Here is a 144,179-nt window from a genome sequence, read left to right as displayed (position 1 = left end):
TTTTACAGGGCCCTCTATCCTGGAGACAATGGGGGGAAGTAATTCAATTATCCAGGACTAGAGGCAGACTCCATTAACCACATGGTTGCAAAACAACATAAAACACTTTAAAATACATAAAGTCACATTTTACACATAACACACAGACATTTCACATATCCCCAGATAGCTGGGATCTGAGCGCACAAAACTACCGAATAGCGCGCAGATCCTATTCACACAGTTCAATTGCCATGGAGCTAAAGTCTTTCCCATAGTCTTTCATTATATGAATAGGCTCCATGGCATAGCCATCTGGGGTATCACCGCTCACACAGGGCCATAGTCATAAGGAAGGAGGCTGGCAAATAGGCTTCTCCACAATCCAGGGAAGCAGGGCAATTTCTCATTTAAAGGGCCAGTTACAAATAGCGATTTGTAACACAAGTTATTAAACAAACATAATAATTTTAGGTGAAGCTGAAGATAATGACTAAAGTACAGCACACAAAAGGCAAAGAAGAATCACATTCTAGTATAAATCAATATACTTACTGTAGGAAGAAATTGTTTAGCCCTGCCCCCGATTCGCCTCCTCGGCTGACATCATCAGAATTGATGATCTCAGCCAATCACAATACATTCCTATAGGAAATTAGCTGAGATTGTCACTTCTGATTATGTCAGCCAAGGAGGTGTGGTGGGGGCGGGACCAAATGCAGCACTGGCCAATCAGCATCTCCTCATAGAGATGCATTGAATCAATGCATCTCTATGGGGAAGGTTTAGAGTCTTCACGCTGAACATTAGTGCTGCACACTGTGCAGCCATGCCCCAGGAAGCGCCTCTATTGGATGTCTAAGCAGTGGCCACTAGAAGTTTTCCTAGGCTGTGAAAAGGCAGTGTTTACATTTAAAAAGCTTGCAGAGACTGACTATGCTTACCACAACAACTATAATAAGCTGTAGTTGTTCTGGTGACTATAGTGTCCCTTTAACTTTGACTATCAAAAATGAATTTAGAACCAAGACACAAGAAGCATTTAAAAATCAGCACTGATATGTAAATCTATTTTGAGGTTTTTTACTTTTGTTGCACTTGGTGTGTGAAAATTATTATAAGAAAAAAATTGGTTGTTTTTCCATTTTTAACATTTTATTCATACTTACTATTATGTTAGGTATACATATAGTATATTAAAATAAAGTCCCTTTTGTCATTTTAAAAACAATATACAATATGTATTATTGCAATTAACGAGAAACCCTTAAATTATGGTGGAACAGACACATGTACTAATTCTAGGTTTTGCTTTGGTTCGGAAGTTGGACAATTGCGCTTTGTGTTTACGGGTTGCAATTGCTAGTTTGCAGAAGCCTGGGCACCTATTTATCAAATTAAATTTTAAATGTGTAAATACATATAAATAACCTGCAGTAGAAATGTTTAGTTTATAAATATACTTTTTTTCACAAATATAAATTATAACATACACAGAAATAATGATGGACTTCATATATATACACAGCTCAAAGAGAGGGCTAGGTTCTACTAGATGAATTGCTTTTCTATTTTAAAGGGACACTTCAGTATCCAAATACAAAACAATTAAAAACACTATTTAGTAGATATACTCTCATTAAAAACATGCACATATTTAATTATGCATTTTACTTGAGGGTATATCTAAAACAGCTTGCAGTAGTTGTAGATCTCTAGCCTGAAGTCTCTGCAGGCCCTCTTCTTTTCCAGCCCAGACTTTATGCAGCTGTCCAATCACAGACATTCCAATGCGGTGAGGTGCTCTCTGCAGTGCCTGCCCATTGAGTTTAGCTCCACTGAGCTAACAACCAGGAAGAAACATGACTTGTTGTCTGATTGACAGCCAGAGGATTATAACAAAATTATAATCTATTGAAATCTGTACTTTTTGTAAAATGAAAAAGGGGACACACTTAAAACTCTTCAGTAAGCTAAAGTGCTTTAGGTGTTTGGATTGTCCCTTTAACTAAATAGCAGTTTGCAAATTGACTTCTATGAATAACTACTATACAAGTAGAAGAGATAAGCTTATCTTGTCTAATAGACTGTAGCCCACAGACTGTCAAATTATTTTAGTATCCGCCTTTAATTTACCTTCTCCAGATCCAATATGTAGATAAGTATGTGTGCATGAGACGTGTACAAACCATCAATTCACAGCTCTTTTATTTTGTCAATTTCATAATTCATTTATTTTGCCAACAGTTCATAATATTAGAACACGGGGCACAGAATTTTTTTTTTTATTTCTGTTTGTATAATAAGAAAGCGTTATCATGGCAAAACAATTAAAGAGACACTATAGTCACCAGAACAACTATAGCTTATTGTATTTGTTCTAATAAGTAGAAGTAGAATTATTCTCTTCAGGCTTTTTGAAGTAAACACTGTCTTTTCAGAGAAAATGCAGTGTTTACATTACAGCTTAGTAATAACTCCACTGGCCACTCCTCAGATGGCTGCTAGAGGTGCTTCTTGGGGCAGTGCTGCCTAGTGTGCAGCACTGCCATTCAGTGTCTCCACCCTCTGCATGCAGACACTGAACTTTCCTCATAGAGATGCATTGATTCAATTCATCTCTATGAGGAGATGCTGACTGGCCAGGGCTGTGTTTGACTTGTGCTGGCTATGCTCCTGATCTACCTCCTTGATAGTCTCAGCCAATCCTATGGGGAAGCATTTTGATTGGACCAGGTCACCACTTCTGATGAGGTCAGTAGACAGCAGGCAGGTCTGACTTGAATACAAATTAGATTTTACTATATTTAGCGAGACAAGAGGGGCCAGGGGGCTAGATGGTGATTTTAACATTATAGGGTCAGGAATACAAATTTGTGTTCCTGACCCGATAGTGTTCCTTTAAGCGAAGTGCTAAATAAGTCCAATCCCCATGGGCACAAATAGAATGTTTCTCAATATTTAGCACTTTGCATACAGAGCAGTTCCTGGTTTCCAGTTCTAGTTTAAAGGATACTTTTGATTTGCTTTTCCAGACATTGAAAATGTATCCACTACAAGAATATAGTTGAAGCATGAGCCATCTGCCCGTTTGTATTGATTGCAAGCAGAATAAAAGAATGTGCTTGGTCAGTCATACAAAATGTTCAAGTGGCAACAAAAGAGAACTAGTGTCTGTTCTCATGATGCAACTCATAGCTCAGGACAGTAGGCGGAGAGTTTCTATTCAGCATTTAGAACTAGCACAGCTTGTATGCACTCTTCTGACAAAAAAACTCTGTTGTAAACTTAACGTTCCATAATTCACAGCTCGATTCTGGTATAGGAGATAAACACATCTCTGGTTATTGAATAGCAATCTTCTCTTAGCCGTTAAATGGAAGAACTGCTACTTAGTTTATCTCTTGTAATAGAATCCCAAAATGGGATTTTTCAATCAGTGCAGTTTTTTTAGCACTGTAATGGATATCACACTAAATACAGTGGAAATCTAGGGCTCATTTCTATGTTTGGCACACTTATTTAGCAGCATGTCAGTAGTAATCACTAAATGACTACAGCTACTCTGATCCATAACCAGCAATTTTCATGCTACAAAATATAATGCTAAATTACTGGTAATTAGTGGCTGCCAAATATAATATAATATCTCCCATAGAGGTTATTAGCAGTTGCCAAATACTAGGTATAACCTGCTTTCCATTCTAGACAGTTAAACTTGCCATCCATGAGAGTACTGGCAAGGAGACGGGGTAACTGCCCTTCAGGCCAGTGACTCTGTGTTTGTGTGAGCCAGTGTAAATCAGAGTGGGGTAAAATACATAAATAGGGTTAAGAGGCCACAAAAGGTGGGCTAAAGACTCAAAAGCATGAAAAGAATGACTAACGGGATACAATACGCTAAAAGGAAAAAGTGAAAAAAAGGAGGAAAGATGCAAAGAACAGACAAAAGGATGAATAAGATGGGCACAAGGGGTATAGGGTTACATAGATGGGCAGTTTTGGGGTGGCAAAATGCGCCTTCACCTGTGTAGACAAAAATCCTTATTTACACAGAATGTGTTTCTTTGATTTACTAGCAAGTGGCTATTCTGAGATTGGTCAGTATCATTGTAACGACACGTCATTAGTGGTCAGCTGGTAAGAAATGTAGCTACAATGTTGAAAACCAATAGGCATCTGCTACTGGCTTTTGTTAATAGTGACAGCTTACAGCAGTAATTTACAGAAAAAGCCATTTAATTTTTGACCATAGGTATTAGGAATTTAAGAATTAAGCTCAGTGCTAATTTTCATTCAAATTTTCCGGGTTGTCAAATGTTACAGTTGTTTTGTGTAAGTTTACTTTCTGTAGGTAAGCATAATGCCAACACATAGCAATTATATTTATATTCTGAGGGTGTATTTGGGAATCCTCATTTATGGAAATTCTATTAAGCTCTTTATAAGTACCTTGTATTCGTTATGTTTATAACAAAAAGGTCTGCATCCATGTACATATTGCAGCCCTTGCCTAAAATATTGCAAGATAAGGTAAACAATATAAAAGACTTTTGACCCCTAAAGAATATTATGTATAAATAATTGGGTATTTTTAGGTATCCCTGAGCAGCAATCTTTGCATCAAATTGCTCTTTTACTGTTTTGCTGTTCTACGCATCTCTTGTTTCTCATATTGTTTGTAAATAAGCAGTAAAGGACTAAAAACCTTTAAAAGAACACGTTAAGTATCATAACCACTACAGCACGCTGTGCCCTGGCATTTATCCTTTGTAAGTAGTAAACCGTTTTAGAATGGTTTCACTTCTTACCTGGGGTTCACGGGCGACCTTTCCATGCAGCTTCCAAGAGACTCAGAAGTTCTCGGCCTGAGCTAAGCCTGGCAGTGCAGAGTTTAGCTCATTGGCTGAGAACAGCCATATGAAGCACTCAGTGAATGAGCTAGCCCTGTACTGCAGGTCTTAGCTTTGGAGAGCTAACAGAAGTTCCTAGCAAACCTCATGCTCAGACTAATGTGCTGGAATAAATGTGCACTTAATGTTGACTAATTGTTTTGCAATGAATAAGCATAACAGGAGCCCTTTCAAAAACTCTATAAGTTTTAACTTTACCTTGTAAAGGGTTACTACAAGCAACATGATCACTAGTGATTTAAAAGGTATTGGTGCCTGGAGTTTGTATGTGCAGCATTTTGCTTTGTTTTTATGGGCAGCATACTGAGTCTGACGAGAGACAGCCGATGGTGACATTTCCTGCCCCCACTTGTGCCACACCTGTCCTCCCTCTCAGTACGTCCTCCCTGACTTCGCCCCCCACGTCAATGGACAGTTATGACAGTGAAGGAGGTTTAGGCTGTAGTGTGAACTTGGACATGATGGAACCATTTTTAAATCTTTTTTTTAGTTTAAGTTTGGGTGGGTGCGAACCACCCCAGTAACCACCCCTTTAACCCAACAGATATAAACTATTTAGCTATTTTACCCTGACTGACCAATACATAGATTCAAAACTTGCCCTGAATATGCCAGTTTTATCCCTTGATAAGACATTCGTGTTATTATAAGATTTGCCTAACCCCTTGTCCTGATATGGTTAAAAATATAAAAGCTTTGCAAAAACATCCAATTACCATATCGCCACCTTCCCAGATACACGTTTCTTCCCTCCTTACACCAGTGTCATCCTGCAGGCTTCTATTTCTTAAACCTCACCTGTGACAGTAACCAACCTTGGCAGAAGTATTAAAGGATCACTATAGGGTCAGGAACACAAACATGTGTTCCTGACCCTATAGTGTTAACACCACCATCTAGCCCCCCTGGGCCCCTCATGCCTCCATAAATATAGTAAAAATCTTACTGTATTCAAGCCTGAAGCTGTAAATATGCATGCTGTTAGACTCAGAAAGACAAGCAGTCTGCTGACATGTGCTAGCCTGATCCAATCACAGTGCTTCCCCATACGATTGGCTGAGACTGACAAAGAGGCAGATCAGGGGCTGAGCCAGCATGATTCAAACACAGCCCTGGCCAATCAGCATCTCCTCATATAGATTAATTGAATCAATGAACCTCTATGAGGAAAGTTCAGTGTCTGCATGCAGAGGGAGGAGATACTGAATCACAGGATGCTGTGCACAGTGCTGCCCTGTGCTCTGCTGACAGCAGATCTGAGTGGATGGAGGCATATTATGCCTCCATCAACTCCGAAGTCCCTCTGGTTCATTTTGAGTGACTTCAACTGGAGGTGTTCCTAGCTTTCAATGTAAACACTGTATACTCAGAAAATACAGTGTTTACATGAGAAAGGCTGCAGGGAGCTATAGTTCTCACCTGAACAACCTCATTAAGCTGAAGTTGTTCAGGTGACTATAGTGTCCCTTTAATTACTGACTTTGCATCAAACTTTACTTTGGGAAGATCGAACATGAAACTATAATGGTTAGATGTCTGGGTACAAGGTTATCACTAAATTTAAAAAGACATGGACTTATACAGCCAAAAGAAAGGTGCTTTTGTATTTAGGTGATTTTCATAGAATTTAACAGTAAATCAATTCATGAGTGTTGCTCATATCCAACATGTTACTCACTCATTGTCGGCCCAGCTGAGTTCCACCACTGCCAAGAGTTGTGGCATAGGGATGCCAAGTGAAGTCCTGTTTGATTGTCATGACATGAGTGACCATGGTGTGTTCTACAGTTCCTTCGTATTTCTTCCTAGTCTATGACTTCTATGAACTCTATATCAAACCTACCTAGTTAATTACTAAGCATTCCAAATACTTAATCCTGAACTGGCCTGGTGGATTGCTCTAAAACATTTGTGTTCCTTTTTATTACTGCCAGGATCCCTTCACTGCACTAGATCCAGTACTGTACTGCTTTAAGATTTATCTTCTCAAATTCATATCTCCCAGTAATGGATTTGACTATGCAGCCTTGATTTTAAAACTCCAGTCTTGCTGATCCCAAGTCTGTTCCCCTGTGTCCTGCTTCTGAGCAGGGCCTGACTGGGAATAAAAAGCAGCCCTGGAAATTTTTTATACAAGCCCTATCAATTATTGTGCCAACTATGACAGACATACAGGTATATATAGGAATGCATTGGATTGACTGAGATCATCAATTCTGATGACCTCAGCCAAGGAGGCGCTGCGGGGCCAAACGCCGCCCTAGCCAATCAGCATCTCCTCGTAGTGGTGCATTGATTCAAGCACTAAAGTAAACACTGCCTTTTCTCGGAAAAGGCAATGTTTACATTAAAAAGCCTGCAGGGACAGGCTATAGACACCAGAACAACTACATTAAGCTGTAGTTGTTCTGGTGACTATAGTTTCCCTTTAAATACAAACAAAAGAGCTGTTTTATTCTAATCAGATGTGCAAAATCGTACTTCAAAGTTTCATTGTTTCAACATTTGGATATAGTTTGACACCAGGGCATGAAAGACTAGGAAAAAAAGGCAGGGTTATCCACTAAATTAATAATTGTTGTGAATGAAAATCTACGTTGCATAATTTAGGCTACAATAGTCAAGCTGTTGGAAACATTTTCAAATCTATTTTGGTCTAAATTATGCAATTTAGAATTTCACTTCCTAAAATAAAAATATATACATTTGTGTAGATGCATAATACTCCCACAAATCACATAGATGTATAATATATTTACATTTTTAATTCAATCTGTCATTTTAAAGAAAAATATATATAGACAGACACACTGGCACGTAGTCACTGATGCCAACACATACACACACTCATTAACAGACACTGGCGCACAAACACTTTCCTTTTTAGATGCTTAGCTGATCCCCAAATAGTGTCTGTATTGTGCAATATAAGAAAGGGAGTAATCTGTGGAATTCCACTGGGGAAGCTGCATCTGTTTGAAGCTAAGTATTATACACTATAGTGTTTTTTTGTGTTAAACTAATGCATACATACTCACTGACATACACACTGTGACCCATACAAACACACTGGCACTCATTGATCCATGTTGACACACACAATGACCAATATAAACACTAGTATATAAACACACATACACTCATTAACCCCTTAAGGACGGGTGACGGACGAGGTCCGTCATCCTGGGGAAACCCTTAACGACGGATGACGGACCTTGTCCGTCACGCGGTAAAATTAACCCCAGATCGCCGCGATCGTGGGGTTAATGGTGCTCCGGTCTGCATCTGTATTAGAGGCAGACCGGGAGCACCGGATCGGGCTGTCCCAGCACATGTGCCCGCTCTGACAGCATGTCTGAGCGGGCACATGTGCTCTGTATACTTACCTCCGCCTCCCTGCACTTCCGGGTTCAGTGTGAAGTGCAGGGAGACGGATCAGTGCTGATCCTGCCCCCTGGTGTGTAAAAAAAAAAGTAAAATTAAAATCCCACCCCCCTTTACCCATTTTAATAAAAAATTAACCCCTTCCCTGCCAATTGATCACTGACTACAGTGATCAATTGGCAGGGATTACATTTTAATATGATCTGATTTTTTTTTTTTTTTAACCCCTGAGGGTTAATTCTTTTTTTTTTAACCCTCAGGGGTTAAATTTATTTTATTAATTAATTTAAATATTTTAAAATTATAAATTTAGCTAGCTGGGGAGGGTGGAAGTTAGTGGGGAATTGGGGGATTTAATAACGTTTAAGTAAAAAATAAAAAAAAATAAACCCTTTACCCAGTCCAAATAAAAATTAACCCCTTCCCTGCCAGTCGATCACTGCCTACAGTGATCAAAATACAGATCACAGTATTATACTGTGATCTAATTTTTTTTTAACCCCTGACGATTAACTTTTATTTATTTTTTAACCCTCAGGGGTTAAATTTATTTAATTAACTAATTTAAATATTGTTTAATTAAATATTTTGCTAGCTGGGGTGGGTGGGAGTTATGGAAAAATGGGGAATTTACTGTTAGTGCTGCTTACTGCTAGTTAGGGGTTAACGGTAAAAAAAAAAAGCTTAGAAAAATGTTAAATCTGTAAAAAAAAGTTTTACGAAAGTTTAGGAAACTTTAAAAAAATTATTAAGCAAAACAAAAGTTTAAAAAATAGTTTTAAAAAGTAAAAAAAGTTTTAAAAAGTTAAAAAATACATTTGATAACGCTCATTACCACTACACCTGGTACAAGCTAGCGGAAAAAATGATCACACGCTAAGGTTCAAAATATGCCTTTTGAAATATCCTGGGATGTCTTCTTTAAGAAATGGTATGGCTTTATGGGGTATTTGGATTATATAGCCTGGTAAAATACTCTAAAATGGGACATGGGCACAGCGTAAAAATGTAAAGTTTGGAAAAAAAATGGAATGGCTGTGTCCCAAATGTGCCCCTCCGATGTCCACATATACCTGGCAAAGGTACATACGGGGGTATTTTTGTACATAAGGGTGGTATTTTTGTACTCAGCTGACATAGCTGAGCAACATATGAAGTATTATACAGTCGTAGCACAAATAAGGTTTGCAAAATATAACTTTGTGTGTCAAAAAGGCAGAAAAAAACGCTTATTACCACTACACCTGGTACAAGCTATCGGAAAAATTATCCCAGGCTAAGGTTCAAAATATGCCTTTTGAAATACCCTGGGGTGTCTACTTTAAGAAATGGTAGGCCTTTGTGGGGTAGTTTGAATTTAAAACCTGCGAAGATGCTTGGAAATTGCACATAGGCCCAGCGTCAAAATTCAAAGTTCTGTAAAAACTGATATGGCTTGGTCTCAAATATGGCACTGTAGCTTCACAAAATAGTGCCAAATACATTCATTGGGGATGTCTTTTTACTCAGAAGACTTAGCTGAGCATAATTTGGAGGTTTTGAACTTAGTGGCACATATGAAATATACAAAATGCCCAGCAAAAATGCAATCCGTATGTAAAAAAATGCCCCAAATAATTTTTTACCACATACTTTGTCATATATTGGTGAAAAAATGGGGGCATGCTAAGGCACAATATGCACCTTATGATATACCCTGGAGTGTCTACTTTTACAAATGGTAGGCCTTTGTGTTTTTTTTTTGAACAGTCAAACTGTTATAATACGCCAAATGGAAGCATAGGCTCATTAAATCCGTCTCTCAAAATTCTACTGTGAATACTGAAAAGGACAGGTCTCCTATATGGCACTGTAGCTTCACGAAATAGTGCCAAAGACAAACAATGGGGGTACCGTTGTACTCAGCAGAAGTAACTGAACACATAATAAAACTTTGTACAGGAATAGCACACACCAACTTTACAAAATACACATGAGAAGTTCTTTGTTATAAGTTTGTGTGCGAAAACCCCCCAAAAACACAATTTTACTCCAATATTTAGCAGAGGTTGGCGGTAAAATGGCTATGTAGAAAGTGTCAAAACAACCTTAGGTAAATAGCCTGTGGTGTCTACTTTATATAAATATATACTTTTGTGTGGCAATTTTGTTTTCTTTTATGGCTATTAGGCTTACAAGACAAACATACCAAATTCTAAAATCGCTCCACATTAAAAGTTTATTTTACTCCTTGTGCTTTGTGACCTGTAACTACCACAAAAAACTGAAAATCCCAGACACATTATATATTCTGTAAATCAGAACAACTAAATGAATTTATTTTTAATTACTTTCCTTAACCTGCACTAATTGTGCACACGTTATTATTGCAAAAACTGTAAAAAAAAAAAAAATGTTTTCATTTTCTTTGCATTTTTCTGTATTTTTTAATAATAAATAAGCATTTGTGTATATATATATATATATATATATATATATGTTACATCAAATTAAAGCCCTTTCTGTCCTTTAAAAAACGGTATATAATATGCATCGGTGCAATAAATTAGTAAAATGCAAATTGCAGTTGAACGCAAACAGCAAAAAATGCAAAAAATGCCGTTGTCATTAAGTGAAAGACAAGCTTCTGAAGCTCTGTCCTTAAGGGGTTAACAAACATGGGCACACAGTGATCCATACTGACACACGCACACAGTGATCCATACTGGCACACACACTGATCCATACAGACACACACACACACAGTGATCCATACTGATATACAAACATACAGTGATCCATACTGACACACACACACACACTGATTCAGAATGTCAAACACACACATATCCATAATGACACACACATTGATCCATACTGATACACACTTATCCATATTGACACACAGACAACTATACTGACACACTCACACAGTGATCCATATTGACACACACATGTAATACCTTTACAAATACAGACAAAAACACCCCCACACACAAACTCTCAAATATACACAGAATATACACCCTAAGAATCAGTCAAATGACCTTGCTCCTTGAGATGATCTGTACTCAGCTCCTGGCTGAAAGTTTCCATTTAGCAGAAGGGGGAATCCAAAGCACAGTGATAAATTGTACACTGTGGGTTAAGGGTCCTGCTAAAATCCTCTGAAAGCATGCTGATGACCATAGGCGTGCGCAGCTGCTTGCATTAGGGTGTGCACCCTAAAGCACAAACACACGCTGCGTGTATATGTATGTATGTATGTATGTATGAATATATATATATATATATATACACACACACATACATACACTGCTGTGTGTGTGTGTGTGTGTGCTGTTAGTGTGCTGTGTGAGAATGGTGTGAGGGTGCTGTGTGTGTGTGTAAGGGTGCTGTGTGTGAGGGTGCTGTTAGTGTGATGTGTGTGTGAGGGTGCTGGTACTGTGCTATGTGGGTGAGGGTGTTTGTGTGTGTGTGTTTGTGAGGGTGCTGTCAGTGTGCTGTTTGTGAGGGTGCTGTTTGTGTGCTCTTTGTGAGTGTGCTGTGTGTGTGTGTGTGTGTGTGTGTTAGGGTCCTGTTAGTGTGCTGTGTGAGGGTGCTGTGTGTGTGAGGGTGCTGTTTGTGTGATGTGTGTGTGTGAGGGTGCTGCAGACCTCTGACAGGCCCCCTGCTCACCCCTTTCACTCCCAGCCAGAAGCTTTTTGACAGGTCCCCTGCTCACCCCTCTCACTCCCAGCCAGCAGCTCTCCAATAGGCCCACTGTTCACCCCTCTCACTCCCAGCCAGTAGCTCTCTGACAGGCTCCTTGCTCACCCCTCTCACTCCCAGCCAGTAGCTCTCTGACAGGCTCCTTGCTCACCCCTCTCACTCCCAGCCAGTAGCTCTTTGACAGGTCCCCTGCTCACCCCTCTCCTGCCCAGCCAGTAGCTCTCCAATAGGCCCCCTTCTCACCCTTCTCACTCCCAGCCAGCAACTCTCTGATAGGCCTCCCTGTTGACTCCTTTGGCTGTCTGCCAGCACAGGAAGAAAAACTTCAGAAGATCCATGTGGGCTGCCCTGCTGTGCCTGATTATCAGGTCACATGCTTCCTGTGTGTAAAGGACTGCCATCCTCCCTGCACTTACTCCAAGCTCCTGCCGGATGCTGGCTGCCTGCTCCTTATGTCTCACTCGCGAGCACCATTGAAAATTCACTTCCCACTATTTGCTGCTCGCGAGTAGATAAAATACCTTTTTCTCTGCTCAGCTCATCACCAGGCCCCAACATGAGTGTGTTTACTTGGTGGGGGGAGGGGCTGCATTGTGTGGCACTAAGTACCACGGCCCACCGGTGGGCCAGTCCAACCCTGCTTCTGAGGATACCATGATAATCTCCCCAGGAAAGCTCTGCAGTTACATTCTGTGAGCAGTTTCTGTTACCTCGCCTGAGCTAAGTCTTTGAGTGCATGGTCAACTCATTGGCTGACAGCATCAACTAAGCACTCTTGGTTAATGGGATAAGTTCTGCACCATCTGGCTTCGCTCAGAGCCTGAGCTTCCAGCTACAAAAGATGACTGGCGCCTGGTGGATCAAAGGTGAGTTGGCAAACCATTTGCAGTTTGACTGGAAAGGCGCCGTGAGCTCAGTCCAAGTTGAGGGAAATAAGAGTTCTTACATAAGGGAAATAAGAGTTCTGGCAGTTATATTAGCAGCTTCAGTGTGGGTGACTTAAAGTTATAGTGATTTTACCCATCACCAGAGCCTGGCTCTGACACCCATGCAACTGTAACCCCAATTCTAAAGAAGCCCAACCTTGACCCTAACTCCTCGTCCAACTACGGTCCTATCTCGCTACTGCCTTTTGCGTCCAAGATCCTTGAAAGAGTTGTGTATGCGAGATTGACAGACTTCCTCAAGTCCAACTCTCTGCTAGACCCGCTTGAATCTGGTTTCCATGTTAAGCACTCTGTGGAACGGCACTGACCAAAGTATCCAATGATCTACTCGCTGCAAAATCTCGTGGTCACTACTCTATCCTAATTCTCCTTGACCTGTCTGTGGCTTTTGACACTGTTGATCATCAACAGCTTCTTCTCATCCTCCGCAATGTCAGTCTACAAGATATTGCTCTCCCCTAGGGTTCTCCTCCTACCTCTCCCAGTGCTCTTTCAGTGTTTCTTTCTCTGGCTCTGCTTCTTCTCCCCAACTCGTCTGTTGGTGTCCCCCAATGTTCAGTCCTTGGTCCCCTTCTGTTCTCTATCTATTCTGCCTCCCTTGTCAACTGTCCTTTCTCGCCTTGACTACTGTAATCGGCTTCTCATTGGTCTTACTTGCTCCCAACTCGCGCCGTTACAGTCCATAATGAATGTGGCGGCGAGGCTCATCTTCCTGTCTGCCCACACCTCCCACACCTCACCCTTCTGTCAGTCCCTACATTGGCTTCCTGTAAGATATAGGGCTCAATTTAAAATTCTGGTTCTTGCTTTCAAATCTCTACATAATGCTGCTCTACATAATGGTGATCCTCCCTAACACACAAGTATGTCTAGGCCCTTATGCTCTGCTGAAGACTTACGTCTATCTTCTGTCCTTACTCCCACCTCTGATGCTCGCCTTCAAGACTTCTCGAGGGCTGCACCGTTCCTGTGGAACTCACTTCCCTCCTCACCCAGTCTCCACTCCTTAAAAAAAAAACAAAAAAAAAAAACTTCTTCATAAAAGATGCTTACCCAGTCTCCACTGGGGCTGGGGGGGCAGGTAAAGGTGAAATTTACTTACCTGAACCTGTCCCACACGGTCACATCCATCTTATTCCGGTGGGTCTTCTTTAGCACGCCAGGAGCCGATGTCACTGCTGTACTCTCACACATGAGCAAATGTATATCTTTATAAAATACTAATTTTTCGGGAGGGTGGAGGAAGGTGAAAGTGCCACATTGAGTGTGAACTGAATAACTGATGGACCATCCGTCATGTTGCGCATCTACTTTTGAATGACCCACTTCATTTGTTTGTGGGCACACACACACAGGCAGTACTCTCCACCCTTCACTCTCCTGATATTAGACATGTCAACATACGTGAATAAACCTTTCTCAACTGAGGGTGGATTCAGTGTAGTTTCTGCACCTTAAACTGCACATTAATGCAAAGTTGTTACGGTGCTTTAACTGAGTAATTTTTCTTTTTGACCTCTCATGCCTTTTGTGAATAAGGGCACGCACTCACACTTCTTCTATTAGCACAGAAGAGCTTACATTCTAAAACTGTAGAAGTGTGTGGGAGTCATGTATAAACTGAGTGTATTAAATCTGTAAAGTGGGAGACGGAGTAATCGAATGCGGTTTGCATTTCTCTTCTGATTTTTGTCACTGGGTTAAGCTCCTGTTACGGGGACAGCTGTCACAGTCTAGGGGAAGGTGATGACATAGCAAAACAAAAATAGTACAGCAGTAATGGATGTTGCAAACTGCTTGCCTTGATATGTAAATACTCATCTAAAAAGCCTCTTTACACAGGATTTCTGTGGAACCAATCAAAAAGGTAACTCATTGTTTCTTTGTTTTACTTTATTGTTCTAAGTTTTCAACCACATTGTTATACATTTGCTCCGTAACTCTGCTATTTATAGCTATTCATATTTATGGCTTGTGTTTGCGGGCATTTAAATTAAACATTCCATGCTTCTTTCAGCAGAACTAATTTAATTTTCAACACTTGAATAAAAGACACATTTTCTGTTTCATGTATGCAGATTGTAAAACGTGTACGTATATATTGAGCCATATATTTACAATGAAGCATGTGTTTACAATTAAAAACTATCAACACGTCTAGAACAGAAATAATAAAATGTTTTATGCTCAGCACTGCATCGTATTGTTTGTAACTCTAAATTGTTGACGTTCAGTATTAGTTTTCTATTTAGAAACGCAGTATATAATTGGAGAGCTAAATTCTTAAAATGTTTAAATTGCGATGTGGAATGTGTTTTGTGTAATTTGTGTAGATGTAATTTAAGAAATGTAGGTCACATGTATGTAAAGTAAAAAAAAGTCAATGTTTTTAGTATAAAGAAAAGTATTTAGAAAATGTATGCTATATATTTAATTACAGTAGACTTATTAAGAACTTAAAGGAACACTGTAGTGTTAGGAATACAAAACTGTATTAGTAACACTATAGTGTCCATCTGCTTCTTCCCCCTCAGCCCCAGTCTTCCCCACCATGAAAGGGTTAAAAACCCTTTCAGTTACTTACCTGGTTCCAGCGCTGAAGTCGGGATTCTCGTCAGCATGGGGAGGAGCCAAATGAGCATGCACAAACATGCCCATTCGGCCTTCCCCATAGAAAAGCATTGACACAATGAATTCCGAGGGGGATTTGCAAGATTTTAGACATCTTTATGCAAAGTGTGAGATGTCCAGCCTCGTTAAATTACACTCTGTAACACTGCAGGAAGTTAGTCCTGTGGCTGTCTGGTATACATACACTAAGGGCAGTCTCATTGCTGCAATGTAAACATTGCAGTTTCTATGAAGGAATGTTTCTATGAATGTTTTACATCACAGGGCCAAGTGGACATGGACACTGCACCCAGACCACTTCAATGAGATGGAGTGGTCTGGGTGGCTATAATGTCTCTTTAAGAAGAGAGGCGTACAGAGTACCACACATTAGCTTAAACTTGTCTCTACAGATTATGTTTCAGCTTCCAAACATAAAAACCACCACTGTACATTGAACCTATACTGCTATTTAATCCCCACTAGGGGATTTCTTTTTAGATCAAGATATATATATATATATATATATATATATATATACATAGATAGGAACTTACCTTCTTAGATGCAGAATGGCTAAAATGGGTCTTAATGCATTGGATGTATTGCCAAAAATAATAATTACAAAAATATATAAAAGAAACCACTATATCTTCACTCAGCTTCATGCATGTAAACTGTTAAACCCTATTAGGATCCGATAGTAATATTTGGTTCAATCTTAAATGTCAAAAATAGAATGGATTCCCTATTACAAATACAGCCAATACATTCTGAGCAATTTGGCGCACAGGGTGACCCTCCATTGAGGTTTCCAGCCTCTTTAACAGACCAGTACTGCCAAAGGGTCGGCACTGCGATTGGCTCTGTAAAGGCCTATATGTCAATATATCTGTCCCTCGCTGTGCCATGCTGTGCCAGACAATAAGTCTCTTCTGTGTTGTAATGCATATCCACTCATCCCTAGCTTCCTGGTGCCTCATTATGACATCATATATGACATGGAACCTTTCATCGATCTCTTTTTACAATGTCAGTCTCTGTGGCGCTTTTTCATGATGTAAACACATTTGTGACATCATGATTATCTGTAACTAATCATAACCCAGTATATATCCTTCTTGGTGGTCTTTGTTTCCTTGTCCTGTTGTGGTTCTTGTTACCTGAGAGTCTGTTTTGGATTTACTGTTTTCTAACCTCAACTTGTTTGACTATTCTTTCTCTCTGTTATCCTGACCTGAGCATGACTATTCATTTTGGGTCTCTCTGTTATCCTAGATCTCAAACTATCTCTCGTCTATTCTCTGTCTGTTTGCAGACATTTTATTTATCTGTCTCGGGCACTATCCCAGCCACTCTAAGGACCGATACGTGGTTCTTTACTGTTTCCTTTAAGTTTTTATACTTGTTATGGTAGCTCAATTCCTGACACTATGTTTGCCTGAGTATGCTTCCCTACCCCTAAGTCCTACCCATGTTTGGAGGCTTAACTATCATGTCTGTGTACGTTTGCTGACACATGGTCAATTCTCCCTAACTGTGCTGTGTGTAAAGGTAGGGGGAGTTCATTGAGAAAGCTTGCAGGTATATTATGACATAGCCACACATTTATTCTCAGTAGGTAGTGTAACAGGAACAGGCTAGAACTGTCCCACTGCTGCATCTTTCTCTTCACCAGTGGCCCCTGGGACCACCACATCTTTCAGGCAGCGTGGGCGGACCTTGACCCAGCGCCGAGGGACATCGGGCTGGATATACGTAAGTCACTGAAGGGGTTTTAACCCCTTCAGCAACTTGGGATAGGGGGTGGGGGGAGAGGGGACCTGCAGTACCAGGCACTGGAGAGTACCTTTAAACATAACATTGATGCAGGGGCTAGATTGCATAATAAAACCAAAAAAATATTATCTAGTAAATAAAAAGACAACATGCTTTACCACCAACAGTTAAATATTCCCTTATTTGTTCAAACAGAAGACCCCAACTACCTCTAGCATGTAAGCTCATCGAGCAGGGCCCTCAACCCCCTCTGTTCCTGTACGTCCAGTGGTCTGATCTCAATTATGTGTCTGTTAGTGTAGCGGTACTTACCCTCTCCAGGGGCCGGCCGGGGTCCTCCCTTCTCGCCGCGCGCGGTCCTGCTCCTGCACGAGCCGCGCGCGGCTCAGCCAACAATGGGATCAGTCAGGCGGGCAGTGACCGCGAGAAGCGGTCACATGTCCCGCCCGACACTAAGAGCGCGCCGCGCGTCTCGGGCGCGCTCTTAAAGGGACAGTGGGAGACTAAATTAGAATCAGTCTCCCATTGGCCCCTGTCAGGCCACATTCCCCATACACTCACGTTTTGGGGGCGTGGATATGACAGGGGCCAATCAAAGTGAACCTTAAGGGTATTTATACTCACCTGTTTCCCTTGCTCTTTGCCCTATCGTGGTTTCTGTCCAGTTCCCTTTAGTGCTTGTATCGTTCAGTTGGTTTTTTGGTGCTTGACCTTGGCTTTGTTCCTGACTCCGCTCTCTCCTTATCCTTGCTTGCTTATCCGCTGTTTTGTCCTCTGTGTACCAGTCCTCGGCTTGTTCTACGTTACGCTGTCTCTCAGTTCCCTTGACCTCGGCTTGTTCTGACTCTGTCTTTCTCTCGTCCTAGTCCGGCCATTCTAAGGTCCGGTAAGACGAACACTGTTTCTTGTCTCTTGACTGTGAACTATTCCTGCGTGTTGGGGTATATTACCGTGACATTACGATAGGGCCATGGACCCCGCAGGTTTAGGTCAACAGATGGCCACTCATGAGGCTAGATTCGCAGAACAGGATCACCGTATGGATCAAATGGCTCAAGCCATCCAGACACTGTTATCCAGATCTGTTCCGGTACCTGTACCTACGCCTCCTGTAAACCCTATACCGGACACAGCTAATATGTCTAATGCTTCTGCACATCTAACCCCGCCACCTAGGTATGGAGGGGACGCTAAGACATGTAGGGGATTCCTTAATCAAGTGGAATTCCACTTCGAAATGTACCCACGTTCATTTCCCACTGACAGATCTAAGGTGGGTTTTCTTATGCACCAGCTTACGGATAAGGCACTAGAATGGGCAAATCCTATTTGGGAGGCTAATGGGCCTATGGTACACGACTTCAATAGCTTCCTCACAGCGTTCCGTAGAACATTTGACACGACTAAAAGGTCAAAAAATGCCGCCAGGGCATTAATGAGAATAAAGCAAGGATCTAAATCTGTAGCCGATTATGCTATTCAGTTCCGGACCCTTGCCTCACAGGTAGATTGGACTAATAATGGCCTTACTACTGCCTTTATGGAAGGTCTGTCTGATACTATCTTAGATGAGGTAGCAGCTAAGGACCTCCCTGTACCCCTGGAGGACCTGATTGACTATCTTATCGATATAGATAACAGGATCCGTGACAGGTTATATACCAGGTCCAGAAATAGACATTTTGTTCCCTTTAACTCCCCTAGAGCTGAGACTCCCGAGGGATCTAAAGGTTCTGAGGAGGAACCTATGCAGTTAGGGGTTGCTAAACTTACCGACGCTGAAAAGCTTTATAGGAGAAAGGAGGGACTTTGTCTTTATTGTGGTAGGAGGGGTCATATGAGACAAGAATGTCCCGTGCGTCCGGGAAACTATCGCACCTAAGACCGTATAGAGGACTGGCCTTGGGTGTGACATCACAGTCCTCACAATTGCCTCTTAATAAGTTACTTCTTCCTGTTTCCCTGCACCTTGATAGTGACTGCATAGCAGGGAATATACTAGCCCTGGTTGATTCCGGAGCGGCCGAAAACTTTATTGATTCCAGTTTTGTCAAGGAGAATAACATACCCACCAGAGAGAAGGAGACACCCTTGGCCGTTGAGGCCATAGATGGTAGACCATTATGCTCTCCAATTATCACACATGAGACTGTTCCCCTACATATGTCTACAGGGGTGTTACACTCTGAGACCATTCGGTTTCAGATCATTACTTCTCCTTCCTCTCACCTCGTGTTAGGGTATCCTTGGTTACGTACTCATAATCCCACCATTGATTGGGAGTCAGGACAAATAGTTTCTTGGAGTGATTCTTGCCAAGAGTCTTGTGTTGTTAAAGTCACCCCTTTGAATTCTACTCATATTCCTCCCGTGCCTACGGTCATACCCTCTCAGTACCTGTCTCTTAAATCTGTTTTTGATAAAAGGGAGGCTGAAAGATTGCCACCTCACAGGCCTTACGATTGTGCAATTAATTTATTACCTGGTACGATGCCTCCCAAAGGGAGAATATATCCTTTATCTTCTCAGGAGAATCTGGTTATGGAGGAATATATCAAGGAATCTCTAGAGAAGGGATTTATAAGAAGATCCTCTTCCCCGGCAGGGGCTGGGTTCTTCTTTGTGTCTAAGAAAGATGGCGAATTAAGGCCTTGTATTGACTATAGGGGCCTTAATAAAATCACCGTCAAAAATGCGTACCCCATACCTTTGATCACAGAACTTTTTGATAGGCTTAAACAGGCCACAGTTTTTACTAAATTGGACCTTAGGGGTGCTTACAACCTCATACGTATCAAAAAGGATCACGAGTGGAAGACTGCTTTCAATACCAGGAGTGGCCACTACGAGTACACTGTGATGCCCTTTGGTCTTTGTAACGCCCCAGCAGTTTTTCAAGAATTTATTAATGATGTCCTACGTCAATTTATACATACATTCGTTATAGTATACTTGGACGACATATTAATTTATTCTAATGATTTACAGACTCATCACATGCATGTTAAATTAGTGTTGAGAACTCTTCTGGTTAACGGTCTCTATTGCAAACTCGAAAAATGTTCATTTGATCAATCTGAAGTCCAATTCTTGGGTTATATAATCTCTGCCAAGGGTTTTCGTATGGATCCCAAGAAACTGTCTGCCATTATGGAATGGCCTCTGCCCCAGGGTTTGAAAGCCATTCAGCGTTTTCTGGGGTTCTCTAATTATTATAGGCGTTTTATTAAAGGATTTTCTGCCATTGTAGCGCCTATAACCAGAATGACCAAGAAGGATGGTAATACTCATGTCTGGAAACCAGAAGCACTCGAGGCCTTTGAATTCTTGAAAGCTACATTTGCCTCTGCTCCTGTTTTACAGCATCCTGTCCCTTCACTGCCCTTTATTCTTGAGGTTGATGCTTCTGAGATAGGGGTAGGTGCTATCTTGTCTCAAAGAGATTCACCTGAAAAGCCGTTACACCCTTGTGGCTTCTTTTCCAGACAGATGTCCAAAGCAGAGAGGAATTATGATGTAGGCAATCGTGAACTCCTTGCTATCATTTTGGCGCTCAAGGAATGGAGACATCTGCTAGAGGGTACCAGGGATCCTATCCTCATTTTAACGGATCACAAAAACCTCTCATACCTTAGTGAAGCAAAAAGATTGTCTTCTAGGCAGGCCAGGTGGTCTCTCTTTTTGTCTCGTTTTAATTACATAATCACTTACAGACCGGGTGATCGTAATACTAAAGCTGACGCTCTGTCCAGACAATTCGAGACTACTGACAAACTCGAGGTCGATGTTACCCCTGTCATTCCGCCTGACAGAATAATAGCGACTACTGTTCTTTCTATTTCGTCTTCTCTCTTACAAACTATTCAGGCTAAACAAAACTTGGCTCATGAGGAGAGGCCTGCTGATAAGCTATTCGTTGATATACCAGAGAGACGAGACATCTTGTCATTATATCATGACACTAGAACTGCTGGACACCCTGGTATTTCTAAGACAGTCTCAGCAGTTTCTAGATATTTCTGGTGGGCTTCCTTGCGCAAGGACGTCACCGATTACGTTAATGCCTGTAGCACTTGTGCCAGTATGAAGTCCTCCCACAGAGTTCCTTGTGGGTTGTTGCATCCGTTGCCCATACCCGAGAGGCCATGGTCCAATATATCCATGGATTTTATTGTTGAATTACCTCCCTCTAATGGTAAAACTGTCATCCTGATGATTGTGGATCGTTTTTCTAAGATGGCTCATTTTGTGTCTCTTCTCAAATTGCCATCATCCAAGGAACTTGCCTCTATTTTTGCCAGGGAGGTGTTTCGGTTGCATGGTATTCCCACTTCGATCGTGTCCGATAGGGGTAGCCAGTTTATTTCCAGATTCTGGAGAGCGTTTTGTGCAGAGATGGGTATCTCCCTCTCGTTTTCTTCAGCCTACCACCCCCAGTCTAATGGAGCTGCTGAACGTGCCAACCAATCTCTGGAGCAGTATCTTCGCTGTTTCGTGTCCCACCATCAGAACAATTGGGCTGACCTGCTTCCTTGGGCTGAGTTTGCTCGTAATAATGCTGCTCATGAATCCTCCGGTAACAGCCCTTTTTACGTTGTTTATGGCCGGCATCCCGTGGTTCTTCCAGCTGCATTCTCCTTACAGGGCATGCCAGCCCTGGACGAACATTTGGCTAGTCTACGTAATACTTGGGAGCAGGTTCAGTGTTCTTTGGTGGCCTCAGCTGCTCGCCAGAAGGTTCACGCTGACAAGCATCGCAGGGCGGCTCCATCCTATGCTGTGGGAGACCGGGTTTGGCTTTCTACTCGCAATATTCGTCTTCGTGTGCCTTCTATGAAGTTGGCCCCTCGTTTTATTGGTCCTTTTCGTATCTTGCATGTGGTTAATCCTGTCTCGTATGCATTGGATCTTCCAAAAAATTTACGCATTCCTAACGTGTTTCATACCTCCTTGTTAAAACCCCTCCTGTGCAACCGTTTTACTCGGCATGTCCCCCCTCCTCCTCCGGTTTCGGTGGAGGGCCATGAGGAGTTTGAAGTGGCGGCTGTAATTGACTCTCGCTTGCTTCGGGGTCGCCTCCAATATCTGGTACATTGGAAGGGCTATGGGCCTGAGGAACGCAGTTGGATTTCCGCTGACGCTGTTCACGCTCCTCGCCTTGTGCGTTCTTTCCACGCTCGTTTTCCTGCCAGGCCTGCTCCTCCCCGCCCGGTGGGCGTGTCTTCAGGGGGGGGTACTGTAGCGGTACTTACCCTCTCCAGGGGCCGGCCGGGGTCCTCCCTTCTCGCCGCGCGCGGTCCTGCTCCTGCACGAGCCGCGCGCGGCTCAGCCAACAATGGGATCAGTCAGGCGGGCAGTGACCGCGAGAAGCGGTCACATGTCCCGCCCGACACTAAGAGCGCGCCGCGCGTCTCGGGCGCGCTCTTAAAGGGACAGTGGGAGACTAAATTAGAATCAGTCTCCCATTGGCCCCTGTCAGGCCACATTCCCCATACACTCACGTTTTGGGGGCGTGGATATGACAGGGGCCAATCAAAGTGAACCTTAAGGGTATTTATACTCACCTGTTTCCCTTGCTCTTTGCCCTATCGTGGTTTCTGTCCAGTTCCCTTTAGTGCTTGTATCGTTCAGTTGGTTTTTTGGTGCTTGACCTTGGCTTTGTTCCTGACTCCGCTCTCTCCTTATCCTTGCTTGCTTATCCGCTGTTTTGTCCTCTGTGTACCAGTCCTCGGCTTGTTCTACGTTACGCTGTCTCTCAGTTCCCTTGACCTCGGCTTGTTCTGACTCTGTCTTTCTCTCGTCCTAGTCCGGCCATTCTAAGGTCCGGTAAGACGAACACTGTTTCTTGTCTCTTGACTGTGAACTATTCCTGCGTGTTGGGGTATATTACCGTGACAGTTAGTCTACCCATTGTACAGCGCTACGGAATTTGTTGGCGCTATATAAATAATAAAATAATAATAATAATACAGCTCTCACATAGCAGTCTTATTACACTAGCATGTACATTTCTGGTAGTGGGCATACAGAGATAGCAGAATGGTTAATACGTTAGTATTCAGCAGTGTGGATGTATATTTTAATTATTAGCCTTTTATTTTAAAATTGAATGTGGTAACTTTTTTGTTATTTAAAATAACATGCAGCTGGTTAATTGTATGCACACTCTTTTTTAAGAAACATATTACTGTCTCCAAGAGGATCTGCCATTTTGTGAAAATGTTGGATTATATAGTTATGCTTTTAATTCTCTGGAACTGCATATGTTTTATTTATTAAACCCTACATCTACATTGACAAGGTATGAGTATGTCCAAATTGGAGAATTTGTGGAGAATATTTCCAGATTAGCTTTTTTTTCCTCGGTTATCGAATGTGCAAAATTAGTTTAGTGAATAACTCTGTTAATGTATTTTATTCAGAAGCAGAACTATACATAGGACATGAGGTCACTTATTTAGACTGGAAGAAAGGAGATTTAGTCTAAGGCAAAGACATTTATTTTTTACAGTTTGAACAATACGGATGTGGAATTATCTGCCTGAAGAGGTAGTTGTATCAGTCTGTACAGATGTTTAAACAGCAAATGGATAAATATTGGCAAAAAAATAATATTCAGGGATATCATTTTTAATTAGTGGAGTAATTGCTTCTTGATCCAATGAGATACCTGATTGCCAGGTCAAGAAGGACTTTTTTCCCCCTAGTTTGTTGCAAAATTGGAAGCGCTTCAAACTGTTTTTTTGTTTGTTTGTTTGTTTTTTGCCTTTTTTGTATCTAAGGCTGTAACGGAGCTCCGTGTACCCCGACCGAGTACCCTCCGTTGATGGATGCTCCTAGTGCTCTCAGAGGACTCCAAGCACTGCAGACGACACCACAACCACCGCAGACTCCACAACCGCCGTAGCTTAACTGGAGCCGCGCCGTCTTCCTTCCACCCTGGATCGGCTTCTGTCCTCCAGGACCGTGTGGGGAAGACCTCTCCTCCAGGAGAGCGTATCTGGAACAAGCTCTTAAAAGAGCTAAGTGATTAAGAGCTCAGGGGAATATGCAGAGCATAGCAATCCCCAGTGTGATATAGCAGTTCCCTCCAATAACGAGACAAGGCTACGTATTGAGGGTCAGAAGAGGTCTGAGGACTGGAACACCCAGCCTGCTTTTTATTAGGATAAGGTACACACAGGACACTCCCAGGGGGAGGATGAAATTAACCAATAACAGCGTAGTACAGCCCACAGGTTCCCTCCCCTCAGATAAACAGTTAAACCAATTATTACATACAATAAAAATACAGTTTTTACACACACACTGTAACTTTAAAACCATACATCCAATTTCAATAAAAGTTGCATATTCAGACTCAGCATACATCAAACATAAACCCTTCCAAAAATCAGCCAAATCCCTCCAGTGGATCAAAAGTTAGCTGGAAGTCCTTTATGACCGACCGCAAGCACAATTTCCTGCTCAAAACAGTTCCATAGATTTGGGCTGTGCGGCCGGTCAATTTCATGCGGAAAAACGACTAAGTCCCATTTCGAACGGGACTTAGTCTCTGGAGCTGCAAGTTCCGTATGGGAGAAGGTAAGGGTCAGCGGTGTTCGGCAGAATGTGTAGCCGATTTCGGTTCCACAGAATCTTTAACATACACCGCTGACCGCATTCGAGGAAACCAAGATGGCCGCCGCCACGTGCAATTGACCGGCAGTAACCTCACAGCCTGGGAGGTAAATTGCCTGCACACTTTAGCTTCTGGGTGGTCTGCCTGTGTGGTACTCGGTTCAGTAAGCCCTATTTACTGAACCAAGTGGGGGAAAGCCAGGAACAAGTTATTTTACCGGTCTGGGGACATAGTCTTAAAGGGGCATTGTTCAGCAAAGTCACAATATGTCCCCAGACGGTTCTTAAAGGGCCATACACACCCAATAAATGTTAATAAGTTTTCAGGGGCACAATCTTCCAGGGGCCATAGTCATGAGGCAGGAGGCTGGCAAACATGCTTCTCCACAATCCAGGGAAGCAGGGCAATTTCTCATTTAAAGGGCCAGTTACAAATAGCGATTTGTAACACATCTCCCCTTTGGGGGGAAGACTAACCAGGCACCTGACCTTCTGTCGGTCAGTGCCTCCGTTAGTCGATCCACCAACCCACAATAACCAAATGCCAGAGTAGCCCACCCACAACAAACAGGTACAAGGGTGACCCACCCACAAGACACAATTACTGCACCTGGGTATTTTGCTGTGGTGATGTGGTAACATGCTGTGGGGACTTGCGGGAGGGCAGAGGCCAGCGGCGCTCTGCCCTGATGCCAGCTCTTCTGCTGGGGTAGCCCTCAGGACCTCAGGCTCTGGACCAGGGACAAAGGTAGGGCAGAGGCCGACTGCACTCTGCCCAGCTGCCAGTTCTTCCGCTGGGGTAGCCTGCAGGACATCAGGCTCTGGATCAGGGACAAAGGTAGGGCAGAGGCCGACTGCACTCTGCCCAGATGCCAGCTCTTCTGCTGGGGTAGCCTGCAGGGCATCAGGCTCTGGACCAGGGACAAAGGTAGGGCAGAGGCCGACTGCACTCTGCCCAGCTGCCAGTTCTTCCGCTGGGGTAGCCTGCAGGACATCAGGCTCTGGATCAGGGACAAAGGTAGGGCAGAGGCCGACTGCACTCTGCCCAGATGCCAGCTCTTCTGCTGGGGTAGCCTGCAGGACATCAGGCTCTGGACCAGGGACAAAGGTAGGGCAGAGGCCGACTGCACTCTGCCCAGATGCCAGCTCTTCCACTGGGGTAGCCTGCAGGACATCAGGCTCTGGATCAGGGACAAAGGTAGGGCAGAGGCCGACTGCACTCTGCCCAGCTGCCAGCTCGTCTGCTGGGGTACTGAGACCATAGTCCGGCTCAGTAGCCAAGGGAACATGGACGTCAGTAGGGGTTAACATCGCCTCTGTTAACCCTGGTGCCACGCTAGGAGTTAGCGGGGGAGGGGAATTTGTACTTACCCCCTCCTCCTGTTGTCCCGGTGAGAGCAGTTGGGGATCTGGACAGGTTGTCCAGCATCCCTGTAGGTCAGGCACAGAGACCACGGTCCCATCTGCGCCGTCTGGGGGATTGGTGTCTCCCCTTGTTAGGGTAAGCTGCTGCTGGGGAGAGGGGGTGCTGTGCTCCTTTCCCGGAAACACAGGCTGCCGCTGGAGAGGGAGACCGCCTGTCTCCACTCCCGTAACATTGTCCTGTTGCTGTAGAGAGGGACCAACTGTCTCTGCTCTCTGTAGGACACACTGCTGCTGGGGGGGAAGGTCGGCACCTTCGGCCCCCTGGGGTACACACTGCCGCTGGAGAGGGAGACCGCCTGTCTCCACTCCCTTACCATTGTCCTGTTGCTGTAGAGAGGGACCAACTGTCTCTGCTCTCTGTAGGACACACTGCTGCTGGGGGGGAAGGACGGCACCTTCGGCCCCCTGGGGTACACACTGCTGCTGGAGAGGGAGACCGCCTGTCTCCACTCCCTTACCATTGTCCTGTTGCTGTAGAGAGGGACCAACTGTCTCTGCTCTCTGTAGGACACACTGCTGCTGGGGGGGAAGGACGGCACCTTCGGCTCCCTGACACTCACTCTGGGGTTGGGGATCTTCCCAGTAAACCTCTACGATATCCTTCCAGCTGAAGGGCTCTAGACCTGGTTCTGCTTGTCGGGTAGGTTGGGGCTGCACGGAGCTGAGCAGGTGTACGTAGTCTTGCTCCAGCTCCCACTCCCTTGTTACCAGGTGGGTCATGTCTTCTCTCACCTCGCGTTCGTCAGCCCAGACATACATGCCCATCCGGTAGTCGTAGATGTCCCAAAACCTAGACTCCTCCGTGCTGCCGAAATCAAGATCCTCCTCCATGGCATCCTGAAGTAGACCAGGACCATCATAATCATCCCCCTCCGGTAGGTCGTGCTCGGCCATCCAGGGAGTAAGTCGAATGGTATGCCACCAGAGGGCCTGGTATGCGTTGTCTAGCCCGATCTCTCGCCATACCAGGGTCTCCAGTCTTGCCACCCACTCATCTAGGGGCTGCTCCCCCAATAGACATATTCGCATTGCCACACGCTTCTGTAGCCGCTGCTCATCACTGGGGAGGCCCTCACCTCGCCGCCACTGGGCATCTTCCAGGGCATCATACCAGAGTTCCCTTCTGGCTGCATCCCTGTAATCTGCGGCCTCCTTCTCCTCCTCATCATGGAACGCTGTCCGCAAACCAGCTGATTCCATCCTGTTGTAGCCAGGGGCGCTGCCCAATGGCTAGCGTTGCCCTCAATTGTAACTCCAAACATTACCAGTGTCTCTGAGCTGCTTCTCCTCGCACTAGGACGCCATCCCACCGCTGCCACCACTGTAACGGAGCTCCGTGTACCCCGACCGAGTACCCTCCGTTGATGGATGCTCCTAGTGCTCTCAGAGGACTCCAAGCACTGCAGACGACACCACAACCACCGCAGACTCCACAACCGCCGTAGCTTAACTGGAGCCGCGCCGTCTTCCTTCCACCCTGGATCGGCTTCTGTCCTCCAGGACCGTGTGGGGAAGACCTCTCCTCCAGGAGAGCGTATCTGGAACAAGCTCTTAAAAGAGCTAAGTGATTAAGAGCTCAGGGGAATATGCAGAGCATAGCAATCCCCAGTGTGATATAGCAGTTCCCTCCAATAACGAGACAAGGCTACGTATTGAGGGTCAGAAGAGGTCTGAGGACTGGAACACCCAGCCTGCTTTTTATTAGGATAAGGTACACACAGGACACTCCCAGGGGGAGGATGAAATTAACCAATAACAGCGTAGTACAGCCCACAGGTTCCCTCCCCTCAGATAAACAGTTAAACCAATTATTACATACAATAAAAATACAGTTTTTACACACACACTGTAACTTTAAAACCATACATCCAATTTCAATAAAAGTTGCATATTCAGACTCAGCATACATCAAACATAAACCCTTCCAAAAATCAGCCAAATCCCTCCAGTGGATCAAAAGTTAGCTGGAAGTCCTTTATGACCGACCGCAAGCACAATTTCCTGCTCAAAACAGTTCCATAGATTTGGGCTGTGCGGCCGGTCAATTTCATGCGGAAAAACGACTAAGTCCCATTTCGAACGGGACTTAGTCTCTGGAGCTGCAAGTTCCGTATGGGAGAAGGTAAGGGTCAGCGGTGTTCGGCAGAATGTGTAGCCGATTTCGGTTCCACAGAATCTTTAACATACACCGCTGACCGCATTCGAGGAAACCAAGATGGCCGCCGCCACGTGCAATTGACCGGCAGTAACCTCACAGCCTGGGAGGTAAATTGCCTGCACACTTTAGCTTCTGGGTGGTCTGCCTGTGTGGTACTCGGTTCAGTAAGCCCTATTTACTGAACCAAGTGGGGGAAAGCCAGGAACAAGTTATTTTACCGGTCTGGGGACATAGTCTTAAAGGGGCATTGTTCAGCAAAGTCACAATATGTCCCCAGACGGTTCTTAAAGGGCCATACACACCCAATAAATGTTAATAAGTTTTCAGGGGCACAATCTTCCAGGGGCCATAGTCATGAGGCAGGAGGCTGGCAAACATGCTTCTCCACAATCCAGGGAAGCAGGGCAATTTCTCATTTAAAGGGCCAGTTACAAATAGCGATTTGTAACAAAGGCAAAATCAGATGTGTGAAAAGATGAACTTGATGAACACATGTCTCTTTTTAGCTATGTAACTATGTAACTATATTGTAGATGACTCAGGGATGTGTAGCCATTAATAGGTCAAATGGAAACAAAAATGTGTCAATATCGTGTTCTATGAAAACAAAAACATAATATACAACTAACAAATGAATAATACAAATGATATGTGTTGGAAAGTTCATTGTGCTGACTGCAGGAGTAAGTGGGATTAGTTTTCATCAACAGTCAATATAATTGTATTGGCAATATTACACGATTACAAAGTTACTTACTTAAGTAAATTCAAAGTGAATTTCAAATTTTAGAATGAAATTCAAAAGTAAATTTCAAATTTAAGATCAAAATAGATGAGATCAGCATAGCTTTCAGTTTGGCTACTCTGAATTCACTTGGATTTCTTAATTTAGTAATAACCGTAAATAAAAAAAGAATAAACCAGCTCTCTCCGAAAATAACACAGAGTTGTTTTTTGTAGTGCCTGGCAGGAAGCACACAAATTGGAACATTTTGGCTCACACAGAGGATTTTTATAAGCAGCTTTCTCCTATGTAATAAATAAAACAACACTAATATTACTGGTGTAATAAAAATATATTACTGGCATAGCTATACTTGAGGTCTAAACAGCAACCCACATCAATAAGTGTTCATCCTTTTTTTGTAATCAGCCAAGAACCCTGACAGTATTTATTATTCTATTGTCATATTTTTTTCTTCTATTTACATAAACATACATTTGAATTAGTGCAGGTATCTAATGATGGACTCCTGCTGTGCTACCTGAAGTCATTTTCCTTGTGTCCCAGGATGCGGGACTCCAGGGAACTAGAACAGGGAACTAAAACAGGATGGTGGGAGATAACCCTGAAATTGGGACTATCCTGCCAAAAGCAAAACATTCAGGAGACCCAATAACCACCTAGTACAGACATTAGATTATCGGCAATTTATAATGAGTAAATAAAGGACGATAGTCCAGCAGTGTCTTCGATTCAATGTGAAACTTTATTTGGTGCACATAACAAACAGGTAGCGTTTCAAAATATTATAAGGTCTACAGGTTGTCAAGTGTATTAAAGAATCAGTAAAAAAAAAAGTCATGGCCAGATTTTGTGTCTATATGTTTTTTTTCTTTGTTTTTTTCTTGTACAGTTAGATAAGGAAAAATATTCACTTTGCATTCATTCTAAAAAGACACAATTCATAATTCCAAATGTGTTTAAGTCAGTATTATAGTCAGAATAGACAGTAAAATGACAACAGGCAGTCTTTGGATGTCAATAAGAGGTTATAATTGTCCATGTAATTTAGGGTTCTCAAAATAGCAACAGGAATGAAATCATCAAACAAACAACCTCTATCCCTTAAGGCCACTGTTTAAAAAAAGTCCTGGACTCCATATGATTGTAGCTTATCACAAAACAAGACATTATGTTTATCTACAGAGTAAAGTACACGTAGTGATCTAAACATTACAGGGACACTATAGTCACCAGAACAACTACGGCTTATTGTAGTTGCTCTGGTGACTATAGTATGTACGTGACTATAGTATGTTGACTGCCAGCATTTTCGTGAAACTCTTCAACCACAAAGCCAATCGGCCTCAGTCATATTCATTGTCGAGCCTGATCTTATTGAAACTTATATTTGTTTAACCTATAGGTACATTTTGAGTGCTCTAAAGGTAAACTGGTATGAAAAGGACGAAAATGCTAAAAATGCATTTCTGTATGTAGTGTTCATGTATGTTAATGTATGTGGTGTGTGGATAATGTATGTAGCTGGTGTCTCCCTGTATGGATATATTTGTGCATATCTGCTTGGTGCAAGTGAATGTATGATTTGGGTAACTAAAATTATAGATCAGGGTGGTGCAGTAGACATTGCTTACCTCGATTTCAGTAAGGCTTTTGATACTGTTGCACATAGAAGGCTTATCAACAAACTACAATCTTTGAGTTTGGATTCCAATATTGTTGAATGTGTGAGGCAGTGGCTGAGTGACAGGCAACAGAGGGTTGTAGTCAATGGAGTATATTCGAAGCTTGGGCTTGTCACCAGTGGGGTACCTCAGGGATCTGTACTTGGACCCATTCTCTTTAATATTTTTATTAGTGATATTGCAGAAGGTCTTGATGGTAAGGTGTGTCTTTTTGCGGATGATACTAAGATATGTAACAGGGTTGATGTTCCAGGAGGGATAAGCCAAATGGAAAATGATTTAGGTAAACTAGAAAAATGGTCAGAGTTGTGGCAACTGACATTTAATGTGGATAAGTGCAAGATAATGCATCTTGGACGTAAAAACCCAAGGGCAGAGTACAGAATATTTGATAGAGTCCTAACCTCAACATCTGAGGAAAGGGATTTAGGGGTGATTATTTCTGATGACTTAAAGGTAGGCAGACAATGTAATAGAGCAGCAGGAAATGCTAGCAGAATGCTTGGTTGTATAGGGAGAGGTATTAGCAGTAGAAAGAGGGAAGTGCTCATGCCATTTTACAGAACACTGGTGAGACCTCACTTGGAGTACTGTACACAGTACTGGAGACCCTATCTTCAGAAGGATATTGATACCTTAGAGAGAGTTCAAAGAAGGGCTACTAAACTGGTTCATGGATTGCAGGATAAAACTTACCAGGAAAGGTTAAAGGATCTTAACATGTATAGCATGGAGGAAAGACGAGACAGGGGGGATATGATAGAAACATTTAAATACATAAAGGGAATCAACACAGTAAAGGAGGAGACTATATTTAAAAGAAGAAAAACTACCACAACAAGAGGACATAATCTTAAATTAGAGGGACAAAGGTTTAAAAATAATATCAGGAAGTATTACTTTACTGAGAGGGTAGTGGATGCATGGAATAGCCTTCCAGCTGAAGTGGTAGAGGTTAACACAGTAAAGGAGTTTAAGCATGCGTGGGATAGGCATAAGGCTATCCTAACTATAAGATAAGGCCAGGGACTAATGAAAGTATTTAGAAAACTGGGCAGACTAGATGGGCCGAATGGTTCTTATCTGCCGTCACATTCTATGTTTCTATGTTTCTATGTATGTATATTCAGTGTGTGTATTCAGTGTGTGAATGCATGTGAAGTATTGTGTATTTAGTTTTTTTTTTGTAACTCCAACCATTTTGCCTGCATCAGGCTATGTACCTGTCTTTAACACCATGTTGGCACACTACTCACTGTTTACATATCACACTGAAAACACTGCTGTGGGGCCAGGGGTGTATCCTGGTTTTGTGCTGCCCTAGGCAGGACAAAACTCAGGCGCCCCCCTCACCCCCACCCCCCCCCCGCCACCCCCACCCAACCCTTCCCCCGCCTTCTAAATACACACACACTGACAGATACGCATCCATTAGCTAACTGTTAGCTAATGGATGCGTATCTGTCAGTGTGTGTGTGTGAGTGTATGAGTGTGTCTGTTAGTGAGTGTGAGTGTGTCTGTTAGTGAGTGTGTCTGTTAGTGAGTGTGTGAGTGTGTCTGTTAGCTGCTAACAGACACACTCACACACTCACTAACAGACACACTCACACACACTGACATACACACACTAACAGACACACACAGTCAGACACACACACACTCTAACAGACACACTCTCACACACACACTAACAGACAAACAGACACACTCACACTCACTAACAGACACACACTAACAGACACACTCACACACACTAACAGACACACACACACACACTAACAGACACACACACACACACACACTAACAGACACACTCACACACTAACAGACACACACAGTCAGACACACACACACACACACACTAACAGACACACTCACACACTAACAGACACACACACACACTAACAGACACACTCACTCACATTAACTCGTTTTTTTTTTTTTTAATTTACCCCCCCAGCCTCCTTACCTTTGGGAATGCTGGGGGGGGGGTTCTCCCTCTCCCTGGGGTCTAGTGGGGCTGCCGGTCGGGCTGCTGGGCTGGTTGCTGGCGAGGGAGCACTTCCTCTGAGCTATCTGCTCAGCTCCCTCGCGCGCCGCAGAGTGAGGCTGGGAGGCGGAGCCGGAATATGACGTCATATTCCGGCTCCCAGCCTCACTCTGCGGCGCGCGAGGGAGCTGAGCAGACAGCTCAGAGGAAGTGCTCCCTCGCCAGCCGCCCGCCCGCCCGCCCGCCCAGCAGCCACCAGCCCAGGGTGTCTGTTAGCCGCAAGGCTAACAAGGCATTTGCCCTGGGCGTTTGGGGGCGGCTTTTTTTGCCGCCCCCTGGAAAATGCCGCCCAAGGCAAATGCCTTGTTTGCCTCGCGGCAAATACACCCCTGTGTGGGGCTAGACCCAAAGGTTATTCTAGCCTGAAGTCTACACTTTTTCTGAGAGTGGTGGATCACTGGACTTTTGGCTACTACCCCTCCCTACAACCTTCAGCGCTCTATCTTAAAAATCTAAAAAATGATCTGCAATAAAAAAGTATTTTTATTGCAGATTATTTCTTTTTATATTTTGCCTATTAAGAAGAAATTGAGGAATCTTCATAATAACCTGCGTATTTTAATGGTAATTTGACCTGTTAACACTGGTGCTAATTTACCTTACCTTCCCCAGAGGACAGGCCATAGTGGAATGGCAGAATGCACCAGATGGCTATCCAAACATCTTGCCAGGTTAGTGAGGATAGGTGGGAGCTCAATACGTGATTTAGCTTTTGCTTGGGCTCATATTATGAGTGTGACATGGGACACAAGCACTGTTTTTGATACATAATGATGGACAGCATGAACACATCAAGCATCTTGTACCTCCATATATTAAAATGACTTTTGTGTAATGAAGCCGTTTTGTTGTATAGATAATGCCTCTGAAGTTTCACTGCTCAAGTCACTGCCATTTAGGAGTTAAATCACTTTTGTTTCTGTTTATGCAGCCCAAGAAACACCTCTAATGGCTGTGACCGACACAGCCTGCATGAAAACAAAATGGTTTCATTTTCAATAAGATGTTAATGTACTTTAAAGGTTTTTATCTCCTGCTCTGTAATTTTAACTTTAATCACATACAGTAGACTGCAGGGTCTAGCACGCTTTTAGCAGAGCAGGAAATATGAAATTCTAAATGAAGCAAAATTTGTAAACATTAGATGTCTCTTTACAGGAAGTGTTTAGGAAGGCTGTGTAAGTCACATGCAGGGAGGTGTGGCTAGGGCTGTATAAACAAAGTAAATTAATTTCTAAATGGCAGAGAATTGAACAGTGAGACGGCACCAAAATTGCTTCATTAAAGGGACACTCCAGGCACCCAGACCACTTCTGCTCATTGGAGTGGTCTGGGTGCCAATTCCCACTACACTTAACCCTGCAAGTGTAATTATTGCAGTTTTTTATAAACTGCAATAATTACCTTGAAGGGTTAACTCCACCTCAAGTGGCTGTCTACTAGACAGCCACTAGAGGGAACTTCCTGGATTATAGCACAGATTATCTGTGCTAGAGCGTTGCTGGACGTCCTCACGCTGTGTGAGGACCGCCAGCATCGCTCATTTCCTCATAGGAAAGCATTGAAAATCTTTTTCAATGCTTTCCTATGGGGAGCGCTAATGCGCATGCGCGGCATTGCCGCGCATGCGCATTAGATCTCCTCGGCCGGTGGGCGGGATCAGTCTCTCCCACTGGCCGACGGAGACAGTAGGAGGAGCGGCACGGAGAAGGAGACAGCGACGAGGGACATCGTTGCTGCCTCAGGTAAGTGACTGAAGGGGTTTTCACCCCTTCAGTAACCGGGGATTGGGGGGTGGGAGGGAGAGGATACCTCCAGTGCCAGGAAAACAGATTGTTTTTCTGGCACTGGAGTTTTCCTTTAAGCTAAAGTTGTTTTGGTGACTATAGTGTCCCTTTAACTGAAAGGCAAACACTCCAATAGACAGGTGCCCAGTCTGCTTTCTTCCAAATCTGGCCATGTGTAGAGTTTAGTATTAAATATGAAAAGTAAAGGGGAAGATTTATCAGAGTTTAACAGGTGCTATATTTCCATTGTGATTGCTCTTTATTTAGCACTTTGCCCCAGAATTACACCTGTTTTCGCCTTGATAAGTCTCCCCTTAGAAAGCTCTATCAGCACTAAATCCTCATGCAACTGTTGCTATATTCTGCCACATATTTGAGGTTTGTGCTTTGAAGTTGTCAGGGAATTGTTATAAAAATAGCTCATCAAATGGTTATTTTTTTATATATATATATAATTGCATAGTAATTACATTTGCATTGTGCAGATGATTTAATCAAACCTTTTTTTCGATTTGTTTTGCAATAAAAATGATTATACATTTATGGAGTGCAATTATTATGATAGCTTTGCTAGCCTCTTTCTAAGTAAATATTCTGAATATTTGATTTTTTTTTCCCTTTTTAATAACGCAAAGAGATTCAATACCCTATTTTAACTGTTTTTTTTTTTATTTTTTATTAATTGAGTTTATTGTTTTCAATCATAAAATAGAAAGGGTGGGGGTACAGAAAAAAAAAGGGGTAGGGTGGGGGATTCAGGGTTACAGTACAAAGGATCAGATACAACACAGTGACATTCTTATTTCATATTAATCACCACCTATCTATTTACGCAGTGGTTTGGGCGTAGTGTAGTCTCTGCTCGTCCCAATTTAGAACGGGCGTTACCTATACCCCTCTTTACCACCTTCAAGTGTAACTCGTCATTGAGGCAGTGTAGCTATCAGCCTTTTATAGGCATGCAGGGGCGATGCTCTGGCTATCTTGTGTCTGTTCGTCATGTGATACGTGTACCTGCTGTATACCTTAACCTTGTTGGGCATTCAGGGGGGTCAAGAAGTCTCAAGTGTCGGCTATCTACTCGACGAGGCTCTCCACCTACACTATTAATGCCTCCTATATATCCCCCTAAGTGTGGCACTCTGTGATGTATTACGCAAGTGTCAAGGCATTGCTCCGCCTGAACCTCCCAAATTAAAGCATAATAACGGAAAAAACAAATAGAATACATTTAAAAAACAATCTAACATAAATCTAACATGAGGGAGAACCATAACTGCTTGCTATCCAGCAGCTATTCGGATTTCTATGGCTGTCGTCTTAGGCGATGGTATCGACCAGGATGGGGGGGGGGGGGGGGGAGGAATAAGAAGCTCCCTGCCCTAAAGTTCTCTTATTTTTTTTTTTTTTTTTTTTTTGTGTTTTTTTTTTTTTTTTTTTTTTGATAGTAACAGGTGTGTGCATGATCTGGATCTGAGGCCTATTGAAGGTTTTATGGAGGCTGGAACTGAAAGCGGCTACACCAAGGTTCCCAGTTTTTAGATATTTTATGTTTTTGGTCGGCAGTTATCGCCGATGAGATGTCATATACATAATTTAGTCGGATTTTGTCCATGAGGTTCTTTTCAGACGGGCAATTGGTTGATTTCCAATTGAGCGCTATAAGAGCTCTAGCTGCTAGTATCACCTGTGCGGCCAATGCTTTCTCCTGCTTCGTCCAGCTGGCGGGAAGGTCCAACCATAGGCAGGCCCCAAACTCCAGCGGGAGAATGATATCTACTTTGCTAAGCAACCTAGAAACCTCCAACCACAATGGCCGAATAAGGTCGCATCCCCACCATATGTGGAGCGTCGTGCCTTTTTGTGCTCGGCATCTCCAACATCGGTCAGAAGTGTTTGGGTATATTTTGCTAAGTTTATCCGGCGTCAGATACCATCGGTACATTAGCTTTCTGTGAGCTTCAATATGTGAGTAGCACGCGGTATACCCAGTCAGTGCATTGACTAGTGCTAGCCATTTGTGGGGAAGAAGAGTTGTCCCACTTTCTTTTTCCCATTGGGACATAAATGATAGGTTTGGGGACAGTGGGAAGTTCGATATTGCTTTGTAGCACCTGGAGAGCAATTTAGGCCTAAGGGGGTATTTCCAGCATATCATAAGGAGATCGCATTGCTGAGTAGATTCCCCAGCCTTGCCCTCTGTGGTCCTATCTACATGCTCCAATAGTGCACTTTTAATTTGGAGGTAAGGGAACACATATCTAGGAGCTAGGCTGTACTTCTGTTGGACTGTTTTTTAATAAAATAATACCAATACCAACCTGTACAAAACAGATAATCAAACTGTAAACTTTGAATGTTTTCCATTATTATTAATAGATAATATATATATACACGCAAAAAAGGCGCTAAGTGCTATAAGTAATAATATGACTATTTACAAATCAGTGAAACACTATGTATGACTAAAAAGCTGCACCTCAAAGTGAAAAATAGCTCAAAATCACTGAACATACAATAGAAAAACGAATAAGGTGCGCTGTACCTTTAAAAATATATAAATAATAAGTGCATAAATAATTTAAAGTGCAAGTGCAATGTGCAACACGTGAGGGTACCTTCAGTAAGGATAAAACACACTTACAAATAGCAGCTGGAACATATAGTACAGTATGTCCTCAGGGTAATATATGAAACAAACACAGAAAAAAATCATAGGGTAATATGCAATACCAGAGATAAAAGACTAGGAATTATAGGAGTAACACTCACAATGGTAGAGCAGTGAAAGTCTGCTCTAACTTGAATGGCATAAGTCCTCTTTTCTCAGGACTCAGAGACCTTTAGGATCCATACAGCAGCAGATTCAACCTTTTAAAATAGGTTTATTGATAGACGTATGTATAAAACAAAATTCAAAATGATATGCCTCTTACAGCCCGTATAGGAGATATCCCCAAAATAAAAAGCAGTCTCAGGAAACACAGTCCACACTTGCCGGTTTTCCTGCTCGATCGCCGCATACACAATACTTCCGGGTTTCGGAGAAATCACGTGGTAACGTCGTGCGTGATGACGCGTTTCGCCCAATCGGCTTCCTCAGATCACGTTAACAGAGGCTGTTATAAGAATGATATGGCAGCAGTATCCAGAACGTGATCTGAGGAAGCCGATTGGGCGAAACGCGTCATCACGCACGACGTTACCACGTGATTTCTCCGAAACCCGGAAGTATTGTGTATGCGGCGATCGAGCAGGAAAACCGGCAAGTGTGGACTGTGTTTCCTGAGACTGCTTTTTATTTTGGGGATATCTCCTATACGGGCTGTAAGAGGCATATCATTTTGAATTTTGTTTTATACATACGTCTATCAATAAACCTATTTTAAAAGGTTGAATCTGCTGCTGTATGGATCCTAAAGGTCTCTGAGTCCTGAGAAAAGAGGACTTATGCCATTCAAGTTAGAGCAGACTTTCACTGCTCTACCATTGTGAGTGTTACTCCTATAATTCCTAGTCTTTTATCTCTGGTATTGCATATTACCCTATGATTTTTTTCTGTGTTTGTTTCATATATTACCCTGAGGACATACTGTACTATATGTTCCAGCTGCTATTTGTAAGTGTGTTTTATCCTTACTGAAGGTACCCTCACGTGTTGCACATTGCACTTGCACTTTAAATTATTTATGCACTTATTATTTATATATTTTTAAAGGTACAGCGCACCTTATTCGTTTTTCCATTATTATTAATAATTAAGCATTCTGTCTATCTGTGTTTATTATTAGGATCATTGTTTTTTTTTTATTGCAGTTTTATTAGCACGCGCTTTAAATGCACTTCAACTTCAAACTATACAGTATATATATATAAAACTGCAGAGCCTGTCACTTTGTACTTAGACCTATTATTTGTTCCACTCTGATGCAATAATTTGAAGTGTTATGGAAAGTGAAAAGTTCAATTTTGGGAGTTTGCAAAAGGTGATATAGTACATCATGACCAGATATTCTGACACTAACTCTTAAAAAGAGAAGATAGTTTTCAGTTGCCATACAGACACCAGTGACTGTGCAGACTGACCAACTTATAATTAGGTTATCTGAAGGATCTGATCTTTGTAATAAGTGATCATTTGAAACTTGAAGTCGTGCCTTGGGGTTATACGTGGCCCAGATTTCTGAAAGCAACTTGATATAGTGCAAGTAATCTCTTTGCCCATCTTTCTCCCTCCCTCCAGAGAAGCAGCCTGCTTTGTATCTACTTTACTTTAATTTGATATGTGACATCTTGTTGTGTCTCTTGATGTCCCTGCCATTTGGCATCCAAGCAGTTTTAAAAGATTAAGTAATGAGTGATTGCTTTCTTATGCCACAAATAAATGCTACATAAAATGTAGTGTATAATATGAAAAGTATAAAGTAAACTGCTTTGTTAAAATGATCATGATGTAACATTCTCTATTTTTTCCTATCACAAGTGACAGAGCTGTGACAGATAATTGAAGGCATTGCCTTCCTCAATGCATAGGTAATAGGTATTGTCATGCTTTCAAAAATGAGTCTCTGAGTCATTGGACAAGATAACCAGTCCAAAAAGCAGTGTTTTCATAAAACACTGGTTTTGGTTAGTGCAAACTTTTTTAAGTCGTCCTTGTCCTTCCCCAGCCAAATTAAAAAAAAATAATGGGTAATCCAGCTCTGGTGTCAACCATAACTATTGTCTTTCAGGTAAGATTTAGCTCATTCATTTTTTTTTTGCTTGGATATCATGGAGGTAAACATTGCTGTGGAGCAGTTTTCTAGGTATGAGGGCACCAGATGATAGTGACACATACAGTTGCTCATTCCTCTAATACTTGAAGTGTGAATACATACAGGTTTGTTCATTAAAATGCCAGTTGTCAGAAAATTCAAAGTGAATTTAACATTTTAGCTAAATTGGAAAAAATTCTTCCAGTTCGATATTTTCAGTTCAACCATTTTGACAAAAAAATGTAAATTCACTTTTTTTCCCCCTGTCAATTCACATTTTAATGAATAACCATGTTGACCCCATCCTACAGAATACACACACACAGACTGCTAAACACACATATTCTGCTGAATACAAACATACAGACAGTTAAGTACACACAGACTGCTGATTACACACAGAGACTGTTGAATACATGCAGACTGCTGAATACACATACACAGATTGCTGATTACACACACAGATTGCTGAATACATGCAGACTGCTGAATACACACACACAGACTTCTGATTACACACACAGACTGCTGATCACACACAGACTGCTGATTGCATACACAGACTGCTGATTACACACACAGACTGCTGAATACATGCAGACTACTGAGTACACACACATATTGCTGAATACGCACACACACAGACTGCTAAATACACACAGACTGCTGAATACCAACACACAGACTACTGAACACATACACAGACTGCTAAATACACACAGACTGCTGAATACACACACAGACTGCTGAATACAAACATACAGACTGTTAAATACACGAAGACTGTTAAATAAACACAGACTGCTGAATATGTGCAGACTGCTGAATACAAACATACAGACTGTTAAATACACAAAGACTGTTAAATAAACACAGACTGTTGAATACGTGCAGACAGTTGAATAAACACACATACTGATGTGATGGGTTGAACCCCCTACTGCCCCGTGAAGGCAGATAGTAGCTCTGCATGGGCCGACAGGGCAGATTAAAGGATTGACCTCGGCCCATCGCTATCCCCTATCAGCCTCGGCATATGACCATTGTGGCTTACCATGCATTTGCCCAGTTTGCTCGATGGCAAGTGCGGGCTTAACTACCATTACATGCTCGTGGGGCCCCTGGGCAACTGCTCAGCATGCCCATGTGTAAAGACGTCTTTGATTATTATATTTCTCCAGCAGAATATTACAGCAACTGGAGCACATGCTTTTGGTTTCAGGGTGCAGTAGGTCCACCTTAGGGAGGTTCTCCTGCTCTTATTTATCACTTAAAGTGTTACTCCAATAATCTTTAAATCTTAATTTTTTTCCCTTTCCTTCTTTTTTCCTGTACTTATTACTTTGTCCTCCCCACCCTGTTTTTCTGGGGAAAAGGGATTTTATATTGCTAAAAATGTACTTTGATCCAGAGCCGGGCTAACTTCTCTCCCGATCTGCTCCACGCCTCATCGAACATCATCCAATAAGGCTCCGTGGTCCCGTCATGAGGGAGGGAGTGTGGGTATCCAGCGGCAGTGAGCAAGGTATTGTACAAGAGGATGGGAAGCAAAGAAGAAGGAAAACAAAGGATAATGAATGAAGGTGGGATTAGGAAGGGAGGGAGGCAGGATTAGAGTGGGATATAGTGGCATGAGAATGAGGGACAAAAGTGAAAGATCTCATTGAGGCACATCATTACACTGTGTGTTTGCGAACTGCATGCATCCAGTCCTAAAGTCTTCTACTAAGAGGCACGTTACCAGCATAGCGTAAAAGCCTGTAACGGATCGCCTGGCACCCCGACTTGGTACCTCCGTTAATGGATGCTCCTAGTGCTTCCTGAGGACTCCAAGCACTCTGGCAGACACCACAATCACCGAATCCGAGAAACCTTTAAATTCTCCCAAGCATATGAATGCTGTAGACCATTGAATAGGAACCATACGAATAGGCTTACACTCCTAGCAGTCAACTGGAACAGCATGCAATAAATCCTTCCCCCAATAATGAGACGACACATCACTTTGAGGGTAAAACAGGAACTCTGGACTGGCTCATCCAGCCTGGCTTTTATTTCCAACTCACACATACAGGCCACACCCAGGGGGAGGCATAAAAGAACCAATGACATAGATGGTACAACCCACATATCCCCTCCCCTCAGATAACCAGTTAACATAATTATACAGCCAGGAAAACTACAGTTTTTATACATGTGCTATAACTTTAAATCCATACATCCAATCTTCCTAAAAACTACATATTTAGAACCAGCACACTTTAAACATAAACCCTTCCAAAAATCAGACAAATCCCTCCAGTGGATCAAAAGTTAGCTGGAGGTCCCTTTATGACCGACCGCAAGCACATTTTCCTGCCCAAAACAGTTCCATAGATTTGGGCTGTGCGGCCGGTCAATTTCATGCCGAAAAACGACCATTTCGAACGGGACTTAGTCTCTGGAGCTGCAAGTTCAGTATGGAAGAAGGTAAGGGTCAGCGGTGTTCGGCAAAATGTGTAGCCGATTTCAGTTCCACAGAATCTTTAGCATACACCGCTGACCGCGTTCGACTGAACAAAGATGGCCGCCGCCACGTGCAACTAACCTGCAGTAACCTCACAGCCTGGGAGGTAAATTGCCTGCACACTTTAGCTTCTGGGTGGTCCGCCTGTGTGGTACTTGGTTCAGTAAGCCCTATTTACTGAACCAAGTGGGAGAGAGCCAGGGGCAAGTTATTTTACAGGTCTGGGGACATAGTCTTAAAGGGACATAGTTCACCAAAGTTACAAGATGTCCCCAGACGGTTCTTAAAGGGCCATACACAACCAATAAAAGTCCATACGTTTTCAGGGGCCATAGTCTTTAAGGGTATTGTTACCCAAAGTCTCAATATGTCCCCAGACAGTTCTTAAAGGGCCAGCAGCAGTACAATAAAATACCATTCACTGTGCTTAAAGGGCCAGCAGTCGCACAATAAAATACAATATGCCCCAAATAATCCAGGGGCCATAGTCAGCAGGTAGGAGGCGGGCAAACAGGCTTCTCCAGGGCCCAGTGGCGAGGTCGGTTTCGCCACAAAGCCAATTACACCAGTTATCAGCATGCAGTGAGTGTTGACAACAGACGTTATTTTTGCACAGAATTAACATTAGTGCCGGGTGTGCAACTAGACCCCAACACAAATTTGCAAATAACTCTTTATAAGCAGCACCATGTCAAGCTGAAATGCTGCACATACAGATTGCTTGTTCCATGACCACTTCTAAAAGCAGAAGTGGTCATGGAGGTTGGGGTAGCCTTATAATTGTTGGCAGTGCTGTCATTGCTCCCTCTCTGATTAACTGGAAGGTGAAAAATGGACCATATATTTTAACAGATTTATTACAAAGTTATGCTAGCTCAATGTATAGATGGCAGTTGTTTATCAAGTTGTGTGTACAGTGATGTCGCGAACATAACATTTTCGGTTCGCGAACGGCGAACTTCCGCAAATGTTCGCGAACAGGCGAACCCGGCAAACCGCCATAGACTTCAATGGACCGTCGAATTTTAAAACCCATAGGGACTCTTTCTGGCCACAACAGAGATGGAAAAGTTGTTTCAAGGGGACTAACAGCTGGACTGTGGCATGCCGGAGGGGGATCCATGGCAAAACTCCCATGGAAAATTACATAGTTGATGCAGAGTCTGGTTTTAATCCATAAAGGGCATAAATCACCTAACATTCCTAAATTGTTTGGAATAACCTGCTTTAAAACATCAGGTATGATGTTGTATCGATCAGGTAGTGTAAGGGTTACGCCCGCTTAAAAGTGACAGACCAAACTCCCCGTTTAACGCACCGCAAACAACCGCAATCAGTCCATTTGCACAACCGCAAACTCCCCATTTGCACAATGTTGGATACCAAGCTAGCCATGTCCCGTTCCTTGTCCTCACTGATGTCATTGAAGGTCTCTCTTCCTCCACCCAGGAAGCGGGAGATGGAAAAAGATGCTTGGTCGGTCCTCCTACTTCAAATTTGGGGCACTGCGCGTGCAATCTAATGTGCCACCAGATAGGAGTGGTGTGTTAAGTAGTACTATTCTTATCAGTTTAATCCCTGGTATGTCCCCTATAGGGGACGTGTATATAAGGCATCGATTTTAGGAAGCGGGAGATGGAAAAAGATGCTTGGTCGGTCCTCCTACTTCAAATTTGGGGCACTGCGCGTGCAATCTAATGTGCCACCAGATAGGAGTAGTGTGTTAAGTAGTACTATTCTTATCAGTTTAATCCCTGTTACATCCCCTATCAGGGGACGTGTATATAAGACATCGATTTTAGGAAGCGTGAGATGGAAAAAGATGCTTGGTCGGTCCTCCTACTTCAAATTTGGGGCACTGCGCGTGCAATCCAATGTGCCACCAGATAGGAGTGGTGTGTTAAGTAGTCCCCCTCATCAGGCCTTTTTTAGTCGAATGTATCGCCCACTGTCAGTCCCTTCGGGATCCATCCCTCATTCATCTTAATAAAGGTGAGGTAATCTAGACTTTTTTGACCTAGGCGACTTCTCTTCTCAGTGACAATACTTCCTGCTGCACTGAAGGTCCTTTCTGACAGGACACTTGAAGCGGGGCAGGCCAGAAGTTCTATCGCAAATTGGGATAGCTCAGGCCACAGGTCAAGCCTGCACACCCAGTAGTCAAGGGGTTCATCGCTCCTCAGAGTGTCGATATCTGCAGTTAAGGCGAGGTAGTCTGCTACCTGTCGGTCGAGTCGTTCTCTGAGGGTGGACCCCGAAGGGCTGTGGCGATGCGTAGGACTTAAAAAGCTCTGCATGTCCTCCATCAACAACACGTCTGTAAAGCGTCCTGTCCTTGCCGGCGTGGTAGTGGGAGGAGGAGGATTACTTTCACCTCTTCCCCTGTTAGATTCCCGTTGTGCTGTGACATCACCCTTATACGCTGTGTAAAGCATACTTTTTAATTGATTTTGGAACTGCTGCATCCTTTCCGACTTGTCGTAATTCGGTAACATTTCAGGCACTTTCTGCTTATACCGGGGGTCTAGTAGCATGGACACCCAGTACAGGTCGTTCTCCTTCAGCCTTTTTATACGAGGGTCCCTCAACAGGCACGACAGCATGAAAGACCCCATTTGCACAAGGTTTGATGCCGAGCTACTCATGTCCTGTTCCTCGTTCTCAGTGATCTCTCTGTAGGTATGTTCTTCCCCCCAGCCACGTACAACACCACGGGTACCAGATAGGTGACAACGAGCACCCTGGGTTGCCTGTTGTGGTTGGTCTTCCTCCTCCTCCTCAAAGCCACATTCCTCCTCTGACTCCTCTTCCTCACAATCCTCTTCCAGCGATGCTGATAAGGCTGTTTCTGGTGGTGATGGTGACCACAACTCTTCCTCTTCACGCTCATCTACGGCCTGATCCAGCACTCTTCGCAGGGCACGCTCAATAAGAAAACAAATGGTATGATGTCGCTGATGGTGCCCTCGGTGCGACTGACTAGGTTTGTCACCTCCTCAAAAGGACGCATGAGCCTACAGGCATTGCGCATGAGCGTCCAGTAACGTGGCAAAAAAATTCCCAGCTCCGCAGAGGCTGTCCTAGCAAACCGGTCATACAAATACTCGTTAACAGCTTTTTCTTGTTGGAGGAGGCGGTCGAACATTAGGAGTGTTGAATTCCAACATGTCGGGCTGTCGCAAATCAAGCGCCTCACTGGCATGTTGTTTAGCCGCTGGATATCGGAAAAGTGCGCCATGGCCATGTAGGAACGCCTGAAATGGCCACATACCTTCCTGGCCTGCTTAAGGACGTACTGTAAGCCTGGGTACTTATGCACAAAGCGTTGTACGATCAGATTACACACATGTGCCATGCACGGCACATGTGTCAACTTGCCCAAATGCAATGCTGCCAACAAATGTCTTCCGTTGTCACAAACCACTTTGCCGATCTCCAGTTGGTGCGGAGTCAGCCACTGATCCACCTGTGCATTCAGGGCGGACAGGAGTGCTGGTCCGGTGTGACTCTCTGCTTTTAGGCAAGTCATCCCCAAGACGGCGTGACACTGCCGTATCCGGGATTTGGAACAGTACCTGGGGAGCTGGGGGGTTGCCGTTGATGTGGAGCAAGACGCAGCAGCAGAAGAGGACTCAGCCGAGGTTATGGAAGAGGATGGAGTAGGAGGAGTAGAGGAGGTGGCAGCAGTCCTGCCTGCAAGTCGTGGCGGTGTCACCAACTCCTCTGCAGAGCCACGCATTCCATGCTTGGCAGCCGTCAGCAGGTTTACCCAATGCGCAGTGTAGGTGATATACCTGCCCTGACCATGCTTTGCAGACCAGGTATCAGTGGTCAGATGGACCCTTGCCCCAACACTGTGTGCCAGACATGCCATTACTTCCTTTTGCACAATCGAGTACAGGTTGGGGATTGCCTTTTGTGCAAAGAAATTTCGGCCGGGTACCTTCCACTGCGGTGTCCCAATAGCTACAAATTTTTTGAACGCCTCAGACTCCACCAGCTTGTATGGTAAAAGCTGGCGGGCTACGAGTTCAGTCAAGCCAGCTGTCAGACGCTGGGCAAGGGGGTGACTCTGTGACATTGGCTTCTTACGCTCAAACATGTCCTTGACAGACACCTGACTCTGGGCAGATGAGCAGGAACTGCTCAAGGCGAGAGACGGAGGGGCCGATGGTTGAGAGGGGGCAAGGAGGACAGCAGTGGTTAACGTGGCTGAAGATTCTGGACCAGGAGGAGGATGGCGGCTTTGAGTTTGTGTGCTGCTTGTACTCATGTGTTGATCCCATAAGCGTTTGTGATGTGCGATCATGTGCCTTCGCAAAGCAGTTGTACCTAGGTGGGTGTTGGACTTCTTCTTTCTTTTGGCATAGGTTGCAAATGGCATCGCTGTTGTCAGAGGCGGAAACACAAAAAAAATGCCTCACTGCTGAGCTCTGCAATGACGGCATTCTGGTGGTAGCAACAGCATGCGTTGATTGGCGTGCTGTCTGGCTGACCCCGGGTGCTGATGCATGCTGTCTGACTGTGCCACTAGCTACTTGCGACGAGCTCCCCCTGCTTCCAACTCATCTCCTCCTCTCTGTCTCCCCATCTTTCCCCCTGTTCTTCTTCTCTTCTAGCGGGCACCCACGTGACATCCACGGACGCATCGTCATCATCAACCGCTTCACTTGTATCTGACAACTCAGCAAAGGAAGCAGCAGCGGGTACAACATCATCATCATCACACCGTACGTGTGTAATGCTGCCTGACTGAGACATATCCCTGTTATCTACATACTCTGGCAATAATGGTTGCGCATCACTCATTTCTTCAAACGGATGTGTAAATAACTCCTCTGACAGATCAAGCGGCTGTGGTGCTAGTGTTGGTGGTGGCGGCAGGCGGGCGAGTGGTAACTTGAGAGGTGCCCGAAGCTAAGCTGGAGGAGGATGGTGCGTCAAGGTTCCGAGCGGAAGCTGTAGAAGATTGGGTGTCCTGTGTTAGCCAGTCAACTATGTCCTCAGAACATTTCAAGTTCAAGGTACGTGGCCTCTGAACACTGGGCATTATTCTAGGGCCAAAGGGAATCACAGCACTACGGCCACGACGGCCCCTGCGGGGTGGCCTGCCTCTGCCTGTCATTTTTTTTTCGATTAGTGGTACTATGCGTGCAAGCTACTGTGACAACAGATATGAGTGGCACTGGTGTGACACTGTGCCCTGGCAGGCCCTGAAACGCACACTCATAAAGGAAACTGACTGCTATTATATTACAGTCCAAAAAGTTTAGTTTTTTTTAAATGCAAGCTATTGGGACACCAGATATGAGTGAGTGGTGTCACTGGGCAGGCCCTGAAACGCACACTCGTGAAGGAAACTGACTGCTATTATATTACAGTCCAAAAGGTTATTTTTTTGTTAAATGCAAGCTATTGTGACACCAGATATGAGTGGTGGCACTGGGCAAGTGGGCACAGTATACGCTGCGAGCCTGACACACACGCTGGCAGACAACTAACTGCTATTCAATCTATTACAGTCAAAATTGTATTTTTTTTTTTTAAATGCACACTACTGTTACACCAGATATGAGTTGCACTGGTGTGACACTGTGCCCTGGCAGGCCCTGAAACGTACACACATGAAGGAAACTGACTGCTATTATATTACAGTCCAAAAAGTTTTTTTTTTTTTTAAATGCAAGCTATTGTGACACCAGTGAGTGAGTGGTGGCACTGGGCAGGCCCTGAAACGCACACTAGTGAAGGAAACTGACTGCTATTATATTACAGTCCAAAAAGTTTTGTTTTTGTTAAATGCAAGCTATTGGGACACCAGTGAGTGAGTGGTGGCACTGGGCAAGTGGGCACAGTATACGCTGTGAGCCTGACACACACGCTGGCAGACAACTAACTGCTATTCAATCTATTACAGTCAATTTTTTTTTTTTTTTTTTTTAAATGTACACTACTGTTACACCAGATATGAGCTGCACTGTTGTGACACTGTGCCCTGGCAGGCCCTGAAACGCACACTAGTGAAGGAAACTGACTGCTATTATATTACAGTCCAAAAAGTTTTTTGTTTTTATAAATGCAAGCTATTGTGACACCAGTGAGTGAGTGGTGGCACTGGGCAGGCCCTGAAACGCACACTAGTGAAGGAAACTGACTGCTATTATATTACAGTCCAAAAAGTTTTTTGTTTTTTTAAATGCAAGCTATTGTGACACCAGTGAGTGAGTGGTGGCACTGGGCAGGCCCTGAAACGCACACTAGTGAAGGAAACTGACTGCTATTATATTACAGTCCCAAAAGTTTTTTTTTGTTAAATGCAAGCTATTGTGACACCAGATATGAGTGGTGGCACTAAGCAGGTGGGCACAGTATACGCTGCGAGCCTGACACACACGCTGGCAGACAACTAACTGCTATTCAATCTATTACAGTCAAAATTGTATTTTTTTTTTTTAAATGTACACTACTGTTACACCAGATATGAGTTGCACTGGTGTGACACTGTGCCCTGGCAGACCCTGAAACGCACACTAGTGAAGGAAACTGACTGCTATTATACTACATTAAAAAAAGTTTGTTTTTGTTTAACCCCTTAAGGACCAAACTTCTGGAATAAAATGGAATAATGACGTGTCACACACGTCATGTGTCCTTAAGGGGTTAAATGCAAGCTATTGTGACACCAGTGAGTGAGTGGTGGCACTGGGCAAGTGGGCACAGTATATGCTGTGAGCCTGACACACAGGCTGGCTGGCAGGCAGGCAGGCAACTGCAATTACATTACATAGAAAAAAAAAAGCAGACTGATGTTCTAGCCCTAAAAATGGCTTTTTGGGGGTGCTGTCCTTACAGCAGAGATCAGATGAGTCCTTCAGGACTGTAGTGGACACTGAATACACTAGCCTAGTTATCAATTTCCCTATCAAATCAGCAGCAGCTACACTGTCCCTACTCTCACTAAGAATGCAGCTTCACAATGAATGTAAAATGGATGCTGTCCAGGAGGTGGGAGGGTCTGGGAGGGAGGGTTTTCTGCTGAATGGCTGGAATGTGTCTGCTGACTGTGAGGTACAGGCCAGGGTCAAAGTTTACTCAATGATGACGAATAGGGGGCGGACCGAACAGCGCATGTGTTCGCCATCCGTGGTGAATGCGAACAAGCGATGTTCGCCAGGAACTATTCGCCAGCGAACAGTTCGGGACATCACTATGTACCGTTACAGGTTCACTAATAACCCTTATATCTGTGTGTGTTTGCGTGTTTCCAGTACTTAAAGACTATTGTAGCTCTAAAGTAAAAAAGTGAAAATTAATTCTCAGTCTCAGTTTCCTCTGTCAACAACTAATCTGTTGATTTTAGAGGAACACAACACATGTGCTGTCAGTCGGATTTATTATTTATCATAAAAGTACGCACTAATAATAAAAAAAGTCTGTTTTTAAACTTTACTCATGAATACTTTGCATATAGGAAACCTAATCAGATCTTGGAACGGTGATTGCAGTCATTGACAACAGGTGTAGATATATAAACTAAAAGTTAAGGATCACTGTGTAATTTGGTAGAATTAATCCTACTTGCACCCCCACCCATATATTATGCCACATGCCTGATTATATCTATTTATAATGTAAGTGTTCACTTAAGAGGAGGAATATGATGCTTTAAAATTTAAGATAAAATATATTTGCAATGCTTTATATAACTCACTGACAATCATTTTATTAAACTCTAAAGAATGAAAGGCTGGGTTTGACATGGTGGGAATCGAGCCTGGATCCCTCATATTAAACAGGTACTATAAATAGTTGAATAACCAAGTAAACTATTAATATATTATTTGCCCATATGGGGCATTTTGTGTGCAATAGTAATAATATATAGAATAATAATTTTGCACCCTAAGCAAGACTAGCTGCTTGCGCCCCCCTCCCCCTCCACCCCCCCCCCCCCCCCAATCTAAAAAAAAAATGCCATCTTTGTGTATCTCTTTTTTCTCCCAAACCCTCTTGGTTTCTCTTTCTCTCTCAACTCCTTTATGTGTCTCTTTTTCCCATTCCTCAGCTCTTTTTTTTCCCCAGCACATTAGAGGTTCTCTAACTCCCCCTCAGCCACTCTATGTGACTCTTTCTCCAGCCCCTTTTTGTGTCTCATTCTCTTCCCAGCCCCTCTGTGTTGCTCTTTCTCTTCCCAGCCCCTCTGTGTGTCTGTTTGTTGCCCCAGCCCTTCTGTGTGTATGTTTGTTCCTTCATAAAAGATAAACCAGGGGGGAGGGGGGGAGAGACAGAAACAAAAAAGATTCATAGTGTAGTAAATCCATGTAAGGCAATTTAAGAGGTATATGTGCAATTGGCTTCTCACCTTAAAAAGAGTCCAAGCCTGGCTCTAGTTATGATGGCAATTTAGCTACAACCCTTCTTTAACCCTTTAACCTGCAGAAGCCGAACAGGATCTATAGTACTCTTGTATATAGATGATTAATGTATTTATCTTAATAATCAAAATGATTAAAACAAAAAGATCAAATAAAATAATATACAAACATCTATATAAAATAAAGTTTCCATGGTGTCCTTAATTTCACTGTATGTGACAGCTTTCTCAATTAGTGATCTCATGGCTGTGCTTCATGCTTTAAAAATCCCTGTCAGCTTTCCAATTGGCCGAACAGTCTGTGAATTAGCCAATCGCGGGTCTGAGTGTGGGAGACAGCTGAGGCTCATTCGTCATTGCGTCCATTTTCCTGACGTCACACGCATTGTTCAGTTTCTTCACAGTGTCTTTTCCGGAAACTCCATGTCGTTGACATCACTTCCTATGTTGTTCGGCAACCATATTGGAGCAGGAGAAAGTCATGGCATAGGTCCTGGCTCTAAGCAGTTAGTCTGTCAAAACCAACAAATGCCCATCTTGCATTTAAATCCCACATAGTTAGATTTATATAATGCACTATATTTGTCTATTTTTTTTTGTAGTCTAGATTTGCTGGACTTAACACTTAGGGGGGAGACTACATTAAGCGCTCCATGTGTGGAATCAACAGAGGTGTTTGTTAACACTTCAGTTTTTACCTTTTCTTCAATCTATTATTTTGTAAGTCTGGAGAGTTCTTACATATGTGTAGTAGCTGCTTAAACATTATTGTATTTATCATATTGCACTAGAAGCGCCTTTACAACCATAGGCGTGCGCAGCCTATTGCATTAGGGTGTGCACCCTAAAGCACAAACACATGCTGTGTGTATATGTATGTATGTATATATACACACACACATACATACACACACTGCTGTGGGTGCTGTGTTTGTGTGTGTGTGTAAGGGTGCTGTTAGTGTGATGTGTGTGTGTGTGGGTGCTGGTAGTGTGCTATGTGGGTGAGGGTGTTTGTGTATGTGTGTTTGTGAGGGTGCTGTTAGTGTGCTGTATGTGAGGGTACTGTTTGTGTGTGAGGGTGCTGTTTGTGTGCTGTGTGTGAGGGTGCTGGTAGTGTGATGTGTATGTGTGAGGGTGTTTGTAGTGTGATGTGTATGTGTGAGGGTGTTTGTGTGTGTGTGTGTGTGTGTGTGTGTGTGTGCTTGTTAGGGTCCTGTTAGTGTGCTGAGTGAGGGTGCTGTTTTTGTGATGTATGTGTGTGAGGGTGCTGTTTGTGTGTGTTTGTGAAGGTGCTGTTAGTGTGCTGTATGTGAGGGTGCTGGTAGTGTTCTGTGTGAGGGTGTTTGTGTGTGTCTTTGTTAGGGTCCTGTTAGTGTGCTGTGTGAGGGTGCTGTTTGTGTGATGTGTGTGTGTGAGGGTGCTGCTTGTGGGTGTCGTATGTCTGTGAGGGTGCTGTTAGTGTGCTGTGTGTGAGGGTGCTGTTGTGTGCTGTGTGTGTGTTTGTGAGGGTGCTGTTAGTGTGCTGTGTGTGAGGGTGCTGTGTGTTTGTAAGGGTGCTGTGTGTGTGTTCCTTTACAACCATAGGCGTGCGCAGCCTATTGCATTAGGGTGTGCACACAAAAGCACAAACACACGCTGTGTGTATATGTATGTATGTGTGTGTGTGTGTATATATATATGTATATATATATACATATACACACACACACATACATACACACACTGCTGTGTGTGCTGTGTGAGGGGGCTGTGTTTGTGTGTGTGTGTGTAAGGGTGCTGTGTGTGAGGGTGCTGTTAGTGTGATGTGTGTGTGTGTGGGTGCTGGTAGTGTGCTATGTGGGTGAGGGTGTTTGTGTATGTGTGAGGGTGCTGTTTGTGTGTTGTGTGTGAGGGTGTTTGTAGTGTGCTGTGTATGTGTGAGGGTGTTTGTGTGTGTGTGTTTGTTAGGGTCCTGTTAGTGTGCTGTGTGAGGGTGCTGTGTGTGAGGGTGCTGTGTGTGAGGGTGTTGTTTTTGTGATGTATGTGTGTGAGGGTGCTGTTTGTGTGTGTGTTTGTGAGGGTGCTGTTAGTGTGTTGTATGTGAGGGTGCTGTTTGTGAGGGTGCTGGTAGTGTGCTGTGTATGTGTGAGGGTGTTTGTGTGTGTGTGTGTTTATTACGGTCCTGTTAGTGTGCTGTGTGAGGGTTCAGTGTGTGAGGGTGCTGCTTGTGGGTGTCGGATGTCTGTGAGGGTGCTGTTAGTGTGCTGTGTGTGAGGGTGCTGTTGTGTGTGTTTGTGAGGGTGCTGTTAGTGTGCTGTGTGTGAGGGTGCTGTGTGTTTGTAAGGGTGCTGTGTGTGTGTGTGTGTGTGTGAGGGTGCTGTTAGTGTACTGTGTGTGCAAAGGTTGCTGTGTGTGTGTGAGTGCTGTGTGTGTGGGTGTTGTTTGTGTGCTGTATGTGTGAGGGTGCTGTTTGTTTGCTGTGTGTGTGAGGGTGCTGTATGTGTGTGTGTATGCTGTATGTTTGGAGGGATTGTGGGGGTGGAGGTGGGGGCAGATTAGTAAATATCCCCCCTTCCTTCTTACCTTATGTAGGGAGGGGGATCCTTGCTGCCATGTGCCATCCCTGGTAGTCCAGTGGAGAGTGAACTCTAGCCTGCAGGGCTAAAGTTCACTCTCGCGAGATCTGAGCGTTGCCGTGGCTAGAGCTCCCCGGGTCCTATCCTGACACCCTCCGTGCTGCTTCGGGCTGGTGAGGTTGATCTTTGATCTCCCTCACCGGCCCATGGAAGCTTAGAACAGAGCCGGCACTCAGATAGCGCCGGCTCTGCATGAGCTGACAGGGGAGATCCTGAGATCTCCCCTGCCGGTCTCAATCCATACACTCAAAGTATCTTCAAATGTATTTATTGGGACAAATGAGACTCTGCAACGCTTTGACACATGAAAGAGTCTTTGTCTAGTTTAAAAAAAGTTTAAAAATGAATACTATATTTTGGTGTAAAAATGTATTGAATATATATATAAACTAAATAATTAAATTCTATGATTATATTATGTAAAAGAATGAAACAAGTGTTTAAGAAAATTCATCCAGATTGTGGACTTTATGATATCAAGCCTTTTGTCACCTAACTTGCAGTCTGCTTTAAATGTAGAGTTCAATAATATACCCGTATATATCGTTTTTAGTTTTTTTTTTATGTAGATTTACCTATCTTGTCTCTTACATTGGTACATTTGTGTGTTCCCCTAGGCACTGCTATGAGGATACCTGGTAGCAATGACTGATGTGGAATCTACATATGCAGATTTCATAGCCTCTGGGAGAACAGGACGAAGGAATGCCCTCCATGATATACTCGTCTCGTCTGCAAGTGGAAATCCATCGGAGTTGGCTCTAAAGTTATCTGAACTTGACATAAACAAATCTGGTAAGAGCCTGTTTATGTTAAAGGGACACTATATTCCCCAAAACAATGTTAGCTTAATTAAGCATTTATTTTTGCTGTATAGATCATGCCCTTGCAGTCTCACTTCTTAATTTTCTGCCATTTAGGAGTTAAGCCACTTTGTTTATGCAGCCCCAGTCACACATTCCCACATGTGACTTGCACAGCCTTTCTAGACACTTCCTGTAAAGAGTCATCTAATGTTTACACTTCCTTTATTGCAAATTATGTTGAATTTGGAATTTGCAGGAGCCTCCTGTATGTAAGTAAAGTTCAATTTACAGAGCAGGAGATAAAAAAAATACTTTTAAAGTAAGTTACATCTGATTGAAAGTGAAAACTATTTTTCATGCTGGCTGTGCCAGTCACACCCAGGGGAGGTGTGGCTGGAGCTGCATAAACAGAAACAAAGGTGATTTAACTCGCAAATGACAAAGAATTGAGCAGTGAGACAGCAGGGGCATGATCTATACACTGTAACTGTTTCATGAAGCTAAAGTTGTTTTGGTGATTATAGTGTCCCTTTAATATAAATTTTAAACCACACAAAAATATTATTAAAATAAAATGTATCAGCAACACTTACATGAACATTATCAATAAAATGGCAGATCATGTTTTCTTATCCCATACTGCATAGTGGGTGGCATCACACTACATGTTGCAACCTGCAATTCATGATGTGACTGTACTGTGCAATATAAGGTCCTAATCTTTGGGCAGCAAAGTATATATATATATATATATATATATATATACAGCGATATTCTTGGCACTCACCCCTCAATGAATATAATGTTGCAATCTGCCTGGGTGCAACCTTAGCGTCAATATATAGAAAAAATGGAACAAAGGTGCACTCACAGGTCTTCATCCAAGTGGTATTTTTATTCTTAGTTGTAGTTTACAAGTGTAGAAATAAATCAACGTTTCGACCCCATCTCGGGTCTTTTTCAAGATGGTCTTGAAAAAGACCCGAGATGGGGTCGAAACGTTGATTTATTTCTACACTTGTAAACTACAACTAAGAATAAAAATACCACTTGGATGAAGACCTGTGAGTGCACCTTTGTTCCATTTTTTCTATATATATATATATATATTCCAGCCTGCTGTCAATCATTTAGACCCGCTGTCGTTATTGACATGCAGGGAGAAAGACCGGGGAGACAGAGGTAGTCTAGGAAATGTATCAAGATATTGTGTTCTAAAAAAAAGATAAAAAGATGTAAAAGTGGTGGTGTCAATAAGAAATAATCCTAGCGATCACCCCCCTACCCCCATACTTCTCCCCTCCCCCCCCCCCCCCAACAATTCCTTTTTTTTCTCTCTCTTCCTCCTCTCTCTCTCTCTTCCCTTTTCACTCCTTCTCCCCTATCCACTTTCTTTCTCCACCCCCCCTCCTGCCTTTTCCTCCCTCCCGCTCTCCCGGGACTACTGGTGATACACCCTTCACTCCCACTCCTCCCAGGGCAGTCGAACACAGAGCCAGACGGTGACAGACACCAGCAACACAGCAATCCCGTCCTCGCACGACCAAAGCCCGACCTAATGCCCACCTGGCCTTACCACCTACAACCCACTACTCAGGCTAGAAACTAAAGGCAGTAAGACATGACGCACACTTTCATACGACCCTCTTGTACTTGGCACGCAAGAAATTGACTACCCCTCCTACCAGTGGCACTCTCTTGCTCGAGGCGCTAGGCAGGTACATACAGGCTTGGATACAATAGTGTAACCCAAGTGAACGTTATGTGTTTTACCGATGACTCTACCCTTGTTTAGTATGAATGGCTGTAACCAAACTGCTCATCGTATATGTTCTCTTCATTACTTGTAACCACTGTTCTAAAACCTTTCAATAAAACTGAGATTGTAAAAAAAAAAAGAAATAATCCTAGAGATTGCCAACAGATCACAAAATTACCAAAAAAAACAAAAAAACTAAACATGTAGCCTCAGAAAATCCTACACTATTAGATAAGTGTTTTTGTAAAAGATTTAAAAAAAGTTAAATTGTCAACTACATATTTTTCCATCATTGTAAACTGAGCAAATCAGTCAGATATTTAATACATATATCATTGCCAACATGTTCAACTAATAGAATGTTATACAAGCAATCTGCATACTCCCCCTGCTGGTTATTTGTGACCTTGCACATTACTTGGATAACATACCATACAAATGCAACAACCCTGTTTTTGTAGACTTTTTTTTTTAACGTTTTGATTAGTAATCCACCCCCTTTAAAATAATAATAATAATAATAATAATAATAATTAAATTCGCAATAAAACCTAACTTTCTGAAAGTGTTCAGACAGTATCCTTACTGCCTCCTGTGATCCCGACTTGTCTATTCAAATGCTTCTTATTGTTTAGTGAAAGGTTGATTTCAAGTACAGCATTAAATAAAATTTTGCGAACGTCAAAATGCATGCAATAAAGCTTTTATCAAGCCAGAGAGCTAGAGGCTAAAATCCTGCTCTGTACCTAAATACTGGTTATGCTGTCAAAGTAGAGCAGGACTGTCAGAGGGATGTGGTGATGTAGGGAGTGGCAATTGTTAAAGTGTTACTCCAACACCATAACCACTTCAGCTTTTTAAAGTGATCATGGTGGTAGGAGTCTGGATGTGCAGCTTGAAACACTGCACATTCAGGGATATTAGCAATAATGTGAGGGCTAGTCGCACTCCAAGCACATATGACAAGCCATCTTAGACCTCCAGGCTGCCTAATATCAATTCTGTGCATAATTTATGTTTGTCATCAGCACTCACTGCACGCTGCCAACAGACATAACAGCTTCTCCTTTCCATGCAGAGCCTGCAGGAAGAAACTCTTGTTGGCCCTCCCTCCTCTCCCCCATACTGATTGTACACCTCTCTGTCTCCTCTGCTATAGTTATTTTTCCAATCTTCTTTCCCTCCTCCTCTTTCCCCTCTCTCACTCCCTTGTGGGCTCAGTGTGCGCGCATGTGCTCTGAGCCTGTTAAATCCTCCAATTAAAGGCTTCTAACAGAGAAGAGGGAAAATTAAACAATGCCCATATTTCTTCTCCTCATTTTCAATGTGTGCTCTGTCTGTTCCTAGACTGTACTCGACTGTGATGCAATTTGCTAAATCTTTACTATAAACTTAAAGGAAAATGGAGCATCAGCTGAAAAAAGGGTTATAAGTTATAGGTGATTTTTAATGTTTTACTCAATATTGTGATTTTTAGAGAAGTAACAGAATATGTAGATCCCTAAGTATAACATTGTAGCTAATTTATCCAAAGATAATAATTCTGAGATCTCACTATTTATTTATTTTTTAATACAATAAACCTTTTTTTTTTTCTCGATAACCAAAAAGTTTTTCAAATAGACGTGTAAACTCCTGTGTGGGGGGTAACCCCTTATAATGGAATATATTACATTTACTTTTTATTTTCTCGTTTCTTTTATAGAGGGTGAAGAAAATGATCAAACAAAAGCTGATGATAAAACTGCAGAAGATCAGACCCAGGCACCAAAGCAGGAAAGCTAATACCCCTGCACATTAAACCTTATTTAACATTTCCTAAAGGTTCTAAATTTCATAGCAATATCATATATTGTAGCAGTGAAATGAAGGAGTGCACCGTGGATACAAAAAATATGAACATATCAAAGAATTTAAATCAACGAAGGGACACTTGTGATGGATTTTTTCTTAATTTTCCTATAAGCAATGGCTGAAATGTTTAGAAAAATCATTTTGATCACGTGAAAATTTAACAAAATGCCATTTGAAAAGCCACGGATACTTTTATAATGAGTGCAGTTATGTTTTAAATTTCTGTGTTTGTTTTCCTTTTTTTTTTTTTTTTTTTTTTTAACACTAGAGAGGTTCAAATAAGTTATGCTGCAAGGCTTCCATGGTACATTTCTTAAAAATTTTTTTTAAAAAATCCTGGATCGAAGCTTACATGACGTTTAAACAAGAGGAAACATGGTTAAAGACCATTTCTGTTTTTGTTTACAAAAGGTTAATATTTTACACTGCCCTTGGTCAAAAACATATACAACTGCACCGTTAACACTTAATGAAAGGGCTGTTCTTACATGGTTTTGTTCTTTTTTGCATTCATTTGATAAATGTAATCACTTTACACAAACCAACATTTTGTGCCAATAGAATTAACGTCAGACTGTTTCGCAGGTTTTTAGTTAGTGGGCAGCTAGTACCTTATGAGATATTCTGTGCTTAATTAGCAACAAATTAACTCACTGTGTTGTGTGATATCTGTCTGGTTTGAACAATCTCACTGTGGCTTAGATGTTACAAGTATCGTACAAAAAGTTTTTTTTTTTCTCAAGTTTCTATAGGTTATAATCTTTAAACATTTTTTTTAATTAGAATTTGTTTTTCACAATTCCCAGAATTCACGTGACATAATTTTATAATTCATTATAATAGAGAATAATGCACTACTGACATTGTTAAGAATTACTGAGTACTATTAATGCACTGAGGAACTGGGTGCCAGTATTTGCACACGTAGAGTCCTTCCAAAATTAGTATCAATTTCTAACACTGTATTTGTTATATTTGTAATAGTGCACTTTTTAATGTTTGTAAATTTTACTAAATTAATAGTGTTGTTGTTTATCAGTTCTAATAACTAATAAAAGTTAACCAAGTGGCTTATGGTTATTGATTGTGAGTTCCCACCTCTCACAGCCAAAATCTTATAAAAACACATTTTTCTTTTCAACTGATTTTTCTTTTCTTTTTTTCTTAACTGTTTTAAGTTATGGATCTATTCACTAAATCAACTGGTACCATTAGGCACGAATAACCAAGTTTAAAACAATGTGACTAAGACTTTTTCTATCTCAACTATTTTAGTCTAATATGAGTAAGTTAGTTCTCATCATAACTTGACACGGATAGACACTCAGTGCTAGACAAAGTAGCACACTGCTGCATACATACTTGTCAATTTCAGAATAGGACAATACCAGTTTTCACAATTCCCAGAATTCACGTGACATCATTTTAATATTCATTATAATAGAAAATAATGCACTACTGACATTGAAGCAATTCATATTATTGGTGACATGCCCACAGAAGCCACAGAAGAAAGGGAGTGTTGTCGCACTTGCTCCAGAATGACAAAATCACCCCTGTATGAGCTGAATTCCCTTAGAATACTTGCTAAGTGTAGAGCAAGAATATTTAAACATGCTCTCACGCTACCCTACCTATAACGCAGGACTCGCAGAAAACACCCGAGATGATAGACAGAGGCGGAAAATCAAGACTGTCTAGCCAAATTTGAGTCTCTTAGCAAGTATCCTGCATGAACATTCTTTTTTGATAGTGGTTAATAAGATGCTTAGGTAAAAAAAAAAAACATTTTCAATATTTCTCTGGTATTTGTGTATTTTATAATAAATTAAAGGGATCTGTGTGTGTATTTCTTATACAAACTATATTGTCTACCTAACAAGAAGTAAATAAGCAACAAATAATATATTACTCACAAAAAAAAATAAAAAAAAATGGGAGGGGGGTAATTTAGAAAATGTAGCACAACCATAGTTAACATTTAGTTAGCTGGTTGACTGGAGTGTTATTTTTTTTCCACATTACATCTGTTATCTTTTTCTACAACAATTATTTGCCTACGACAAACAATTCAGGAATACTGATATACAAATTTAATTTGGAAAAATACTCAGATGAACTTGCTGCATTCCCAGACACATATAAAGAAAGAAACCTAAAGTCACATGCACGTGTAAACAAGATGTAGCCAACAGTAACAGTAGCAGTTATGGACAATGTTTATGTTTACGTTGCTGAGTGACAATCACCTTAATTATCTGTACATTCTTAGGTGTACCATATGACGCCAAAGTCACATATTTAATCAAAGAAAACAAGCAAGCGTCACTAGTTTACTTTATATTGTTTGCAACTTTTCATTAAGGTTCCTAGTTTACATGCAGTTTTTTTTTTTTTTTTTACCTTTTCAGCTAAATTTAGAAGGGACTCTTTTAGTAAAGTGATGGTGAACTTGTGGTATGGCATGGCTGTCACTGTTTAAAAAAACAACTGTCATCAAATGTTCACTTACATTTAATGAAAATTAAATATATTTTTCAGAGATTGATTTGTACATCGCATATTATTATTTTTATTATTGGTTATTATTTATATAGCGTGTTTTACAATAAGAGGGGAATCTACCAAATGAGACAATAACAAAATGTAAAAGGAAAAAAAAGTAGTTGAGGACCCTGCTCAAACAAGCTTACAATCTAGAGGAGGTGGGGTATAAAAACACAGTAGGAAGGGTGTTAAGGGAGGCAGCAAATAGACATGGTGGGAAAGTAGCAGAACTGGAGATGACAATGTGGCCCTTTAGGAGAGAGCAAGTGGGAGGATTGAGAGATATAAGTTACTCTTGGAGGCCATAAGCAATCCTGAAGAGATGGGGTTTGAGGGATGGAAGACTAGGGGAGAGTCTAAGGGTAGGCACGCTGTTCCAAAGGAAAGGAGCAGCCCATGAGAAGTCTTGCATTCGTGAATTTGCAATAAGGGTGCGAGCAGCAGACAGGATAAAGTCACCATAAGAGCGGATAGATCGAGAGGGGACATATGAATCAGTGTAGAAATTTAAGAGGGGCTAGAGTTGGTTAGGGCTTTATAGGTAAGGGTTAGTATTTTAAATTGACACCTGTAGGGTATGGCTTTGCACCATCACTCACACACACTGCACCCCTGACACTCGCAGCACCCTCACACACACACACTGCTTCCTAACACGCACATAGCAACCTCACGCAAACACAGCACCCATCACTCACACACAGCATACACATACTACACCCCTTACACACACACACAGCACCCTCACACACACACTGCACAATACGCTTTCCTAGCATTATTTTCTCCTGGTATCCAGTGGTGTATCCTGTTTTTGTGCTGCCCTCTTCCCCGCCTTCTAAATACACACACACATACACTAGCTAACAGACACGCATACACTCTCACTAACAGACACACACAAACTAACAGACACACACACTCACTAACAGATACACACACTCACTAACAGACACACACAAACTAACAGACACACACACTCACTAACAGACACACACACACTCACTAACAGACACACACACTAACAGACACACATACATACACACACTAACAGACACACAATCACTAACAGACACACACACACACACACACACACTAACAGACACACACACACTAACACACATATTTTTTTTAAATTCAATCCCCCCAGCCTCCTTACTTTTGGGAATGCTGGGGTGGATTCTCATTTCCCTGGGGTCCAGTGGGACTGCTGGGCTGCCGGCCGGTGACTGCCGGCGGCCGAGGGAGCACTGATCCTCCTGTTCAGCTCCTTCGCGCGCCGCAGAGTTATGCCGAGAGCCGGAATATGACGTATTCAAGCCCGCCCGGATTGTCAGTTAGCCACCAGGCTAACAAGACATTTGCCTGGGCATTTGGGGGTGGCTTTTTTTGCCGCCGCCTGGAAAGTGCCGCCCAAGGCAAATGCCTTTTTTGCCTCGCAGCTAATACATCTCTGCTGGTATCCCATCTATGGAGACACAAGAGACAAATTTCAAGCAAACACAGTGCAAGCATGTTATTAAATTTGCTTGCACTGTGCAGAATACAGGGTCTTTTTTCATGCTAGATCTCTTCAGCAGAGTTCTGTGCATGGGCTGCCCTGGAAGAGCATTGAACCAACCTGCTTACTTTGTGATGGGGCGTGCTTGTCATTGGTGATGACAAAACACACCCTATCTGGCACCGCCTCCTTTTTAGTGGGCCGCTGTAATTAAAAAATGCCCGGGCCAAATTTTCTTCCCAGTCCGGCCCTGTTCATCACAGATTGAAGGGGGGCAGTACAGCTTCTGGGGAGACCAATTAGGAGGGAATTACAGTAATCCATGCAAGAGATTACTAGAGCATGAACAAGCTCCTTGGCAGCATCTTGGGTAAGAAAGGGGCGTATGCTGCAGCAGAGCTGCAGACCAGAGGTTGTACTGGGCTCTCTTTCAGGGCAGACTGAGTGGTGGGGCCCCGCACCTGGTGGCATACAGGGCCCGACAGGCTATAGAAGCTGCACTGAACAGAGCAGTTAACTAGTCTGTGACATATTGAAATTTGAAATCTCACTTTAGTAAATAACCCTGTTAATATATAACTGTCTGAAAACATTAAACATTGAACCGACAGCACACACCAGCCACCATAACAACTTCAATGAAATCAAGAGGTTATGATGCCTAGACTGTCCCTTTAACTGGTTAAGCAATCAGTATTGCTCATGTACTCATGTCTTGTAAAAGGAGTAGATATTCATTCAACTGCAACATATAGAAAACACCAGTACAAAACAAAATTAAGAAACAATCCCAAATATTTTACCAGAGAAAGGTAGCTCTTATCAGGGACGGCCTTAGGCATTTAGACGCCCTGTGCAAAAAATCTTCACAGCGCCCCCCCACCCCCCCCCCCCGTCATCCATGTATGCTGTAATGTTTGTGTTGTCTGTGTATGTGATAGTAGGTGTGATGACTGTGTGTGATATGTATGCTATGTGTGATATTTGTAATGGGTGTATTAACAGTGTGTGATATGCGTGTATTGGTTGTATGTGACACACACACACACACACACAGAGTCAGACCATACACACACACAGGAAGACATCCACACACACAGACAGTCATACACACACACACACAGACACACAAAGGCAGACAGTCTCACACACACACACAGACACACACAGGCAGACAGCCATACACACAGAGGCAGACAGCCATACACACAATCACACACACAGAGGCAGACAGTAATGCACACAGACACACACACAGAGGCAGACAGTAATACACACAGACACACAGTGGCAGACAGTCATACACGCACACACAGACACACACATGCAGATAGTCATACACACAGACACACAGAGGCAGACAGTCATACACACAGAGGTAGACAGTCATACACACAGACACACACTGGCAGACAGTCATATATACACACACACACAGGCAGACAGTCTCACACACACAGACACACACAGGCAGACAGTCAGTCATACACACAGACACAGACAGTAATACACACAGACACACACAGAGGCAGACAGTAATACACACAGACACACACAGTCATACACACAGACACATACAGAGGCAGTCATACACACACACACAGACACACACAGGCAGACAGTCATACACACACAGACAGTAATACACACAGGCAGAGAGTCACACTCACCTGACAATCCCACAGTTATCTGTGGAGTTCATTGTGGAGGCAGTGCAGCTCCTGGTGACTGTTTGGTGGGGAAGCAGCGACTCCTCCATGGAGCAGTTTTCCGGCGCTTTTAGCTCCGCCCCCGCCGCACGGTAAGCTCCGCCCCCGCTGCAAATTTGAAAAAAAAAAATAATTTTTTTTTTTAAATCCCGGCCGGCTGTGCGGCCGCACGGCGCCCCCTGCTCCATGGCGCCCTGTGCGGCCGCACAGCTCGCACACCCCTAAGGCCGGCCCTGGCTCTTATCCACCTTTCCAGATAGTGTGAAATGAATATTATGAAAGCCTATATACTGTGACAATAATGAGATCAATATATCTTTGCTTTGCTAAGGAGTGCACCAGTTGTGGGCATCTCCAGACATGAACAAAAATCTTCTACAATGCCAAGCGCTGAATCACAGTTAATTAAAACCCCACCTTGGCCAAGCATGTTATCAGAATGGAAGGTTGAAAATGAAAAGAATTATATATATTTTTATACTTTATTCAAGTGTGAATGTTATGAACATAGTTTTACATTTATACCGAAAAATGGAACCAGAAACCTAGTTGCATAACTAAAACCAATAGCCAAACTATGCCATGAATTGTTGAAGATCAAATGCAGAATGTAAAAAAAAACCTGAAGTCCTCAGCACCGTTTCAAGTTGTTCTAGCTCTCGTTATTACCTTCACTGCTAGGCTCTTCATTTTCTGACACTGCATCCTCCCCATTAGCTTTTAATTTGTCACTCTGCAGTTTTGGCATACTCTCTATTGTCATTAAATAAAAAACCCTGCTTCCCAGGACACATTGTGCTGCCAGGGCCTAAGGATGAAATGCTGCACCCTCCCGCTCCCCCAGTGTGTGTTGTGAATGCAGTGTCTGTGTAAGGGGTACAGTGTGTATATTGTATGCAGTGTGTAGTGAATGCATTGTGTGCATGTGTATAGTGAATGCAGAGTGTGTGTGTATAGTGGATGCAGTGTCTGTATTTGTGTAATAGATGTGTATTGTATGCAATGTGTGTAATGGATGCAGAGTGTGTGCGCGTAGAGTTTAAGCAGAGTGGGTGTTTGTGTAGTGGATGCAGAGTGACTTGTGGAAGAAGGGCTAGTGCAAGCATTTTTGACCACTCAACGATGCATTTTGTATCCCTTTTATGCGTCATATCCCATCTTTTCAATGTCTTACCACTTGTAATGTATTTTAACCCCCTTTTGTGTCTTAAATCCCATTTAGTATATTGTATCCCCCATTTTCCCCTTTGTGTCTTACACTCCCCTTGTGTGTCTCTTACTTTTCCCTTTGTGTGTCTCTTACTTCCCTCCAGCCCCTTATGTGTCTTTTACTCCCCCCCTGCCCCTTTGTATGTCATTCTCCTCCTCCACCTTTGTGTGTCATTATCTCCTTCCCCAGCTCTGCTGTGTGTGTCACTGTCCTCTTCCCAAGTCCCTCTGTGTGTCATTGTCCCCTTTTCAACTCCTCAGTGTGTGTCATTGTCCCCTTCCCCAGCCCCTCGGTGTGTGTAATTGTCACCTTCCCCAGCCCCTCTGTGTGTGTCACTGCCCCCCCCCCCGCCCCACCACAGCCCCCATAACATCCCCACTACAGTTCCTCTTACCTAATTGCAACCTATATTACCCACACCCCCTTTCCCAAATTTCCACAACCTACTTCAGCCCCTATCCCCCCACTACATTTCCTAACCCCCATTTACAGCTCATATTCCCCACTACAGCCCCTAGCCCCCAATACAGCCCAGTCACCTTACTCAGACCCTGTCTACTGGCTTTAGAAGTGTAAGGTTTGTGTGTGAGTATGTCTATGTGTGTCAGTATGTCTGTGTGTGTGTTAATATGTCTGTGTATGTGTCCGTATGTCTGTGTCAGTATGCCTGTGTGTGTGTGTGTGTGTGTGTCAGTATATCTGTGTGTGTGTGTGTGTCAGTATGTCTGTCTGGGTGTGTGCAAGTATGTCTCTGTGTGTGTGCCAGTTTGTCTGTGTATGTGTGTGTCAGCCAGTATGCCTGCGTGTGTCAGTATGCCTGTAAAAGTGTGTCTGTGTGTCATTCACTAAACTATGTATCTTTGACAATCCAAAAAGTATTATTTAGTGAATAAGCAACTTTTAAAATGACATTAAAAAGGGAAATATTCAGTAAGACCTAATTTTGGATTCCAAGACTAGATTTTTATATAACCTAAAGCAGTGAATAAATCAATTATAATCTGACAATCCTAAAGTATGTTTTAGTGAATAAATCCAGTTTAACCTGTCTTTCAAAAAAAAAATCATTATCATATTAAACAGGGAACTGGGCACATATATGGCACTCAAAGGGTTAAAATATTTCACTTTGTCACTGTGATAATTAAAGGGTTACTCCACCAGGACCTCTTTATCCTTTTGGAATATGAGTTGAAGTAGTTATGGTGGTGGTAGTTTGAATATGCAGCATTTCTCAATGAAACGCTACACAGAAAGAGTTAAAGACCAGCGCTGTAAGAGGTGTAACAATCTCTGGCAGCATCATTAAGGGACACTATAAGCACCAAGACCACTTCAGCTCAAATGACCATATATATTTATTATGTAAGCAAGATCATTTCATCTCCCCTGCCGGATTCATCCAAAGCAAACTCTGCTATCTGCCTTCTCAGGCGGTGGGAAGATCAAAGATGTTCCTTACCGGCCCCAAGGCAGTTTGCAACTGCAGAGGAAAATATGGACCTGGGCCTGAGAGGCAACACGCTCCTCCAACGAGCAGGCAGGTTGGAGCGTTGCTGCGTGTAACCATGGCAGCACTTCGACACTACACTGTACTCGCGGGAGGAGAGAGTAGTCAGCCTGCAGCCAGAGGAGCTACAGGCTGAACTGCACACGCCACTACTGGACCACCAGGGATTCAAAAGTCTTTCACCTCCCTGGCCAAAGGTAAGAAGATGTGAGGGGGGTGCAGGGTAATATAAATTAGTTATTAGTTAAAAATAAAACTGAATCCCCCCCACACATGCACCACCCCCTCCACACAAACACACACAGCACCCCCCCCCCACACACACACACTGTATGCTACACACTGCACCCCTCACTGCAATTTGTCTTTGTGTGTATTCAGCAGTCTGTGTGTGTATTCAGCAATCTGTGTGTGTGTATTCAGCAGTCTGTGTGTGTGTGTGTGTGTGTATTCAGCAGTCTGTGTGTGTGTATTCAGCAGTCTGTGTGTAACAGTCTTTGTGTATTCAGCAGTCTGTGTGTGTGTATTTAGCAGTCTGTGTGTAACAGTCTTTGTGTATTAAGCAGTCTGTGTGTAACAGTCTTTGTGTATTCAGCAGTCTGTGTGTAACAGTCTTTGTGTATTCAGCAGTCTGTGTGTAACAGTCTTTGTGTATTCAGCAGTCTCTGTGTGTGTGTATTTAGCAGTCTGTGTGTAACAGTCTTTGTGTATTCAGCAGTCTGTGTGTTTGTATTTAGCAGTCTGTGTGTAACAGTCTTTGTGTATTAAGCAGTCTGTGTGTAACAGTCTTTGTGTATTCAGCAGTCTGTGTGTGTGTGTATTTAGCAGTCTGTGTGTAACAGTCTTTGTGTATTCAGCAGTCTGTGTGTGTGTATTTAGCAGTCTGTGTGTAACAGTCTTTGTGTATTCAGCAGTCTGTGTGTGTGTGTATTTAGCAGTCTGTGTGTAACAGTCTTTGTGTATTCAGCAGTCTGTGTGTGTGTATTTAGCAGTCTGTGTGTAACAGTCTTTGTGTATTAAGCAGTCTGTGTGTAACAGTCTTTGTGTATTAAGCAGTCTGTGTGTAACAGTCTTTGTGTATTAAGCAGTCTGTGTGTAACAGTCTTTGTGTATTCAGCAGTCTGTGTGTGTGTGTATTTAGCAGTCTGTGTGTAACAGTCTTTGTGTATTCAGCAGTCTGTGTGTGTGTATTTAGCAGTCTGTGTGTAACAGTCTTTGTGTATTCAGCAGTCTGTGTGTGTGTGTATTTAGCAGTCTGTGTGTAACAGTCTTTGTGTATTCAGCAGTCTGTGTGTGTGTATTTAGCAGTCTGTGTGTAACAGTCTTTGTGTATTAAGCAGTCTGTGTGTAACAGTCTTTGTGTATTAAGCAGTCTGTGTGTAACAGTCTTTGTGTATTCAGCAGTCTGTGTGTTTGTATTTCTATTTGGTACCAATTAATATAAGCTTTCCCCGGGGGGTTATTATGCTGTTAAGATGGCCCTGGTCTAGGGTATGTGTGTGCTCTGATCACGCTCCTACCAAATGTAAATGAAAAGACACTGATTTGAGTACGAGGACTTGGCCACTTCTGGCCAGGAATACGTTAATGTGAACGTTAATTTTTTTTTTATTTTTATTTTTTATCGCTAATGGGTGTTCCGTTTTTTTATTTTCAAAATCTGGTCACCCTGTATGTAAGTGACATGTGTCTAGGAAGCCTGGTGGTTGCCCTAGTAACAGAGAAATCCTGAGCATTTAATCTGATAGGACAGCCTACGCGCACGCGCACTCTCTCTCACTGTCCTGTGACAGCAGCGCACAGAGCCACGCCCACTGCTTCCAGCCCGGATACTTTCCGCATTAGCTCGCTGACATTCTAAATTAGTTCCACTTCGGGACACGCCCACATCATCACGTGACCACGTAGACGGTCACCCGGTTCGTCTATAAAGCTCCCTGGCCACGCCTCTTAACTGGCGGATGAGCAGCGGCTTCGCAACGTTTTGGTTTCCCCCTCCCGTCCATCACACAGCGCAGCCAATCCCGTTCCAGGTGGTTGGGAGCGGGGGGCGTGGTCACGGTTGCCGTGGCAGCAGGTCTGTGTGAGGCTTGTACGGAGGCTCAGCACTCATCAAGGGGGGCAGCAAACATGGAGGAACTGGAAGGTAAGGAGGGGCTTCCAGACACTGACAGGGCGAGATAGCACCGTGCAGTGACATACAATGGCTGCTGGGATTAGTATGATAGAGCTATTGCTTGCCATAGACAAAGCATGGAGGATTCACAGAGGGATAGATAGTCTTCACATGATCCATTCCTTGGCTACAGAGGGGGTGTACTAAAGCTAGACAGAACCTAGCTGCTCTGGGACTACAACTCCCAGCATGCTTTAGGGTGACTGGCATTGCCTTTACCATGTCGCTGAGCCATTGCTTGCTGAGGAGCATCATGGGATGTGTAGTCTAAAGTGTAGCTGTTGTGCCATGTAATGCAGGGCTATTCTCTCCTCCAGCCTCTGTATGCCAGCTGTGCTTTGTGCTAGCAGGAAAAGGGAGGAGCCCTGATGATGTACTGGAGAGAGCCCCAACTGCTACAGCCTTATTCTGTATAAAGAATTATATTTGCAATGCTTGTATTAGAGGGATCCCCAACCTCTCAGTCTCACTCTCTGTAAATGCATCATGGGTGGCTAGAGAGGTAGACCCCCAGCTTGTACTAGAGGGAGCCCCAACCTCTGAGTCTTATTCCGTATAAATACAAAATGGGTGGTCTGCAGAGGTAGATCCACAGCTTGTATTAGAGGGAGCCCCAACATCTGAGTCTCATTCTTTAATATATGATGGGAAGCTGAAGGGGTAGTCCCCCAGCTTGTATTAGAGGGATCCCCAACATCTGAGTCTTATTCTGTATAACTACATCATGGGTGGTCTGAAGAGGTAGATCCACAACTTGTATTAAAGGGGAAACCCAACCTCTGAGTCTCATTATTTGTTAATACATCATGTGTGGTCTGAAGAGGTAGATCCCCAGCTTGTATTAGAGGGAGCCCCAAATTCTAAGCCTTATTCTTTAATACATCATGGGTGGCTGAAGAGGTAGATTCCCAGCTGTTCTAAATCTACCTTTTATTTATTTTTTAATTTTGTTTGTATGCGCTTTACTCTTTTTGTAAATGGAGTGAAATGGATACCTGCCCACCTACCACAATGTGTAGACTTTGATATTTCTTTTCATATGTAGATTCTGGGGTGGCAGCATTGCAGTTTCCATTCTATGAACTATAGCCCTCATGCCTGCATTTTGTTAAGGGACCCTGGATACACCTCCTCTAATCACAGCAAACATCCTAGGCCAACAGCTGAGAATCCTCCTGTGTAGGTCACCTTCTTTAGCATAGGAGTGAAGAGTAAGCAGATATTTTAGTCACTTGAAGATCCTATTTGGGGTATGCGCATGCGGTGTGCATACAACGCTGTAAGAGTTAATTAATCTACATATTGAGGAAGCCACGCATTTAAATTGCATTGGAAAAGACCTGCATATATTAGCACATTTTTCAAAGCCTTTGGATAGTACAGCTATAAAAGATAATGCTGTAAATAGACACCATGTTATATTTGTGGATCAAATCCATATTTTTAAAGTTCGATAGTGGTGGAATGGGCTCTCTCTGTGTGTGTGTGTGTGTGTGTGTGTGTGTGTGTGATGTTAGTGCTGGGACATCTTTTGCATCCAGAGTGAAAGTACCTGGAGAAAGTGATCATTCTGGTGCTGCAAATGCAGTGGGGAAAGCCTTTTGCATCACCATCATGCAGAGAGAGCCTGATTCCCCACTAGGTGTCGGGACAAAACAGCTATCCTCCCATGTCCTTCACCACTTCAGCTGGATTAAAGGTGAGCAGCCAGGAGAGGATTGGGTGAATAAACTTGTGTGTGTGTGTTTTATGAATGTATACATATTTATGTGTCAATTAATATATGTGTGGGAGTGATGATTTGTATAATTGTATGATTCATTTTGCCTCTACTTAAAATAGAAAATGAATGGGAAAAGATATTTTAATAAAAAAAAAAAAAAATGAAATATACCTTCATCATTTATTTTCAAGCTGTATAATTTTCTACAATATCACAACACTTCCAATGCTGCACTAGTTTTGAAAATCTGTCCTTTAAAAAAAAAAAAAAAAAAAGTGTTCTTTTAGTTTTGGGAACAGGTGGAAATTGCTCTGAGCCAGGTACTGGCTATACGATGGATGCACCAGCACTGAAAAGTCCAGGCTTTGAATTGCATATTTTGTTGCTGCACTTGTGAGGTCTGGCGTTGTCGTGTAGAAGAAGTGTTTCATTTCTCTTTCCAATCCTTTTTTGATTCAACTTTTTAATGCAGTAAGAGTTTCATTGTAACGTTCAAAGTTTATTATTGTTCCCTTTTCAAGAAAGTCTGCAAGAACAACATGTTAAGAATTTGAACCGAACGTCTGAACACACTTCTATATGACTTTTCCCCCTGTTTGTTACCTTTTGTTTTGTGAGCATTAAACCTCCTGTGGATTTTGAGTGCTTGCAGTGGCATTCTATTTTTTGTTTTTGTTTTATTACTGGATTTAGTGTTTCTACGCCTGGCGATCTGTATTTCACCCATGGGCGACAGGTGGGGGGCTAAATGTAAAAATACTGCACCCACCCCCCCACAGGGGTAACTATGGGTCCCCAAGCCACTAGTCACCCCCCACCCAAAAAATAAAGCCCTACCTACCCCCCTCACGCTAAAAATAGTGAGGGGGAGACTATAAAAGTGAACACCTGTAAGTAAATCAAAATGACCTACCATTTGATGTCAGTATATTCCTTCCAAGCGCTCTAGGTATGGTGTAAAGGTGTATAAGCTCTGTGAGAGTGAGACTGGGTATACTCAGGCTTTCCGGGTGTACAAGGGAAACAATACCCACCTTGACCCTCCAGGTTGCCTAGAACATATGGGAACCAGTTGCAAGATTGTCTAGGACCCGATATTCCCCCTGAAGAACAAAGGGTACCACTTGTATATAGACATTTTTTATACAACTGTTCTTTGTTCAAGCTGATATATTGTTTTGATACAGTAGCTTGTGGTACAATCAGAAAGAACCGCGCTGGTTTCCCAGGACAACTTGCACGCACCCGGCTACAAAGGGGGGAGACCTCATCTCTGCACCAAGAGGAGCTGTTGGCAGTTAAGTACAGAGACAAGAAGGATGTGTACCTTCTTACCACCATCCAAACTGAGAGGACTGTGGAGGTCTCTGTACGTGGCAGAGCTGAGAGCACAAGGAAGCCAGTGTGCATCAAGGCCTATAACCGGCATATGGGTGGGGTTGATCTGGCAGATCAGCTGATGCAGCCCTACCTACTTATACGGAAGACGAGGGCCTGGTACAAAAAGGTTGCAATTTACTTAAAGGACCACTATAGGTACCCAGACAACTTCAGCTCAATGAAGTGGTCTCGGTGCCAGGTCCATCTAGGGTTAACCCTGCAGCTGTAAACATAGCAGTTTCAGGGAGACTGCTATGTTTACATTAGGGTTAATCCAGCCTCTAGTGGCTGTCTCATTGACAGCCGCTAGAGGCGGTTCTCACTGTGATTTTCACAGTGAGAAGACGCTGCCGTCCATAGGAAAGCATTAAGAATTGCTTTCCTATGGACTGATTGAATGCGCGCGGCTCTTGTCGCGCATGCGGTGGATGATGTTGGAAGAGCGAGGAGAGTCCCCTGCACCGAGGGAGCCCGGCGCTGGAGAAAGATAAGTGTTTAACCCCTTGAGCCCGGCGGGAGGGAGACCTGAGGGGTGGGTGGACCTTTTAACACTATAGTGCCAGGGAATTAGTTTGTTTTCCTGGCACCAATGTGGTCCTTTAATGCAGATTGCAACCCACAATGCATTTTTGTTGTTCAAAAAAGCAAACCCTGGAATTAAACTGACTTTTTTACAGTTTCAGCTCCAGATCATTTTGTACCAAGATGCACAAGCTCCCCAGGCGATGAGGGGAGAGAGCAGAGTTGGGGCTACCCACTTTATTTTTAAACCCCCCCCCCCCCCTACTGCGACAAACAGAATCCTCAGAAAAGATGCAGAGTCTGTTTCAAGAGGGGGCAGAGAAAGGACACAATCTTTTACGGTCTTGATTGCCCTGGACAGCCTGGACTCTGCATTGGGGACTGCTTCAAACGATATCACACACTGGTCCATTTTTTTAAATCTTTTTACATTTGCCGTTCATTTTTTTTTTTTTTTTTTTTTCTTTTTTTTTTTTTTTTGGTAACGTTTGCTGTTACTGAGGTTTTTTTTATTTTTTTATTTTTTTTTATTTTAATTTTACTACGCCAGACTATTTTTACGATCAAGTTCAACCTATGCATGGGGGCATGAGTGTACTCAGGAGGCGTTTCACAAAACAACCTGGAGTATTTTCTTGCAATAACCTTCAACAGGCTCCCCTAAATCACACACAAATGTGTGTGTAAAAATGAAAATTAAAAAATTACCACCTCACATTTTCTCCAATTTTTGGGGCTAAAACGGTTGCATCAAAGGTATCAAAACACTCCATATACAATACTTTGAGGTGTCAACTTTTCAATATATGCATGTTCATAGCAAGAAAATAGAATAAATTGGGATATGTAAAAAGGCCACCGCAAAGAAGATATATCAAATATGAACACATGTCAGAAGTTTGGCATTGCACCACCCAAACAACCCAAACAAACATGTGCATAGGTGGTATCACTGTACTCTGGAATGTTGCTGAACACATATTGGGGGTGTTACAATGTAACGTTTGTTAATTTTGGAGAAAAAAAAAACCATGTTATTTCTAAACTCAGGACAAAATTTAGAAACTATTTAGCATGGGTGTTTTTTGGCGGTTGTAGATGCATAACAGATTTTGAGGGTCAAAGTTATAAAAAGTTTTTTTTTTGTTTTTTTTCATTTAATCATATTTTATAAAAATGTTTTTATAGTAAATTATATGATATGATGAAAATAATGGTATCTTTAGAAAGCCATTTATTGGCGAGAAAATCTGTATATAATATGTGTGGGTACAGTAAATAAGTAAGAGAAAAATTACAGCTAAACACAAACACCGCAGAAATATAAAAACAGCCCTGGTCACTAAGGGGTTCAATTAAAAAAAAAAAAAACATTATACCTCTCAACAGCAGGAGGTATGGAATCACGGCGGGGGGCATCAACCTGTGTCACCGGCAATGGCCGGTAAGTGGGCCCACCCACTAAAGGGTGTGTCAGCCTGGTGTTAAGCATGCCAGACTGCCTGACAACCTTTCTGTCCTGCCCCCAACATAGAAGACCAAGCATACAGTGTTCTTGAAACACTGCCTGCATGGTCCCAGTGCCCACCGCGCAGTGCAAGCATGTCTAATGATTCTGTTTTGCTGTGCTGTGCTGTGCTGTGCTGCCTGGAGACCATATAATCAGGATAGCACGACGTGTCTCTAAAATAAGGTCTGTGTCGCCAAAATCGGCAAAGTTGTGAGACCTGTCATATAAGTACCAGTATTGATAAAATGCTATACTACAAGTAATGTAGTGGCTATTACGTCTTCTTGCTATTCTCCTTATATGATATGAGTCATCTTTACTGGACAGTTATTAGCTATTCACAGGAACTGTTCCTGTTGATGATTTTATTAATGAGCTTATTTGAAAGGACACATCTAAGAACGGAATTTACACAAGCACTTCTTACTAATTAAGAAAATCTTCTTGATAAAAACTCTCATAAATCTAATCAATTTAATAATACTTACATTTATATTACAAATCACTGGCCACAGTTTAATGAGATAACAAGTATTCTAAATAGGTACTTACTATATAGTATGATGATAGGATAAACTGTCATCTGGCCAAGTTTTTAAGACTGGTTTTAGATAAACCCATACTTGCCCTTTAGTGTTTCACATTAAAGACATTAATGTTTCACATTAAAGACACCAGAGTTTCTATATGGCTTTAAGCAGAATTGTCATTTTCAGAGACAATTACCCCAGTAAATACTATTGCAGCATTTAGTTGGGAAATAAAGTAGTGGAGCGAAGTGAAAAATGTTTCTCTGCTATAGTTCTGTGTTTTTGGTTACTTTACTGCCCCATGAAACCATAATTGGTACATTTATGCATGCTCAGTCATTAACCGATGACTGCCATACAACACAATGTGGGAGAATGTGGAGCATCAAGAACTGCGTTTGACTCCGTTCTAGATGTGAAAGCACCATCTAATCTCTGTCAAGGTGACCTGCTGAGCTTGCCCCTCATTCATGCCTGAGAGCATCAGATGTGTTTAGGAGCTGTTTAGCTCAGCAATGTAAAACCTTGCCGCATCTCCAGATGTTCTACATTGTGGAAACAAAACTGGGGCACTGCATCGAGACCACTTTACTGAGTTTAAGTGGTTTGGGTGCTTATGTTTATTCGTAAGAACCAAAAAGAATAGCACAACAACAAGGAGAGGGTAATCTTTCAGTGTGTGTATTGGAGGTTTACAGACCGTTGCATTGTTGGAAGTTCTCGCTGCGCTAGTACCTGTGTTGGCTGGTGACTGCTGGATAGATGTCTGTCGGTTTTGACGCTCTGGCACTCTCAGTGGTGTAAGTTGTTGAAATCCTGCAGCAGAGAAGATCCGGCACTCGGCATTAAGTCGGGTTAGCAGTTAAACCATTGTAAAATGGTGTGCCCCGTTAACCAGGGAATGGTACTAGGTTACTCCTACCATCATGACCACTGCAGCGATGGTAGAATTATGATTGTTGGAAGAACTCTTTATTGCCACTTTTGACAGTCTAACATTTCACGCGGCTCTGATGACCATTGCTGGTCTGCTAATGGCACACTTATCAGGGTTGAATTTCAACTCCCCAATGGCTACAGGGCGAGTAATATTTATCCCTGATATAGATAGGAAATATATTACTTAAATATATAGTGTGCACATTACATGTTTAAAGGCTGTATTTCAACAAATGTTGTTTGACTGTCTATTTTTGTAGAAAACTTGTCAAGTGAAGAACTCAGACCGTGTAAGATTTGTGGTAGAACGTTCTTTCCTGCTACCTTGGTGAGTATTGCTGCGTTACTAGACAAGATGTCAAACCGTCCACAATGTCATTTCACTTCCATTACATCAGTTCAAGAGGATTGTTTATTTTGGTTTTGCTGTCTGTAAATTTGATTTAAAATAGTTTGATACATTGAATATAAATAATAATAAAAGTATATTAACTGGGAAAAAAGGCAATTTCTGATTTTATAGAAGCAGCTTCCACAGCAATGTCAAAGTATAAAATTTATATTGAACTATATAAATGTCTGTTCCCAAATAATCACATATTTTATGTAGCAAAGTGCGCAATGTGAAGTGACAAGTACAATACTTTCAATTCATTTGTGAAAAAAAATAATATAAATAATAATGCAGGATAGTGTAAAACTGTAATAATGGTAAATCCATTGTACTCTATATAATGGGTTTATGGGTGCCCACATCTATTGGCATTGACTTTAGGGGCTGAAGTCCTGGATATCTACAGTTGATGTAGGGGACGGGAGAATATTAATATAATAAATAATATAATATATTTATATATATATATATATATATATATATTTTTTTTACATTTGACACTGCTTCTGCCATCTAAGAAAGATCAATAGTATAGATCTCTTCCAGGTTACGTAGGGGGACCTGGGTATTATAGCAGAACTGCATTGAATTCCCACACCTCTGTTAGTATAGGAATCGTCAAGCTTTCCTTTGTGTTTAAACCTCAGGTGTTCCTGGAACCTAGCCACGCCTCTGCCAACATCACAAGTTCCCTAGAAAGTCAGTAGACAGTAAAACGCATGTTTAGTGGATGAAACTGTACTTGGTTGCTAGGCACTGAGGTTCTCGCGGGCCATCTCCAGGCTGGGTGAGCAGAAGAGGCGTTAATGGGAATAGCAATTGAAATAATGGATTTGTAACCACTTCAAGCATTTAATATAAAGCGTTAATGCATGGAATAAAAGCTGGAAAAAAGAAATGTGATCGTCGACGAAAAAGGAAGGAAACAGTTAAGTATCCAGCGTAATACTGCTGCATTATGTTTCTTTTTTTTTTTTTAATTTTAAGTAGGTTGTTTTTAACTATTTATCTACAGTGTTCCCCTACCTAAGCAAGTGGGTTTGAAAAATGAGATTCTTCCCTCGCCATGCAGGTCTTACATCAGCCACTCTGCCTCCTTGGCTGAGATCATCAAGATTTATGATCTCACCCTTTCCAATGATTCAGAACAGGGAAGCATTTGGAGGCTAGTTCGCGTGTGTAGCAAATTGCTGGTCTAGGAGCAGCATTTGATTTAAAACCGAGCCTGACTTGGTTCTCACAGGGAAGCACCTCTAGAGACTATTAGGACGACAGCCATTTTAGATGTGTGTCTAACCCTGCAGTAGAAGCATTGCAGTTTCTACAAAGCTGCATTTTTGTTTTTACACTGCAGGGTATAAGGGCTATATAAACAAGTAGAAAGTAGTCGTGCCAAAAGTAGTAACATTTTCTTATAGAAACACAAATGTAGCAGGAAACGGAACTTTTTGAAAGCTCTAATTATCGAGCAGTGTAATCCCAGCTCAAGGATATGTAGAAGACTGGTATCCAGAAGATAGTGTTGGTATATGAAACAATAAATATATCTTTACAAAGGAGTTAAACTGGAGTAGTTCCTTCTCTGGAAGTGACAGCTCCTTTCCCGAGCCCAGTAAAAGCTTTTGAAATGTTTACTTTGGTGCAAAAGATATAAGTATAAATGCACCTGGGTTTTGGAGGTGACACAATTGCCCAATGTTATGCTCATGTGCTTCTCTGCACATTCTGGCATTTCCTCTTTTTCTTTTTTTTTTTTTGCCAGGACAACCATTTTTAAACAATAAAAACTGTTAAGAACTTAAGAAAAAAAAAAGTGGTAAATAAAGACTTTAAGCTGGCAATGGGGTTGTGCATAAATATAATGTGTAAGATAAACGTGCTGACAGCCTGCAGCTCTGATCAGCTGAGAGGGAGAGACAAAATGATCTAAAAATAACAAAAACCTCAAAAAACATGACAAAAAACCCCAAACCAAACAACATAGCAAGGACAGCCAAGTGTACTATTTTCCTGGAGATACCTCTATGGTGTTTGTCTGCATTATCACCAATCTTATTCTGCAGTGGGTAATTTTATATAAGGTGTGTATGTATCAATTTTAGTAACAATTGGCAGCCCTGTCACACTTTAATACTTGATTATGGCCTCAATCCCCATTTGTGATAGATGCCATGACATTCATGATATAATAAGGTTTGCCTTACCCTAATGTTACGAAAGGGTTAAGCATAGAATTACTAAATCACTTTAACGTACCTCTCAACTTTTCAGAGGGACACTTTAAAGCGGCACTGTAATGGCCGAATCCCGTTTTGTTTTTTTAAACTCTCCTTCCGACTCCACTACATATAATTGTTATCCCCAAACGCTCCTAAGCTCCCCATATTACCTATTTTTTAATCTTTATTTTCTGTCCTGGGCACCGCCATCTTTGTGTGTGTAGATGAAGTCGTGAGTAGCGGCATGTCTACTAAATAGTGAGCAGCCAGTGGCTGCTCACTGTTGTAAAAATACCCCCCCTTTCCAACAAATGGCCCCATGGTGGGGCTTCTATTAACTAGCGAGCCTCCACCCGTGGTCCGCGAGTGGGGGCTAGTCAACTAAACGGGGGACATAGGGTCCCTCTTGGCCCCCCACTTATGAGCTGCAGCAGGGGGCCCTAAATTAAAGTAGGGGGGACCTATTGTCCTCCACCCGACCCCACCTATGAGGGGCGGGTGGAGGCCCGAAATAAAAATGAGGGGGGACCTATAGTCCTTCCCCGGCCCACACCCATGAGCGGTGCATGGGGGCCCTAAATTAAAATAGTGGGGGGGGTGGGGGACCTTTTGTCCTCCACCTGGCCCCCACCTATGAGCAGTTGGTGGGGGCCCAAAATGAAAATGGGGGAGGGAGGGGGACCTATGGTCCTCCCCACCCCTGAGCGGCACGTGGGGGCCCTAAATAACAATAAGGGGGGGACCTATTGTCCTGCCCTCGGTGCCCACCCCTGAAGGCGGGTGGGGGCCCTAAATTACAATAAGTGGGGGAACTATTGTCCTGCCCCCACACATGGGCAACGGGTGGGGGGCTAAGTGTACAAATTCCCCCCTTGCCTCCCCACTCCTCCCGTGACTAGGGGCCCCAAGCCCCTAGTCACCCCTCCACCCAAATAAAATTAAATCAATCCCTACCTGCCTCCTTCACTCTAAAAATAATAAGGGGGAGAGACAATGAAACTAAATACCTGAGGGGAAAAAAAAAATCAGACTTCCCATTAGAAGTCTTGGATTCCAAGCCAACCAATCAGATTGCTCTGAGTCAAATTGCAGGGTGTGGGAATATATATAAGCCTTTCCCCGCATTGCTCAGCTCAGTCTGCGCCGTGCCCTCGCCGAGTGAAGATGGATTAATTTTTAGCATCAGTTTTTTTTTTTTTTCGCTCTTTATTTCGTTTTTATTTATTTGATAAGTTTGACGGGTATTACCGTATATACTCGAGTATAAGCCGACCCGAATATAAGCCGAGGTCCCTAATTTTACCCCAAAAAACTGGGAAAACTTATTGACTCGAGTATAAGACTAGGGTGAGAAATGCAGCAGCTACTGGTAAATTTCTAAATAAAATTAGATCCTTAAAAAAAATATATTAATTAAATATGTATTTACAGTGTGTGTATAATGAATGCAGTGTGTGTGTGTGTGTATGAGTGCAGTGTGTGTGTATGAGTGCAGTGTGTGTGTATGAGTGCAGTGTGTGTGTATGAGTGCAGTGTGTGTGTATGAGTGCAGTGTGTGTGTATGAGTGCAGTGTGTGTGTATGAGTGCAGTGTGTGTGTATGAGTGCAGTGTGTGTGTATGAGTGCAGTGTGTGTGTATGAGTGCAGTGTGTGTGTATGAGTGCAGTGTGTGTGTATGAGTGCAGTGTGTGTGTATGAGTGCAGTGTGTGTGTATGAGTGCAGTGTGTGTGTATGAATGCAGTGTGTGTGTATGAATGCAGTGTGAGTGTGTGTATGAATGCAGTGTGAGTGTGTGTATGAATGCAGTGTGAGTGTGTGTATGAGTGCAGCGTGTGGGTACGAGTGCAGCGTGTGGGTACGAGTGCAGCGTGTGGGTACGAGTGCAGCGTGTGGGTACGAGTGCAGCGTGTGGGTACGAGTGCAGCGTGTGGGTACGAGTGCAGCGTGTGGGTACGAGTGCAGCGTGTGTGTTGCAGAGCCTTGGTGGGGGGTGGGAATTTTTTTTTTTTATTATTATTTTAATTTATTTTTTTATTATTTATTATTATTTTTATTTATTTGATTTAATTATTATTATTTTTGTATTATTATTTATTATTTAATTATATATTTTTTTATTATTACTAATTATTATTTTTTTCGTCCCCCCTCCCTGCTTGATATATAGCAGGGAGGGGGGCTCCTTCCCTGGTGGTCCAGCATTGGCAGTTCAGTGGGGGGGGGAGGGGGGCTGGCAGAGCTGTACTTACCTGTCCTGCAGCTCCTGTCAGCTCTCAACCTCCTCCGCGCCGTCCGTGCAGCTCCCTCTGTCACCTCACAGTGTAAGTCTCGCGAGAGCCGCGGCTCTCGCGAGACTTACACTGGGAGCTGACCGAGGTGCTGAACGGACGGCGCGGAGGAGGAGAGAGCTGACAGGAGCTGCAGGACAGGTAAGTTACAGCTCTGCCAGCCCCCCTCTCCCCCAGTCTGTATTATGGCAATGCAAATTGCCATAATACAGACTATTGACTCGAGTATAAGCAGAGTCGGGGTTTTTTAGCACAAAAAAATGTGCTAAAAAACTCTGCTTATACTCGAGTATATACGGTATGTTTTTTTTATTTGGCCTTTTTTGAGGCTGAAGAAAGAAGGTTTTAGAAAAAAGAAGACTTCTAATGGTAAGTCTGATATATATATATATATTTTTTCCGGTATTTAGTTTTATTGTCTCTCCCCTCATTATTTTTAGGGTGAGGCGGGTAGGTAGGGATTGATTTAATTTTATTTGGGTGGGGGGGTGACTAGGGGCTTGGGGTGACACTTAACCCCCACCCGTCCCCCATGGGTGGGGGCAGCGGGGAGGACAATAGGTCCCTCCACCCGCCATTTAGGGGTGGGAGCCAGGGGGAGAACAATAGGTACGCCCTCTATTGTAACTTGGGGCCCCCACCCGCCGCTCATGGGAGGTGGCCGGTGTGGGGGGCAATAGGTCCCCCCCCCTTCAGTTTAATAGCCCCCAATCATGCGGCAAAGGAGGGGGGATACTGGGGGAGGGTTTTTTTTTTTGTTTTTTGTTTTTGGGCTGCTCACTGTTTACTAGTAGGGGCAGAATTACTAATACTAAGTAATCTTTACTTAGTATTGGTAAATTTGGCTGAAAGGTCTTTCAGCCTTTTGGTAGATAGCTCCCTGATACTGTAGGAATTAGGCAGTTATCTACTAAACGGCACGAATAGGATCAGAGTTTCATTCATTAGAATGAAATTCTGATCTGTACAAACTCCCGAATTGCGTCCTAACACGAATGGCGAAACTGTTCTCATTCTGTTAGGATGAAATTCTGTAGTTTCACCGGCGTTCTGTCTAAGTGACAGGATGTTCGGGAATACTGACAGTAAGCATCACTAGATCACAGAGGAAAGGTAAGAATTGTGGGAAAATTTCTCTGACCGCAGGAAACGGATCACACTTTGCTCCTCCGTTGGTCATAGATGGTCATGTTAAGGAAACCTCCATAAGACATATAGTCCCTACTTTGTCTTGTGTTTCAAAGAAAACTAGAGCAGACAGGAAGAAATTAAGAACAAATCCTGACAGAGGGAAAGAAGAGGAAGTGATTAAAGAAAGGTAAGTTCGGCATGACAGTGCCCCTTTAATTTTAGAGGTGTGACTGGGGGTTTAGCTAGGGGTGAGCTGCTCTTAGATTTTTAGATGGCTTACCAATAACAATTTATGCAACTAAAATTTGGAACAAGCGCTAATTTCTAAAATAATATATTGTACTATAAAGACTCACTACTGGGATTATTGTTGATCTGGAGCTCTGTTATACACTCAGACACAATTACAATATGGAGCTTCAAGAAAAGAGGAAAATTTAGGATAGAAAAGAAGGACAAGAGGGATTTGGCCCCAAAATAGACTGTTGGGAGGTATGCTTTAATGTGAACCTTTTTCTCGCATTCATTTATGGCCTTTTTTCTCATTTATATGATAAATATAAATAAAAACAAATTAGAAAAGCTAAGAAATTAAGCAAATCTTGCTCATTTACTGGATAATTTAAATCTCCAATCGTAGAGTGTATTGTTTCAAATCAAGTCACATGGACCTTTGCATGCTATGCTGATGTACGTCTTGAATGCATCTAATATTAGATGTTAAATATAAATGAAGGCAGCCTTCTGGAAACAATCACATCAGAAACGTCCGGAGAGTGCTTCATTCATTATTTCGCACATCATGTTTTTTTAATGGTAAGACTTTATTTTTACATTTTTCTGCCTCTGTGTATCATTCAGTGGTTGGCTATACACATACCCAAAATTCTGCAAAAGCCAATTCACAGGGACAAGGCAAGCAGCAAAACACAAAATACCCAACAATAATATACATTGATACCGGAGAAACTGACGGAAGCCAAGCACAGAGAGATGGACACAGGTTTCTTCAGGAAGGAAGAGATTCTTTATTCGGTTCACCGATCGGGACTCAGAGGGACTAATGTCACCAAAATACAACAAGTTCTGAGCCCCGGACAATAGTGCAGGCTCCTTATATAGGCACATAACTCCTCCCATATTAAGCTCCACCCGCACATTCTCTTGACCAATCAATACAAATAAGAATTAACTTCCTGCTTGACCGCATGGCCTGTCCAGCACAATGGAGGAGGGGAATACTATATCCTGTATTCTCGCACATGCTCCGTACACTACTGATCGTATCTTGCCACGTGCAACTAACTGATCGATACGTCAGCATATGCACGTACATATGCCACGTGGTAATCTCGGCCTACTAAATTTATTTTTACCGAGATTCCACCACATTCCCCCCTTTGATGCCTCTTGATATTTCACAATTACTTGAGGCATCACTTAACCTTGGTTTGCATACACCTCAGGTTACCATGAACCAGACCAGACTTTTCCTATGATGTGAATCCCTTAACACTCCTCTTCCTGCATTGGTTCTCCCTGATCTAGAGCCTCATATTTATATATGGCCATTATCTGTGCTGCAGCCTTCCTTTCTGCTATATTTTCTATCAGGCTTTGCACAGACCTAACTACTAAGGGGATAAGACATGGCAGGAGTAGACACAACATTAAAATCAGTAGGACTCCGCCTACCAATGCCTTAAGCCCTCCAAACTGCTCATACCAGTTACCAAACCAACTACTTGGATTGTACCCTTTCCATACTTGAGTAGGTACATGCGCTAGTTTAACCATATGGCTAGTAAGCTCAGCTAGTGCTTGCCCTTCGTCATCTATTTGAAGACAGCAATTGCTCAGGTTAAACTTCCCACATACACCTCCCTCTACTGCCAATAGGTAATCCAAGGCTAATCTATTTTTGTACACTGCTGTTCTCATCTTGGTATTATGTTTTGCTAGAAGATTGAGCGCTTGTGAGGTCTCATTAGTAATAATCTCAACCACCGCCTGTAACCTTATAATGCGGTTGAGCATATAAATTGGGGTTCTATATCCAAAAGTACCATCCTCTGCCCACGTGGCTGGCCCATAATAATCTATAATACGCTGGGGAGGCCATTCATTATCTTCCCAGGCGCCTATCTCTATGGGTCCCCTTTTCTTCCTATGATTCACATCATACACTTTAACACCTAAAGTCTCACCTGTTTCAATAGGTAACAAGAAGAAGGATGGTTTGAGCATACCCAACACACATGCCCCTTCCCAGTCCTGTGGCAACTCCGAATAGGCCTTCTTACCACAGATTCAGTACAAATTTGCTGGGGCTCTCCAACTAGATGTGATGGATAAATCAAACCACACGTCCTTTAAATTGGCATATCTTGCAAACGGGTTAGATGGTTCTGAGACACTTGAAGCCGACCACCAAGTTGTATTCTTTGTATCATCATCATAAGCTTTTTGCCCTAGACAAGTTAATTCTCCTACAGAAGTATTATACATCATTCCTTTCCTTGCTATGCAAACATAACCTATGATGGAGGTCTTTAATCTCCACTCAGATTTACCTCTAACACTCATCTGATAATCGGCTTGTGAGAATATTAATTGGTCAACTGCCTCAGAACCAGACATTACCTCCTTTGCTTCCCAAGGCCATTGGTCTCCCATGTTAGTACCTCCACACACATAGCAGTTGGTAACATTAAGACTACCGGCAATACTTTCAGCTAAATCAATGAACAGGTTTTTAGCGTTATGGGGGATCTTATTATCTATACTCATCTCTTCATAAAAGGAATGGTATACCTGATGAGTTTGGGAGGTTACCGTATCGGTCTCTATCCCTATAAACAATACTGTCCCAGGGTCTAAACCCGTCCCGTATATTTGAAACCCAAATAAATTACCATATCTATCTAAGAATTGGTCAGGATTGTTTATAAGAATATGGACTGGATTGCATTCCATAGACTTACAGTATGGATTGGTAGGCAACTTAGTCACAATCATATCCTTGTCTGCTGTCTGTCCCCAAGTTGCCCACCCCACACAAGACCAATATGGGCAAAAGTTGTATTCTCTATTTGGGCATCTAGGACTCACATACTTATTTTTACTGCTGGGACAAATATATTTATCATTAGACCCATACGTTCTCTCACATCTAAGATCCCCACATACATTCCACGGCTTTCTACCACTTGATATCGCCTTACATGCATCAAATAGCAGAACACCCGAAGAATGTACGGATTCTAATACCGTTTTATTTATTAGGGTCCCCTGAGGATCTCCATTCCTGAGAGTCAACCAAATTGTACGGGGTTGATACTCTGGATTGAAGCACTTAGGTTCTCCTACCCCTAGATGGCATACACTATACTCTACATTTAAGTATCTACACCTAGACACATCACCTTTACACTCATATTGCGAATGCCAAATTAGGGTCTGGGAAATATGGTTACCTGTTCTTGTAGTCTTAATGCATACCTCACAGCTAGGAGTGTCGGTACCTCTACCTTCCTGAATATAAAAATACATATAAATAAACATTATCATAAGCACATCTTTCGTCGGCATCCTCAGTCTTCGTCCGTGCGATGGCACCTCAGCTTCCAGGATGTAAGGGCTGCTGGGACAGGAGTTCTGCTCGTCTTCACAGGGGTCCCTTCGAGACTTTAACTGACTTTTAAATCACTCGTTGGTGAGCGGACAGGCTTTATTATGGCCGTCTCACTCACTTACCAATCTCTGAAACAATAAAATTTGTAATCCACAAGGTTCCTCGTCACTCCGACTGAGTCGTGCGCTTTAACCGGATCTTGCAGGGATTCTCTGGATCTGCTGTAACTTGCCAAGAATCGACCGCTGCTGGTTTAACCCTGGAGTGATGTATCCACGGAGTCACTTCGGCCACTTTTATCGCTGTAGGGGTAGACAAAAGAACAACATAAGGACCTCTCCACTTGGGCCCTAACGGTACATTATTCCACTCTTTAATCCACACTTGGTCTCCTGGGTGGTAACTATGAACAGGGGGATAAATATTCACAGGTAATCTATCTTGTACCCATTTCTGTACCTCCTCCATAGTCTTACCCAACTCTACAACCTGCTGCCGAGTAATTCCTTCTCCCAACTGACTCAAATCCCCCCTTAAGTTACCAAGTACGGGAGGTGGACGCCCATACATGATCTCAAAAGGAGAGAGACCCATCCTTCTGGTAGGTGTACTGCGAATTCGCAACAGAGCTATGGGCAAAAGAACGTTCCACTTAAGTTGGGTTTCCTGACACATTTTTGCCAACTGGTTCTTAATAGTTCTATTCATTCTCTCTACTTTACCAGAACTCTGAGGTATATATGCCGTATGAAGTCTCCACTTTATACCAAGCATATGAGTCAGTTGTTGTAGGCACTGATGAACAAAAGCTGGACCATTGTCCGATCCTATAGAGCAGGGTAGTCCATATCGAGGTATTATTTCTCGTAGCCGGAATCACACAACTTCTCCTGCTTTCTCTGTACGAGTAGGACATGCTTCTACCCAGCCTGAATAGGTGCACACAACTACTAGTAGGTAGCGATGTCCACCAGATTTAGGCATTACTGTATAGTCAATTTGTAGATCGGACATAGGGAGTCCCCCCATAAACTGAACTCCGGGTGGTTTTACTGGTCCTTGCCTTGCATTATTTTTAGCACACGTTACACATCTTCGTACAATGGCTTGAGTTAAGTTAGACAATCTTGGTATGTAGAAATGTTTTCTGAGAGATTCTTCTGTACTGTCTCTCCCAGAATGTGTCCCGTTGTGATAGTTTTGGACAATTTCTACCGCTAGTGATGCTGGAATAACTATTCTCCCATCTTCTAACTGATACCATTTGTTCTCCAAATACTTTCCAGGTTCAGTCTTTAACCACTCTTCTTCTTGAGCTGTATAAACTGGAGTCCATTGAGACAGTGGGGTTGGTATAAGAGCAGCTATATGTTCCACATATTCCTGTCTTCCTGATTCAGCGGCACGCTTAGCTGCACTATCTGCCATCCGATTTCCTTTGGTTACATCACCATCTCCTCTCAGATGCGCTCGACAATGTATGATTCCGACTTCTTTCGGTTCCCATACTGCTTCCAATAGTTGTAGGATTTCAGCTGCGTACTTGATTTCTTTGCCCTCTGAATTCAATAGTCCTCTTTCTTTATACAAAGCTCCGTGGGCATGAGTGGTTAAAAACGCATACTTGGAGTCCGTGTAGATGTTCACTCTTAAACCTTCAGCCAATTGTAACGCTTGTGTCAGTGCTATCAATTCTGCCTTTTGTGCTGATGTTCCTTTTGCCAGTGGCCGAGCTTCTATCACCTTGTCTATTGTTGTTACTGCATATCCTGCATAGCGGATCCCTTCTCTCACATAACTACTGCCGTCTGTGTAATATTGAACATCGGGGTTCTGGATGGGAAAATCACGAAGATCTGGTCTACTTGAGAATACTTCATCCATCACTTCCAAACAGTCATGTTGACTTTCAGTAGGTTGTGGCAAAAGGGTAGCTGGATTTAAGGTATTTACAGTCTCTAAATGCACTCTTGGGTTTTCACACAACATTGCTTGATACTTGGTCATACGGCTGTTACTGAACCAATGATTTCCTTTGTAATCCAACAACGTCTGTACTGCATGTGGGACTCGTACATAAAGTTCTTGACCCAGAGTGAGTTTATCGGCTTCAGCTTCCAGCAGGGCGGCTGCAGCTACGGCTCTTAGACAAGGTGGAAGTCCGCTGGCCACTGCATCCAGTTGTTTAGACATATAGGCAACAGGTCTTTGCCATGATCCCAAGTACTGTGTCAATACTCCCACAGCCATTCTTCTTTGCTCGTGTACATATAAGTAGAATGGTCGTGTGTGATCAGGTAGACCTAATGCTGGGGCACTCATCAAAGCCTTCACATCTTCAAATGCCGTTTGCTGTTCTTGAGTTCATAAGAAGGGGTCGTGTTCTGTACCCTTGATAGCTGCATACAGAGGTTTTGCCAATATCGCGTAACTGGGAATCCATATCCTACAGAAGCCTGCTGCCCCCAAGAACTCTCGCACTTGTCTTCTATTCTTGGGTGTTGGTATTTGGCACACAGCTTCTTTTCTCTCTGGCCCCATTATCCTTTGACCTTCAGAGATATGGAATCCCAGATATTTGACAGTTGGCAGACACAACTGAGCCTTCTTCCTAGACACCTTGTATCCTGCCTTCCAGAGAATGTGTAGTAGATCGTGCGTTGCTTGCTGACATATTTCCCTTGTGACTGCGGCTATCAACAAGTCATCTACATATTGTAACAATACACAGTCCATCTCCTGGGATGGACTTGAAATCCAGTAGATCTTGACTTAGAGCTGAACCAAATAGGGTCGGTGAGTTTTTAAACCCTTGGGGCAGTCTTGTCCAAGTCATCTGGCGTTTTGAGCCCGTTACAGCGTTTTCCCATTGGAAAGCGAAGATACATTGGCTTTCTGTGGCAATTCGGAGGCAAAAGAAGGCATCTTTGAGGTCTAAGACTGTAAAATATGTAGCCCCGCCCGGAATTAAAGCAAGCAGGTTATACGGATTGGGCACAACTGGATGTATACTAACAACCGCATCATTGACTGCTCTCAAGTCCTGCACAGGTCGATACTCATCTGTACCGGGCTTTTGAACAGGCAGCAATGGGGTGTTCCAGGGGGAAGTACAGAATTTTAGGATACCATACCGTATGAACTTATCCAGATAAGATTGAATGTTCTTCTTAGCCTTCTGTGGAATGTGATATTGCCGTAGGCTCACTGGATAAACCCCAAGTTTTAGTTCGATTTTAATAGGTGGAATATTGCGGGCCAGTCCTGGTGGGTTGTTCTCTGCCCAAACTCCTGGTATGTTGAATAAGGATTCATCACTCCTAGGGTTTTGGCTAGTCAACGCTGTATAAAGTCGCCACTCTTCTTCCTTTGGTATGGATAATGTCATAATACCTGAAGGTCCATTAAACTTTAAGGATGTTGTTCCGTTTGGTAGGAACGTAATCTGTGCTTGTAATTTGGACAGCAAATCACGTCCCAGCAATTGGACTGGACATTCAGGCATGTAAAGGAATTGATGTTTTACCACGTGGCCTCCCAATGTACAGAGTCGACTTTTAAGAACCGGTTTTGCAGAACTTCTTCCAGTTGCTCCTATTACGGTAATAGTTCTTCCAGATGGAGGAGCAACCAGGTTAGTCACCACCGAATGTTCAGCACCAGTGTCGATCATGAATGCACTCCTTTTTCCCCCTATTGATACATCGACCATAGGCTCCGCTCGACCAAGGGGGATGGAGCCCGGTCGGTATCAATAGTCCTCCATGACCGTGTCAGCCAATCCTACAAAGTCCCTACCTTCTCTATTGCGGGACCTTTGCGCTGCGGGATAGTACCTGTCTTCTCTTACACTTACTCTGTTACCACTATTACTCCCTCCGGGACCTCCTCTACCTCTCGCTCTGCCTCTAAAGTTTCCATAACCTGCCCTGGGTGGGTCTCTCTCGTACTGCTCTCTTTTCGGACACTCGCTTCTCCAATGCCCTTCCTCTCTGCAATACGCGCACTGATTCCTACTCAGGGGCTCCCTATTCCACCTACTATCGCCTCTATCTGGGCCCCGTCTATCTACGCCTGCGATCGCTACCGCTAGCATATCCGCCTTTTTACGCATCTTGCGCTCTTCCTCTTTCTTACTTTCTGATTCCCTATTCATATATACCTTATTTGCTACCTCCATTAGTTGGGTGATGGACATTCCTGCAAACCCTTCTAACTTCTGTAGCTTGCGCTTAATATCCCCGTAGGCTTGGCTGACAAAGGCAGAGTTTACCATTCGGGAATTCTCGGTGTCTTCCGGATTAAAGGGGGTATACAGGCGGTATGCCTCCAATAATCGGTCATAAAAGACACTGGGCGCTTCATCACTTTTCTGAATCACCTCAACTGTCTTCGACATATTTATGGCTTTCTTCCCTCCAGCTCTCATGCCAGCAATTATAGCGTCTCTATAGGCTTTTAGTTGGACCATATCTGCGTCATTAACATTCCATTCGGGATCGGTATTAGGATAATGTGTTGCGGCCCATGCTGCTGGATTTGCTTGGTTTAAAGTACGAGCTTCTTCCTCTAGCGCTTTAATGGCCGCTTGATTAATCCTAGTCCTCTCCTCATTATTAAACAATGTCATTAATAATTGCTGGCAATCAGCCCAAGTCGGGTTATGCGTCTGGACTATCGAGGTGAACAGATCGGTCATGGCTTGTGGTTTCTCAGTATACGAGGAATTGTGGGTCTTCCAATTCAAGAGATCGATAGTCGTGAACGGGACATATACGAAGACTGGGTCAGCATACACCATTTGACCTAAAGCATCAAGATAGGCTGACCCAGGATTCAAATGAAGAGGCATCTGGTAACGTTTGGGTTTTTGGGTACCGGTCAGTTGTCGGGTTTGTATAGGGCTACGTGGAGGGGCGTCGGTTATGGGTTCCGGTCGGGGAGTAGTAAGACGTGCGGATAGGGAAGCTTTATCATGGGGAAGGCCGGTGAATAAAATATTCTGAGCCGGGCTAGAGGAAGCCTGATCGGAATCTTGAAATGGCGCCAAATCGGAATAGATGGACTTAACGGGGGCTGGTGTCGGAAGGGAAGGTTTAGCATGGCGGGGTGTGGATTCTGAACTAGAGGAGGAAGCAGATGGGGACAACGGACGAGTGGGTGTGGAACTTCCTGTACTTGTGTCACCTCCTCCTACAGGGAAGTAAGGGGGCGGCATAGGGATCTCGGACTCAGGGGGCGTGTCCAAAATGGGCTTAACCGTGGTCCTAGTGGACAAACAAGTCCTAGCCACCATGAGGCGACATTGCTCCTCGTGGCATATCCGGATCCATCTTGGCGAGTCGTTTACGGCCTGCCTCCAACAATCAATGTATGGAAACTGTCCGTAAAGTTCAGGCCTACCTGATACAGCCACGTGTACACGCTGTACCAGATTTGGATCCAAACTGCCACGTGGCGGCCATGCCGCAACCAAAGTAGGCCACTCCCTAGTGCACAAAGTGACCAAACGTGCAGGAGACATTTTAACCCCAAAATCACATTTTGTAAATCCCTTTTTAAAATTCTTCACCATACAACCTAAGGGATCCAAAATCGTCGACTCCGACGCGCCCATACTTATCAATGGAGCGTCGTTGACAACGAATGCTATACACACGCTCTATTCAACAGTCACACCCGTTTTTTCGGCAATAGCACCACGTGGTACAGTTACCAAGTGAAACGTACACAATAATACAATGAACACTCAGGGAATTCCCGTGCACACACAGCTGTTACACCAGTCACTAAGTAATCGATATTATGCCCTTTGGCGAAACTATACAGTCACCCACGCTATAATTCTCTATATATGAATTACCCGTCTATAACACACCCCAGTAACATCGTCTTTTACAAATAGTAGTTACAGTACGGTTAGCATAGGTCAAAGTACAATTTAAGGTCACAATACAATTATTAGTGGTTATGGTGTTAGACATGCAATAGACGACAATGATTAGTACTTATATACAATGTCAGTAAATATACAGGGTTATGGTACCGTGCACTATAATACAGCAACACACTATTAACACTCTCGCTAGACTGCTGAGCTCCTGCTATCTAACAAGATATACACTTTACTAACAATCTTTAACACATATACAATCCCAACTAAACTATTGGCCAGTACCTTGATGGACTACCTAAAACTATCTACATCCGTTTTGGTTAGCCACACTGCCCAAGCACCACATATAGCGAACTAGAGGGCGGAATTTACAACAGAACCCTTTTAGTCTTTCTACTCTATCAATAGTCTAGTGGGTTCCAAATTTACACGCCTTCCCACTTAGCCAAGATAGGTTGAGAGCTAGCGGACCGAATTTACACAGACGCCGCTTAGTCTCCCGGTCCCTCCGACCTAGCGAACAAATTGTACACCCTAGAACGCTAGTCTAGACAAGACACCGGTGTCCGGCTAGGGCTATTTACACAGAACCCCGCCTGACTCCAAACCAAATCAAACGGTCTTACTAAAGAGCGTTCGATTGAGCGGTGCGCCTTCGCTCCTTCCCTCCGACAGAGGGGGCAGATTCCATACACAGATTTAACCCCTTATGGGCCTACCGCACAATCGGTATACCCCTAGTGGGTCCGCCGTCTAAAACAGCGGTCGTCTTACCTCCTCGTTCCTGAACCTGAGTTCACACTCATCGACGGGGACACCCCAGCACTTACTACGTAGAGGCCGATGATCTCCTGGACAACAGACCAGTGGCGCCGAGACGAAGGGAGGTCCACGCAGAAGTTCAGGGGTGCAGCCGTAGAGAACGTGGGCAAAGATAGACCGTCTCACGCCTCTGCTTCTCAGCTACCGTTGAACGATGAGCTTCCCGGCCAATGCACCAAATGATACCGGAGAAACTGACGGAAGCCAAGCACAGAGAGATGGACACAGGTTTCTTCAGGAAGGAAGAGATTCTTTATTCGGTTCACCGATCGGGACTCAGAGGGACTAATGTCACCAAAATACAACAAGTTCTGAGCCCCGGACAATAGTGCAGGCTCCTTATATAGGCACATAACTCCTCCCATCTTAAGCTCCACCCGCACATTCTCTTGACCAATCAATACAAATAAGAATTAACTTCCTGCTTGACCGCATGGCCTGTCCAGCACAATGGAGGAGGGGAATACTACATCCTGTATTCTCGCACATGCTCCGTACACTACTGATCGTATCTTGCCACGTGCAACTAACTGATCGATACGTCAGCATATGCACGTACATATGCCACGTGGTAATCTCGGCCTACTAAATTTATTTTTACCGAGATTCCACCACAACATCTCATTCCATGAACATTTTGCATGAATTCTCATCTATAAAACAACTCGTAGTTAAAGGACCACTCCACACCCATACAGCTCTTCTGCTTTATATAATTTTAATGGTATTATTGTAACTTAATTAAGAAACCACAATGTTCTCTTCCTCCTTCAAATAGCTCCACTGAGCATGCTTACCTTCTACCAAGAGTCACTGAGCACATGCGCACCCCCGAGTGTCCACAGGAATCCAAAATAATCTGGTTCTCCCTAGCTGTTCCTTCATCCCTTGGCTCCCCCAGCTTCTCAATAAGAAGCCTCTGGTCATTTCCCCACAAACAGAAAATAACCATAAAATAATTTCTAGCCCAATATTGTATTTAATTGATCTTCTATATTTAATGGCATATGAACTTGCTGTCTGTATCATTATAGTAAAAGAAATTAGTTTAATAGTTTAAATAAATAATTAAATAAATACTATGCCTTGGTCTATCTATGGTCTATGAGCCTAGAGGACCATATCAGTCCGGAATTGCCAACCTGTCTTAATTTGTTTTACATATAAAACATTAAAGGGACTCTAGACCACTTTGTCTCAATGAAGTGGTCTGGGTGCCATGTCCCTTTACTTTTACCCGGCAACTGAAAGTGTGGCCTTCTGCAGGAACATTGCAGAGCTAACCTGCCTCTAGTGGCTGCTTGGAAGGCAGCCACTAGATGCGCTTCTGCCACAATAGCTGATTTAAATTCTGCTCTTCAATACGATTTGTCTCATAGAGACAATTTGATTGGAGCAGCAAGGCCTTTTGTTACGTATGCACACTAGGTCTCCCAAAGTTTCTGCTTCTTTACACTGATGATGTCAGCCAAAGAGACGGCGTAACAGGACCGAGAATGGCAAATTAACAAGCATTGTTATGCAGGTAGTAAATATAGCTATTGCTACCAAGTAATGGCTCTATACAGACTCCACAACCAAATCCATCTATTTAGTAGAAAGCGTCAATAGAACAGGAGAGCAAACAAAACATTTAACAATAAACAATTATACACACTATGCATCTATAGTGGGCACAAGAGACCTTAAGTAAATCATAGGGATCGACCAATACTGATTTTTTTTTTTTGATACTGATAATCTTTGAACTTTCAGGCCGATAGCAGATAACTTACCGATACCGATATTCTGTACATTTACCATTCAAAAAAAAAACGAAACTATTTCTACACAAATCTACTGTTAACTGAACATGTTTATTATTTATTTATTTTTTTGCAAATCTTTTTTTTTTTTTATTGCACAAAATATACATGCCAGTCAGAATTTTTTATGTTTTAAAGAATATATGTGTGTAGTGGATGCAGTGAGAGTATATGATTAGTGGATGCAGAGTGTGTGTGTGTGTGTATAGTGGATGCAGAGTGTGTGTGTGTGTATAGTGAATGCAGAGTGTGTGTATATAGTGAATGCAGTGTTTGTGCAGTGAGTGTTTGTGTAGGTATGTAAGTGTGTAAAATGGGGGGGGAGGCATTTTATTGAAATTTATTTTATTTATTTTTTTACTTTGTTTTAGTCCCCCCTCCCTGCTTCTTACGTGGCCAGGAAGGGGGGATATGGCATTCCATGGGGGGCCCAGCAAACTCTTACTTGCCTGTGTGCCACGCGGAGCGTTGCCATGGTAACCTGTGGCAACGCTCTGACGGCTGCGGGACTCACGAGAGTTAGACAGGGGAGCTGAAGGGAGCTGCTGGGTAGATAAGTAAGAGTGTGCTGGGCCCCCAAGGGGCGCCACAGGACCCCCAGGTCCCTGATGACTGCCCTGGTCTGCAATATCGGTATATTTATTGGCCAATACCGATATTGCTGAAAATACAGAATATCGGCCGATAACATCGACCAGACCGATAATTGGTTGATCCCTAGTAAATCAGTCAGTTCCATAACTCCCAACAGCAAACCCAGTCACACATTATCCCAACGCAGGTTGTAGCAATTCTGGGGAAAATCGAGGCCAGAAAGAAGACCAGAGTTTTTATAGTCCCAGAGATGGTGACTGTCACCACAGTGACCAATGACATACACTGTATATCAATGATTAGACGTGTATTTACAGGACCACTTGAAACCATGCCACATTTTATCTGAATACATGTGATCTCTTCAGATTGTAAGCTGCCAAACCATCATTCATAGCCATTTCTGTAACACTGCTGCATATGCATACAGTATATAGGGTGAGTCCAGCTAGGGGAGATGAGAATAAACCCTAGTGCAACACTGTGGAGCCAAAATAGGATAATGTATATGTGCCAATGGGTCACTCATACTTTGTAGTAAAAAAAAATTAGCATTCAGGAATCTTTAGAGATCTTTAGATGTGTCATTGTGGGTTTCTGTTACATGAAAGATAAAGTGCAACTCAAATAAGGTATCTGAAGATCAAATATATAGTACAAAATGTATTTATTTACGCAGAAGTAAAAAACATATGTAATATTTTGTTTTGAGCTCTCTCATCATTACATTTTTTTTTTGTAGTCCATTATATAATGGTGAGCGGATGTTAGGTGACGCCCAATGTTGTACATGTTATTTTCTGCAAATTTGTATATGTCTGTGTTCAAGTGTAACTCTATGATCTCTTTTGGTTCTGTGCCTAATTTTAAATAAATTGAACTTTGAACCTTGTATTCCTTGGCACCTGATATAATATTCATATTTACTGTTTTTTTATTTTTATTTTTTTATTTTAACAGAAAAAGCATATTCTAATTTGCCAAAAAGCATCTACAAAAAAACGAAGAACATTTGACTCAAGTCGGCAGAGAGCAGAAGGCACAGATATAACTACAGTAAAGCCAGTGAAGAAACGGGTAAGTAAATTTGTATGGCACGTTAATCCTAACAATGGAAATGATTCTGCATAATTTTGTTGAGGTTATGTTGCACATTTTCAACGTGTTGGCTGAAATCTTGTTTTGAAGAGGTCACTGATGTGTACTTTGCAGGTGCAAATAAAAAAAACCATAGAAATAAACCCTGTCCTCAGACTCCCTTTACTCTTGGGCAGCTGCGTTTGTTATGGGGGGGGAAAAAACAAGGACTTATTTTCAGAACCAAAATTATTTAATGTCTATTAGGGGACTTTTTCGAAAATAATGGTATGCTCTCTATCAGGGGTGCTCAAAAGGTAGATCTACAGATGTTTTAAAACTACAACTTCCATGATGCTTTGTAATTCTAAAAGCATTCTAAAGGCAGGCATAAACAGAAAAACATTACAAAAATAATTTCTAGAAGTTCATTATAAAAGAAAAACAATAAAACGGTATCTACTAATAAATACACATACTAGTACCACTCAATACCTGCTGATTGGGAACAAAGAAAAAAAAAAGATTTAAAGAAAGAACAAATATAAACAATAAGAATAAGGTGAAAGAGAATAAAATCAGTAAAAAACCAAAACCAAATAGAATGGAGCTAATAAAACTAAAATAACACCAGCTGTAAAATAACTAACCAATGCATTTTATAACTTACTACTAATGTACTTGAGTTGAAAATCTTCATTATATGCTTTATCTACCAATGATTTGGGGTAATTTTTCTCCTAATTTTTTTTTTTTTATTATTAAAAGTAGGGACCTGCCAGGGGGATTGGGAATTTCCCTGGCATTGTACTTATATGGGGAGTAAAGATCAATACATGGCACAGGGAATAAGAAACTCACAGACCCCTTCAGCTAGAGCAAGAAGATAGCCCAGCATTTATTAAATCATGTCCTGTCCCACATTACATAATTTTTTGGGCAGTAGGTAGGCAGATGGTGTTTAATAACGATAAAATATCCCACTGCCATCTGTGGAGTAAAATCAAGCCATTGAACAGGCAACCACATTGTTAATGTGGAGTAAGTATTTTTAATATTTTATTGGTTACATCATCTGATACAATTTTGGTATGGGGGGGAGAGAGTGAAGTGACAGCGGTATCCTGCAAACATGGGGAGATTATTAATTCTGCTACTAATAATATATATTTGCAAATTAGATACAGGCTCTTCCAAATGTTAAAGGGACACTGTAGGCACTATAATAATTTCATCTCATTGAATTGGTTATAATGCCTGGAGTCCCCTGGCACTGTTACCACATTCAGTATAAAACTATTTCAGAGCAGTTTAACACTGAATTAATGAGGGTCCCCCCACCCCCCATATCCTTGTCCTCACTGGCAGTGTGCTACAAGTAAGCATGCCTCTGTACACTTTCTTGTAGCCATATCAATTAGTACCTGTGGTGGGCTGAAAGTGGTCAACGAACACTCAGTCATTCAAAGCTGCCCATTGTCCCTCAGGCTAATGCTTCCTCATTAGCTTAAGCAGCATAGAGGGATTGGTTGCTGGGGACACTTGTTTAGCAAGAATGGTTTAATGCTGAATGGAAGGACATTACCAGGGGACTCAAGACAGTGTAATCACTTCAATTAAGCCGTTATGGTGCATACAGTGTCCCTTTAAAAGCGGTTTATGGGGCACTGCTCAAACAAGCTTATGATCTATAGAGGTGTGTAACTTTTTCGTGCAGCCAGTAATTTATTCAAGACTTCAGTTCATTACTCCAGAGGTGGTATCCTGAAAACCCGTAGTATTGCCTATTTTCAAAGTACATATAATAATAATAAGCGTTTGGATTTATATACTGTACATTAAATTCTTCCAGATGTTCTTAGCAGATAACACATTTGCAGACTCAAGGTGATATCTTAATCTGCATCCGAATCGATGTTTTTGTTTCATTTTATTTTATCACTGTCACTACTGAAATTACATTTTGCAATTCGGATGCATTTTATGTATTTCAGAAATTCGCCTCAAGGGGCAAAATGGGGTTTTGCCTTTTTCTAACTTGCCTATTTTGGAACTAAGCAGAGTTAAGTGATCCATTCTTTACTCATTTGTTCTTCTTTTAGCCAGAACCTCCCAAAAAGCCATCCAACTGGAGGAGAAAACATGAGGAGTTTATTGCCACCATAAGAGCAGCTAGAGGAATTAATTTAAAGGATGGGGGAGAACTTCCACCCCCACCTCCACCTTCCTATGACCCTGGTATGTACCAATGCGTAAGTCTTCACTGGCATTTTGGTTTGTTTTACTGCAAGCTATATGAATTTGACCCAGTTGCCCAGTTTAATAGACATGGAAAAACTCAAGGGTTTGACTCCCTTTTGACTATTATATAAAAATAAATCCGAGCATATGGGCACTGTCCCCTGAGCCCCCTGTTAATGCGAAGGAACCAATGGAACACCCTCACTACCCATTCTCACGCACATTGTTCTGGCCAGTGACATAATTGTCCGACCATTCAATATTTGATGATTTCTTACTATTTTGTCCACTCATCAGCTTAGTGTCTCTAGTGATTGGATAGATTTTGTTATGTTAACATGAATATATGTTTTAGAAGTGTCAAAGCAGCAGCTACACCACTATGTTATCCTTTCATTTTACTTGCAGTGTAGCTATTTGGCTTAATAATTAATGAAGATTTAATTTATGCCCATAACTTTCCTATAAGTTGGAGACACCACCCACCCAGACCTACAGTGGTCCTATCCTGGAAGACAAGTCCTTCTTTTTGATTTTGGTTTATTATGTTTTTACTAGTCTACTTAGTCAGTACGTTTACAAAAAGTAATTGACAACCAACTGCTGCCAAGATATGGGGCTTTTTATTGAGACGAGGGGACTTCTCATTTCATACCACACTTCCTTTTGAAACAGAAGGAAACAAGACCCAACACACTACCACTTATTTTTTAATACTGTATTTTAGATAAGCCATTGCAGTGGCAGTATTCATAAAACCACTCGCTTGAAAGGTACCTCTTTTTCAAGTGATGTGTTGCATGAATACCAATATAATTTGGTGTCTGCCATGTCTTCGGGGATTAGTTTGCAGTTTCACTTGCATGTAGTTTAGGAAATATTTTCATCTTTTAACAGAATGATCACCTGTGGATTTCAAGGGAAATAGGGGCTCATTCTGTAGACAGTCCTTTGTCTCTTGTCTTGTGGTCTCTGGTTTTGGACAGTCATTTAAAGTGACACCATAGTCACCAGAACAACTGCAGCTTATTGTATTTGTTCTGGTGAGTATAATCATTCCCTTCAGGCTTTTTTGCAGTAAATACAGTCTTTTCAGAGAAAATGCAGTGTTTACACTACAGCTTAGTAATAACTCCACTGGCCACTCCTCATATGGCTGCTGGAGGTGCTTCCAGGGGCAGTGCTGCACAGTGTGCAGTACTTCCATTCAGTGTCTCCATCCTCTGCATGGAGACACTGAACTTTCCTTATAGAGATGCATTATTCAATACATCTCTATGAAGAGTTGCTGATTGGCCAGGACTGTGTTTGACTTGTGCTGACTCTGCCCCTGACCTGCCTTCTTGACAAGATCAGCCAGTCCAATGCTTTCCTATGAGAGAGCATTGTGATTGACTTTGATAAACACTTCTGATAATGTCAGGCAAGCAGTCAGCTCAGAGGCAGAGCCAGCAGCAGCAGCAGACTGAAATAAAGGTAAGATTTTTACTATATTTAGGAGGGCCAGGGGGGCTAGAAGGTGTTATTAACACTATAGGTCATGAATACGTGTTTGTGTTTCTGACCCTGTAGTTGTCCTTTAATACATACAGAGATATAAAATCCCTCAGTGGACAATGCTCCCCATAGCACACCAGGGGGGTCTTGTTCTTTTGGTAGCAACAACAGCTAATTATTTAACTTTGCTCAAAACCCTACATTCTTATGTAGGGTTTTGAACATTGTAGACAGAATTGTGAATGCTGTAGGAGTTGTGCATAGAAGCAGGGCTTGGTCTGTTTATGTACCATGTACCTGCTTATCATATTTAGTTGGCTCATGGCTCAGGCAACTTACTTTTTATATAGTTTTAATTTGTGTTACTGCCTTCCCAAGTGCACTGGAGACCTATTTTCACATTGGGAAGAATCTAATGAAGCTGAATTGCAGAATTGATGGTGCTATATTCTACATTTTAGTGGAAGAAAGTGCAACTGAGCTGTCTTCTACATAAACGTAATCCCTGTCAAAAAAGTTTAGGAACAACTGTTCTTGAACGCCCATACGAAAACCACAGGTCATATTCACTGGGTAATTTAAAAGACACATTGGATACCTCAAAGCCTTGGATAACCCACATCCCTCCCATGTATTACCATGGCATTGCTTGATCTGCCTTTAGGGAAAGCGATTTGAAAAAATTTATGTTTTGGAAATCTGTTTTCCTTTTATGGAACTGGCATCTGTTGTGTGTATTTTATATATATGATATGATATGATATTGTGTTTTGCAGTGGCTTTTTTACAGTTTGGGATCTTCGGAGACATGTCATGAGCGCGGCATGGATGTTATTGTAGCCAATTAAAGTCCTGATGTACCAGTTAAATAGTTCTGTTATTTAAAGGAACACTATAGTCACCTATATTACTTTGGCTAAATAAAGCAGTTTTAGTGTATAGATCATTCCCCTGCAATTTCACTGCTCAATTCACTGTCATGTAGGAGTTAAATCACTTTGTTTATGTTTATGCAGCCCTAGCCACACCTCCCCTGGCTATGATTGACAGAGCCTGCATTAAAAAAAACTGGGTTCACTTTCAAACAGATGTAATTTACCTTAAATAATTGTATCTCAATCTCTAAATTGAACTTTAATCACATACAGGAGGCTCTTGCAGGGTCTAGCAAGCTATTAACATAGCAGGGGATAAGAAAATCTTAATTAAACAGAACTTGCAATAAGAAAGCCTAAATAGGGCTCTCTTTACAGGAAGTGTTTATGGAAGGCTGTGCAAGTCACATGCAGGGAGGTGTGACTAGGGTTCATAAACAAAGGGATTTAACTCCTAAATGGCAGAGGATTGAGCAGTGAGGCTGCAGGGGCATGTTCTATACACCAAAACTGCTTCATTAAGCTAAAGTCGTTCAGGTGACTATAGTGTCCCTTTAAAATAAAGAAGAAAAAAAAACATTTTGTAATAAACATAGCAGTTTCTTATATAAACATGTTTTTATTTTTTTCTGTAAAAATAAATATTATGATTTGTGTTTTTAAGATTATATCCAGTGCCCATATTGTCAAAGGAGGTTTAGTGAAAACGCAGCAGATCGGCATATCGGCTTCTGCAAAGAACAGGCTGCACGGATTACAAATAAAGGGAAACTAGGAGCGGATACTAAAGTGAAAAGTCTTCCTCGTCCTCAGGTGATTATAAGTTTCAGCTACAGCAAATTGTAAACTGGGTTAGTATTTCTATTCTTAGTTAAAAATGCCACTCTATGCGCTGGCACAAGCTTTCAGTACTCTAGGGCACACTGCTTTCTGTTGTTTTGCAGTGGCTTACAACCAGTCTGATTTTTAAAATCAGTGGGATTAAAGGAGAATTTTACTCCCTGCTTTGCAAGCTCAAACCAGTGTAACTTGTGCACAGACTGCATATACAACTTTTCTGGACATCACTCTCCTCCCCTCTTTGGAGAGAGACCAAATTGGGATTTTATGAGCCAGGCCATAAATTTGCTGATAACTTATCAACATGATGATGAGCTCCTGGTCTACAATGAGTTTGCCAGCTGCAGGACTTGCCACTGCAACATTTTTAGCAACTTTAAAGATAAGTTTTTTTTTTTTTTAACTCCTACTGATCAGACTCCCTCTGTTCTCTCCCATCAGGATGTTGCAAGGTGAAGAGATCTTCCAAATGCACGTGTGACTCTTGTCAGACATGCCCAATGCACTTTTCTATATTTAAATGCTTTTTTTTTTTTTTTTTTTTTGCAGTTTGCAGAGTGAGGAATCTCTCTCATTAAAAGCTATTGAATGAGACTATTTTTTTTTTTTAATGGTGCATGTCCATTTAAGGCACCCAGTGACTAGCCTTCTAGTGTAATGTGATTTTGTTTTCACTTCTGCTTTATCTGTAGATATATGTCCACATTTAGGCAGTAGTGATGAACTTTGAGCATAAAATGTGCAGCAGTAGATGGTATAGGCTTTGGGTGCCAATATAGATACATTTAATTTAGAACGCGCAAAAATAATTTACAAACACTGGAAAGGCTTTACTTAACCTACTTAACCGCTCCCTGCACTGTAGACAATATAATAAATTATAGCTATTCTGATATTTAGAATGTAAATGGGCGCTCTTGTCTCCATCACCACTACAGCATATTGTAGTGAGAGTTTCAGCATATGCACTCTGTCCTATGCCATCAAATTTTATTGCATGACAGGAGGCTTCATATTTTGCTTAACTTTCTTTACTAAAACTCCATAGCAGCACAACTTTGACTAGAAACAGAAACAACCAATCAGAAAACAACAGAGGTAATAAGACTCCCTTCCTCTGATGACTCATCCTCTTTCGTTGCTGCTCCACATCAGCACAGGTCAGAGTGCCACTGCCTCCTTTCTCATGCCACTGCCTCCCCTCTCATAATATTGTAAAGCACTACAGAATCTGTTGGCGCTATATAAATGGCAATAATAATAATAATTGTGGGTTGCTGGGCCTTTTTTGTGTTTACTTTTGTCATTCATCTGCATATTCTAATATCTTTTGTTATATTTATACATATATTTAGTTATTAGATTCTATTTGGTTTAACTTGTAGTTTATTTCCTTTCAGTCATATTACTTTTTCCTTTTATGTATATATTTTTTCATATATTTTAGCTGTAGTTTAGCATTTTGTGTATTATATTGTTTTTTTTTTTTGAGGGGTGGGGGGGAGAAGAAGGGGGGGGTCCTCCTGCTTGGCACTTTGAGAGGCCTCACTTCTGGCCTCGTCCGAATTCCCGGGCTCTCGGGGACCGTGGAGCATGTCTCCAGCGCTCCCTCAGGTAGCCTGCAATCATCTTGGATCCCGTGCACTTGCACGAGTTAGCAACAGCCATTTTTTTATCCTGCTTCCTGTCAGATTTTTTGTTTATCTTACAGTTTGTCAGTTCATGATACTGATTTCTTGATTAGAGAGTGAGCCCCTCTCATAAACACAGCCCAGTATTGATATTTATACTGCTTTCTGTCCTTTTTATTGTTTTGTTACAGTTGATTACAGTACCTAATACTGCCTTACTTTGTTGGAGGGTGAGCCCCTCTCATAAACTCTGCCTCATATCAGCTGTGAAGTTGGAGCTCCTACATTACATTTATTTATGTGCTTCTGGGGTGAGCCCCCTGATTTATAAGTGTACCCTAGCTTATGTTATCTGCTACTATTACTGGAAAACTTTCTATACTAATATTACTGGGGGTGGGCCCCCCATCAAATTATTACATATCCTGGTACCTTACCTGGTATTGGCTATTTGATCTGGTTGTCACGGTTACAGCTCCTATGATTTGCCCGCTTTGACTGTGCCACTGTACCTCCCTACTGGATATACTCTTGGAGGTTTTATTATCCCTGGGTAAGCCCCAGTTATAACAGATATATATATTTTATAACCTGCACTGTATTTTGCAGACAATCACATAATTCTCCTAACACTCCTCCTGCTTCAGCCATTTAGGTACCACAATACTATTCTTTAAGCCATTATGGACAACCCTTCAGGCAGTTTCCCTCTTGGAGGATTTAGAAGATTCTGATGCTTCCAAAAAGCAGACATGCACAATCTTACAAGCACTACTGGAAAGGGGAAGACCCACAATCCCATGTCTGAATGTGCATGGCATCCGCTAAGCGCAAGAAAAGACTGGAATCTCTGGTCAGTACTATAATCCTTACCTTTATCAATTTTGGGATGAATGGCATGAGGAACGCTCAACCTCTGAGGATGAAGATAGATGGCAAGGTTCCAATGTGGTGGATCCTCCCTATGTTCACGAATCATTCACGGAAGCCTTCCATGATTTATCTTTTGCTCAACCACCTAATTCAGGTGCAGACGATGACATCTTCTTGGATTCCATGGGAGAAACCTCTCTTCGACCCACATTCCATTAGACACCCAAGGTCAACCGAATGGTGACTCATGATCATTTGGCCCAGTATTTACATTATTGGATTTGTAGATCCCTAGACCGGGAAGTACATAAAAGATTACGGGCAGAATGCCCTAGACCATCACTACCTGATAATGTCGCAATGACCCCAGAGTTCGACATCATGATCTCACATACTTCGCAAGATCGGGACGTGACCCTCGCAAGGGTATTGATCGCAGCCTGAGACTGGCTCAAGTCAAGCTATTCGATGTTCTTGAACCCCTCACAAAGATCCTGCTTCTAGCGGATGAAGCCCTTATGCAAAGCTGTTCTCTGGATCTGTATTTTATTAGAGACTGGGCTTTATGTTCTATATGCCTACTAGCCAACGCTAATGTGTCACTGTGCACTGAACGAAAGAAACGTGGTGTTCCTTCATATAGATGCCAAGCTTTCAGACTTTGAGTTAAAAGAACTGGGTCACTTGGCCAAGGGCCTATTTGTGACGAACTGAGCCTCGTCACGTGTTCTTGGAGGGGCCTGCTGGCCAGCCTCTAACCAAAAGACTATGGGCCCTTTAAAAAAAAAATAAAAAAAATAACTATATAAAGAAACTTGGTTCGTTGGATTTTATATTTGGTTCGGGAACCGAACAGCCGCACGAACCGGAGACCACACTGGAGCTTGTTACGCCTAATTGCTACTTTGTAGCAGTTTCCACCGCAGTGTTCTAAGTGTTCGTCTGGGTGACCGCAAATCCCATGGTACTGAAAACGGACACAGAAACTCCCGAACACCGATGGACTTCCAGCATCGCCTGCGTTCGGTTCTACAACACTTAGAAAGGCGCTGTTCGGTGGAAATGTTCCCACGAACAAGGGGATCAAGCTCTAGGGTAAGACTATTGACTCTGTTCAGTGGTTTGTTTGTTTTTAAACTACCGAACTAGACCGACCGCAAGCCCTGGTTCTCTGGAACTGTTTTGGGCATGGGACCATGCGGGCGGGCGGTCAAATTGTGACATCCAGGAAATTCCTGAAGCCCTGAACTGATCTGGGTGACTTTTTTTTTATATATGATTGTCACCCAGATCAGGGCTATCAGGGGATGTACCTTTTGTGGGGATTTTTTGTGGTTTCAGGTATTTGGGGGGGGCGGTTGTAAAAATTTGTTTTTTTAAACCTGGAGATAATTGAGTTTAATAAAGTGCTTGACTCAATTATTGACCTATTTTGTATGGAAGTGTCCTGGACCTGAGAGCCAATGTAATCGTGCATATGTTTTTACTGTAGTCTACTTTCAGGTCCAGGAGGGAGTGCCTCTTGCTTGAGGACCTGCATATAAGGCCAGTTGTGGCTGCCATTAAAGAGATTTGTTTTACCCTTCATGAAGTCTAGGCTCCTGTTTGGGGGATTGGAGAGCTATAATCACTCTGGAGATTGCTATAATCACTATACTCCCTTGGATCACAATCTGCTTTGCTCTCTGGACTAGGAGAGGTCTACCCACTGGAAGTTGGATCTTGGTCTTGTGTCCAGGGTGTGTGGAGGACAGCGAGACCCCAACCAAGCTGCGGTGGTTTGTGGGGTTTACGGTGGTAATGGTGTTCCAGTGCGGTGCTTATAGTGCTTGCAAGTACTAGGAAGCAGTGATTAATGGAGGTACCCGGTCGGTGTGCCAGGCGGTCCATCACACTATTCTTTGGAGAACCATTATTAAAGAGATTCACAAACCCGTGAACCTATATACAACATTTAATAAAGCCCCATCTTCAATGAGACTAGTGTTTCATCAGACCCTATTTCAGATTTTTGGCAGGGCTGAATGACATTTTGGCCTACTCATTTCTCTCCCTATACAGACAACATTCCCACCAAACCTGGTCTTGGCAGTGGACCACTAGGCACTTGTAGACCCCAAAATCCAGACCCTGTTCGACAAAGGAGCAATTAATGTCTCACTGGACACAGGGGGTTTCTACAGCTCCATCTTTCTTGTTTGAAAGAAGTGGGGCGAGTTCCGCACAATCTTAAACCTCTGTAATCTGTATACTTTTGTTCCATTTACCATTGTTTGTTGTGTTTCCTGTGGAACGGCCAACCCTGCCAGTTCAACCTGTCTACCCTTCGCCCTAAGTTCGGCCCCTTGGTGTTTCACCAAGCTGCTAAAACCAGTGACGACTCATCTTTGTTTAAAAAGTTTTCTGTTGTCTTATATATCTGGACAACTTATTACTCTTCTGCAACGATGCCCGTGGACTGAAATCTCAACCTCAATTTACGATCTCCTTGTTCGAATCTCTGGGCTTCGCAGTAAACCAAGGAAAGTTGACTATCACCCCGTGCCACATGGTGAAGTTCTTGGGATCAAGATAGACGCGTGAGAGCTTCGTCTACCACAGTCAAAAAATGTCCGCAATTACCATCTGGAGAGCCTATGGTGCGACCAGATTCCCCTCCGCACACTAGCCCGCATGGTTGATCTACTCTCAGATGATCCCACTCACTTCGGAGGTCAAGGGGGAACAGAAAGGCGATATTCAGTCCTGTCCCAGACTTTTGTCGTAGAATTAGACTGGAGCTACTTGCGCGACCACTTCAACTGGTGGTCCTTGGACGATTGGAGAAGCTGATTTCCACATCAATTGCCTAGAACTCATCGCAGGTTCTTTCGCAATCCCAAGTCTCCCCAATAATTTATCAGACTGTTGTATCTTGCTGAGAATGGAAAACCTATTGGCAATACAGTACATCTTACCAGGTACAGCAAATCTAACAGAGAATTGGTTTTCCCAGAGTTGGAGGAACACAAACGATTGGCGTCTCCATCGATTGATCTTCCGTCACATCTCGCAATTGAGGGGTCCATTTGTGATAAATCTATTTGCCTCCCGGATTAATTACCAGATGCCAAAGTTCTTGAGCTGGCTCCCGGATCGTGCGTACATTGTGGTGGATGCTTTTCCCCAGGACTGCTTGATGCAGGGAGCCTCTGCGTTTCCTCCATTCGCTATTATTTCCAGAGTCCGCCTTCACGTTCATTGCCAGCAAGTCACTCCGGTATTGTTGATACTGCTGTGACAGGGCCAGGCTTGGTTCCCGGACCTTCTGGTCTTGTTTTATCGAGACCCACTTCTCCTTCCATCAATACCGGACCCCCTCTCGAATTCGAGTGGCAATCTTCATCAAATGGTGACAGAAGACCATGTGCATTTGGTAGCTTGGACTCTTACCGGGGATCCTGGAATTTGCCTATTGCAGACAGCTAGAGTCCTTCTCTGGAACTCCTGGGACCGGCAACTAGGAGATGTTATCTTTCTGCCTGGTGTAGTTGGTGCCTGGAACGGCATAGTGAACCTTAATTGCCCCTGTTCCCTTATTCTTGAATTTTCTATCTTACTTCTTTGATCTATGGAAATCGTATCTTTCCATTAAAGTGATCCGTTCGGCTATATCAGCGGCACACGTCCTAGTTCAGGGTTCTTCTGTTGGACAGGACCCTTTGATTTGGAGTCTTCAAACTTTGCGTCCTCTGGCACCCAAATATTCACACCTTTTGGGGAGGTTGATCTTGTCCTGAGATTTCTCCTAGATTAGCCAGATTATAAAGAACATTCCCTTCATCAACTTCAGCGAAATTCACTCTTCTCTTGTCTTGTCGCTTTCGGTCTAGTCTCAGATGTTAGGGCACTCGATGTAGACGCTTTTACCTTTGATCCGGAGGGGGTTACTTCTTCCGTGTCTAGACTTACTAAATCGGATTCTTCTATGATTTTTTATCACCATTTTAGAGATTCTCCTAAACTTTATGTAGCTTAATAACTATCCAGCTACACAGAAGTCACCGCATCTCTCCGACCCTCTCATTCTGGTCAACTGTTAATCTCCTATGTTCAACCTCATGGTCCAGTTTCATGTACTACTTTGGCTCGTTCATTCAGATGTTTGCTATTTCTAGCAGGTTTTGAGTCTATCTTCGAAGCACACTCAGTCAGAGGAGCGGCGACTTTCGAGTCTTTAATGGCCGAGCCTCCCTGCAGGACATTCTCCGGTCAGCAGATTGGTCTTGTGCAGATACTATCCAACGTTCCTACTTTCATCCTACTAAACATGCCTTTTTTTGTGCTGCTCACTAAGCGTTAAAACAGCAAAATATGAAGCCTCCTGTCATGTAATAATATTGTAGATTATGCTAGCTTTAGTGTACATATAATCTTAATTTTATTAAGGACAGGAGGCAAATATTTTCCCCTCCCATTTTCTCCCTACCCAGGTTTTTATAGTTGGATTTTGGAAGTGGTAGGTATGTATTCTATACAATATCTAATCTTATAGTATCTTACTATTATATTTTATTGGTCATCTGATGTGTCTGTGATTTATTCTATAACATTATATTCATGGAATATACATGTACGACTTCCATGTTGTTTTTCAAGTCCATTTCTTCTTTAAATCCTTGTTTTTCGACTGTTCTCTTGTTTCAGTTTAAAGTTCCTCATAGATGTCGTACCTAAGGCCTTATCCTGTTGCCGATGGAAATTTGCTAGATTTTCCTGTTGATTCACCCAGTTTTGTTTGGTCATCTGTTCTTGTTCAATTATTTTGCAGCATGAAAGAGGATGAGTCATCAGAGGGAGGGAGTCTTATTACCTCTGTTGTTTTCTGATTGGTTGTTTCTGTTACTATTCAAACTTATGCTGCTATGGAGTTTTAGTAAAGAAAGTTAAGCAAAATATTCACCTCCTGTCCTTTATAAAATTAAGATTATATGTACACTAAAGCTAGCATAATCTACAATGTGGATGCGATTGACATTGCTAACTCAAAAGCTACACCTCCACATTGACAAAACAATGTGCATGGTGCCAGGCCAGAGATGAAAACCATATTATTACAAAGACAACAAAACAATGTCTAATACAACATAAAACATGGATTTCATTTTAAATCAAACAGTGAAAAAACAAGATTTTGGTTTTGTAAAGCCGCTTCTCAGATTTGCCATTAATGTGTCATTGTGTATAACCCCAAAACTTTACATGTAATGTCTGTGTGCATAACTCTTTGTGTAGTCTTTTTTTTCTCTGTCTAATTACATTTTGTTTCAGATATGCAGTGTGTTTTAGGCTTATCAGACATCAGTAGGAACAGAGGATATATGAAAACCTAGAACCCAATAGTGACATGACATTATTTATGCTAAAGCGCTGTATAATATTCAAAGTCTAACTCTGGACCCATTCTTAGCCACCCAAGACTAAATGAAACCCAAAATGTCTTCTCAATGTTACACATATGAAGTTGCACCATTTCATATCTTGGTTTATGTGTGCGTACACCTAACCTATGTTCCTTACTTTATTTTTGTGTAGTTGAAGCCTCCCAGTATCAAGAAAACTAATTCTCCTGCGTCTGTATCTAATGCAACTAGTCGATTGCCGCAGCCACCAAATTTTGGTAAATCTGCTTCAGGTATGGATTACTTGTTTCCTGGGTAATTTAAATAACATTTTTTAAAAATCACTACACATTGTTTCATTGGAGGTATATCTAAAAACAGCTCTTCCCCCAATTATAAAAGTGCAGATTTTTATTGAAATTAGCACGTTTATAAACTCTCACAAATGTGACAGGCTCTGGCCACAAAAAGCACTTCAACAAGCTAAGTGTTTTCCGTATGTGGAGTGGTGCTTTAATGTTGGTTAATTAGTTTGGTTGACGCCTGAAATCAGGTGCAATGGGTCCAGGAGCCAATTCACTGGGAAGGGCTTAGAGTATATCCAAATGATCTAGGAGAAACTGTAGCATTTACATATATGGGGTGTATGTCTTTAAATGTGTGTGTTGCAATAGGCATACCAGACCAATTTGATTCTTTAATGTTAGTTGTCTATAGTAATGCAGTTAGTAATCCATGCGTGTGTTAGTAGGCTTTTATTAAAACCATTCGTGCCTTCTCTTCTAGCTTGGATATGCATTTTCTTTTTCTGGTTGTTGGAGTTGGAAGTTGAGTTAAAATATAAGATGTAATATATTTTTAATTAATTTAATTCCTTAATTTGCAGTCAGTGTTAAAGAGAAGTTTTACTGTAATATATAAAAGCACATTTTGCATTCACATGGTGATGAACAAAGCACACACAAAAAAGCAAAATACTAAAATTTAAGTATGTGTCCCACTGCAAAGGCTAGTTAAGGAAGGGTGAACAAAACTGTTTCAGTTGGTATCAGTAATAAAGATGGATCTTGGGCGTTTATAGATACAGTTTAAAAGATATAGTTTCAGAAATATAGCGGAGAAATATAGTTCTCTAACGTCAATTAAATTTAAAGTCCACCTTAACCCTACTTCATTCAGGCTCATAGATGCTCTGTTAAACACCCATCACCTGTTGTAGCCCCAAGCTAGGTACCTGAAATGAATCACCATTTAACTGTTTCAATAAGCATGTGCTGTTGGATTAATCTTTAATTCACACACCTGGATAACACATATAACTCCATCACATGTTTCCATTTAGTTACAATAATGAATTATGCATGCAATGGCAGTTTAATTAGGTGTTTTCAAGGTGTGCTTGAAGTACACTCTAGGCCTAGGGAGTAAAATATTAGAAAACAGTATATACCAGTAGATAAAAAACAAACAAACATGTGATCTAAATCCACAGAGAGCAGCTATTTTTCCCTGTTTATAGTGCTGCATTCTTTAAAAGGAAGCTGCTCAATTTATTTATGCGTCTTAAACTTATTATATAACCTGATCATTACTCCATCATTATTCTGCGTGGGTGTGATTTTAGTCAACTGCGAATTTTGTGAGAACAACAAACTCGTACGTGCTAATTGTATTTGTTTGTTTGTGTTATTTATTTGGAGAAAAAGTGATACAAGGAAAAAATAAATATGGAGGCATCACAAAAACTGTTAAAGCACATTAACAATGTATAAGGGAATCACATTAGTAATACAATTTACAGGTAAGCTGTAAATTCATTAGCTTTTCTCTTTTTTTTTTTTTCTTCTTTTTTTTTTTTTAAATGAATTTATTTTTTATAACACTTTCAGTCCATCAACAGAAACACTAGCATAGTAAAATAAATATTTTTGCGAAATATTAGAAGGGCAGGAAATCTATGGTAGAAAGGTAGTTGGGTCTTGGAGGAGGGAATTAAAGTAAAACACAGTGAAGCAAGCAGGAAAAGTATGTAGATAAAAAAAAAAAGTATGGACAGAGCCTTTGGGAAAAGTTGGGAGGGAAGAAGACAAGAAATCAAAGATTAGAAGGGTTTGGCAACTGGGCTTGGGCCTGTGCAATATTATATAAAACAGGTTTCGGACACTTCTCTATGACAGTCGTAAGCTCTCTGCATACGCCCAGCGGTGCAGGGATTAACTTGTTGGCTGTGCGATGACACTTTTAGCCAATGAGCTGGTCTTGCACAGCACGCTTTAATTGTTATGGTAATTGTTTCTTTAAGCCATATCTTCTTCTTGGATTTGATAAAACAGAGTGTAATGGCTACTTTTGATTGTTTATCCCCTAAACTGGGAATTGAAGGACTGTTCATACTGACATTTGTAAATTTTAGACCAAAATAGCCAAGTAAAAAATAAAAAATACTCTAAATCAGTATGTCTTTGGTCTGCCTATTTTGGCCTAAAGTTTGTGGCTCTTTGTGAATTCCTTACAATTCACAATTTAGCGAATAAACCCACGTGACTAAATGATATGCCTTCTTAGTGAATAATGTGCCTTCAGTAAAAGACTCTGAACCAGTCAGCCAAGAGAGACAGTGCCTGATGAGACTCTTGGCGTTTTAGAGTACGCATTACATTTTAGACACATGCCGCTTTCTTTTTTGTGTGTGCATTCTGAAATTACCTTTTTACTTCAGTTAAATACACTTACATTATTTTAAAGTTTAAACAACTGTGTAGATTGCATCCATTCAGTTCTGTTGCCCCATTGAAATAAAAATAAATACATTACACTTTCTTCAAACTGAATAGTAATCAGATGTACTTCTGTTTATATAGATGATGTGGCATGTGTTGAAAATGAATGTGCTTTGCTATTTTTTTCTTTCTATATTTCTGCATATTGTATTGTATTTTGCCTTTAAAGAGTTACTCCAATCAGCATGACCACTTAGGTCATTTGAAGTGGCCATGGTGATAGGTGTATGTATGTGCAGTGTTTCAGCTTGAAACATTGCACATGCTGAGTAATCTGTAGGTGTGTGCCGGGACCTAGTTACATCCCGGCTCTTGTTACTTGGGTAGCTACCACTACCTAATGTCAATTCTGTACATATTTTAAGTCTGCAGTTCAGTGGAGACTTAAAATAGGCACAGTGTGCTGCAAAGAGACATGATAATCTTCTCCCTTGCAGGCAGAGCACCTAAAAGGTGAAGATTTATTTTCCTTCCCACCCACCCATCAACTGTGTGCCTCCTACCACTCATCCACTGTGTGCTCCCTCTATTGTTGTTGTGTTTTGTTTTTTTATGTTTTTTAACCATCCTCCCTACCTCAATCTTTGTGCTCATGTGCTATGAGCCGTCGATACTGTCCAATCTCACGCTTCCCTATCAGACCCTGTGCTCACTGTGCCTATAGGGGCATCCTCTACACCTCACTGATGAGGCCCAAAGAAGGCCAAAACTATCATCTGGGGTTGCTGTATCTCTTGTGCAGAGAGAACGAGCCAGTTCTGGACTACCCCTATGGATGGGATTAGTCTCATATGCCTCGGAAAAAGGTTTTCTTTGTAATGGCACAAGTGTGCAAAAACAGTTTTGCAACCTGAGTGGGTAATTATCGTAGGTCAAGCTACTGAGTTTTTCTAAGCTTTTGTCCGTTCTCATATTATTTGTTAGATAAGGGTGGAGGGGGACTTAAGAAAGTATAATTAAACAATAGAAAAAAAAAGAGTGAAAAAAGGGTTGGATTGACCCTTTAACCCCATCCCGACTTTGGACGTATCGGGTACGTCTGACAAATAACGGTCCTTAAGGACCACAGACGTAACTGATACGTCTGCGGCTAAGTAGAGCGCTGGAAGTGATCATGATCACTTCCAGCTGCTCTAACTGTATTGCAGCAATGCCTCGATGGTATCTTTAGTAGGACCATTTAATGGCGAGAAAAACAGTATATAATATGTGTGGGTACAGTAAATGAGTAAGAGGAAAATTACAGCTAAACACAAACACTGCAGAAATGTTAAAACAGCCCTGGTCCCAAATGTTAAGAAAATTGAAAAGCACTCTGGTCACTAAAAGGTTACAAGCTTCCATTCTGAATATCTGTTTGTTATAAAGTGGCATTTATATGAGCTAATTTTCCTTCTATGCCATTAAATTTGCTGTACATTATATTGTTTTTAGGTATGTAATGTGTATATATATAAAAAAACAAAAACAAAACACATGCTTCCAGATGGAGTGAACTGCAAAGGTTGAATGGAGCAGATTTATTCATTAGGAATTGTCAGGAATTTTAAGTGCATTTAAAGGTTCTGGACAAAATAGCCAAATTGGAAAGTGTCTTCAAGCTATCTATGCTTTGAGCTTAGACATTTTGTCCTGAAATTTGAAATTCACTTTGAATTCTTACATTGATGAAAAACACTGAGCAATAATATCTTTGGGAAAACACCCATAGAACAGGGAAATATGTAAATCTATATATTCAATTTTCTTTTTTTTGTATAGGGATTCCTTCTGGAAAGTCATCCGCAGGGACTGGAACAGCAACTCCAAATAAATATCAGTCTTTCTCTCCTGCACATAAAAATGCAAGCCCCCAGGCTGGGTAAGTCCTGCTAACAATAAAATATGCCTAAAATCTACTATACAGATTACATACACTATTGATATTTATCAGGAACACAGGAAATATTGCTATAGATGTTAATATTGCATTTGCTGTGAATTAATGCTCATGAAAGCTTTAATATACTACAGGAGATCCTGTTACTGTTTTACAGTTGCCAGCCATGTGCCTGCATGTCAACCTATGAAGAACAACTATTACAATTTATTTGTATAGATATATTCTGTAAATGCATTAAACTGACAACCAGCTTAAAAGAACTCTCAAAGCACCATAGCTACTACAGCCGACTGTAGTGGTTATGGTGCCAGAAGTGCCCAGGTGCAATCTCTGCTGGGTACCTACAGCTGCATTCTCTGTATCAGAATCCTGATAGCTCTATAGGGCAATGCAGAACCATGCTCATTTGTTAAGGGGATCAGCTGAGCCCATTTAGACAATTGGCTTGATCCTGCATTGGCTATGCTTTATTGAAAACAGACAATCTTTCTTTTCCTGCAAAAGACTGGCTGCAGTGTAGATAACTGGGTGACCCAAGTAAATTGTCAAACTACACTTAAATGGTTTAACTACCTACCTTGAGATGGCACTCCTGGCAACATAACCACAACAACCTGCTGTGATTTTGAAGCTTGGAGAGTTACTATAAAAAAAATCCAAGTCAGATTCGCAAAGTTGTGGATATTTTTTTTAACTATCTCACGATTTAGTAAACAGCTACTTAAGAATAACTGCAAATAAAAGATTGTTTAATTTGCTGGAGGATCTGTATCTGAGTATGCAGATTAAGCATAGTTTTATTTGCCAAAGACCATCTAAGACTTTGTTCCTTACATTTTAGCAAATGTAATTGTGTTTTAAATGATTAATTATGTTGATACCGGAGAAACTGACGGAAGCAAAGCACAGAGAGATGGACACAGGTTTCTTCAGGAAGGAAGAGATTCTTTATTGGATCACCGATCGGGACTCAGAGGGACTAACGTCACCAAAATACAGCAAGTTCTGAGCCCCGGACAATAGTGCAGGCTCCTTATATAGGCACATAACTCCTCCCATATTAAGCTCCACCCGCACATTCTCTTGACCAATCAATACAAATAAGAATTAACTTCCTGCTTGACCGCATGGCCTGTCCAGCACAATGGAGGAGGGGAATACTATATCCTGTATTCTTGCACATGCTCCGTACACTACTGATCGTATCTTGCCTCGTGCAACCAACTGATCGATACGTCAGCATATGCACGTACACATGCCACGTGGTAATCTCGGCCTACTAAATTTATTTTTACCGAGATTCCACCACATTCCCCCCTTTGATGCCTCTTGATATTTCACAATTACTTGAGGCATCACTTAACCTTAGTTTGCATACACCGCAAGTTACCTTGAACCAGACCAGACTTAACTTATGATGTGAATCTTCAACACTCATCTTCCTGCATTGGTTCTCCCTGATCTAGAGCCTTATATTTATAAATTGCCATTATCTGTGCAGCAGCCTTCCTCTCTGCTATATTTTCTATCAGGCTTTGCACAGGAGTAGACACAACATTAAAATCAGTAGGACTCCACCTACCACTGCCTTAAGCCCTCCAAACCACTCATACCAGCTACCAAACCAACTGCTTGGATTATACCCTTTCCATACCTGAGTAGGCACATGCGCTAGTTTAACCATATGGCTAGTAAGCTCAGCTATTGTTTGCCCTTCGTCATCTATTTGAAGACAGCAATTGCTCAGGTTAAACTTCCCACATACACCTCCCTCTACTGCCAAAAGGTAATCCAAGGCTAATCTATTTTGGTAGACTGCTGTCCTCATCCTGGTATTATGCTTCGCTAGAAGATTGAGCGCTTGTGATGTCTCGTTAGTAATAATCTCAACCACCGCCTGTAATCGTATAATACGGTTGAGCATATAAATAGGGGTTCTATAACCAAAGGTACCATCTTCTGCCCACGTGGCTGGCCCATAATAATCTATAATACGCTGGGGAGGCCATTCATTATCTTCCCAGGCGCCTATCTCTATGGGTCCCCTTTTCTTCCTATGATTCACATCATACACTTTAACACCTAAAGTCTCACCTGTTTCAATAGGTAACAAGAAGAAGGATGGTTTGAGCATACCCAACACACATGCCCCTTCCCAGTCCTGTGGCAACTCCGAATAGGCTTTCTTACCACAGATCCAGTACAAATTTGCTGGGGCTCTCCAGGTAGATGTGATAGATAGGTCAAACCACACATCCTTTAAATTGGCGTATCTAGCAAACGGGTTAGATGGTTCTGAGACATTTGAAGCCGACCACCAAGTTGTATTCTTTGTATCATCATCATAAGCTTTTTGCCCTAGACAAGTTAATTCTCCTACAGAAGTATTATACATCATTCCTTTCCTTGCTATGCAGACATAACCTATGATGGAGGTCTTTAATCTCCACTCAGATTTACCTCTAACACTCATATGATAATCGGCTTGTGTAGATATTAATTGGTCAACTGCCTCAGAACCGGACATTACCTCCTTTGCTTCCCAAGGCCATTGGTCTCCCATGTTAGTACCTCCACACACATAGCAGTTGGTAACATTAAGACTACCGGCAATACTTTCGGCTAAATCAATGAACAGGTTTTTAGCATTATGGGGGATCTTATTATCTATGCTCATCTCTTCATAAAAGGAATGGTATACTTGATGAGTTTGGGAGGATACCGTATCAGTCTCTATCCCTATAAACAATACTGTCCCAGGATCTAAACCCGTCCCATATATTTGAAACCCAAATAAATTACCATATTTGTCTAAGAACTTGTCGGGGTTATTTATAAGTATATGGACTGGATTGCATTCCATAGACTTACAATATGGGCTGGTTGGCAACTTAGTCACTATCATGTCCTTGTCTACTGTCTGTCCCCAAGTTGCCCACCCCACACAAGACCAATATGGGCAAAAGTTATAGTCTCTATTTGGGCATCTAGGACTCACATATTTATTTTTACTACTGGGACAAATATATTTATCGTTAGACCCATACGTCCTCTCCCATCTAAGATCCCCACATACATTCCACGGCTTTCTACCACTTGATATCGCCTTACATGCATCAAATAGCAGAACACCCGAAGAATATACGGATTCTAATACTGTCTTGTTAATTAGGGTCCCCTGAGGATCTCCATTCCTGAGAGTCAACCAAATTGTACGAGGTTGATACTCCGGACTGAAGCACTTAGGTTCTCCTACTCCTAAATGTCACACACTATATTCTATATTTAGGTATCTACATCTTGATACATCTCCTTTACACTCGTATTGTGAATGCCAAATTAGGGTTTGGGAAATATGGTTACCTGTTCTTGTAGTCTTAATGCATACCTCACAGCTAGGAGTGTCGGTACCTCTACCTTCCTGAATATAAAAATACACATGAATAAACATTATCAAGAACACATCTTTCGTCGTCATCCTCAGTCTTCGTCCGTGCGAAGGCACCTCAGCTTCCAGGATGTAAGGGCTGCAGGGAATGGAGTTCTGCTAGTCTTCACAGGAGTCCCTTCGAGACTTTCCTGGCTTATACACTATACGTCGGTGGGCGGACAGGCTTTATTATGGCCCTCTCACTCACGCACCAAATCTCTGAAACAATAAAATTTTGTAATCCACAAAGTTCCTCGTCACTCCGACTGAGTCGTGCGCTTTAACCGGATCTTGCAGGGATTCTCTGGATCTGCTGTAACTTGGCAAGAATCGACTGCTGCTGGTTTAACCCTGGAGTGATGTATCCACGGAGTCACTTCGGCTACTTTTATCGCTGTAGGGGTAGACAAAAGAACAACATAAGGACCTCTCCACTTGGACCCTAACGGTACATTATTCCACTCTTTAATCCACACTTGGTCTCCTGGATGGTAACTATGAACTGGGGGATAAATATTCACAGGTAATCTATCTTGTACCCATTTCTGTACCTCCTCCATAGTCTTACCCAACTCTACAACCTGCTGCCGGGTAATTCCTTCTCCCAACTGACTCAAATCCCCCCTTAAGTTACCAAGTACGGGAGGTGGTCGCCCATCCTTCTGGTAGGGGTACTGCGGATTCGCAATAGAGCTATGTGTAAGAGAACGTTCCACTTAAGTTGGGTTTCCTGACACATTTTAGCCAACTGATTCTTAATAGTTCTATTCATTCTCTCTACCTTACCAGAACTCTGGGGTCTATATGCCGTATGAAGCCTCCACTTTATACCAAGCATATGAGTCAGTTGTTGTAGGCACTGATGAACAAAAGCTGGACCATTGTCCGATCCTATAGAGCAGGGTAGTCCATATCGGGGTATTATTTCTCGTAGCAGGAATCTCACAACTTCTCCTGCTTTCTCTGTACGAGTAGGACATGCTTCTACCCAGCCTGAATAGGTGCACACAATTACCAGCAGGTAACTATGTCCACCCGATTTAGGCATCACTGTATAGTCAATTTGTAAATCGGACATGGGGAGTCCCCCCATAAACTGGACTCCTGGTGGCTTTACTGGTCCTTGCCTTGCATTATTTTTAGCACACGTTACACATCTTCGTACAATGGCCTGAGTCAAGTTGGACAATCTTGGTATGTAGAAATGTTTTCTGAGAGATTCTTCTGTGCTGTCTCTCCCAGAATGTGTCCCGTTGTGATAGTTTTGGACAATTTCTACCGCTAGTGATGCTGGAATGACTATTCTTCCATCTTCTAACTGATACCATTTGTTCTCCAAATACTTTCCAGGTTCAGTCTTTAACCACTCCTCTTCTTGAGCTGTATAAACTGGAGTCCATTGAGACAGTGGGGTTGGTATAAGAGCAGCTATATGCCCCACATATTCCTGTCTTCCCAATTCAGCGGCACGCTTAGCTGCACTATCTGCCATCCGATTTCCTTTGGTTACATCACCATCTCCTCTCAGATGCGCTCGACAATGTATGATACCGACTTCTTTCGGCTCCCACACTGCTTCCAATAGTTGTAGGATTTCAGCTGCGTACTTGATTTCTTTGCCTTCTGAATTCAATAGTCCTCTTTCTTTATACAAAGCTCCGTGGGCATGAGTGGTTAAAAACGCATATTTGGAGTCCGTGTAGATGTTCACTCTTAAACCTTCGGCCAATTGTAACGCTTGTGTCAGTGCCATCAATTATGCCTTTTGTGCTGATGTTCCTTTCGCCAGTGGCCGAGCTTCTATCACCTTGTCTATTGTTGTTACTGCATATCCTGCATAGCGGATCCCTTCTTTCACATAACTACTGCCGTCGGTGTAATATTGAACATCGGGGTTCTGGATGGGAAAATCACAAAGATCTGGTCTACTTGAAAATACTTCATCCATTACTTCCAAACAATCATGTTGACTTTCAGTAGGTTGTGGCAAAAGGGTAGCTGGATTTAAGGTGTTTACAGTCTCTAAATGCACTCTTGGGTTTTCACACAACATTGCTTGATACTTGGTCATACGGCTATTACTAAACCAATGATTTCCTTTGTAATCCAACAACGTCTGTACTGCATGTGGGACTCGTACATAAAGTTCTTGACCCAGAGTGAGTTTATCGGCTTCAGCTACTAGCAGGGCGGCTGCAGCTACGGCTCTTAGACAAGGTGGAAGTCCGCTGGCCACTGCATCCAGTTGCTTAGACATGTAGGCAACAGGTCTTTGCCATGATCCCAAGTACTGTGTCAATACTCCCACAGCCATTCTTCTTTGCTCATGTACATACAGGTAGAATGGTCGTGTGTGATCAGGTAGACCTAATGCTGGGGCACTCATCAAAGCCTTCTTCACATCTTCAAATGCCGTTTGCTGTTCTTGAGTCCATAAGAAGGGGTCGTGCTCTGTACCTTTGATAGCTGCATACAGAGGTTTTGCCAGTATCGCGTAGCTGGGAATCCATATCCTACAGAAGCCTGCTGCCCCCAAGAATTCTCGCACTTGTCTTCTATTCTTGGGTATCGGTATTTGGCACACAGCTTCTTTTCTCTCTGGCCCCATAATTCTTTGACCTTCAGAGATATGGAATCCCAGATATTTGACAGTTGGCAAACACAACTGAGCCTTCTTTCTAGACACCTTGTATCCTGCCTTCCAGAGAATGTGTAGTAGATCGTGCGTTGCTTGCTGACATATTTCCTTTGTAACTGCTGCTATCAACAAGTCATCTACATACTGTAACAATACACACTCTCCTGGGATGGACTCGAAATCCAGTAGATCTTGACTTAGAGCTGAACCAAATAGGGTAGGTGAATTTTTAAACCCTTGGGGCAGTCTTGTCCAGGTCATTTGGCGTTTTGAGCCCGTTACAGCGTTCTCCCATTGGAAAGCGAAAATACATTGACTTTCTGCGGCAATTCGGAGGCAAAAGAAGGCATCTTTGAGGTCTAAGACTGTAAAGTAAGTAGCCCCGCCCGGAATTAAAGCAAGCAGGTTATATGGATTGGGTACAACTGGATGTATACTAACAACCGCATCATTGACTGCTCTCAAGTCCTGCACAGGTCGATACTCATCTGTACCGGGCTTTTGAACAGGCAGCAATGGGGTGTTCCAGGGGGAAGTACAGAATTTTAGGATACCATACCGTATGAACTTATCCAGATAAGATTGGATGTTCTTCTTAGCCTTCTGCGGGATGTGATATTGTCTTAGGCTCACTGGATAAACCCCAAGTTTTAGTTCAATTTTAATAGGTGGAATATTGCGGGCCAGTCCTGGTGGGTTGTTCTCTGCCCAAACTCCTGGTATGTTGAATAAGGATTCATCACTCCTAGGGTTTTGGCTAGTCAACGCTGTATAAAGTCGCCACTCTTCTTCCTTTGGTACGGATAATGTCATAATACCTGAAGGTCCATTAAACTTTAAGGATGTTGTTCCATTTGGTAGGAACGTAATCTGCGCTTGTAACTTAGATAGCATATCACGTCCCAGCAATTGGACTGGACATTCAGGCATATAAAGGAATTGATGTTTTACTACGTGGCCTCCCAATGTACAGAGTCGACTTTTAAGAACCGTTTTTTCAGCACTTCTTCCAGTAGCTCCTATTACAGTAATAGTTCTTCCAGATGGAGGAGCAACTAGATTAGTCACCACTGAATGTTCAGCACCAGTGTCGATCATGAACGCACTCCTTTTTCCCCCTATTGATACATCGACCATAGGCTCCGCTCGACCAAGGGGGATGGAGCCCGGTCGGTATCAATAGTCCTCCATGACCGTGTCAGCCAATCCTACAAAGTCCCTACCTTCTCTATCGCGGGACCTTTGCGCTGCTGGAAAATACCTATCTTCCCTAACACTTCCTCTGTTCCCATTGCTCCCTCTATTACCATTACTTCCTCCGGGGCCTCCTCTACCTCTCGCTCTGCCTCTAAAGTTTGCGTAACCTGCCCTGGGTTGGTCTCTCTCGTACTGCTCTCTTTGTGGACACTCGTTCCTCCAATGCCCTTCTTCCTTGCAATACGCGCACTGATTCCTGCTCAAAGGCTCCCTATTCCATCTACTATCGCCTCTATCTGGGCCCCGTCTATCTACGCCTGCGATCGCTACCGCTAGCATATCAGCCTTTTTACGCATCTTGCGCTCTTCCTCTTTCTTACTTTCTGTTTCCCTATTCATATACACTTTATTCGCTACCTCCATTAGTTGGGTGATAGACATACCTGCAAACCCTTCTAACTTCTGTAGCTTGCGCTTAATATCTCCGTAAGCTTGGCTGACAAAGGCGGAGTTCACCATTCGGGAATTATCTGCGTCTTCCGGATTAAAGGGGGTATACAAACGGTATGCCTCCAATAATCGGTCATAAAAGACACTGGGCGCTTCATCACTTTTCTGAATCACCTCAACTGTCTTCGACATGTTAATAGCTTTCTTTCCTCCAGCTTTCATGCCAGCAATTATAGCGTCTCTATAGGCTCTGAGTTGAACCATATCAGCACCATTTACATTCCAGTCGGGATCGGTGTTAGGATAATGTGTTGCGGCCCATGCTGCTGGATTGGCTTGATTCAAAGCACGGGCTTTATCCTCTAGCGCTTTAATGGCCGCTTGGTTAATCCTTGTCCTTTCCTCATTGTTAAACAAAGTCATTAATAACTGCTGGCAATCAGCCCATGTCGGGTTATGTGTCTGAACTATCGAGGTGAACAGATCGGTCATAGCTTGTGGTTTCTCAGTATACGAGGAATTGTGGGTCTTCCAATTCAAGAGATCGGTTGTCGTGAACGGGACATATACGAAGACTGGGTCAGCATGTGCCATTTGACCTGCGGTATCAATATAGGCTGACCCGGGATTCAGACGAAGAGGCATCTGATAATGTTTTTATTGTTGGGTACCGGTCAGTTGTCTGGTTAGTATAGGGCTACGTGGAGGGGCGTCAGTTAGAGGTTCCGGTCGGGGGGTAATAAAGCATGAGGATGTGGGAGCTTGGTTTTGGGAAAAAGTAGTAAATAAAACACTTCGAGCCGAGCTAGAAGAAGCTTGACCGGAAGTCTGAAGTGGCGCCAAATCAGGATATTCAGATCTAATGGGGGTTGGCTCTGGTTCCGGAAGGGGAGATTTAGTACGAGAGGGGGTGGATTCTGTACTGGAGGAGGAAGCGGAAGTGGATGGGGGCAATGGGGGAAGGGCTGCAGGACTTCCTGCATTTGCGTCACTTCCTCTTAAAGGAAAGTAAGGGGGCGGCAAAGGGATCTCGGACTCAGGGGGCGTGTCCAAAATGGGCCTAACACCAGTCCTAGTGGACAAACAAGTCCTAGCCACCATGAGGCGACATTGCTCCTCGTGGCATGTCTGAATCCATTTTGGCCTGTCTCCAACAATCAATATAAGGAAACTGGCCGTAAAGTTCAGGCCTACCCGATACAGCCACGTGTAAGCGCTGTACCAGAGTTGGATCCAAACTGCCACGTGGCGGCCATGCCGCAACCAAAGTAGGCCACTCCCTAGTACACAAAGTGACCAAACGTACAGGAGACATTTTAACCCCAAAATCACATGTTTTGAATCCCTTTTTAAAACTCTTCACCATACAACCTAAGGGATCCGGAATCGTTGACTGCGACGCGCCCATACTTATCAATGGAACGTCGTTGACAACGAATACTATGCACGCGTACTATTCAACAGTCACACCCGTTTCCTCTGGCAACAGCACCACGTGGTACGGTTACCAAGTGAAACGTACACAATAACACAATAAACACTCAGGGAATTCCCGTACACACACAGCTGTTACACCAGTCACTAGATAATCAATATTATGCCCTTTGGCGAAACTATACAGTCACCCACGCTATAATTCTCTATATATGAATTACCCGTCTATAACACCCCAGTAACATCGTCTTTTACAAATAGCGGTTACAGTACGGTTAGTATAGGTCAAAGCACAATTTAAGGTCACAATACAATTATTAGTGGTTATGGTGTTAAACATGCAATAGACGACAATGATTAGTACTTATATACAGTGTCAGTAAATATACAGGGTTATGGTACCGTGCACTATGATACAGCAACACACTATTAACACTCTCGCTAGACGGCTGAGTTCGCGCTATCTAACAAGATATACACTTTACTAACAATCTTTAACACATTTACAATTCCCAACTAAACTATTGGCCAGTACCTTGAATGGACTACCTAAAACTATGTACACCCGTTTTGGTTAGCCACACTGCCCAAGCACCACATATAGCGAGCTAGAGGACCGAATTTACACAGGCGCCTCTTAGTCGATTACTATCAAAAATCTAGTGGGTTCCAAATTTACACGCCTTCCCACTTAGCCAAGATAGGTTGAGAGCTAGCGAACCGAATTTACACAGGCGCCGCTTAGTCTCCCGGTCCCTCCGACCTAGCGAACGTAATATACACCCTAGAACGCTAGTCTAGACAAGACACTGGTGTCCGGCTAGGGCTATTTACACAGGACCCCGCCTGACTAACCAAATCAAACGGTCTGACTAAAGAGCGTTCGATTGAGCGGTGCGCCTTCGCTCCTTCCCTCCGACAGAGGGGGCAGATTCCATACACAAATAACCCCTTATGGGCCTACCGCACAATCGGTATACCCCTAGTGGGTCTGCGTCTAAAACAGCAGTTGTCTTACCTCCTCGTTCCTGAACCTGAGTTCACACTCATCGACGGGGACACCCCAGCACTTCTTACGTAGAGGCCGATGATCTCCTGGACAACAGACCAGTGGCGCCGAGACGAAGGGAGGTCCACGCAGAAGTTAAGGGGTGCAGCCGTAGAGAACGTGGGCAAAGATAGACCGTCTCACGCCTCTGCCTCTCAGCTACCGTTGAACGATGAGCTTCCCGGCCAATGCACCAAATGATACCAGAGAAACTGACGGAAGCAAAGCACAGAGAGATGGACACAGGTTTCTTCAGGAAGGAAGAGATTCTTTATTGGATCACCGATCGGGACTCAGAGGGACTAACGTCACCAAAATACAGCAAGTTCTGAGCCCCGGACAATAGTGCAGGCTCCTTATATAGGCACATAACTCCTCCCATATTAAGCTCCACCCGCACATTCTCTTGACCAATCAATACAAATAAGAATTAACTTCCTGCTTGACCGCATGGCCTGTCCAGCACAATGGAGGAGGGGAATACTATATCCTGTATTCTTGCACATGCTCCGTACACTACTGATCGTATCTTGCCTCGTGCAACCAACTGATCGATACGTCAGCATATGCACGTACACATGCCACGTGGTAATCTCGGCCTACTAAATTTATTTTTACCGAGATTCCACCACAATGTGTTAATTAATTTAGTCATTTGTATAAGTGATGACTAACTTCTTATCACCCGTTTTTATGTATCATTTTATCATATGGTGAATTGAAAAAAAATCAGTACGTAACTCAATTCACAAAAATACTTCACTTTGTTAAATGAATAATAAACAGAAAGGAAAAGGTGCGAATTAGTGTTCAAAAATGATGTGCAGAACTAATAAATTGCTTGTGCCAATTAGAGCAAAACCCGTTTATAAAGCATGGAATTAGTCTTTTTTGCAACTATGCACAATGGTGGAGATCCTACTGACATACGTTTGTCTATAAACCGTAACGTATAGAATTACTCAGAAGTTTTCTTGGCAAAGCCATCTGATAACCCCCCCTCCCCCTCCCCCTTTACTGCGTTTAAAGATCAGTGATCCCCTATAATTTTTCTGGTACTTCCTGGTGCTTTTGACAGCACAGATCTTAACATACTATTCCTTTCATGATGTGGCTCTTGCTTTGCTCATGTCTAAATTTAGACTAAAATAACAGACGTATAGCACTCTATATGGAAAAAGACTGGCCAGGAGATCTGTCTAATGTATTTCACAAGCCTGACTTTTTAGTTACATTTTGAATGGGAAATCTCATACTTTATGGTAATATTGCATGGCATTCCTATTGCATTATACAACGATCAGCCACAACATTAAAACCATCTGCCTAATTTTGTGTAAGACCCCTTGTGCTGCCTTGATACATCAAGGCATGGACTCCCCAAGACCACTGAATGTGTCCTGTGGTATCTGGCATCAAGACATTAGCTACAGATCCTTTAAGTCCTGCAACTTGCGAAGTGGGGCCTCCATGGATCAGATTTTTTGTTCAAGCACATTCAACAGATGTTCAATTAGATTAAGGTTTGTGGAATTTGGAGGCCAAGGCAACACCTTGACTCTTTCATGATCCTCAGACCATTCCTGAACAATTTTTGCAGTGTGGAAGGTTGCATTATTCTGCTGAAAGAGGCCACTGCCATCAGGGATGACTATGGCTATGAAGGATACGTGGTCGCAACAATCTCTAGGTAGGTGGTACATGTCAAAGTAACATCCATATCAATGCCAAAACCCAAGGTCTCTGAGTTCTTCAGCAATTTGAGCTACAGTAGCTCTTCTTCTGTGTAATTGGACCAGATGGGCTAGCCCTCGCTCCTCACATGCATTAGTAAGTCTTGGGCGCCTATAACTATGACGCCAATTTAAAGGTTCTCCTACTTTGCACCACTTTTGGTAGGTACTAACCACGGCATGCTGGGAACACCTCACATGACTTGCACTTTTGGAGATGTTCTAACCCAGTCATCTAGCCATCATTATTTGACCCTTGTCAAAGTCACTTTTTTCGCTTGCCCTATTTTTCCTGCTATCAATGCATGATGTTCAAGAACTAGCTTTTCACTTGCTGCCTAATATATCCCACCCCTTTATATGTGCTATTGTAATGATACAATCAATGGTATTCATTTCATCTGTCACTTGATTTAATGTTGTGGCTGATCAGTGTATTCCTGGGATATTGCACAGGAGACTGCATTATCTGGGGCAAACCAGGCAGGCAGCCTTTGATAGATGTGGAGATGTTTAATAGTCACTGTTGGGTGATAGTGCTCAAGTCATTATTGGTTGCAGTGGATTCTTGGGAAACAGTCTGTGTCTTAGACGTGCACATAGGTCTGTGAATGCTTCTTCATACTGTTCAGGTCATACTGACATTGCATGGAAACATGCCATACCTTACATTTCCAGCATGCCAAACTCATATATTGCATATGCCACATGACTAGGATAATCCAAACTCAGATCTGTCCGTATATTTGTACCTGCCTCCTTAAAGTGGAAATAATGCACGTTACTGTGATTATTAGAGTACATAAACATGGTCTTCAATATGAATGTAATAAGCGTCTCTGTAGAAAAAATAACTTTGACAATATTCCACAGGGACCAGTTTGTATGGTGATTTTCATTGATTGTGAATGTATGTCTTTAATATGAAACTGCATGCTGAGAGCAGTTAATATCTGCCTGCACTGAATTTCACTGCATACTAATCCCTTCATTGTGGAAATAGGATGGGGATTTACATAAATATAAATAAATAAATCTTCGCACTAAGCCCAGATATTATATAGAAACATAGAAACATAGAATGTGACGGCAGATAAGAACCATTCGGCCCATCTAGTCTGCCCAGTTTTCTAAATACTTTCATTAGTCCCTGGCATTATCTTATAGTTAGGATAGCCTTATGCCTATCCCACGTGTTAACCTCTACCACTTCAGCTGGAAGGCTATTCCATGCATCCACTACCCTCTCAGTAAAGTAATACTTCCTGATATTATTTTTAAACCTTTGTCCTTCTAATTTTAGACTATGTCCTCTGGTTGTGGTAGTTTTTCTTCTTTTAAATATAGTCTCCTCCTTTACTGTAAAAGGGTGACGGTGAAGCGCTAATATATACAATTTGTGATGTACAGTGCGGAATATATAGCAATACCTCTACCTTGGAATATTTTATACAGGTGTCCTAATTGAGGTATGCTGTACCTTAAAAACAAAAGGCAAAATAACCACACATAGTGTATACCATAAATATAAGTACGTGGTGTATAAAAGAAGGGGAAATATGCCCACTCACACTTTCAGGAGCTAACGATTATAGCTCACTGTGATCGCCTGTAGGGTCTGTAAAGGCGACCCTATCCCTTCTTGGCAGTCGTTCCTTTGTTGCTGGTTTCTCTAGAAGTGGAGAAAATAGAAAGAGAAGGCCTTCTGTACTGTCTGCAGAACAGCAAAGAAAGCTCTTTCTTTGCTGTTCTGCAGACAGTACAGAAGGCCTTCTCTTTCTATTTTCTCCACTTCTAGAGAAACCAGCAACAAAGGAACGACTGCCAAGAAGGGATAGGGTCGCCTTTACAGACCCTACAGGCGATCACAGTGAGCTATAATCGTTAGCTCCTGAAAGTGTGAGTGGGCATATTTCCCCTTCTTTTATACACCACGTACTTATATTTATGGTATACACTATGTGTGGTTATTTTGCCTTTTGTTTTTAAGGTACAGCATACCTCAATTAGGACACCTGTATAAAATATTCCAAGGTAGAGGTATTGCTATATATTCCGCACTGTACATCACAAATTGTATATATTAGCGCTTCACCGTCACCCTTTTATACTTTGCCTTAAGATAAGTTTTTGGTGTTATAGCAGCTATATTTTGCGGTGTTATACAACAATTATCCACCCTTCCTAAAATAGCGCCAGTACACTCCTACTTCTTCATCCTCCTTTACTGTGTTGATTCCCTTTATGTATTTAAATGTTTCTATCATATCCCCCCTGTCTCGTCTTTCCACCAAGCTATACATGTTAAGATCCTTTAACCTTTCCTGGTAAGTTTTATCCTGCAATCCATGAACCAGTTTAGTAGCCCTTCTTTGAACTCTCTCTAAGGTATCAATATCCTTCTGAAGATATGGTCTCCAGTACTGTGTACAGTACTCCAAGTGAGGTCTCACCAGTGTTCTGTACAATGGCATGAGCACTTCCTTCTTTCTACTGCTAATACCTCTCCCTATACAACCAAGCATTCTGCTAGCATTTCCTGCTGCTCTATTACATTGTCTGCCTACCTTTAAGTCCTCAGAAATAATCACCCCTAAATCCCTTTCCTCAGATGTTGAGGTTAGGACTCTATCAAATATTCTGTACTCTACCCTTGGGTTTTTACGTCCAAGATGCATTATCTTGCACTTATCCACATTAAATGTCAGTTGCCACAACTCTGACCATTTTTCTAGTTTACCTAAATCATTTGCCATTTGGCTTATCCCTCCTGGAACATCAACCCTGTTACATATCTTAGTATCATCCGCAAAAAGACACACCTTACCATCAAGACCTTCTGCAATATCACTAATAAAAATATTAAAGAGAATGGGTCCAAGTACAGATCCCTGAGGTACCCCACTGGTGACAAGCCCAAGCTTCGAATATACTCCATTGACTACAACCCTCTGTTGCCTGTCACTCAGCCACTGCCTTACCCATTCAACAATATTGGAATCCAAACTCAAAGATTGCAGTTTATTGATAAGCCTTCTATGTGCAACAGTGTCAAAAGCCTTACTGAAATCTAGGTAAGCAATGTCTACTGCACCACCCTGATCTATAATTTTAGTTACCCAATCAAAAAAATCAGTAAGATTAGTTTGGCATGATCTCCCTGAAGTAAACCCATGTTGTCTCTGATCTTGAAATCCATGTGTTTTTAGATGTTCAACAATCCTATCCTTTAACATGGTTTCCATCACTTTCCCCACTACTGAAGTAAGGCTTACTGGCCTATAGTTGCCCGACTCCTCCCTATTACCTTTCTTGTGAATGGGCACAACATTCGCTAACTTCCAATCTTCTGGGACTACTCCTGTTATCAATGATTGGTTAAATAAATCTGTTAATGGTTTTGCTAGTACACCACTAAGCTCTTTTAATAGCTTTGGGTGTATTCCATCAGGTCCCATTGACTTATTTGTCTTTACTTTTGACAGTTGAAATAGAACCTCTTCCTCTGTAAACTCACGTGTAATAAATGACTCATTTATCCTTTTTTTAACAGAGGTCCCTTTCCTTCATTTTCAGCTGTAAATACCGAACAAAAATATTCATTGAGGCAGTCAGCTAGACCTTTATCCTCATCTACATACCTTCCTTCTTTTGTTTTTAATCTAACTAATCCTTGTTTTACTTTTCTTTTCTCATTTATGTATCTAAAAAAGTTTTGTCCCCCTTTTTTACTGACTGTGCTATTTTCTCTTCTGTGTGTGATTTGGAAGCTCTTATAACTTGCTTAGCCTCTTTCTGCCTAATCTTATAGGTCATTCTGTCTTCCTCACTCTGGGTTTTTTTATAATTACTAAATGCTAACTTTTTGTTTTTTACTATTTTGGCCACATCTGCGGAGTACCACAGTGGTTTCTTGAATTTTTTGCTTTTACTGACAAGCCTAATGCAATTTTCTGTTGCCTTCAGTAGTGCAGCTTTTAAATAATCCCATTTATTTTGTACTCCATTTAAGTTGCTCCAGTCTGACAATGACTCCTTTACACATATTCTAATTTTAGAAAAGTCTGTTTTTCTAAAGTCTAAAACTTTTGTTTTTGTGTGGTGTGACTCAGTCACTGTTCTTATATTAAACCACCCATCACCCATGGTGATAACTTCCCCCTTCATTGTCATTTTAGCTATTTCTTCAACTAGTAGATTATCTAACTCTTCAATTTGTCCTGGGGGCCTATAAATCACACCTACACGAACTACTGTGTGATTACCAAATTCTAACGTAACCCAAATGGACTCTATGTTCGTCTCACTAACCTTTATTAGGCTAGATTTTATTCTATCCTTCACATACAGGGCCACCCCTCCCCCTTTCTTGCCTTCCCTGTCTTTTCTATATAAAGAGTACCCTGGTATTGCTATGTCCCAGTCATTTTTTTCATTATACCATGTCTCAGTAACAGCGACTAAATCTACACTATCAGTTGCCATTATTGCCACAAGTTCATGGATCTTATTCCCTAAACTGCGAGCATTTGTAGACATGACTCTAAGCTTATCATTTTTTAACACACTTGCTACAGGCACCTTCTGTCCTTGTTTTGGGGGACAATTGGATTGATGTTTTATCACCCTTTTGCCCCCCCCCCCCCCTCCTAGTTTAAATACATCTTAGCAAAACCTCTGAACTGCTCACTGAGAACATTTGTTCCCTTTTGAGAAAGATGCAAACCATCTTTTTTGTACAGTTTATTTCCATTCCAAACAGAGCTACCATGAGCAATAAAGCCAAATCCTTGCTCCCGACACCATTCACCAAGCCACAAGTTAAAGTCCCTAATACGCATCCGCCTGTCGTTCTGAGTGTTATGCACAGGCAGAACTTCAGAGAATGACAGTGTGGAAGCAACCTGCCGTATATCATTGGCAAAAACACTAAAAACTTCCTTAACCTCTGAAACCTCATTGCAAGCCAAGTCATTTGTCCCTAAATGGACAAGTACATCCAATTCCCCTTCCTGCTTTGCTTGCTTAACAATATTACAGATACGTCTCCTGTCTCTGTGAGCAGTAGCTCCGGGAAGACACCTCACAAGACCACCATTGTCCATCTCCACACCTCTTATGATGGAATCCCCCAACAACAACTGCTTTCTATTAGGCCTCATCATAGTCTTCAAGCCTCTCTGCACAACACCACTGGCCTCAATGCCTCTCTCCACAACAGCACTAGCCTCAGTGCCTCTCTCCACAACACCTCTAGCCTCAGTGCCTCTCTCCACAACACCTCTAGCCTCAGTGCCTCTCTCCACAACACCTCTAGCCTCAGTGCCTCTCTGCACAACACCACTAGCCTCCGTGCCTCTCTGCACAACACCACTAGCCTCCGTGCCTCTCTGCACAACACCACTAGCCTCCGTGCCTCTCTGCACAACACCACTAGCCTCCGTGCCTCTCTGCACAACACCACTAGCCTCAGTGCCTCTCTGCACAACACCACTAGCCTCAGTGCCTCTCTGCACAACACCACTAGCCTCAGTGCCTCTCTGCACAACACCACTAGCCTCAGTGCCTCTCTGCACAACACCACTAGCCTCAGTGCCTCTCTGCACAACACCACTAGCCTCAGTGCCTCTCTGCACAACACCACTAGCCTCAGTGCCTCTCTGCACAACACCTCTAGCCTCAGTGCCTCTCTGCACAACACCACTAGCCTCAGTGCCTCTCTGCACAACACCACTAGCCTCAGTGCCTGTCTCCATGACACCATTACACTCTGAAAGTGCAGAAAATGAATTATGTAGAACAGACTGTGCAATATGCCTTTTATCCACAACTCTAAGTCGACCAGATCCTACAGTAATCCATCTGCCATTCCTAGTATGTCTCTGTGGCAGTGGCTTTGCAGCAGTTCCAGCCTGAGTTTGTTTACCAGATAATTTACAAATCTCAGACTTCAAAAATACAATCTCCTGCCGCAAGATAGAGAACTGTCTACAGATTAGACAACAACTAAACCTCCAAAAAGTGGAACGCGAAACAAATGCATAGCAACTATTACACTGAACTAAGTCTGCCATTCCAATGAGATCAATTATTTAAACCAAACGAATCTTAACTTTTTATTTATCCTCCTGAATACCTCAGATTACCTCCAGTTTATCTCCAGAATATCTCCAACCACAGACACTTAGAAGCAACACTCTCCAGAATATCTCCAACCACAGACACTTAGAAGCAACACTCTCCAGAATATCTCCAACCACAGACACTTAGAAGCAACACTCTCCAGAATATCTCCAACCACAGACACTTAGAAGCAACACTCTCCAGAATATCTCCAACCACAGACACTTAGAAGCAACACTCTCCAGAATATCTCCAACCACAGACACTTAGAAGCAACACTTAAAAGAAGCAACCAAGCTCTATTAGCCAAGCTAATGACAACAGCCCTTATATACTCCTAAAATCACCTCCCACTAGGAATGTTTAACACCTGGGTAGGCCTCTGCTTATTAGCAAACAATAGCTAATTTACACAGCAATCAATAGCAAGTAGCTACCTAATCCAATCAAATGCCTTATAATTACCAACAGGAAATCAAACATTGTGCAATCAGTAACCTTTTCCTACAGATGAATCTTACCTGTAACAGTAAAAAAGAAAACTCTTAGACAGTTGAAGCTTCTGTAAAACTCTCCAGAATATCTCCAACCACAGACACTTAGAAGCAACACTTAGAAGAAGCAACCAAGCTCTATATATTATTATACACAGGGCCCACAATGTCCAGCTAGCTCACTATTCATTGGTCAGTGCTAATTCAGCTCTGAGAGGTGTGTTATGGACCTCCACTGCACTTAGTGCTATTCTAAAGCAGACATTTATTTAACAGTGGCCACATACCTGATATCTGCTGACAATTGATGAGAGAGAGATAAGAAGTATGTTCCTTTCTTCTCAAATATGAATTAATCACAGTAATGTCATTTAACTATTGCTCCCATTACCTTTTTAAATCATGTACTTCATGTTTACAATTGTATATTTCCATTGTGCTACACAAATTGTGTGTAAATGGTATTTTCCATTTTTTTTCTAACTCGTTAAAATAGTCGTGTTACAGAATTTGGTTTGCAGTGATGAATACCTTTGAGACTTGGCTATAATAGCATTGAAGTTAGAAGGGACACTTTTAATCAAAATAAGTCATTTAATTGATACACACCCAAGGAAAAAAGGCATGCAATTTGTTTTGCAAATTGGAATCTTGTCTTGCAATAGTTGCAGATATTGTATCTGCAGCTACTGTAAACTCTCCCCTTATTTTCCAGCACAGACCTTTCTGTGGCTGTGCAATCACAGACTTCAGTGGGCTATATTACAACTCTCAGTGAAGCCTTTGCAAAGCAGGTACTCAGTCATTTCCTGCATCTTGGGTTAAGCTCAGCAGATTTGCTGATTAAAAAAAAAAAAAAAAAAAAGGGGGGGGGGGGGGGGGCGGAGGGGGTGCACACTCTTCACGCAATAGTGTTATGCCTTTGGAGTTATTCTTTAAACTATTTCTCTTTTTTATAAGAAAAATGTTGCCATAAAATTGTCCTCTGGGTGTCACTGTTTAACCAGAATTTCCATAGGTTTAAAGGACCACTCTAGGCACCCAGACCACTTCAGCTTAATGAAGTGGTCTGGGTGCCAGGTCCAGCTAGGGTTAACTAATTGTTTTATAAACATAGCAGTTTCAGAGAAACTGCTATGTTTATCAATTAGTTAAGCCTTCCCCTATTTCCTCTAGTGGCTGTCTCACTGACAGCCGCTAGAGGCGCTTGCGTGATTCTCACTGTGAAAATCACAGTGAGAGCACGCAAGCGTCCATAGGAAAGCATTATGAATGCTTTCCTATGTGACCGGCTGAATGCGCGCGCAGCTCTTGCCGCGCGTGCGCATTCAGCCGACTGGGAGGAACGGAGGTGGAGAGGAGGAGGAGAGCTCTCCGCCCAGCGCTGGAAAAAGGTAAGTTTTACCCCTTTTCCCCTTTCCAGAGCCGGGCGGGAGGGGGTCCCTGAGGGTGGGGGCACCCTCAGGGCACTCTAGTGCCAGGAAAACGAGTATGCTTTCCTGGCACTAGAGTGGTCCTTTAAAATATTGCCTTGTAATGTAAAATTATTTCCTATGGTAAACATCATTTTAAAGCCCTGTGGAAGGAGATGTTATTTATTTATTTATTATTTTATTTACCTCTCTTCCACTAATCTCACTACAAGATTTACAATAATTCAAGGGAAAAAGAAAATACATCCTTTTTAATTCTCTGGTTTTACATATTGGGCCATGATAACAATCATCTGTTCCTTAGCAGGTCTTGTAAATTGTATAAATACAACCTCAGATAAACAACAACACATGACATATTACACATTGTCATGATTCATTTCACAAAAATAAAGCCCAAATAGAGAGGCCATGTGTAAAAAAACTAAGTACATAGGAATTTAAAGGCTAAGTAGCAGGCAAGTACTCCCAATCAAATACCATTGATTAACTGATCATCTGCTAGTGTGACCATAGAAACATAGAATGTGACGGCAGATAAGAACCATTCGGCCCATCTAGTCTGCCCAATTTTCTAAATACTTTCATTAATCCCTGGCCTTATCTTATAGTTAGGATAGCCTTATGCCTATCCCACGCATGCTTAAACTCCTTTACTGTGTTAACCTCTACCACTTCAGCTGGAAGGCTATTCCATGCATCCACTACCCTCTCAGTAAAGTAATATTTCCTGATATTATTTTTAAACCTTTGCCCCTCTAATTTAAGACTGTCCTCTTGTTGTGGTAGTTTTTCTTCTTTTAAATATAGTCTCCTCCTTTACTGCGTTGATTCCCTTTACATTTCTATCATATCCCCCTGTCTCATCTTTCCTCCAAGCTATACATGTTAAGATCCTTTAACCTTTGCTGGTAAGTTTTATCCTGCAATCCTTGACCACCTTTATAAAAACACTGTTTTAGCAGTTTGCTGATCTGGAGCATTCAGGTGTGTGTTAACATGATGCTAAGGAGTAAATACATCAGCAATGAGCTTAGAAAAGCAATTGTTGCTGCCCCTCAAACTAGGATGGGTTATAAGGCCTTTTCCAACAATTTACAGTCTTTATCTTTATACAATGAGAAAGATTATGCCCTCATCTGTGGTCAGTAGGTGCAACTCTAATTATAATAAATGGGGAGGAGGACCTATTATCCTCCCCAGTCTCCACCCATGAGTGTGGGGCTCTAATTAAATATATGCCATGCCATTATCCCCACCCCCTCCATATTGTCCTTAAGCCCCCCTTTCTGACTGGTGGCTAGGGATTAAATAAAAATTGCCCTACTGACCCCTCCTCATATTGATAATAGTAAGGGGGGTGAGTAAAAAACGAATACATAATAAGTCTTGCTTGCAAATCAAATGTCTTTCTTCTACACTCTATTTTTCCAACCTTGAAAAAGGCCCAAAACAGCTTCAAAACTGTGAGGGGGGGAATGGATCGCAAAATAAAAAAAAATCCTTCTTTGCCCTTGGTGCTTAAGTCCCAACCAGCGATGAAATTAGGTAGTTGACTTGCAATCTTAAAATAAGCTGCAGGATAAATTGACCTTCAAAGGTGAGGTGCCTGGGTGCTCCAACCACAACCCTCTCAGAATCACCAATGCTCCTCAAATTAATGTCCAAAAAGCATCATATACCTGTCTCTCTTCATCTTATTTGGTACAGCAGTAGTGATGTTTAAAATCATACCAGCAATCTGTTCACTTACCTTTTATGACATCACAGAGCAAAGTTATGCATGTATGGTTTGTATACTTTATCATCATACGGGACTTGAACAGGTTCAGTCTTGGCTTTTCCCTTAAAAAGTCTGTACAAATGCCGCAGCTAACTTCATTTGTAAGGGAAAAAAGGAAAAAAAAATATTAATCTGGAGCTGTTAGGAGTCATGCTGATGCTTCTATTTGCTTGCCAACTAGGTTTATTCATGAACCTCTGATGACTCCTAAGGGTTTAAGGGATACCGGCAGCTCCCCCTTTTTAAAACAATCAGAAGTCGAATGTCGGCTGAAACATTTAGCCACTTTTTGGACTTTGCAGAAACTACATATCTCTGGAGTGTTCCTTTAAACAGCAATACTCTTGTATAATTAATGCATTCTAACCTTCGTTATTTTTATTAGTTTCAGTTAAAGGGATACTATAGTCACTAGAACAACTACAGCTTAATGCAGTTGTTCTGGTGAGTATAGTCAGTCCTTGCAGGCTTTTTTGAAGTAAACACTGCCTTTTCCGAGAAAAGGCAGTGCTTACATTGCAGCCTAGGACACCTCCAATGGGCACTCCTCAGATGGCTACTAGAGGTGCTTCCTGGGGCAGTGCTGACATTCAGTGTCTCCACCCTCTGCATGGAGAGCCCACCTCCTTGGCAATCTCAGTCAATCCAATTATTTTCTATGTCAACCAAGGGGGCAGAGCCAGCATCATCAGACTGGAATAAAAGTAAGGTTTTACTATATTTAGATGTGTGAGGGGGGGCTAGATAGTGTTTTTCCGACATTTGCAACATAAAGTGTCCCTGGGCAAGACACCTAATGATATATACCCTGGCCACCTCAATAATATGAGAGCAACACGAACCAAGAGAGTCATGCCGTCTCTGATGTCGCCCGGATTAACAAGGACCGCGTTAGATACTAGGGAATCAGGGCAACCTGGCAACAGGTGGGCTACTGGAACAAATCATTCCTGGACACGGAGAGCGAACCTAGACCTGCTTGAATGCTACTACAACAGCAGACCCAGTGAGAGAGGCTGCATGAAACACATGTGCGAGCAATGGATGAATAAGAGACCATCATCTACCCTAACACCAAAACAGCTGGTTACACAACGTTTGAACATCTTCAAGAGAAATATAGTGTCACAACGGGAAATAAATTGACTACAGAAGAAATTCCCAAACCCACATTCTTACCTGCATAGAATTGTCAACCTGAATCTATACCCAAAGATGGCATAACAGATACAAGGGAAATGATCCTAGAAAAACTAGTGGCTTCAACAGATTCCAGGTGGGACATTTGAGATCGCTGTCCAGAAGAGTACAGTTCTAGGAACAGCTAAAATACTACGCAGAACCTTCAAACTTCCAGACCTCTGGTAGAGGACCAAAGAATGAGGAATAAACATACCACCCAGGAGGGGTGAGAAAATCAATTTAAAAAAAAAATGTAATTTATATATAAAGGACCAGCCTTCCATATTCTTCTATATTGAAGAAAGTCAGGTTTAGGGATACCTTAGGGGAGGGGTATGCTACAATGGAATGCTGAGCTTTCTACCCCTAAGGGTAAGACTTGGATGTATGTAAGGTTAGGCTGGTTTAGGTTCTATGAGGATTAAGGGTTAGAGATAACCTACTCTCATAAAACTGAACCTCAACTCTTGGCTTAGTTTGATGGAAGTTACATTCCACAGCAACTTATTTCTAGCTATAAGCCCAGAAGCCACAAAGACACAGGACTACTGCATGGGGGATGCTGTTGTACCCCATTTCTTTCTATTGTTCAGTACTTAAAAAAGGACTTACGATAATGTACAAATTGAATGTCCACTTGTAAAAATTGTAGGCATTCAGTGATTTTAAAGGAACAGTTTAGGCACCATAACGACTACTGCACCGATGCCACAATCTTCTTCCATCTGCAGCAGGCATAACCAAGTCACTGCCATAGTCCAAAGAGGTCGGACTACTCAAGAGCTTTGATTTTTGTATGGCACTGCTTTCCCAAGTTACACAATGTGCGGGTTGACAGGACCAGCCTTCCATTCCGTGGGACAAATGGCCTTCAATTATTACAAAAAATGTGTATGAAGATGGATTTCACGTAAACACAACATGCATATACATATTCAAACACAATGACACACAGCAGGCATATAGCACCTTATTCACACACCATAAGCCTCCCTTCAAACACATCCCTTTATGTACACACATATAATTACCTCATACAAATGTACCACTGTGTATTCACACGTTTTTTTTATCATTTTTTATATTTCCAAACCAGTATATATCTGTATACCTATCTAGCTATATTACAAATCGCATGAAAGTCCTGCCCGTCTTTTAAAAAGACAGTGTATAATATTTTCGGGTGTGCTTTAGCAAATTCATAGCACAAATACCAAAGTTGCTCTGATCCTAAAGGCTTATAAAAAAAAAATTACAATAAGCTTCATTCCTGGTTAAGCAATATCTAGATTGTGCCATGATAGTTAGTGCTGGAAAATGTAGTGAGGAGTATATTGTTGGACGACTCCCAGCTTCCTTTCTCAACATCCCTGCTATGGGAAAACAGCTATGAGTCATTATAAAGCATTTTAACTTATTATTTCAAAGTAAACTTCCTCATTTAACACTTATAAATTCAGCTGTGCCAAAAGAGAGGACTGTGTGGAAAGCTCTCGATCCATATGGTCTTACTGTGTCAAAATGTGTTTATATGAACTTCCATGTCAATACTGCCACATATGTCTAAACTATAGCTCTGTAAATAATGAAAATACACCAATTGTTTGAATATATTTTAGCTTTTTTTTACAGCCGCAGTAGTAAATAATAATATAATCTAAAGAATGCAAGAAATATACATTTACAGGATTATTCACTAAATACCGAAATTAGAAACATAGAATGTGACGGCAGATAAGAACCATTCGGCCCAGTTTTAATTGGTCCCTTGCCTTATCTTAAGTCTCTAGATTAATATAGAAGCAACAAATTGTTAGAGAAACCCAGCAGAGGGGAAGTTTCACTACGAGATTACTATAAATGTCTAAATTTAGAGCCACTTGATTAGGATAAAAACATAGGACTTCATTAGCTAAGATTAAAAAGGAAAAAACGTGTCTACAAACATGAACAAACTAGTGTGGCTAGCCTTGCCAATGTCCTGAGTGTAGTTTGCACAGCACAAGCACATCTACTCTGCACTTTTGGGGACAGTGAATCAGGATCCCAAATTCAGGAATTCCTTACCAAGTAACACGTTGGGGAAGGTATACCTGTAACACACATTTCACCATTTAGATAGCTAAAGAGAGATTGTTTTGTTTGATTGTTGGCATGGCTGTTACTTTACTAAATTTTAAAAGAACTCTAAAGCGTAAATAATTCCTAATGTTATAGTGTACCTGTCCCTAGTTATATATAGGCCAGCCCACCCCCATGTGCAATAAAAAAATTAATAAAATTAACTTTCATTTACCTCTCTCCAGCACTGAGGCTCCCTCAGGTCTGCTCACTTCTCGTGACTTCATTGAGTATTAGGGAACTGATGCGCATGCACAGTCAAACTTCCCATTTAATGCTTTCCTATAAGCTTCTCCGTCACATGAGCAAGTTTTGTTCAGTCAGTGCAGTGGAAGCGCCTCGAGTGGCTGCCAGGAAGAGAGCCACTTGAGGGTTTACTTTGCATGATTAAAATGACAGGGCCACTGTACCCAGACCATTTCATTAAGGTAATGTGGTCTTGATGACTTTAGCTCTCTCTTATATTACTGTGAAGTTCTTTGGTACCTTTATACACTCGGCACATTCCGATGCTCTGTCTGTACGGAGTGCCTCGAGGGGTCGAAGCACTCAGTAATAGTAAAAAAATTAAATAAAATAAAATTAACCCTCTACAGTCCCTCCTCTGCACTGTAGAACCCCACACTATATCTCCTTATTGACCGTGTAAATACTGAGTACGTCCGACAAAAAATGGTTAAGGACCGCAGACTTACCTAGTATGTCCGCGGCAAATAAGAGCCCTGAACCAGGGATCCACTGCGATTATGGTCGGGCGGACTGCCGGAGACCCCAGCAGTCCCCCTGCAGTAGCTGCGGCCACCCTGGCTCACCATGATCACATTGCCGCAATAGGACTCTAGGAGTTGCCAGCAGGGGGACTGTCTGAGTCAGACAGTCCCCCAGGCTGCTAAAATGGGGAACTGTCCCATTTTTATATATATATATATATATATATATATTAGTCTGGTGGTAATATTAAAAAAATGGTTTGGAAATAGCAAAGTGCTACTTGTACTTATTTGCCCTAAAACTTTCCAAAAAAAAAAGCTAAGAACATGTTAACATTGGGTATTTCTAAACTTAGGACAAAATGTAGAAACTATTTAGCACCGGTGGTTTTTGGCAGTTGTAGATGCGTAACCGATTTTGGGGGTCAATGTTCGAAAAAGTTTTTTTTTTTTTTTTTTTTGTTTGTTTGTTTTCTTTTTACTTTTTTTCATCATATTGTATAAAAAAAATATATAGTAAATTATATAATATGCTGAAAATAATGGTATCTTTAGAAAGATCATTTAATGGCGAGAAAAACTGTATATAATATGTGTGGGTAAATGAGTAAGCGGAAAATAAACACAAACACCGCAGAAATATAAAAACAGCCCTGGTCCAAAACCGGTAAGAAAATTGAAAAGTGGTCTAAGGGGTTAAAGGAACAAGTGAAATAAAACATCAGTGAAAAAAAGATATATTTGCTCCCAGCCCCCACAGCATGTGAAACTTATTAATAAACTCATTCCATTCTGATGCTCTCATTATTTCTGTAATTTCTGAAAATTCCAGCATAGCAGTGATTCATAGGTTGGGATGTTTTCACTCACTTAAAGGGGTACTCGAAGTATCATTTCCCTACAGCTTATTGTAGATTTTATGGTGTTTTGAATGTGTCTTCACATTCGTATTTACATTTCCTGCTGACGTCATTCGAGCCAGACTACTGAAGGTGTAGTAGTTGTGAGCACTGTTCTCTGCCAGCTTTTCTGCCTTCATAAAGGAACACTCTAACTTTAAACTTTAAAAATAAATTTAGTTTATTTGCAATATTAAAATATATATATTTCCTAGTAGCAGCCTAATGCTTGCTCTTATGAGATTAATCCACTTACTTGGGAAATGCTTCCTTACTGGGACTCTCTGCAAGTCAAGGCTAAATAGGATCCTGGAATGAGGCACCTGTAGCAGGGAGGGGTGCAAAACCAAGGAGTTGGCCTGGGACTCCCAAATCTATAAAAGAAACCAAGAGGGCTTATGAGATTAATCCACTTATTTCCCAAGTAAGTGGATGTGACGGCAGATATTAACCGTTTGGCCCAACTCGTCTGCCCAATTTTCTAAATACTTTCAAGGCAGAGGGTAAAAGCACAGTGAGTGGCTGTGGGACACGTGGGTCGTGTCAGCAACTTCATACATGTCTCTTATTGACTAAACGGAATAGGTACTTAAAATATTTGAAGATATTTTTTTTTTTTTTTTTTTTTGTCTAAAGAGATTTTGTTGGGATAAAGTTGTGATGCAGAACGCTTCAATGTAAATGTAAGATTTGAATGTGTAGAAAATACAGCATAAAGATGCAAACAAAATGTATGCCTCCAATATCAAATGGTCAAGTTGAGATATTATTATTATTATTATTATTATTATTATTATTATTATTTATAAAGCGCCAACAAGTTCAGTAGCGCTGTACAATGGAAGTTGATGCTTGAATGTGCCTGGAGTGTCCTTCTCCAAATGGGTTAAAAATATTTATTTATTTCCAATGCACCAATCTTCTACATTATTTCATCTTACAAAATGTACTCATGGGTGACACACCACTTGTAGTGCATGACATTTCTTAAAGAAACAGGCATTCTTCTGTCTAGGATGGTAGCTAGCATGTTGTAGGTAATGCTAATATTTTCTGTCAGGACATATATTCGATATAAGCACATAATTCACATGTTTCAATGTACACCTCTACTTACTCAGGATTTTGATTTGTAAATAGGGTATCTATGTTCAGAAACGTGTAGGCTATCTGATTTAAGTGTTTTCTGTTGCTTATCATTTCAGAGGTACAACAAAGTCTCGAACACCACCAAGTTTGGCCAAAAATCCAACAACTGACACTTCATTGAACAGAAGGAAAACCTATAATGCTGAAAACTATTCAAGGTACTGTTTGTGCTTCTCCAAGAAAAAACGCCTTTAACATTGCTGCCCGGTTATAATTTATATTATTTAGAATGCAAGACTGCGGCTGATCCAGAGTCTAAATTCAGGAGGGCTACTTTGTAACAACATTTTGATTTTGGCAACTAATGGCTCAAAATATGTTAACATCTCCTTCTCAAGAACCATTTATGCTACAGATGTACACATTTCTGTGCAACATCATGTTATGACCTAGATTCAGTTTTGTTCAAGAGGTTGACTGAACACATCATTTGCTGGCAATATTGGATTGCTCAAAATTCATTTAAACAATACTAAATGTGTCACACATGTTAACGGCAAAGTCTCTACCATAGTTAATCAAAGTAAAACAATATGTTGAACTATATTTTTGTCTACAATTTAATTACTCATACATAGGGGTCTAATGTCACAAACAACAACGGCCATAACAATTTAACCCCTTAAGGACCAAACTCACAGTGTAAGTCTCGCGAGAGCCGCGGGGTCATAGCGTGGCTCTCGCGAGACTTAAACTGGGACTTGCAGAGGGAGCTGACCGGACCGGCGCGGGGAGGAGGGAGCTGACAGGAGCTGCAGGAGAGGTAAGTAAACGCTCTGCCAGCCCACTCCACTGAACTGCCAATGCCACTGGACCACCAGGGAGTGAAAGCCCCCCTCCCTGCCATGTATCAAGCAAGTTACGAATAAAATATGAATAAAAAATTAAATAATATTTTAAAAATAATAACATAACAAAAATTATTAAAATAATAATATTATAACAAAAAAATTAAAATAATAATTACAAAAAAATTATAATAAAAATGCCCATCCCCCACCAAGAGGCTCTGCAACTCATGCACAAACACACACTGCATCACACACACTTACACTGCATCACACACACTTACACTGCATTCATACACACACTGCACTCATACACGCACACTGCATTCATACACGCACACTGCATTCATTATATACACACACTGTAAAAAAATATTCAATTAATATAATTTTTTTAGGATCTAATTTTATTTAGAAATTTACCAGTAGCTGCTGCATTTCCCACCCTAGTCTTATACTCGAGTCAATACGTTTCCCCAGTTTTTGGGGGTAAAATTAGGGGCCTCGGCTTATATTCGGGTCGGCTTATACTCGAGTATATACGGTATTAACAGATATTACAATACATTTGTGAAATAACTGTTTAATCAAAAACTCTTTAAAGCCAGTGTGGTGATAAGTCATGGAGAGCTCTGTCATTTGCAAGGTGAAGCCCATATTTCTCATTATTTGTTTATGTAACTAATAATAAAATGCAAATCTTTGTAGTTTACTTCTTTATATGCAATGACTAAACATGTTCAGCATCAACACTCTTTTATTCTTAGCCCGTTCTCTTGGTTAATCACTTATGTGTTTTGTAGCCATTTTGAAATTGCCACAAAATCAAAACCGCTTGATAGTATGTTTATTAATATCCATATGAATACATGGTTTATATTATTTCTATGAAAACGGCTCATTCAACAGTTCTATATCATCACAATTTACTTTTCACAGCATTCTTGCAAACTGCATTTATTTACATACATATTTTTTTTTTCTTGCAGGCCTGACAATAAATCGGGTTATACTGCTGGTGAAAACCCGAGCACTGTGAATGGAAATCGCATGAGAGGAGTGGATAATAGCACGTTAGGACAGCAGAAAACGTTTTGCCACGAATGTGGCACTAAGTACCCAGTTCAGTGGGCAAAATTCTGCTGTGAATGTGGGGTTAAACGAATGGCTCTGTAAGATATTTCTGATGTACAGTCCAAAAGAGCAAGCAGCCCCCGAGTTAGTGTGGATTCTTTCTAGTCTATATATAAATAAAAATGAATAACTGAACATGAGGCGCACATTAAAGATTTCAAGCTGCTGTGGAAAATTCTGCTTACAGTAATTTGCTGCAAGTACACACAACTATTACATAACACTAGATATTAAAATAAATCGAAGCAGTTTTAAGGCTTTGCCCTCTCACCTCCCATTTATAAATAAATTTGCCACAGGACAAAGTTTTGCTCTGATGACTAAGATAGTGCTAATGTTGCATGTTTAACTAAAATTGTATTATCAGCACACAGAATGTTTACATGATACCCCAAGTGCATAGTTTGTATAGAGGCTTCCTGAAAAGGAAGTTAAATAACACTTCAATGCCGTTTCACCTGCTATGAGGGATGCAATTTACCGTAACAACCTTGGACTTTCTGTGCTATCAAATATAACGGACCCTTTCGTTGTTTGCATTCTACACAAACAGGTTTTTGCTTTCCACTATTACATTTTGGAGCAGTGACTGTCAGTAATATTTTTTTTCCATTTTTCATTCACATATATATTTTACACTAACACATTTTGTTTTTATAATTGTTTATTGTAATTGATTTTAGTTTCCATTTTTTTGTTATTTGTTTTATCCTGTATTTAAAAAAAAACCAAACCGTGTACTTTGTCACTGCATTCATTTGGTACGTGTATAGATTTTATAGATGTGGATAGAACGAATGCATTAAGTAGTGCTTCTTAACCCCTTAAGGACCAAACTTCTGGAATAAAATGGAATCACGACGTGTCAGACATGTCATGTGTCCTTAAGGGGTTAACCCCCTTCCTGAGAACCAATAACAACCCAAATTTTATCATTTGCTTTGTATGTATTAACAGAGGTTTTGGGATATTCTGCTACCATTGCACTTTCAGAATTTCTGCTTTAGAAATATCAACATGCTGTAAGTGACTCCAGTTTTAATACAAAATAATACATATTAAGAAAAAAATATAGTTAGACATTGATTGTGTCTGCTGTAGCTTACTCATACCTCCTAATTTTCCTACAACTGTTCCCCTATAAACTCTCAACATTCTGCCCGTGTTAATATCGGGTAAATGGCCAGTTGATAAATTACACCTTTGTCACTTGTTAAATAGGACCTGTTTCTTCTTAAGTTTTTGCATAACCTAAGAGCTAATTAAAGGCACCAGAACAATGTTACCTTTTTGGTGTATAGATCATGCCTCTGCAGTTTCACTGTTCAGTTCTCTGCTATTTAAGAGTTAGATTACTTTGTTTATACAGCCCTAGTCACACCTCCCAGAATGTGATTTGCACAGTCTTCCTAAATATTCCCTTTAAGGATATATAATATTTTAACTTCCTTTATTGCGCAGTGTATTTATTTCAGAATCTCTAATCTCTTTTAAAACTGCTAAAGTAAGTTAAAGGACACTATAGTCACCAGAACTACTACGGGTTATTGCATTTGTTCTGGTGAGTAGAATCATTACCTTCAGGCTTTTTGTTGTAAACACTGCTTGTTTCAGAGAAAATGCAATATTTACATTGCAACAGTCTCAGACAGTCTCAGCCAATCCAATGCTTTCCTCTGGAAAAGCATTGGGATTGGCTTTTGTTCAACACTTCTGATGATATCAGCCAAGCATGTAGATCCGGGGCAGAGCCAGCAGCAGACTGCAATAAAAGTAAGATTTTGCTATATTAAGGGGGGCTAGGTGGTGGTTTTAACACTATAGGGTCATGAATACATGTTTGTGTTCCTTTAACATCTTGTTAAAAATGAA

The 144,179-nt window shown here is 42.0% G+C and overlaps 2 protein-coding genes across 3 annotated transcripts in view; both read left to right on the top strand.

Annotated features, from left to right (window-relative positions):
• PKIA (cAMP-dependent protein kinase inhibitor alpha) overlaps positions 1–58,513 on the top strand; it is a 61,003-nt gene extending 2,490 nt beyond the window's left edge. The window contains exons 1-3 of one of the 2 annotated variants that reach the window (XM_063450369.1): positions 14,667–14,780; positions 53,642–53,819; positions 57,295–58,513. In XM_063450369.1, coding sequence (XP_063306439.1) covers positions 53,669–53,819; positions 57,295–57,374 — 231 coding nt within the window. In that variant the 5' untranslated portion in view covers positions 14,667–14,780; positions 53,642–53,668 and the 3' untranslated portion in view covers positions 57,375–58,513. Of the gene's footprint in view, positions 1–14,666; positions 14,781–53,641; positions 53,820–57,294 lie in introns of those variants that run through there. The other variant, XM_063450368.1, reaches the window with a different exon arrangement.
• Positions 58,514–67,918: 9,405 nt separating this feature from the next.
• Positions 67,919–143,125, top strand: ZC2HC1A (zinc finger C2HC-type containing 1A). The gene is made up of 9 exons (XM_063450366.1): positions 67,919–68,066; positions 74,961–75,028; positions 94,445–94,561; positions 96,664–96,799; positions 99,839–99,987; positions 108,093–108,192; positions 112,441–112,540; positions 140,442–140,543; positions 142,163–143,125. The coding sequence occupies exons 1-9, from the start codon at positions 68,051–68,053 to the stop codon at positions 142,347–142,349; spliced, it is 975 nt and encodes a 324-aa protein (XP_063306436.1). The 5' UTR covers positions 67,919–68,050; the 3' UTR covers positions 142,350–143,125.
• Positions 143,126–144,179: the final 1,054 nt, after the last annotated feature.

The sequence above is a fragment of the Pelobates fuscus genome, chromosome 4, assembly GCF_036172605.1.
Source record: "Pelobates fuscus isolate aPelFus1 chromosome 4, aPelFus1.pri, whole genome shotgun sequence".
NCBI classification, from domain to species: Eukaryota; Metazoa; Chordata; class Amphibia; order Anura; family Pelobatidae; genus Pelobates; species Pelobates fuscus.
The sequence above is the reverse complement of the archived record's forward strand: the minus strand, read 5'-3'. Positions and strand labels throughout refer to the sequence as shown.

What these genes read in the sequence shown, in the direction of transcription:
- ZC2HC1A (XM_063450366.1), top strand. An exon ending in AAAGTCTTCCTCGTCCTCAG is followed by an intron (nt 99,988 to 108,092) that starts GTGATTATAAGT and finishes ATTTTTGTGTAG; the next exon opens with TTGAAGCCTCCCAGTATCAA. An exon ending in AATGCTGAAAACTATTCAAG is followed by an intron (nt 140,544 to 142,162) that starts GTACTGTTTGTG and finishes TTTTTCTTGCAG; the next exon opens with GCCTGACAATAAATCGGGTT.